The 126,962-nt window shown below is 45.6% G+C and overlaps 3 protein-coding genes across 7 annotated transcripts in view; 2 read left to right on the top strand and 1 right to left on the bottom strand.

The window, feature by feature from the left end:
* The first annotated feature begins 17,518 nt into the window (after positions 1–17,518).
* Positions 17,519–20,922, top strand: myog (myogenin). Of its 2 annotated transcripts, none has more exons than XM_014166833.3 (3): positions 17,519–18,453; positions 19,687–19,786; positions 19,881–20,922. In XM_014166833.3, exons 1-3 carry the CDS (start codon positions 17,816–17,818, stop codon positions 19,887–19,889), a joined length of 747 nt encoding a protein of 248 aa, XP_014022308.2. In that variant the 5' UTR covers positions 17,519–17,815; the 3' UTR covers positions 19,890–20,922.
* A 98-nt stretch (positions 20,923–21,020) lies between these two features.
* ppfia4 (PTPRF interacting protein alpha 4) lies at positions 21,021–124,342 on the bottom strand. Of its 4 annotated transcripts, none has more exons than XM_082967449.1 (30): positions 122,891–124,342; positions 53,501–53,602; positions 53,268–53,432; positions 53,115–53,189; positions 51,143–51,214; positions 48,925–49,146; positions 48,418–48,564; positions 47,285–47,419; positions 46,941–47,023; positions 43,721–43,853; positions 43,486–43,548; positions 43,189–43,280; positions 42,941–43,070; positions 42,122–42,318; positions 40,253–40,481; positions 39,990–40,025; positions 39,641–39,768; positions 39,334–39,464; positions 39,154–39,235; positions 38,761–38,842; positions 38,397–38,597; positions 37,980–38,042; positions 29,025–29,051; positions 28,635–28,810; positions 28,336–28,433; positions 27,404–27,579; positions 23,627–23,695; positions 23,206–23,392; positions 22,842–22,937; positions 21,021–22,658 (listed from the first exon to the last, which is right to left on the bottom strand). In XM_082967449.1, the coding sequence occupies exons 1-29, from the start codon at positions 123,143–123,145 to the stop codon at positions 22,879–22,881; spliced, it is 3,615 nt and encodes a 1,204-aa protein (XP_082823575.1). In that variant the 5' UTR covers positions 123,146–124,342; the 3' UTR covers positions 21,021–22,658; positions 22,842–22,878. The 4 variants fall into 4 exon arrangements, with proteins under 4 accessions (XP_082823575.1, XP_082823576.1, XP_082823578.1 ...); XM_082967450.1 differs by having other exon boundaries at positions 42,122–42,297; positions 122,891–124,341; XM_082967452.1 differs by lacking the exon at positions 29,025–29,051.
* Positions 124,343–125,415: 1,073 nt separating this feature from the next.
* tmem183a (transmembrane protein 183A) overlaps positions 125,416–126,962 on the top strand; it is a 5,330-nt gene continuing 3,783 nt past the window's right edge. The window contains exon 1 of the mRNA XM_014166985.3: positions 125,416–125,646. Within this exon, the coding sequence (XP_014022460.1) occupies positions 125,583–125,646 (64 nt within the window). The 5' untranslated portion in view covers positions 125,416–125,582. The remainder of the gene's footprint in view (positions 125,647–126,962) is intronic.

Genomic DNA, 126,962 nt, shown 5'->3' with positions numbered 1-126,962 from the left:
GGATGGTCTCCTGAGGGATCTCCTCCCAGACCTGGACTAAAGCATCCGCCAACTCCTGGACAGTCTGTGGTGCAACGTGGCGTTGGTGGATGGAGCGAGACATGATGTCCCAGATGTGCTGAATTGGATTCAGGTCTGGGGAACGGGCGGGCCAGTCCATAGCATCAATGCCTTCCTCTTGCAGGAACTGCTGACACACTCCAGCCACGTGAGGTTTAGCATTGTCTTGCATTAGGAGGAACCCAGGGCCAACCGCACCAGCATATGGTCTCACAAGGGGTCTGAGGATCTCATCTCGGTACCTAATGGCAGTCAGGCTACCTCTGGAGAGCACATGGAGGGCTGTGCGGCCCCACAAAGAAATGCCACCCCACACCATGACTGACCCACCGCCAAACCGGTCATGCTGGAGGATGTTGCAGGCAGCAGAACGTTCTCCACGGCGTCTCCAGACTCTGTCACGTCTGTCACATGTGCTCAGTGTGAACCTGCTTTCATCTGTTAAGAGCACAGGGCGCCAGTGGCGAATTTGCCAATCTTGGTGTTCTCTGGCAAATGCCAAACGTCCTGCACGGTGTTGGGCTGTAAGCACAACCCCCACCTGTGGACGTCGGGCCCTCATACCACCCTCATGGAGTCTGTTTCTGACAGTTTGAGCAGACACATGCACATTTGTGGCCTGCTGGAGGTCATTTTGCAGGGCTCTGGCAGTGCTCCTCCTGCTCCTCCTTGCACAAAGGCGGAGGTAGCGGTCCTGCTGCTGGGTTGTTGCCCTCCTACGGCCTCCTCCACGTCTCCTGATGTACTGGCCTGTCTCCTGGTAGTGCCTCCATGCTCTGGACACTACGCTGACAGACACAGCAAACCTTCTTGCCACAGCTCGCATTGATGTGCCATCCTGGATGAGCTGCACTACCTGAGCCACTTGTGTGGGTTGTAGACTCCGTCTCATGCTACCACTAGAGTGAAAGCACCGCCAGCATTCAAAAGTGACCAAAACATCAGCCAGGAAGCATAGGAACTGAGACGTGGTCTGTGGTCTCCACCTGCAGAACCACTCCTTTATTGGGGGTGTCTTGCTTATTGCCTATAATTTCCACCTGTTGTCTATTCCATTTGCACAACAGCATGTGAAATGTATTGTCAATCAGTGTTGCTTCCTAAGTGGACAGTTTGATTTCACAGAAGTGTGATTGACTTGGAGTTACATTGTGTTGTTTAAGTGTTCCCTTTATTTTTTGGAGCAGTATATATAAAAGTATTTGCCCCCTTTCTAATTTTCTCTACTTGGTGGTGGTGGTAGTGTGATGGTTTGGGGATGCTTTGCTGCCTCTGGACCTGGATGACTTGCCTTAATAGAAGGAACCATGAATGTATCAGAGTGTATGTATCTGCTCTATATCAGAGAATTCTACAGGAGAATGTCAGGCCATCCATCTGTGAGGTGAAGCTGAAGTGCAGCTGTGTCATGCAGCAAAACAATGATCCAAATCACAATCATGTCTACATTAAAATAGTTAAAAAGCAACACGTTTGAAGTTTTGGAATGGCCTAGTCAAAGTCCAGACCTAATCCCAATTGAGGTGTTGTGGCAAGACTTGAAATAAGCAATTCATGCTTGAAAACAATAACCACAAATGTCGCAGAGTTAAAGCAGTTTTGCATGCAAGAGTGGGCCAAAATTCCTCCACAGTGATGTGAGAGACTGATCAACAACTACAGGAAGCATTTAGTTGCAGTCATTGCATCTAAAGGTGGCACAACCAGTTATTGAGTGTAAAGGCTAAATTACTTTTTCTCACAGGGGAATTGGGTGTTGCGTAACTTTGTTAATTAAATAAATCAAATAACTGTACTTTTTTTTGTTATTTGTAAACTCAGGTTACATTTATCTAATATTATGTTTTGGTTGAAGATCTGATAACATTCAGTATCAGAAATATGCAAAAATCGAGAAAATCAGAAAGGGGGAAAATATGTTTTCACAGCATTGTATAGTGTAGCTTCTGTGACGTCACCTTCCCTGACACCTGTAGTAACTCAACCTGGGACCTAATAGTAACAGAGCTTTTCTGACTTCATTGGAGTGCTGGTTTGTGTATGGTATGGAATGTGGGTTGGTACAAGAGAAAGGCATGGCAGCACAGTGACATGCCACCAATGGCAGTTCCAGAATGCTGTGGGCTAAGGAGTAGAAGGGGATCTACGTGTTGCTATGACTACAGAGTGACCATCCCAACATCCCAGAATAACCCAGCCACATTCCCCACTCACCCCCACTACCAGCAACAAACTGGGTCACCGCTGCAATACTTCCTGTTGAAAGCAGATAGAATGTCCCCAGCCCAGACTGAAAACAAGCTCTCCATCTAGCTAGTCCATAACTCTAATCTAAAGGGAGCAGACAGGTGTGGGAGGTATGGAGGAAACTCTACCTAGCCTTCTATCAGTCTAGAGGTAGGATGTTAGAGTGGGCAACCAAGTTGAGGCCGGCTGGAAGTTTAGCGAAGGAAGGATACAGTCGGGTTAAATTGGGAATTCAGAGACCCTAGCCATTAGCTTAACACTAACCCTAGCTTGATGTCCACACCCCAGCTCAACCCTTACCCTAGGCATTAGCCTAACCCTAGCTTCAACCACAAGCCAAACTCTAGCCTCTTCTCCTTTCTTTCAACTCAACAGGATAGGAAAAAGTAATATGTGGGTTACGTATTGGGAATTAACTTTCTCCTGTCCATTTCTTTCAACTAAATGCAGATTAACGAAAGGAGATAAGGACAGCAAGCCAGTTTAAATTATTTGAGATAGAGCTTTTGTGTCCTTGGTGCTGTTGGTTGTGTGGAGTATGGAGACTGGAGACTCTCCCCTGTCTGCATTCCCCTGGACCAGCGGTCCCAGTCTGTTTACTCCCTGCTCGGCTGTTTGTGTCTCTGTGTCTTTAACTGGATCTGTGGAACCAGGAGCTCTCTGCTCTCTCAACTCGTTTCTCAGAAACACACACATGAACACACACACTCACATCCACTTTCTCTCTATTGTCTCCGGCTATTTGGTCGCTCCAGTAACCAAGCCGCTAAATTTGTCCCAGTGCTGAGAGAGGTCACTGGAGCCTGAGATAAGCAGAGAAAAAGAGGGAGGACAGGAGAGAGAGGGAGAGATGAAAAGGGGGCAACAGAGAGTGAGAGGTGTAAGGGGAATACATGGGAAGGGGGAAAGAGAGGGAAGGAGAGATGAAGTGAGGGAGAAAGGGAGAGAGAGAGAGCTTGGGTCCCTACTTTCCCTGTAAGAACTGGGTCTGGGAGTGGGTCAGCTTTCCTCCCTATCCCACCAGGAATCCGGATTTGGAATTGGAGCTGAAGTGGGACCATTGCACACATAGTTTCCACATAACAATCTACTACAACCTTGTAACTTTACTCTGCATAGGTATACAGTTAACACACAAACATACTGGAAACACTGACATAATTAATTAACTTTTTTTAAGGTTCGTTAAACACATTATGGTTCAGAATATTCTACCTTATAGGTGCTAAGCTCAGTAGCGTTCACTCTATGATAATAATATACATTTTAACTGTAAAGCACTTTAATTTATTACACTCAAATGGTTTTTATGAGGAGTCATGCATGCTCTCCAAGGCCCTCTGTCAGATCAGCTTTCAGAATGGTAATTGGAAGCGGGTTGATGAACTGGGTATGTTTTATAGCAAACCTCTCAGCTTGTTTGTGAGGGGGTATAGGTCCTGTGTATTTGTGACAGTGTGTGGGGTAAGTTGGCAGTGAGTGGGGAAAGTGTTGTGTGTGTGATAAAGTTAGGTCTGTGTACAGTGTTGTGTGTGTGATTAAGTTAGGTCTGTGTACAGTGTTGTGTGTGTGATTAAGTTAGGTCTGTGTACAGCGTTGTGTGTGATAAAGTTAGGTCTGTGTACAGCGTTGTGTGTGATTAAGTTAGGTCTGTGTACAGTGTTGTGTGTGTGATAAAGTTAGGTCTGTGTACAGCGTTGTGTGTGATAAAGTTAGGTCTGTGTACAGCGTTGTGTGTGATTAAGTTAGGTCTGTGTACAGTGTTGTGTGTGTGATAAAGTTAGGTCTGTGTACAGTGTTGTGTGTGTGATTAAGTTAGGTCTGTGTACAGTGTTGTGTGTGTGTGATAAAGTTAGGTCTGTGTACAGTGTTGTGTGTGTGATAAAGTTAGGTCTGTGTACAGTGTTGTGTGTGTGATTAAGTTAGGGCTGTGTACAGTGTTGTGTGTGATAAAGTTAGGTCTGTGTACAGTGTTGTGTGTGTGATAAAGTTAGGTCTGTGTACAGTGTTGTGTGTGTGATTAAGTTAGGGCTGTGAAAAGTGTTGTGTGTGTGATTAAGTTAGGTCTGTGTACAGTGTTGTTTGTGTGTGATTAAGTTAGGGCTGTGTACAGTGTTGTGTGTGATTAAGTTAGGGCTGTGTACAGTGTTGTGTGTGTGATTAAGTTAGGGCTGTGTACAGTGTTGTGTGTGTGATTAAGTTAGGGCTGTGTACAGTGTTGTGTGTGTGATTGAGGTTTGTTTTCCAGTGGGGTATACTGTATTGGTGTGTTCCAGATCGTGAGTGAGGGTATGTGTTGTGTGTTTGTGTCAGTGAATGGGGGGGTATGTGATATAGTGGGGTATGTCCTGTATGTAATATATGTATGTATACTGCCAGTTAGTGGGATGCCAGTGCGGGGCAGGGCAGTGGACAGACTCAGATCATTCCTGTGATTTAACATGACACCACTTGCACTAAGACTGCGACAGCTGCGTATGCACATGCCGCCAATTCTGTTTGTTGTAGGGGCTTACGCTGCGATAAAAGGCCAAGTGCAGAGTAGTGTGGCTGGGCCCAGAGCATTACTCTTTCCCCCCAATTTAGAAGGCTTTCCCCCGGCCTCCAGGGCTCTGGAAAAACACAGGTGGAAAAAGGATGAATGGGAGTATTCAAATGATGATTGGTGTCACATAACCTTTAGAAATCACTCAAATTACATGATGTAAGTTGTTCATTACTTAACAGCAGACACAGGGGACACTGGTTGGCTACATACAGTAGTTATGATGGTGGAGCAGACCTTAGTGTTCTGGTTGGCTACATACAGTAGTTATGATGGTGGAGCAGACCTTAGTGTTCTGGTTGGTTACATACAGTAGTTATGATGATGGAGCAGACCTTAGTGTTCTGGTTGGCTACATACAGTAGTTATGATGGTGGAGCAGACCTTAGTGTTCTGGTTGGTTACATACAGTAGTTATGATGGTGGAGCAGACCTTAGTGTTTTGGTTGGTTACATACAGTAGTTATGATGGTGGAGCAGACCTTAGTGTTCTGGTTGGCTACATACAGTAGTTATGATGGTGGAGCAGACCTTAGTGTTCTGGTTTGCTACATACAGTAGTTATGATGGTGGAGCAGACCTTAGTGTTCTGGTTGGTTACATACAGTAGTTATGATGGTGGAGCAGACCTTAGTGTTCTGGTTGGCTACATACAGTAAGTTATGGTGGAACAGAGTAATGTATTACCTCATGCTATGTTGGGTCATGAGAAAATGATCCAAAGAAGGTTCTTACTGTATGCACCATGCATGTGTTATTACATGTTCCAATGCAAATGGACAGTGTCTTTTTGTATTGTTGTCCACAATTAATTTACAGAGGTTGGTTAGTAGTTCAGACAACAGGTCCACTTCCCGTAAGGGCCAGGGCCAGATTAATGAGGGGTTTACCAGGGCTGAAGGCCCTGGGCCCAGGCCCGTTTGAGGCCCAAGAGGCAGCAAAAAATAAATAAAAATAAATATATATATTTATATATATTTCCTTTATTATTTTTTTTGCTGCCTCTTGGGCCTCAAACGGGCCTTTATTAAAAATAGAAAACTGAAATATCACATTTACTTAAGTATTCAGACCCTTTAATCTGTACTTTGTTGAAGCACCTTTGGCAGCGATTACAGCCTCGAGTCTTCTTGGGTTTGACACTACAAGGTTGGCATAGGGGACAATAGACTGGGACGAAGGTTCACCTTCTGACAGGACAACGACCCTAAGCACAAAGACAAGACAACGCAGGATTGGCTTCAGGACAAGTCTCTGAATGTCCTTGAGTGGCCCAGCCAGAGCACGGACTTCAACCCGATCTAACATCTCTGGAGAGACCTGAAAACAACTGTGCAGCAACGCTCCGCATCCAACCAAAGGCATTGTATGTACAGTACCAGTCAAAAGTTTGGACACACCTACTCATTCAAGGATATTTCTTTATTTTTACTATTTTCTTCATTGTAAAATAATAGTGAAGACATCAAAACTATGAAATAACACATATGGAATCATGTAGTAACCCAAAAAGTTTTAAACAAATCAAAATATATTTTATATTTGAGATTCTTCAAAGTTGCCACCCTTTGCCTTGACAGCTTTGCACACTCTTGGCATTCTCTCAACCAGCTTCATGAGGTAGTCACTTTGGAAGCATTTCAATTAACAGGTGTGCCTTGTTAAAAGTTAATATGTGGAATTTATTTCCTTAATGCATTTGAGCCAATCAGTTGTGTTGTGACAAGGTAAAGGTGGTATACAGAAGGTAGCCCTATTTGGTAAAAGACCAATTCCATATTATGGCCAGAACAGCTCAAATAAGCAAAGAGAAACGACAGTCCATCATTACTTTAAGATATGAAGGCCAGTCAATTCGAAAAAGTGAGGACCGCCACAGGAAAGGAAGACACAGAGTTACCTCTGTTGCAGAGGATAAGTTCATTAGAGTTACCAGCCTCAGATTGCAGCCCAAATAAATGCTTCACAGAGTTCAAGTAACAGACACATCTCAACATCAACTGTTCAGAGGAGACTGCATGAATCAGGCCTTCATGGTCGAATTGCTGCAAAGAAACCACTACTAAAGGACACCAATAAGAAGAGACTTGCTTGGGCCAAGAAACACGAGCAATGGACATTCGATCGGTGGAAATCTGTCCTTTGGTCTGATGAGTCCACATTTGCAATTCTTTCGTTCCAACCGCCGTGTCTTTGTGAGACGCAGAGTAGGTGAACGAATGATCTCCGCATGTGTGGTTCCCACCGTGAAGCATGGAGGAGGAGGTGTGATGGTGCTTTGCTGGTGACACTGTCAGGGATTTATTTAGAATTCAAGGCACACTTAACCGGCATGGATACCACAGTGATACACCATCCCATCTGGTTTGCGCTTAGAGGGACTATCATTTGTTTTTCAACAGGACACCTCCAGGCTGTGTAAGGGCTATTTGATGACCTGGCCTCCACAATCACCCAACCCAATTGAAATGTTTTTTTTAATTCTTAAAGTGAACCTATATTTAAATAGGCAAGTCAGTTAAGAACAAATTATTATTTACAATGACGGCCTACCCCGGCCAAACCCGGACGACGCTGGGCCAATTGTGCACCGCTCAATGGGACTCCCAATCATGGCCGGATGTGATACAGCCTGGATTCAAACCAGGCACTGTAGTGATGCCTTTTGCACTGAGATGCAGTGCCTTAGACCACTGCGCCAGTCGGGAGCCCGAGTATTTGAGACGAGTTGGACCCCAGAGTGAAAGAAAAGCCAACAAGTGCTCAGCATATGTGGGAACTCCTTCAAGACTGTTAGAAAAGCATTCCCGGTGAAGCTGGTTGAGAGAATGCCAAGAGTGTGCAAAGGTGTCATTAAGGCAAAGGGCGGCTACTTTGAATCTAAAATCTAAAATAGATTTTGATCTGTTTAACACTTTTTTGGTTACTACATGATTCCATATGTGTTATTTCATAGTTTTGATGTCTTCACTATTATTCTACAATGTAGAAAATAGTAAAAAATAAAGAAAAACCCTTGAATGAGTAGGTGTGTCCAAACTTTTGACTAGTACTGTATATACTGAACAAAACATGCAACTATTTCAAAGATTTTACTGAGTTACAGTTCACATGAGGTAATCAGTCGATTGAAATAAATTCATTAGGCCCTACTCTATGGATTTCACATGACTGGGGAAAAAAATGGGCATCACAATGGGCCTCAGGATCTCGTCACAGTACATTCAGTGCATTCAAATTGCCATCGATAAAATGCAATTGTGCCTGCCCATACCATAACCCCACCGCCACAACGTGGCTCTCTGTTCACAACGTTGACATCAGCGAACTACTCGCCCACACGACACCATACACATGGTCTGCGGTTGTGAAGCCGGTTGGACATACTGCCAAATTCTCTAAAACAGCGATGGAGGTGGCTTTTTGTCGAGAAATGGACATTCAATTCTCTGGCAACAGCACTGGTGGACATTCATGCAGTCTGTTTGACATTTGTATGCTCCCTCAAAACTTGGTCTCTTCTATTTATCCAATTTGAGAAATCTACTTTTATAGGACTGCATAAGTTGCTATATCTTTATACTGACTGTCCAAGATCCTTTTCCTTAAGGTTGATCAATATTTACTCTAAACTCCATAGTGCTGTGTTGAAATCATTAAGAATGTATAAGTATGATGGTCTAACAGCAATCATGTCTTCTGTGTGTTAAAACCAAACCATTCCCCTGATCCCTATTCATGTACAGTAGGTTGCACCAAAACCATCCCTCCAATCTGAATTCATGTCCCCTGTGGGTTACATCCAAACCCTCTCCCCTTCTCACCTGTCTTCAAATCTAATCAATCACATTTTTTATAAGACCTTTTTACATCAGCAGATGTCACAAAGTGCTTGTACAGAAACCAAACCTCAAACCCAAAAGAGCAAGTAATGCAGATGTCTTGTATGAGGATGGCAGGATGGTTGACAATTTGACCCCCCATGGCTCTTCTTCGTGGTGTAGCGTCTTGATAAAGAGTTTGAGGGCTGTCTTAGAGGCTCCATACGCTGCTAGGCAGGGGAAGACATGTTGATAAGATGTGAGATAACTACACTAACTACTTCCCGCACCAACTGATTGCCTTTTTGAAAATGAATCATGTTTCTGTTTATGATTATCCTGATTGGGTTGGGCCGATGTATAATAACTAGACACCAACCAATATATTGTTTCAACAATATTATCGTCCAGCATATATACCACCAATAACCGATATTCAATAAATAGGATGAAAATGGGGAAACTCATGCTGATCTGACGACGTGCGGTCATTTTCATGACTGGGGGCGGGGCCACATTGATATTTTAAATTCTTATGGGGCCCCTGATTAGTTTATCAATACCGTTCAATACCGTTCTTCCAATCACTTGCTTGCTTTTCTGATGGTATGAGTCTATAAAAGCGTTGGATGAACAATTGAATCAGTTTGGGAGAAGACTTCTTGAAGTGTGGTTGGTACCTTTACAGTAATTTTTACATTGAAGTAGCTAATGCTAACACTTTTTTTATTCAACAATGGGCATAACATGCAAATGGTGTAGCTAATGATGTAATTACCTTGACATGCTTTTCAGATAGTGACTAGACAGAAGCCACTGAGTCTTCTTTATTCTAAATGGAAAAGTAAAATAAATACAAACTAATCAAGCTAATTTATAAGGTAAAAACCAGTTGCTAGCCAGTCAGCAGAACACACTGTTGCTTCTCAGCATAGGCAGCTATCTATTGCTACTTTTAGTTTCAGCACCTTGCCCGATCTGTCTCCCCTTTTCCCGGGAACAGCTAGCACACATATGTTAGTCATAGCAACAGTAACTATGGGGTGGAGTTGTGTAAGAAAAGCATCGAATAGCATCCAAAACGTTTGTTTGTGAAGCAGATCGGCGCGACATTCGGTAGGCAGTCAGATCTGGCACTAACACCGACAGACAGACAGACAGACAGACAGACAGACAGACAGACAGACAGACAGACAGACAGACAGACAGACAGACAGACAGACAGACAGACAGACAGACAGACAGACAGACAGACAGACAGACAGACAGACAGACAGACAGACAGACAGACAGACAGAGGGATAGAGGGTGGTTGTTCAGACAGACAGACAGAGGGATAGAGGGTGGTTGTTCAGACAGACAGACAGAGGGATAGAGGGTGGTTGTTCAGACAGACAGACAGAGGGATAGAGGGTGGTTGTTCAGACAGACAGACAGAGGGATAGAGGGTGGTTGTTCAGACAGACAGACAGAGGGATAGAGGGTGGTTGTTCAGGCAGACAGACAGAGGGATAGAGGGTGGTTGTTTAGGTATCTCTGACAGACAGACAGAGGGATAGAGGGTGGTTGTTCAGACAGACAGACAGAGGGATAGAGGGTGGTTGTTCAGGTATCTCTGACAGACAGACAGAGGGATAGAGGGTGGTTGTTTAGGTATCTCTGACAGACAGACAGAGGGATAGAGGATGGTTGTTTAGGTATCTCTGACAGACAGACAGAGGGATAGAGGGTGGTTGTTCAGGTATCTCTGACAGACAGAGGGATAGAGGGTGGTTGTTCAGGTATCTCTGACAGACAGAGGGATAGAGGGTGGTTGTTCAGACAGACAGACAGAGGGATAGAGGGTGGTTGTTTAGGTATCTCTGACAGACAGACAGACAGACAGACAGAGGGATAGAGGGTGGTTGTTCAGACAGACAGACAGAGGGATAGAGGGTGGTTGTTTAGGTATCTCTGACAGACAGACATAGAGAGGGATAGAGGGTGGTTGTTCAGGTATCTCTGACAGACAGACAGACATAGAGAGGGATAGAGGGTGGTTGTTTAGGTATCTCAGACAGACAGACAGACATAGAGAGGGATAGAGGGTGGTTGTTCAGGTAGACAGACAGACATAGAGAGGGATAGAGGGTGGTTGTTCAGACAGACAGACAGAGGGATAGAGGGTGGTTGTTCAGGTATCTCTGACAGACAGACATAGAGAGGGATAGAGGGTGGTTGTTCAGACAGACAGACAGAGGGATAGAGGGTGGTTGTTCAGGTATCTCTGACAGACATAGAGAGGGATAGAGGGTGGTTGTTTAGGTATCTCTGACAGACAGACATAGAGAGGGATAGAGGGTGGTTGTTCAGGCAGACATAGAGAGGGATAGAGGGTGGTTGTTCAGGTATCTCTGACAGACATAGAGAGGGATAGAGGGTGGTTGTTCAGGCAGACATAGAGAGGGATAGAGGGTGGTTGTTCAGGTATCTCTGACAGACATAGAGAGGGATAGAGGGTGGTTGTTCAGACAGACATAGAGAGGGATAGAGGGTGGTTGTTCAGGTATCTCTGACAGACATAGAGAGGGATAGAGGGTGGTTGTTCAGGCAGACATAGAGAGGGATAGAGGGTGGTTGTTTAGGTATCTCTGACAGACATAGAGAGGGATAGAGGGTGGTTGTTTAGGTATCTCTGACAGACATAGAGAGGGATAGAGGGTGGTTGTTTAGGCAGACAGACATAGAGAGGGATAGAGGGTGGTTGTTCAGGTATCTCTGACAGACATAGAGAGGGATAGAGGGTGGTTGTTTAGGTAGACATAGAGAGGGATAGAGGGTGGTTGTTCAGGTATCTCTGACAGACAGACAGACATAGAGAGGGATAGAGGGTGGTTGTTTAGGTAGACATAGAGAGGGATAGAGGGTGGTTGTTCAGGTATCTCTGCCCAACAATACATATCATTGATTGATTGTTGTTATTTAGCAGTCTTAAAAGCAGGGGCACAACTTTCACTGAGGACAGACATGTCCCGCCCACATTCTAAAATTGCATTTTTGTCCCCCCCTGTTTTATAATGTGGAATGTGGCACAAAACAAGGCAAAGGTGTGCTTTAGGTCCATACTGACGCCTCCGAGTAATGGGGTAGGCTGTTATGTCCCACCTCTAAAACCAAAATTACGCCCCAGTTTAAAAGTATGCCTACTAACCTGAAGGATGATTCTTTGGAGAGCATAGAGATAGATAGATAGATGTCTGGCTGGCTGCTACTGCCTGAGCAGAGGTGAGACGATGATTTAAACTCATCAAATAAAATAAATGTATATACACAGCTGAAATATTTTATTCAAGTATAGTAATGTGAATAAAGGATGGTTTATTAATAATTGATATGCAGTAATGTGCAGTCACTCTACCATCATTGGGGTTTTATTAATGAAATAATAGTCATTATCATATATATGATACTAAAAATAAATATGTAATATACACAACCAAAATATAAAGTAATGTGAATAAATTAAGGTTAGAGCCTAATAAGTGCTAGTAATAATAATAGTAATTATTACTAGCTCTGGGCAGTCACTAACATCAATTATTGTTTTCTGTGATGTTACAGCATTTGACCCACAATGCATTTACTGTAAAAAATAATAATAATCAAAATCGAAGCTGAAAACTGTGATTATTTTCAAAAAACGAACCAAAACCGACCTCAAATGGCACCCTACCAGCCAGCATCGCCATGACATCGCCTGCAAGCGTGATGGGGGATTTCTATTGGAGAAGCAGTGTGCCTATCTTCATACTTCATACTTCATACATACATACATCCTTGATGTCACTTTTAATTGACTAATAGGTAGATTGATTGATTAATACACCTTTGCCTTCCCCACACATGGGTATATCAGTCTACCACAACCATGAGCATGTGATATGTGTGATCGGTTGATTGGCTAATGTATTGATGGAGTGATTGACATACAGGTCATACTTTCCCTTCTCCCATTTAGCTGTAGACTGACGGGTTGTCGTGGAGAGTTCCCCATAGCAACAGCCCATCTCCTTGACGATGGACAAGGGGGCATCTGTCGCTGTCGCTATGGTTATGCAGCCCATTATTTTTTCTAAGAGTTGAGAGCCGAGCCAGAGAGAGGATACATTCCTGGACTAATACAGCCACACTCTGGGTATCTACACTAGGAGACAAATTGGATCCTCAACTGCTTCCCCACCTCAAATCCAAATCTCAACCATCAGAGGGAAAAATGTCTAACTGGCCATAGATCAGTGTGTAGGAACAACTTCATCCTACTCTGTCATCCTTTTCCTTACGATCTACAAGGACATCTAGGTCATATTATTGACATACTCTCTTATCCAGAGCAACTTATAACATGTACACTACAAGAAGGAAGGAATATTGTTCATTGTAACAATTACAGCTTTAGAATAAAGAGTAAGATTTAAAACACTACCCCTCTCCTCTCCCCCTTTACCCCCACACTTCACCCCCAGCCCATCTCAGCTGTCCCGCAATGTGCTGCTGCTTGTCATTGAGGAAAAGTGGAACACTGTTGGCAATAACCAGACCACACACACACACATGCACCCAAACACACACACACTTAACATTTTTTACTGTGGATATTCAAAGTGAAGAGGTCTGTTTTGACAACAGTGACAATGCCTGTCAAAATGTCCAACCAGGATATGATGACTACTCAGACTACTCATCAGTCAAACAGAGCTGGGACTGAGTCTCAGGGCTTGTGTGCTGAATTCCAAAGATAAACTAATATAGAACAACTGCAGACCAGAAGTAAACATTGTGGACCCCCTGGTGACTGTACCTCACTGTTCCCCTTCACTTCTAAATGCAGAGAGGGGACTTTTCCCCAACCTGGGGGGTGTTGGGGGAGTATACGGCTGGCACACACAAGTTCTCAGGTTCTGCTGAAAATGAGGTGGGGAGGTGTGTGAGTGTGTATGTGTAGAAAAGATTTGGGGGGAGGGGGGGTTATGAGTGACTCTAACACACTGCTGCCCCCCTCTTACTGAGACCCACACAGGCATCTTTGTACTCCTTCCACCATCAGTGACCATCCATCACTGACTAACCTGACAGCCCCCCCCCCCCCCCACACTCACACAAGCCTGCACTCAACTGTAGTAATATTACCCTCTACCCTGTCCCAGACCACTACCCAAACTATCCCTGTCCAAGACCACCACTACCCAACCTAGCCCTGTCCCAGACCATTACCCAACCTAGCCCTGTCCCAGACCATTACCCAACCCAGCCTTGCCCCAGACCATTACCCAACCCAGCCCTGTCCCAGACCATTACCCAACCCAGCCTTGCCCCAGACCATTACCCAAACTATCCCTGTCCCAGACCACTACCCAAACTATCCCTGTCCAAGACCACCACTACCCAACCCAGCCTTGCCCCAGACCATTACCCAACCTAGCCCTGTCCCAGACCATTACCCAACCCAGCCTTGCCCCAGACCATTACCCAACCTAGCCCTGTCCCAGACCACTACCCAAACTATCCCTGCCCCAGACCATTACCCAACCTAGCCCTGTCCAAGACCACTACCCAACCTAGCCCTGTCCAAGACCACTACCCAACCCAGCCCTGTCCCAGACCATTACCCAACCCAGCCCTGTCACAGACCACTACCCAACCCAGCCCTGTCCCAGACCATTACCTAACCCAGCCCTGTCCCAGACCATTACCCAACCCAGCCCTGTCACAGACCATTACCCAACCCAGCCCTGTCACAGACCATTACCCAACCCAGCCCTGTCCCAGACCATTACCCAACCCAGCCCTGTCACAGACCATTACCCAACCCAGCCCTGTCCCAGACCACTACCCAACCCAGCCCTGTCCCAGACCACTACCCAACCCAGCCCTGTCCCAGACCATTACCCAACCCAGCCCTGTCCCAGACCTTTACCCAACCCAGCCCTGTCCCAGACCATTACCCAACCCAGCCCTGTCCCAGACCATTACCCAACCCAGCCCTGTCCCAGACCTTTACCCAACCCAGCCCTGTCCCAGACCACTACCCAACCCAGCCCTGTCCCAGACCATTACCCAACCCAGCCCTGTCCCAGACCTTTACCCAACCCAGCCCTGTCCCAGACCATTACCCAACCCAGCCCTGTCCCAGACCACTACCCAACCCAGCCCTGTCCCAGACCATTACCCAACCCAGCCCTGTCCCAGACCATTACCCAACCCAGCCCTGTCCCAGACCTTTACCCAACCCAGCCCTGTCCCAGACCATTACCCAACCCAGCCCTGTCACAGACCACTACCCAACCCAGCCCTGTCCCAGACCACTACCCAACCCAGCCCTGTCCCAGACCATTACCCAACCTAGCCCTGTCCCAGACCATTACCCAACCCAGCCCTGTCCCAGACCACTACTCAACCCAGCCCTGTCCCAGACCATTACCCAACCCAGCCCTGTCACAGACCATTACCCAACCCAGCCCTGTCACAGACCATTACCTAACCCAGCCCTGTCCCAGACCTTTACCCAACCCAGCCCTGTCCCAGACCATTACCCAACCCAGCCCTGTCCCAGACCATTACCCAACCCAGCCCTGTCACAGACCATTACCCAACCCAGCCCTGTCCCAGACCATTACCCAACCCAGCGATGTCCCAGACCATTACCCAACCCAGCCCTGTCCCAGACCACTACCCAACCCAGCCCTGTCCCAGACCATTACCCAACCCAGCCCTGTCCCAGACCATTACCCAACCCAGCCCTGTCCCAGACCATTACCCAACCCAGCCCTGTCACAGACCATTACCTAACCCAGCCCTGTCCCAGACCTTTACCCAACCCAGCCCTGTCCCAGACCATTACCCAACCCAGCCCTGTCCCAGACCATTACCCAACCCAGCCCTGTCCCAGACCATTACCCAACCCAGCCCTGTCCCAGACCACTACCCAACCCAGCCCTAGTGAACCCTACGTTGAACTATAGCACTACCAACCTTGACCACTACCCCAACACAGCTCTGCCTCACCCAACAACACATTCTGCAGGCATCGGGACACATTTTACAGCATGTCAGTGATATATGAAAAAATCGGATAGGTGCCTAATTCCATGAGAGACAGACCAGGGTCTTACAGGGTCTTATTGACCACCAGACAGGTCTATGAGAGGGACAGACAAAGAAACAGACAGGGCTATGATAGGGACAGACAGGGCTATGAGAGAGACAGACAGAGAAACAGACAGGGCTATGAGAGACAGACAGTGCTATGAGCGGGACAGACAGAGAAACAGACAGGGCTATGAGAGAGACAGACAGGGCTATGAGAGGGACAGACAGAGAAACAGACAGGGCTATGAGAGGGACAGACAGAGAAACAGACAGGGCTATGAGAGAGACAGACAGGGCTATGATAGGGACAGACAGGGCTATGAGAGGGACAGACAAAGAAACAGACAGGGCTATGAGAGAGACAGACAGGGCTATGATAGGGACAGAGAGGGCTATGAGAGGGACAGACAGGGCTATGATAGGGATGGACAGGGCTAGGAGAGAGACAGACAGGGGCTATGAGAGGGACAGACACGGCTAGGAGAGGGACAGACAGAGAGACAGACAGGACTATTATAGGGATGGACAGGGCTATGATAGGGACAGACAGGGGCTATGAGAGGGACAGACACGGCTAGGAGAGGGACAGACAGAGAGACAGACAGGACTATTATAGGGATGGACAGGGCTAGGAGACAGACAAACAGGGCATTGATAGGGACAGACAGGGCTATGAGAGAGACAAACAGGGTATAATAGGGACAGACAGGGCTATAGGATAGACAAACAAGGCTATGAGAGGAATAGACAGGACTGTGACAGACAGGTTTAATGGCCACCAAAAAGTATTGGAAGTGTCCCCATGCCAGGTTGCCTGGACAACCACTGCCGTGTCAGGACCAGTATATAAGCCTGTGTAGTTGATGGTGCATCCGAACGGAAGCCTGTCAGAATTATCCTGTGAGCTATGAGGTGAGACGAGTCTTGAGGGATTAGCGACAGGCAGCTAGGCTAACACTCTGTCCAGGGTCAGGACAACCAAGGCTATCACAAATATCTTACCTGATGTGACTCTCACTGTTAAGACACATACCAGGCAATGTACAGACTGTACAGACTGTACCAGACAGTGGAGAATAGGCCCACAGTCACTCAGGGGTGTCCTGTTATGGGTCTCCATCCATTCTGTTGGGCTTAAAGCCAAATAATAAGGACTCTCTATTGGATGTGGAAAACATGTTGAGATTTAACTCCATGTCCCCATGAACTTCATAGAGATAAAACATCAGTCAAACATATCCATACTGAAAATCTTCATACCTTATTTTCAGAATTAATCCAAATAACTTTCCTTCAATTAATAACTTCAACAAAAGCTGCTGTGATACTTTGTCATCAAGTATGGGGATTTGAGAGTGGAGGTGACAGCTGTGTGTAGACTGTATGGTAAAGGACTTAAGGTATGATGTCGTGGAGGGGGACGTGAGGCAGGGATTAGCTCACTAAGGCAGCCATCTTTGATCCCATGGTCAGATCTGAGGTAATTAGACCAATTTCCATGGCAACCAGCTCACGTTCCATTATCTACTACGCTATTGGCCGACGCCCTACCTTGCACACATGCACACACACATGCACAAACATGAGAGTGAGCACATAGACATAGCTTCCTATCCGCACATATACACACACACACACACACACACACACACACACACACACACACACACACACACACACACACATACACACGGTCCTGAAGCCCTGGAGAGCAGGGCCCAACAGAGATGTGAAGTTTAGATGTGCAGCAACAGCTAAACGCCGTGTCAGGTTTCTCTGGGCTCGTGCTAAATTTAACCCTCTGATCCTGCAGCAGTCAGAGGGTTTAAATGCCAACCTGCAGTTGCTGCTCCACACCAGTTGTTCTCCACACATCTTCCTCTCTCCACTAACCCAGGCCAGAAGTGGGAGAGGCTCACTCACACACTCAGACCTAACACCCCTACAGAACACACACAGTAGAGGCCAGAGGAACCAAACCAGAGTCTTCGTCCCCTAAACTTCAGCGTCGACCAGTATGGAGCTTTTTGAGACCAACCCCTACTTCTTCCCCGACCAACGCTTCTACGAAGGGGGGGACAACTTCTACCAGTCCCGGCTGCCGGGTGGGTATGACCAGGGGGGCTACCAGGAGCGCGGGGGTTCCATGATGGGGCTTTGTGGGGGTCTATCCGGGGGGGTTGGGGTAGGGTTGGGTGGAGGCATGGAGGACAAGGCAACCCCCTCTGGTCTCTCGCCCCACCCGGAGCCCCACTGCCCCGGCCAGTGCCTACCCTGGGCCTGCAAGCTGTGCAAACGCAAGACTGTGACCATGGACCGACGGAAAGCGGCCACAATGCGGGAGAAGAGGAGGCTGAAGAAGGTGAACGAGGCATTCGAGGCCCTGAAGAGGAGCACCCTGATGAACCCCAACCAGAGGCTGCCCAAGGTGGAGATCCTGAGGAGTGCCATCCAGTACATTGAGAGGCTGCAGGCACTTGTCTCCTCCCTCAACCAGCAGGAGAACGACCAGGGAACACAGGGCTTACACTACCGCACCGGACCTGCCCAACCCAGGGTGAGTAGGAGACAGGGACGGAGGAAGGAAGAGATGGACGGAGTGAGGGATGAAAGAACCACACCAACCTACAGTAGAGGACTGGGAGAAAGAGCAAGGTAGAAGGGAGGAGAGAGGGATGGAGGGAGGTTAACAGAGATACATGAGGACGGGAGTGGTTGAGGTAGAAGAGAAAGAATATGAGGAAAAGGCTAAATGAGAGAAAAGATGTGAATAAAGTCAGAGAGGGAAAGACACAGTAGAAGAGAGAGGCGTCAACGAGGGAGAGGCAGATTGGAGAGGGATGAAGGGAATGAGGAGTGAAGAAAGAGGGACCAGAGAGACTTGGAAACGGATGCGAATTACATGGATGGGGATAATCGCCCCCAACATTTAGGAAATAAGGTTATTTTAGTACATGTAGGCCTACAGGTATTAACAGTGCTTTAGGTAAGGCAGGTGTGGCGGTTGGGTGTGTTAGGTGTAAAGGCTTTTTATATGTCTGTGTGTGCTAGTGTGAGTCTGGTAGGAGGGTAGGTCTATGTCTGGTGTGTAAACTCTGATATATGGTGTTCGCCTCTCGTAGAATACAAGGTTTCAACAGAACAGTTCCAGAGCAGAGCTCTTACATTCATTGACAGTTGTCATAGACAAGTACCGCGGACAGAGCCCTCATCAAACCATCCACTAACAACACAGACAGAACAGTACTTAGAGGTATATTGAAACATCTCACCCTGGCGTGCGTGAATTCCCTTGGGAGTGCTGCTATGGCTATTGTTTTAAGAGACATGCTACATACATTATTTTTATCCCTCATAAGTACTTCAAACACAGCACTCACCTAATCTTGATTTAGTTTCATCTTAACCAGCTTTCAGAAACAGTTGTAATGGATAATGTGTTATGGCACAGTAGTACAATCATTTATTCATAAAGTAATTGATGAAGCTGTGTGTGTAGTGAGTGGAGTTGTGGGTAGCGTAGTGTGTGTGTTTCACTTGGTAGAGCATGGCACTTGCAATGGCAGGGTTGTGGGTTCGATTCCCAAGGGGGACCAGTACGAAATAATATAAAAATGTATGCACTCACTACTGTAGCGTCTGCTAAATGACAATTTAAAAAAAAGAATTTGTTTGATGAATCATTGAAAAAGAGACAGGCAACACCAGCTTCTTAGCTACGACAGACAAATATTATCAATAGTAGTGTGTGTTTGTCGATGTGAGTACTTTGTGTGTATAGTTGTGAATGAGATGATGTGTGTGTCACTGGCATCGTCTGTGTGGGGTGGGGCGTGACGTGTCATATAAAGCGGGGTGACTGACAGTGCCTTGTCTCCATGGTAACAGGTCTCGTCGTCGAGTGAGCAGGGATCAGGCAGCACCTGCTGTAGCAGCCCAGAGTGGAGCAACACCTCAGACCACTGTACCCAGAGCTACAGCAACGAGGGTAAACACACACTGCATTACATTTCAGCAATGCACCCTGAACTTGTTGAAAATGTTAGCTGTTTTGACGCTCTCTCTCTCATGTCTCTCTCTAGACCTCCTGAGTGCAGACTCTCCAGAGCAGACTAACCTGCGCTCTCTGACGTCCATCGTGGACAGCATCACAGCAGCAGAGGGGGCTCCGGTGGCCTACCCTGTACCTGTGGACATTCCCAAATAAACCCAGAGCAGCATCCATACATGTGTGCTGTTAACAGGTCCAATACATCACAAAACCATATTTTTTACTCCCTTCCATGAGGAGATAATCACTGATGTGATATAACTGGATAGGTGAAAGCTATGCAGCGAAACATACTGTACATTCCACCTATCCAAGCATGTTAGATCAGTGACTACTTCAATGAAGGGAGGAAAGAAGGGCAGGCCCTGTGTGTCCCAGCTAGGTACAAGCTAGCACTGGGACACCACACAGCACCATACACACCCACACACCACACAACACCATACACACCAACATAGGCCAGGAGGATTTTCCTAGTCAGGTCATATGAGCAGGACTAACTCCTGGCCCTAGGCTAAAGCCCTCAGACCTCTTCCAGGCCTGAAGCCTACCAAACCCTGTGGTCCACATCTCCCTACCAGTAGGTTACAGGTCAGATCCTCACCTGAGAACCCACTGACATCAATCTATGCATGTTTTAGGACAAAAATACAGTTACCTGTGTGGATCTCAAGTTAGAACTGAGGCCCTAAGTGCCACTGGAAAGGAGCAACGAGAATTGTGGTTTTCTGTCCTGACTTAATGCAGAAAAATATGTTTCCTCCTTTTCTAAATCTTTCCCTGATCTATCTTGCATTCTGTTTGCGTGTGTTATGCTTAAAAACATTAGTTTATTATTTGTGGGGCCAATATGTACCATGGCAGTTTTGACCAATGCATCTGCTTAATTTAAACTGGTAATGAATGCTAGTGATGTAAATACGTTCCATTTTCTACAGAGTGGTTTTGCTATTTTATTTTCTATTTTTTTGCTAACTTATTTTTGAGTTTTATAATAAAGATTGTTGTGTATTTGTAGATGTCCCAAGAAGTGATGTTTCTGTCTAAACTTGCATTAAAGACCATTTTCAATACTTGGCCGCAGTTAACGTCTTAACATGCACGCACATACTTGCATGCCAACCATCACCTCAAAATGAACACACAACATCAACATTTATCTTTAAAAAAAACAGCTTTACTTATGTCTATAGTGTCATAAATACAATACACTTTTTAAATAGCCAAATAATAAAATCTTGATTTGTCAGCATCATTTCACACCTGGAATAAATACACACACGATACTCATAGCTGCCACAGTAACACAATACACCTTTTAGACACCTTTAAAACATTGGCTGTAAAATAAAAAGAAATACACCCATCCAACACTTCACTAGTTCACTGATAGAGCTCTCTCATTGGAGGAGAGGAGGTCATACACACAACACTTGCTAGTGCTCAGGCAGCATCATTGGCCACTTTCACATCCCCATGGCAACTGGACAGGAAGGGGGCGGCAGGGGAAAAGTCCATATATGGCATCATCACTGTCTCTGTCAGGTGTCCTGTTTGTGAGGATTTCGTTTGGCTGATGCCTAGCAGCAATTTACTGTTTGATTTGAAACGAAGTAGAGAAAAACAACACCATCCATCCATGGAGGTTAGTCTAGGGTTTGGCTTTCATAACATGCTGTTTCCCTTAAGTCTCAAATATTGCAGCCTATTGCTTTCATTTACACACACAGCTCATCTTCTATCCTCTCATATCTACAGGATCACCTACTCTACTCATGGTAGCTACATCAGTGTCAAATAAAGGAAGGAAACAAGTGGAGATAGGAAAGGGCAGGAGGAAAGGAGATGGGGAAGGAGGAAAGGAGATATGAAAAGAGAGAAGGAAAGTAGGGGATAAAAGGCAGGAAAGGTAACTGAACCGTTTAGGTCTGGACCCAAGAACCTGTGGCTGAGAATCATAGTAGTAGTATCACATAGAGTAACAGACCCCTGCTTAGTGAGTCCTTCATATAACTCCAGACACTGACAGCATATAAGACACACAGAGGTCCAACACACAAATAGAACAGTCACCACCGAATACAGGGCATTGGGTTTCATACAGCAATGATATTATAATATTCTCCATATATAATTCCAATATATATATTTATATATATTTATATAAAAAAACATGTCATCCATTTTATTTACAGAGAGAGACAATAAATGATTAATACCTTGCATAACCGAGGGGACGACGTGTAGGTGGAAAACACCCAGGAGCTAGAGAAGAGTTAGACTAGAACCCACAAATTAGCAATTAGGACTAGAACCCACAGAGTAGGAATTAGGACTAGAACCCACAGATTCGGAATTAGGACTTGTACCCACAGATTCGGAATTAGGACTAGAACCCACAGATTAAGAATTAGGACTAGTACCCACAGATTAACAATTAGGACTAGAACCCACAGATTAAGAATTAGGACTAGAACCCACAGATAAGGAATTAGGACTAGAACCGACAGATTAGGAATTAGGACTATGCGGGATCACGACACCACAACAACAAGGCTACTGGGGGTACTGGGTTTACTGGGAATAGAGACTGGGCCGAGTCTCCTTTACAGCAGCGAGTGTGGCCAATGAGCACGCTCAGAGTTCAAAGGTCAAAAAGTCAGAGGTCACCTCCGTATTGCACGTGTCCCACGGAGAAGGTGAGAGGTGACGCTGGATACAGGTCCCTTAACGTCAAGATCTCTCCCAAATTTGGCATGTCACTCTCGAAAGGCCGCAAGCATGTGTCCATACAGGTCATGGGAATAAACTGAGAGAGATACAAAGAAAGACAAAAGGAGAAAGCGAGGAAGAGAAAGAAAGAGAGAGAGCGAGAGGTTTGGTAACTGGGGTGGAACTAGCATGAGGTTTCCCTAATTCCTTTGTTAGCATTGCTCAGTCAGGAATAGGCTAATGGTCCTAGCCATTTGTTAGCATTGCTAGGATGTCTTACCTGTTAACGTTAGCTCCTGTTAGTAAGTGGAGTGGAGTTAGCATGAGTACGTCCGTACAGCAGAGGGGTCGAGTCTCTGGGGAGCCGGGGGAGGAGCTAGACAGTGTGTGGCAGAAGTGGGCGCGGCCGAGCGGGACAGAGAGGAGACAGCATGCAGTGAGACAGGCAAAGCAAAGAGACCGGCATACACTCACACACGTATGAATGCCCTCACACACATCAAGCGTTAAGATGAAATCATTTTGTGGTTGTTATTGTTAGGGCTTGCATTGTCAGTGAATTGCAAAACACACTCACATCACATCCACACGACTGCAATTAATTTAACTACGAACTCACAGTACCCCTTTCCAAACACACACACCTTCTGGTTGTTGATGTTTGTTGGGCACCAGGGCCATGGACGGGGGCATGGACATGGAGGGCATACGGAACCCAGCAGGCAGTGTTTCCATGGAGCCCGCCATCATGCCCATCCCCCCCCCTCCCTCCCGCGCTCGGAAACGCTTACGCCACGATGGAGAGCGGCGGAACGTCTTATCATCCCCACTCTACAGAGAGACAGAGAGAGAGAGAGAGAGAGAGAGAGAGAGAGAGAGAGAGAGAGAGAGAGAGAGAGAGAGAGAGAGAGAGAGAGAGAGAGAGAGAGAGAGAGAGAGAGTAAGTAAACAAACAAACAGCCATGTAAAAGCAATCAAAATGGTTATAAAGAAACAGATTCCATATTTCACAGGAAGACAGCAAAACTGAAACACTTGTGGGTCCATTATTTCCTTGTTACTTACCTCCTCCAGTCTGCGGTCAGTGCCCAGGGCCAGGACGTTGTTGAACTCTCTCTCCAGAACCTGCCGAGCCTGGCGCACACACACACAGCATATAGATATACAGCATTTATACAACGGGTGGGTCTAATCCTGAATGCTGATTGGTTAAAAGCTCATTCCATCCCGTCTATTCCACAAGTTACCACCGGATAAATCTATGGTGTTAAAATGCCTATTTACTCTGTTCCATCTGACAGCACAATCCACTGTCTCATCAGCCCAGCCAGGCAAGTTATAAACTTGACCTCCACTATAAAAAGCATCTAGACATTATCTCACATTTCTTTTAGACAACAGATTTGTATAGAGATTTGTATAAACCATACTGTCTGTCTCTCCGACGTTTTCAACATTGTTTCAATTTTCAAATTCGATCTCGAACTGTCCCATAGTAATGAACGTGTAGGTGTCGGGAGTCGGGACGAGAGAGAAAGGCAGGCAGCGTTTCTCAGCCAGTTGAAATCATGAATCAGCTGGCATCATTTTTATGGATATATACAAAGAAATGTCAATTGAAAAAAGGTCAAACAAAATGAAGTGCAGCTAGTTTGCAGTTTTTCCAGCTTCAATTTGAAGTTATTGTGTTAGCTGTGTTGTTGGCTAGCTCCTCTGAACAACAGTGTCCTGACGAGAGAGCACATTTTCTATAGGTGAAATCGTACCTCATTAGCTCATTGTTATGGATGTATCAAAATAAATGTCACTAGAAAACAGCTTAAACAAATGCAACTATTGTTGTTGATTTTTCTTCACTGTTTGGCGTGACTGTAAGTTAGCCGTAGTTGGCTAGCTATCAAACAAAGGGATAAGAATGTTTCCAGCCAGTATGACAATGGAACATTTAGAACGAGACTGAATGACTGGGTCGCATCTCTGGCAACCGAACCAATAGAATGAACAACAAGCCGGCTTGGGTAGCAACCCTAGATTTGTTTCGGGACTATATCTTGTGGAAGGATGAAATAGTATGACTAAATTTATCAAAATAAAGTTTTAATTAAAATATGTCAATCATTGTTTGAAAATGTTGTTAAAACCTCTTAGGGCTAGGGGGCAGTATTTTCACGGCCGGATGAAAAATGTGCCCATATTAAACTGCCTCCTACTCAAACTCAGAAGCTAGGATATGCATATTATTAGTAGATTTGGATAGAAAACACTCTAAAGTTTCTAAAACTGTTTGAATGATGTCTGTGAGTGTAACAAAACTCATATGGCAGGCAAAAACCTGAGAAGAATTGAACCAGGAAGTGGGAGATCTGAGAATTGTAGTTCTTCTTTTGAATCCCTTGAGAAACTACAGTGGGTCACATTGCACTTCCTAAGGCTTCCATTGGCTGTCAACAGTCTTTAGAAACTGGTTTCATCCCTCTCCTGTTACCGGGCAGAAAATAGTAGCTCAGTCAATCAGTGTCTGTCTGAGGACAGGTGTCTCGTGACGCGTGTGCCAGCGAGCTCGCTGTTTGTTCTTTTTCTTCTGGGATGAATACCTATTGTCCGGTTGGAAAATTATCGCAATTTTACGTAAAACAATACCCTAAAGATTGATTGTAAACATCGTTTGACATGTTTCTACAAATGGTAATGGAACTTTTGAACTTTTCGTCTATGGATTTGCGCTCACGCCTCATGGCTTTGTAATAGTGTTCTGGATGCGCCAACAAAACGGAGGTATTTGGACATAAATGATGGACTTTGTAGAACAAATGAACATTTCTTGTGGAAGTGGGAGTCCTTCCGAGTGCATTCCGCCGAAGATCAGCAAAGGTAAGAAAATATTTTGAACATATTTTAGATAATTGTTATACATCTTTAAATAATTTTTATACATTTTGTCGATGTTTATGATGAGTATTTCTGTAAATTGATGTGCTCATTCACCGGAAGTTATGGGGAGAATACATTTTCTGAACGTCACGCGCCAATGTAAAATGGTGTTTTTGGATATAAATATGAACTTGATCGAACAAAAAAATGCATGTATTGTCTAACATGATGTCCTAGGAGTGTCATTTGATGAAGATTGTCAAAGGTTAGTGCTTAATTTTATCTGTATATCTGGTTTTGTGACGGCTATCCGTGCTTGGAAAATGGCTGTGTTTTTTTTTGTTGCTAAGGTGCTATCCTAAAATAATCTAATGTTTTGCTTTCACCGTAAAGCCTTTTTGAAATCGGACAATGTGGTTGGATTAACGAGAAGATTATCTTTAAAATGCCGTATAATACTTGAATTTTAATTTTGAGATTTTTGTGTTTTGAATTTCGCGCCGTGCTATTTCACTGGTTGTTGTCCAACCAATCCCGTTAACGGGATTTTATCTCGAAGGGGTCCTCAAGAGGTTTTAACCAATTGTATAAAAGTGATAATGTTTTCAAAGCCGGTGTTTGGAGGATATATTGGCATGGTTTGCCGACCCGAGACGAACTCCCGTGCCAATATATCCTCCAAACACCAGCTTCTCCGGCATTATCACTTAAATAGACAGCTGGCGTTACTCCTATGGCTGTGGCGGTCATGACATTTTGTCAGCCGGTAGATAATTGTCATGCAAATTATTGCCGGTCTCACGGTAATTGACCGTTATTTAACATAAACATGTTTAGCATCTCCGGGCTTCCACACCATAGAAATAGAATGAATAGGATGGGCTTGGAACCGCTAACCCTGGCAATTAGACTGGTAAACTCATGGGTACACTCGCAAAGGCTGCCTGGTATTGCAATAATGGTAATGCAGAATGTTCATTCAAATAATACTAACTGATGTGGCTCATGCAATAGAATGTCGTTTTTGTAATGCCTGTTGAGTTGAATCAACAAACCACAGCACAGACTGATGGGTATACTTCCTGCTTTTACATCCTTCTTTTACTTCCTGCTTTGCTCCAATGGGTACACTCAAAATGGCTACAAGTCCACCCATTATGCCATCGTTGACTTGACTGGGGACGTCCGTTCTATTATGTGTAGGCCAACTGTAGGCTGACGGTGAGAACAACAGTAACGTTATGGCTAGCCTCAATAAACCTAGCTTCTCTCGGTTTGATGCAGTGAAGTCAGGTACTATGTAATCGGATGGAATGATAAATATCTAGCAAGAAGTTAGTCTAGCACAAGATAACAGTGGTTGTGGTCTCTCCCTCCATGCCTGCTCTGGTGTTCCGAGCCTCCAGTGTCTTACTCACACAAACACACACACACTCGGCCTCCGCTCCCTAATAGTCTACAGCTGCTCGCTCTGTGCCTCTCTCTCTCTCCCTTTCTCTACAGCTCTGGTTTAATAAAGTAGTAAAACAATTGGCTTTTCTGCTGCTTCCCTCACTCAGATCGGACCGGTTGTCTTATAGGTCCTTTCAGAACGGGTTTTAAAAATGTATCTTTGCATAATCCAGGGCTTCCCGTGTCCATTTCCGAACAGGAGCTCTAATTCTCACCATCATTTGTCCTCATCATTCAGATTATTCACATTTAACCCTGAAGTGTTTAGAGAGTAATTATATGGACAATAGAGCACTGAGTACCAGGCCATTAGCGAGGGTCATTGGCATGTTTGGTAAACTACCCATCAGTGGCATTCATTTGAGCAGTTTTGAATGCTCAAATGAATGCCAACCGTCACAGGGAATTTGACTGGGTCATGACTCGTGACTGATGTGGCGGTAATATGGTAACTGTGACAGTCCTAGTCATTCCTACACAACGCTAGTCCCTCGACCAAGGGTGTGTGTCTGTGTGTACCTGTGTGTTCTGCATAGGGATCTGCAGTATGAGAGCCAGGCTGCTGTAGTCGAAGGTCTCATCCAGAGCAATGAGAGCCCCATGGACTCCACTCTCCATCAGGTTGTTACTGTAGTCCTTCAGACCTATACTCTGGACCCAGTGCACTACCTGCTCATTGGTCCACACTAACGCATCTACAGAGAGGAGGGGAGGGGAGAGGGTATGGAAAGAGACGGGAGAGGAGAGAGAGACGGGAGAGGGATAGACAGAGAGAGACAGAGAGAGGTATATTACTATCACAGCATATAGACCAGTGCATCTAATAAACAGACAGAGAATATCATATCAGAAGTATTCACACTCCAATAGTGTACTCTCAATGGCATACTCCCTTTGTTCTGAATAAGCACAGCTGTCACCCAGCCTTTTCAGAGAGGAACAGGCGGTGTGTGTGTGTGTGTGTGTCAGAGGAGGGGGGCTTCTGATGTGACAGGACAGCTGAGTCAAGTTCATATGCAGTGCTGAAGGTCATAAGATAGCAAAGCTTTAGCTGGCTCTCTCTCTCTCTCTCTCTGTGTGTGTGTGTGTGTGTGTGTGTGTGTGTGTGTGTGTGTGTGTGTGTGTGTGTGTGTGTGTGTGTGTGTGTGTGGGGGGGGGAGGAGGAGAGGGAGAGATAGCAGTAAAAGCCTCAGCTGTCCATACATAGAGCTCCAACCCTCTTAAGTCCCGCGTGGCTCAGTTGGTAGAGCACAACGCTTGCAACTCCAGGGTTGTAGGTTTGATTCCCACGGGGGACCAGTATAAAAATGTATGCACTCACTACTCGCTCTGAATAAGGGTGTCTGCTAAATGACTCAAATGTAAATGTGCTGTGTCTACAGACAACTGAGACAGGATCTCACATGATGACATTTATAATGAGAGATCCTGTCTAAGAGTATGGATGTTACCTTTCATGTCGTGCATGCTCTCCTCTCTACGACGATCCAGGTCTTTCCTGTCGTAATTGAGTCTCTTCAAGCACATAATCCCATACTGCAGACTGGCCCTGGTACACACAATATTATTTGTGAATTTTGTATTCCCACATTTTTATGGGTAAAATGTCATTGTTGACTACACAAATTGAATACATATGTCATCACTTTTATGCCTATTTTTCCTATATTGATATTGAGAGTGTAGCATGGCAGCTCCTAAGAACGGTTGCTGTTGCCGTGGTGGCTGGCTGGTTACCATGGTGACTGACCTGTGGAAGCTGTCAACCATCTTGAGGTGTGTGCGGAGGTCTTTCTTGGTGAGGTGGTCCAGCATGCGGGCGTCCACCAGACACTCCATGAAGTAGGAGCGGTACTGAGGCAGACCCAGGCTGGGAAGCCACTCATTACCTATCCACTCATGGTTCATATCCCCGTATGCCAGAGTCTGTGTGTCAGGAGGGACACAGTTAGTGAGTATGTTTGGCTGAGATTAGATACAATTGAGAGGTTCATCTGTGTACGTGGATTAACCGAAAGGGTAGGCATGTGTGTATGTGTGTGTGGTCTAAGACTGTGCTCTCTGTGACATGGTGACAACCCCCCTGGCTCAGGTAATTGTTGTGATAACAACGACAGGTGTTAGTGGGAGGAGTTCTCACCTGAGCCCAGCTGCCCTCCTCATTCTCCTGAGTGATTGACAGCGTGGCAGAGACAGGACAGATTGGGTTAGACGCATGCACACAGTTAGCTAATGCTAATCACACACTGAGCTCTACAAAGCTCTCCCTCGCCCTCCATTTGGCAACTCTGACCATAACTCTCTACTCCTGATTCCTGCTTACAAGCAAAAATTATAGCAGGAAGCACCAGTGAATCGGTCTATAAAAAAGTGATCAGATGAAGCAGATGCTAAACTACAGGACTGTTTTGCTAGCACAGACTGGAATATGTTCCGGGATTCTTCCGATGGCATTGAGCAGTACACAACATCAGTCACTAGCTTTATCAATAAGTGCATCGAGGACGTTGTCCCCACAGTGACTGTACGTACATACCCCATCCAGAAGCCATAGATTACAGGCAACATTCGCACTAAAATAAATGGTAGAGCTGCCGCATTCAAGGAGCGGTACTCTAACTCAGAAGCTTATAACAAATCCCGCTATGCCCTCCGACGAACCATCAAACAGGCAAAGCATCAATACAGGACTAAGATCGAATCGTACTACACCGGCTCTGACGCTCGTCGGATGTGGCAGGGCTTGCAAACTATTACAGACTACAAAGGGAAGCACAGCCGAGGGCTGCCCAGTGGCACGAGCCTACCAGACGAGCTAAATTACTTCTATGCTCGCTTCGAGGCAAGTAATACTGAAACATGCATGAGAGCATCAGCTGTTCCGGACGACTGTGTGATCACGCTCTCCGCAACCGATGTGAGTAAGACCTTTCAACAAATCAACATTCACAAGGCCGCTGGGCCAGATGGATTACCAGGACGTGTACTCCAAGCATGCGCTGACCAACTTGCAAGTGTCTTCACTGACATTTTCAACCTCTCCCTGTCTGAGTCTGTAATACCAACATGTTTCAAGCAGACCGCCATAGTCCCTGTGCCCAAGAACACTAAGGTAACCTGCCTAAATGACTACCAACCCGTAGCACTCACGTCTGTAGTCATGAAATGCTTTGAATGGCTGGTCATGGCTCACATCAACACCATTATCCCAGAAACCCTAGACCCACTGTCACGACTTCCGCCGAAGTCGGGTCCTCTCCTTGTTCAGGCGGCGCTCGGCGGTCGGCGTCGCCGGTCTTCTAGCCATCATCGATTCACTTTTCATTTTCCATTTGTTTTGTCTTGTTTTGCTCACACCTGGTTTCAATCCCCTCAATCACTTGTGTGTATTTAACCCTCTGTTCCCCCCATGTCTTTGTGTGGGATTGTTTATTGTTTCATGTATGTGCACGTTAGACTGGTTGCGCTGGGTTATGTCAACCAGTATTGTATTTCGTGCTCGTTGTGCCATGTGTTTTTGGTTCGCCTAAATAAAAGGCTCCGTTTGCTACCCAATATCTGCTCTCCTGCGCCTGACTCCCTTACAGCCATTTACGCATACCTAACAGAATCCCACAACCACCACATGGAGTCAGCAGGAGCAGGTACCTATGGTAGCGGAGTCGAGGAGCGCATCCAGGAGCACACGGCGTTGATTCACCATCTCGGCTCCGCCATGGACTGCGTCGTCCAGAAGATGGACCGCTGGGAAAGACAGGGAGTTCCTCCAGCACCTCCACCAGCACAACAGGGGTTCCCACTACCCGTCCCTCCTGTACCCGGTCCCAGTGGGATGCGTCTCGCCCTTCCCGGGCAGTATGATGGGACGGCGACACGGTGCCAGGGTTTCCTGCTACAGCTGGACCTATACCTGGTGTCATGACATTGGCCTGTGGGTAAGGTTTATGACCCCCCATAAATACCTTTCTCCCTTCCCCTCTCTCTCTGACCCCACTGAAGGACTTTTGAATAGCCTTTGTTAAATATAGAGAGTCTGGGAACATCAAACAAGTTGGGGGAAAGGAACCATATTTCGGTAATAGAACCAGTTGGAAATATGCGTTGGAACTTAATGAGTATGGATGTCAGTTCGGTTGTCATCTGAGACATTATGACTTATGACAGGACGACATAAACTGTACCTGGGAAAGTCTACACATTCTAGTTATCAGATTCACATGGAATTGTTGTGCAATTTAAATGTTTGATATTGAAACTGTTTGTTAGGAGATTAAATGTAATTTTAGCTTCCAAATGAGAGAATTGGGTTTTCATAAGGAAAGAGCCCTGACCAATCAGTGGCCCGTCCCGTGAAGAGACAGGGGTTATAAACGATGAAACACACCCTTCTCCCCTCGCCACTATATAAGTCAGTGACAAAAACGTAACCAGGCTGTTCCGGGTACGTGAGGTCTGCAGCCTCTGCGTTAAAAGGACACACATGTCAAGTACAGAACTAAGCCAACCTCAGCGTGAGCTTTGGTTGCGAATGGTATGAACTTTGAACCCTTATTCACTACAGAAGTGATACTTCCTAGCCGTTGAGTTAGCAGCGGCCGCTGTAGACGTGGGCTAGGAAAGGACGGACGGCGTATCCATTCTAACACACAACGAAGATACTACAAAGTTTCCATTTTACCACCAGTGACATTCTTCCGAGGACAGGAAGATCTCTGTTGGCCAACACAGCCAGCATCTACGACCAACCTACCGAAGCGCAGCTCAGAGTAAATATTTATAGCATTTTCCTTTTCCAAATGGACGGTAATTTAGAATGCATAAGATTCTGTATTTACGATAGCAGAGCTGTTTCTGTGTTCCTCAGTCTTCCCGCTCTTTTATTCAAGCCCAACCCCCTTTCTTTGTGTAACAAGCCGCCATGCCGGTTTAGCTCACTAGGGCACATTCTCCTATCATTTCCTTGTAACCATATCTGTTTGTTTATGCATTTCTGTGAATTATTTTAGTTTAGTAAATAAATGATTTTAAGACAATTGATGTATGGATGACTCATAGTGAAGACTGGGTTTGTGCAGATAACCAACAATTTACGACGTTTGGAATGAGACTAACGTGAGGTAAATAACACATCATTAATGAGGAGACAAATCGATCAGATATTATAATATCTGAAAGTTATATTAGGAAAATTATAACTTTGTAATCTGAATATTTTCCTTGGTGCCCTGACCTTCTAGTTAATTACAGTTACACGATTAATCAGTTTAATCGCGTAATAATAATTACAGAGAGTTATTTGATAAACATGTCTTCAGTTTAATGACGCCAAAGACACGGCACTGGGTACCGTTTACCCGGCTCCCTCGGGAAGGGAGAGGGTGTCCACCCTCGTCTCATGCCTCTCAGGGAGAGCTCTGGAATGGGCCAACGCCGTGTGGGGAGAAGGAGATGCGGCGTTGGACGACTTCACGGAGTTCACCCGCCGCTTCCGGGCGGTCTTCGACCACCCGCCCGAGGGTAGAGCGGCGGGTGAATGTCTTTTCCACCTGAGGCAGGGGACGAGGAGCGCCCAGGAGTTCGCCCTGGAATTTCGGACCCTGGCCGCCAGAGCGGGATGGAACGACAGGGCCCCTATCGACCACTACCGTTGCAGCCTGCGTGAGGATATCCGTCGGGAGTTGGCCTGCAGGGATACCACCCTCACCTTCGACCAGCTGGTGGACATGTCCATTCGGTTGGATAACCTGCTGGTCACCCGCGAACGTCCAGAGACGGCTATGTCGATTCCCTCTCCCAGCACCACCGCTCCGGTGCCTATGGAGCTGGGAGGTGCTGCGCTCAGGGAGGCCGGAGGAGGGGCTTTCACGTGTACCATCTGTGGCCGCAGAGGTCACACTGCTTGTCGGTGCCGTGTTGGTTCCTCTAGGGGTCGAGGCAGCAGGCAGAGTACTCTGGCGTCGCCCCAGGTGAGCATGCACCACTCTCATCCAGAGCCCTCTGTTGTACACCTGTTTTTGCATGTTTATTTTCCTGAGTTTTCCCCGCATTCCCAGCATAAGGCGCTCGTCGATTCAGGCGCGGCTGGGAATTTTATTGACAGAGCATTCGCCCATAGGTTAGGGATCCCTATTGTTCCAGTGGTTAGGCCTTTCCCAGGTCACGCTCTGGATAGTCGACCATTAGGGTCCGGGTTAATTAGGGAAGCTATCATCCCCCTGGGCATGGTGACGCAGGGGGGTCACGAGGAGAGAATCAGTCTCTTCCTCATTGACTCTCCTGCGTTTCCCGTGGTACTAGGCCTTCCCTGGTTAGCTCGTCATGACCCCACCATTTCATGGCAACGGAGGGCTCTCACGGGATGGTCGCGAGAGTGCTCAGGGAGGTGTTTAGGGGTTTCCGTTGGTGCTACTACGGTGGAAAGTTCAGACCAGGTCTCCACCGTGCACATTCCCCCCGAATATGCCAATTTGGCTCTCGCGACTCAATTACCACCCCATCGACGGGGGGAGTGTGCAATAAATCTCCTGGTAGACGCTGCACTTCCCAGGAGTCACGTGTATCCCCTGTCACAGGCGGAGATGGTGGCTATGGAAACATGTCTCTCCGAATCCCTGCATCAGGGCTACATTCGGTCCTCCATTTCACACGCCTCCTTGAGTTTATTTTTTGTGAAGAAGAAGGAGGGAGATCTGCGCCCGTGTATTGACTATCGAGGTCTAAACCAGATCACGGTGAGGTACAGTTACCCGCTACCACTCATCGCCACAGCGATTGAGTCAATGCACGGAGCGCGCTTCTTCACCAAATTAGATCTCAGGAGCGCTTATAACCTGGTGCGTATCCGGGAGGGAGACGAGTGGAAGACGGCGTTCAGTACCACCTCAGGGCATTATGAGTACCTCATCATGCCGTACGGGTTGATGAATGCTCCATCAGTCTTCCAAGCCTTTGTAGACAAGACTTTCAGGGACCTGCACGGGCAGGGTGTAGTGGTGTATATTGATGACATTCTGATATACTCCGCTACACGTGCCGAGAATGTGTCCCTGGTGCGCAGGGTGCTTGGTCGACTGTTGGAGCATGACCTGTACGTCAGGCTGAGAAATGCCTGTTCTTCCAGCAGTCCGTCTCCTTCCTAGGGTACCGCATTTCCACCTCGGGGGTGGAGATGTCGAGTAACCGCATTTCAGCCGTGCGTAATTGGCTGACTCCCACCACGGTAAAGGAAGTGCAGCGGTTCCTAGGGTTTGCCAATTACTACCGGAGGTTTATCCGGGGATTTGGTCAGGTAGCGGCTCCCATTACCACACTGCTGAAGGGGGGCCCGGTACAGTGGTCGGCTGAGGCGGACAGGGCTTTTGGTCACCTGAGGGCTCTGTTTACCTCGGCTCCCGTGATGGCCCATCCGGATCCCTCTTTGGCGTTCATAGTGGAGGTGGACGCGTTTGAGGCTGGGATAGGAGCCGTGCTCTCTCAGCGCTCGGGTACGCCACCGAAGCTCCGCCCCTGTGCCTTCTTCTCGAAAAAGCTCAGCCCGGCGGAGCAAAACTATGACGATGGGGGACTGGGAGCTGTTGGCTGTCGTCAAGGCTCTGAAGGCGTAGAGACATTGGCTTGAGGGGGCTAAACACCCTCTCATCTGGACTGACCACCACAATCTGGAGTACATCCGGGCAGCGAGGAGACTAAACCCTCGCCAGGCAAGGTGGGCCATGTTTTTCACCCATTTTGTTTTTTTCCTTTTCCTACAGACCAGGTTCCTAGAACGTTAAGGCAGACGCACTGTCCCGACTGTATGACACAGAGGAGCGGCCCATGGATCCCACTCCCATACTCCTGGCCTCCTGCCTGGTGGTGCCGGTAGTGTGGGAGCTGGAAGCAGACATTGAGCAGGCATTACGTGCAGAGTCCGCTCCCCTCCAGTGTCCCGCTGGGCGTCTGTACTTTCCGTCTGTTGTCCGTGACCGGTTGATCTATTGGGCCCACACGTCACCCTCCTCTGGTCATCCTGGGATCGGTCGGACGGTGCGCTGTTTGGCTGGGAAGTACTGGTGGCCTACTTTGGCCAAGGACGTGAGGGTTTATGTTTCCTCCTGCTCGGTGTGCGCACAGTGTAAGGCTCCTAGGCACCTGCCCAGAGGGAAGCTACACCCCTTACCCGTTCCACAGCGGCCTTGGTCGCACCTGTCGGTGGATTTTCTTACCAATCTCCCCCCCTCACAGGGAAACACCACGATCCTGGTCGTTGTGGATCGGTTCTATAAGTCCTGCCGTCTCCTCCCTCTGTCCGGTCTCCCTACGGCCCTACAGACTGCGGATGCCTTGTTTCTGCATGTCTTCCGGCACTACGGGGTGCCTGAGGATATAGTGTCTGATCGAGGTCCCCAGTTCACTTCGAGGGTTTGGAAGGCGTTCATGGAACGTCTGGGGGTCTCAATCAGCCTTACCTCAGGGTTTCATCCCAAGAGTAATGGCAGGTGGAGAGAGTGAACCAGGATGTGGGCAGGTTTCTGCGGTCATATTGCCAGGATCGGCCGGGGGAGTGGGCAGCGTTCGTGCCCTGGGCCGAGACGGCTCAGAACTCGCTCCGCCACTCCTCCAATAACCTCTCCCCCTTCCAGTGTGTACTGGGATACCAGCCGGTTTTGGCGCCTTGGCATCAGAGTCAGACCGAGGCTCCTGTGGTGGACGACTGGTTCAGGCACACGGAGGAGACATGGGACGCCGCCCATGTTCACCTCCAGCGGGCCGTGCTGCGCCAGAAAACCAGCGCAGACCGTCACCGCAGTGAGGCCCCGGTGTTCAAACCGGGGGACCGGGTCTGGCTCTCGACCCGAAACCTGCCCCTCCGCCTGCCCTGCCGGAAGCTGGGCCCATGGTTTGTGGGGCCATTTAAAGTCCTGTGGAGAGTGAATGAGGTTTGTTATAGGTTACAGCTTCCCCCCGATTACCGTATTAACCCCTCGTTCCATGTGTCTCTCCTCAGGCCAGTGGTGGTTGGCCCGCTCCAGGAGTCTGAGGTGCGAGAGGTTCCTCCGTTCCCTCTGGACATCGAGGGGGCCCCGGCGTACTCCGTTCGTTCTATACTGGATTCGAGGCGTCGGGCGAGGGGCCTTCAGTACCTCGTGGAGTGGGAGTGGTACGGTCAGGAGGAGAGGTGCTGGGTTCCGGTGGAGGACGTGTTGGACTTTTCAATGCTGCGGGAGTTCCACCGTCTCCATCCAGATCGCCCTGTGCCTCACCCTCCGGGTGGTCCCCGAGGCCGGCGTCGGCGTGCTGCTGGAGCCGCGCGTCAAGGGGGGGTACTGTCATGACTTCCGCCGAAGTCGGGTCCTCTCCTTATTCGGGCGGCGCTCGGCGGTTGGCGTCGCCAGTCTTCTAGCCATCATCGATCCACTTTTTATTTTCCATTTGTTTTGTCTTGTTTTCCTCACACCTGGTTTCAATCCCCTCAATCACTTGTTGTGTATTTAACCCTCTGTTCCCCCCATGTCTTTGTGTGGGATTGTTTATTGTTTCATGTATGCGCGCGTAAGACTGGTTGCGCTGGGTTATGTCAACCCGTATTGTATTTCGTGTTCGTTGTGCCGTGTGTTTTTGGTTCGCCTAAATAAAAGGCTCCGTTTGCTACCCAATATCTGCTCTCCTGCGCCTGACTCCCTTACAGCCATTTACGCATACCTAACACCCACTCCAATTTGCATACCGCACCAAAAGATTCACAGATTATGCAATCTCTATTGCACTCCACACTGCCCTTTCCCACCTGGAAAAAAGGAACACCTATATGAGAATGCTATTCATTGACTACAGCTCAGTGTTCAACACCATGGTGACCTCAAAGCTAATCACTAAGCTAAGGACCCTGAGACTAAACACCTCCCTCTGCAACTGGATCCTGGACTTCCTGACGAGCCGCCCCCAGGTGGTAAGGGTAGGTAACAACACATCCACCACGCTGATCCTCAACACGGGGGCCCCTCAGGGGTGCGTGCTCTGTCCCCTCCTGTACTCCCTGTTCACTCATAACTGCACCGCCAGGCATGACTCCAACACCATCATTAAGTTTGCTGATGACACAACAGTGGTAGGCCTGATCACTGACAATGATGAGACAGCCTATAGGGAGGAGGTCAGAGACCTGACCATGTGGTGCAAGGAGAACAACCTCTCCCTCAACATGATCAAGACAAAGGAGATGATTGTGGACTACAGGAAAAGGAGGACCGAGCACTCCCCCATTCTCATCGACGGGGCTGTAGTGGAGCAGATTGAGAGCTTCAAGTTCCCTGGCGTCGACATTACCAACAAACTAACATGGTCCAAGCACACCAAGACAGTTGTGAAGAGGGCACAGCAAAACCTATTCCCCCTCAGGAGACTGAAAAGATTTGGCATGGGTCCTCAGATCCTGAAAAAGTTTTACAGCTGCACCATCGAGAGCATCCTGATGGGTTGCATCACTGCCTGGTATGGCAACATAATTACCTCAGTTACCTCGACACTGGTGCCTCCGTACATTGACACATTGACTCTGTACTGGTAACCCCTGTATATAGCACCGCTATTGTTATTTACTGCTGCTTTTTAATTATTTGTTATTCTTATCCCTTACTTTCTTTTAGGTATTTTATTAAAACTGCATTGTTGCTTAAGGGCTTGTAAGTAAGCATTTCACTGTAAGGTCTATTGACAAATAAAATTTGATTTTAATTTTTTGAGTGATATGAGTCCCATGCACCAATGTAACCGACCAGGTACTGAACCCAGGAAAGCCATATGGAGAGATGGATCAACTTTAACACCAGAATGTTGAGACAAAATTCATCACAACACACCCAACACAACCTAACAGACAAGCAGCATAAATCTACACACAATAACCCATCAAAACAACAGAGCCTAATATGGTACACCAAAGACATGCTAACCCAGGCACAAACAAGCAGGCAGTATGCGTTGTAGTTGTAGGAGGCTGGGGATGAGCGTTTGTGGAAGCAGGCATATGTGTAGCACAGCGGGGCAGAGTGTGTGTGGGTGTGTGATGTGTGTGGTGTGTGTGTGGTGGGGAGGGGGTCACACAGATGGCACTGACCGCTTTAGTGGAGGAAGCCAGGTTCTCCATCTCTTCATGGGTTAACCACACATTTCCGGAGGACTGTGCAGAGAGGGAGAGCACGCACGAGCACGCACACACACACAAGTACAGACAGACACAAAGAAGAGCACACACACACACACATACAGTGTCTGTAGTGAGAGGGAGTGTGTCAGGCAGGCAGTATCTGGCACACTGTTGAGAGAGTAGGTTTCACGTTCCACCCCATGCAGCACAGTGGACAGAGTGAAGAGTACTGTCAACTCCAAAAGCACTATCATTACAGGGTCAGTGAAGTGACAGGTGATGGGCAGTGTGTGTGTGTGCATGTACCATGAGCGGTACAGAGAGGCTGTGTGTGTGTGTGTGTGTGTGTGTGTGTGTGTGTGTGTGTGTGTGTGTGTGTGTGTATACCGTTCTAGAGGTGAGTGGGGCAGAGGGGCTGGTTAGGGAGACCATCTCCTGGATGGCCAGCCGTAGTTTGAGGCGGTGCAAGGGGTTACTGATGCCAATCTCCCTCTGGATCTCTGTGTCAGACAGGGCCGACATGATGGCACCGCTCTTCACGTTGGCACGACACGCTGCCACATACCAGGCAGGCATACCCACCCACAGCTACATTGGTGAGAGAGAGCATCATCTTCATCATCACCACCACCATCAACGTCATCATCTCACACAGTATAACACTCCAGGTGATTATATGGTAGGACAAGGTTAAGGTAGGGCTAGGGTAAGGTTGTGGTGGAGGTTAGGGGTCAGGGGTTAGAGGTTATACCTCTAGCCAGGAGACCACAGTTGGTCCATCCCACTGAGCGAAGGGCAGTCCTCTCCTCCTGGCCTCCTCTAGCAGCTCATGTCTGACACAGAGACAGGGGAGAGACAGAAACGGGCGAGAAAGAGGGAGTGAGAGAGAGAGAAAGAGAGAGAGAGGAGAGTAAACAACTAATGTTGGCATGGCCTCTGGAGCACATGAATGTTTTATTCCACTATGGAACAGAGTGAGGCCAGGGTTTCACAGCTTCCAAAATGTATTCACAATTCAACTGACAGAGACACCACCAATTGACCTCGCATTTAGACAGAGAGAGAAAGAGTGTGTGTGTGTGTGGTGTGTGTGTGTGTGTGTGTGTGTGTTCGTGTGTGAGTGAGTGATAGGTAAAGGTCTTACTTCTTCTTCATCCTGCGGTCTCTCTCTGCCTGTGTGCCCAGCTTGCCCAGAGTCATGGTGTCTCCGATGCTCATCTCAAAGTCTATTGAGACACACAACACAACAGACATAGCATCACTCACATATACCTGTACATACAGTAGCCTACAGGAGACACAGATACAGGTCCAGCTGCGTTACCTCCCGGCATCAGGGCAGGCAGAGGCTGTCCCTCCCTCCCCAGTGTCCCTCCTCCCTCCATCCTGCCCTTCTCCTTGCTCTTCCCAAACAGACGACCTATAGATGACTTGATGCCCTTCTTCGCTTTACCCCTGTAGAGAGAGAGATAAAGAGAGAGAGAGAGAGAGAGAGAGAGAGTGAGTGAGGGAGAGAGACACAAAGTATAAGTGGGATTGAAAGAATGTGTGTGTATGTGGGGGAGGGGGGGTGTGTGTGTGTGTGTGTGGTGTGTGTGTGTGTGTGTGTGTGTGTGTGTGTGTGTGTGGACCCTCGTCCGTCCTCCAGACTGCCAGTGAGCTGGGCGAAGTTGGTCTCCAGTCTCAGACTGCGGGGGGAGGAGGGGGGAGACGTCTCACACTTGATAGTAGCCTTGTCCTCACGAGCTTCCACTGGAGACTGGAGGGAGAGAGAGGTGAGAAAGAGTGAAGCCACCTTTACCTGTCAGGAGGCTTCAAATAGGAGCTTTCTCAGAGAGGCTGTGACAACACCTTGTCCAGCGGGAATGATCCTGTCCTTCCAATCGCAACCTTGAAAACTGTGTTCATTTTAGTACCTCTCCATATCTGGGAACTGTACTGCCTCTCTTAGTTGTGTAGATAAAGAGAAAACTGACTTACTGCTATTTTTCTACGGTGTTTCCTTAAGTCGCTCGGCTGTTAAAGACAGGAGGGAGGCACAGACACACCAACACATAGTTAGAGACAACCAGTTGTTAGACATACAATCAAAACCAGTTACTGGGGTTACTGAAGAGAGAATGAATAAGCAGCAGTTGAGTGACTTTTTGTTTCACACTGTAAACATTGTGTGTGAGTACATCAATCCAAAAATGTTTTCAGGTTAGTCCTCTCTGATGGTTAAGTGCATGTCGGCGTCTCACCAGGGTCATGATTCCCAGCTGGTGGCTGGCGTTGTGGGTGTTGTGTTTGGGGGTGGAGCGTCCGCTGGTGGGAGGGGACGAGGAGGAAGCCAGGGACTGGGCAGTGGCTGAGGTGGGCATGGTTCGGGGGCGGAGTGTAACGTTGAGTCCGTCCATGCTACCACTGTTCACACGAGACTCTATCTCATCTGCCCTGAGGTCAGCAGACTCCCTCTCCACCTGGATCATCCTAAACACCAGAGAGTACAGTGGGATGAGACATGATACACACATCATACACACATAATAACTACATCATACACACATAATAACTACATCATACACACATAATAACTACATCATACACACAAAATAACTACATCATACACGCATAATAACATCACACACACATAATAATTACATCATACACACATAATAACTACATCATACACACATAATAACTACATCATACACACATAATAACTACATCATACACACAAAATAACTACACCATACACACATAATAACTACATCATACACACATAATAACTACATCATACACACATAATAACTACATCATACACACATAATAACTACATCATACAGACATAACTACATCATACACACATAATAATTACATCATACACACATAATAACTACATCATACACACATAATAACTACATCATACACACATAATAACTACATCATACACACAAAATAACTACACCATACACACATAATAACTACATCATACACACATAACTACACCATACACACATAATAACTACATCATACAAACATAACTACATCATACACACATAATAATAACATCATACACACACAACAACTACATCGTACACACATAATAACTACATCGTACACACATAATAACTACATCATACACACAAAATAACTACATCATACACACATAATAACTACATCATACGCACATAATAACTACATCATACAAACATAACTACATCATACACACATAATAACTACATCATACACACATAATAACTACATCATACACACATAATAACTACACCATACACACATAATAACTACATCATACAAACATAACTACATCATACACAGATAATAACTACATCATACACACATAACTACATCATACACACATAACTACACCATACACACATAACTACATCATACACAGTTAATAACTACATCATACACACATAATAATAACATCATACACACACAACAACTACAACATACACACACAACAACTACATCATACACACATAATAACTACATCGTACACACATAATAACTACATCGTACACAGAAAATAACTACATCATACACACATAATAACTACATCATACGCACAAACATAAGTACATCATACACACATAATAACTACACCATACACACATAATAACTAAACCATACACACATAATAACTACACCATACACACATAATAACTACACCATACACACATAATAACTACATCATACAAACATAACTACATCATACACACATAATAACTACACCATACACACATAATAATAACATCATACACACATAACAACTACATCGTACACACATAATAACTAAATCGTACACACATAATAACTACATCGTACACACATAACTACATCGTACACACATAATAACTACATCATACACACATAATAACCAGCAGTATAAAGCATGTTCCCTGGGTGTGTGAGTTAAAGAATAACGGTACATCAAAAATGGGGGAAAGAATTTGCACATCGCTCTGCCTAGGAGTAACAAAACCCTCAGGACAGGAGGAAGCCAAGGCTTCAGATTCTGGAAAATGCTGGAGATATTATGGTGGAAGGTAGGGAGGGAGATAGTGGGTATTGCGATAGTTGTCTGTGTTGGTGTGTTCTCCTACCTGATCTCCTCGTTGATGGCATCCAGCTGCTCCTGCAACATCAGAGCCAGAGTCTGTGCATCTGATTGGCCGCTGGGTGACAGGAGGACGGAGCTAACATCATCATCTAGGTCTGACTCCGCCTCCACGTCACTGCCCAGGAGGTGACTGACACTGCCACGTAGAGACGAGTATTCCTGCTCAAACACCGCACACACCTGTAGAGTAAATACACAAACACACACACACACACTGTTAGACACCGCACACACCATTACGATAGATACACACACACACACACACACACACACCCGGCATACACCTGTACGACAGTTACACATCGCACACATCAGATTACACACAGTCTGCTCAGATACCCAAACAAATCCACACTCACACCTCATATATTTAAACACTTTATAAACACACATGTTGATAAAGACATACCACTTACATCACACATACGTACGTCCAAGGTAGCAGGGGTCAGAGAGAGAAGCATTGGTTAGGTGAGAGCTGTATGTAATGAGGGGCAAATGCAGTGTGTTAAGCTTAACAACCATCAGCCATATTACTGCCCTCATCAGGGCCATCAGATCATCAGCCATGAGAGAGGAGGGGAAGAGAGGAGGAAGAGAGGAGACACTAACAAAAGGGAGGAGAGGGGGGGCATATGTGGAGAGGAAGACAGGATATGTGGTGTTTCATGACATAGCTTGGGATGGGCACAGAAATTGGACACACAGGCACAGGGGAGGGTACCAAGTTTGGCACAGGTGTGTGTGTGGTGTGGGTGTGTGGTGTACGTGTGTGTGTGTGTGCTTGTGTGTATGTGGTTACCTTGTTGGGTTCGTTTCGTAGCGCTGCCAGGCGGCCCTTCTGTGCCCGTCTGATGACAGCAGAGCTGTAGTGTCCATCCTGCCCTTCTACCACTGAGAAACGCAGGTCACTGGCACTGCCCATGTGAGACCTATACACACACACACATACAGAGAAAACCTGGTCAGTATAGGGTGCTAGTATGGGGCAAGTGTGGGACTAGTGTGTGTGTGTATAGTGTGTGTGTTTGTGTGTGTATGTCTATGTACCGTGGGTGTGATCCATCTCCAAACGCTCCACTCCGGCGTTTCAAGTGGTCGATCTCATTCCGCAGCTTCTCAATCTCACCAATCAGACGCTCCTGACAAAGAAAGGCATTGTGGGATTGAACAACATCAATGTCCAATCACAATATTTGTAACAGTTCAACTCTCATCCAATACATGTGGCTATCCATAATTTGTCTGTCATGTTTGTCCGTGAAAAGTTTCAATGAATAGAACGTTGGATGCATAGAGGGATGTGTGTTGCGTTGTTCATGTGTTGTGTGTCCAGGCCTGACTCACCCTGGTGTGGTGGAACTCCTCCAGCTGTTTCTGGGAGTTCTCCAGATCCTGAATCAGGGAGTTCTGGAACCAACAGGAAGAGGATAAGACATCACTGTTCAGCTATAGTTTGGGAATCACTAGTTTAGAGGCCTGAGTACGTCATATTTGTGTGTGTGTGTGTGTGTGTGTGTGTGTGTGTGTGTGTGTGTGTGTGTGTGTGTGTGTGTGTGTGTGTGTGTGTTGCGTGCCATGCCTTGTCCTCCAGTGCTGCCATGCGTTCTTTAAGGTGAAGCTGCAGTCTCTCGTTAGACTCAGTGAGCAGACGGTCTACAGTGTCAGATAAACGCTTGTTGTGTTCTTCATTCATCTTCTCTCTCTGACGTGCCTGAGAGAGAGAAAGGGAGTGAAAAAGAGAGAGAGGTTTAAAAGTTCATGACTATTGTCACCCACATACAGAAGCACTCCATACTCTCCATGAGCACAGCACCAGAAAACAGAATGAGAGAGAAAGGACTTGATTTGACAACATTGTATTATGCAGTCAAAAGAAACACTACCTTGACATCATATCTCAACCACAGCTGGTTCCTCATAGATCTACTTTAACTATACTCATGAGCTCACATGGAGAGAGAGAAACTAGACATGCGTGAATTATTCCAATTCTAAATATATCAGCCAGTCAGAGCTCTGTGGGGTAGGGAAACAGGCTGCAGCAGGAAATGTGTGGATTCGGCTCATATTTATAAAGCAAGGCATAGTGAGTGTGTGATACTCTAAATATGGAGTTGGTCCCCCTTTGCTGCTATAACAGCTTCCACTCTTCTGGGAAGGCTTTCCACTAGATGTTGGAACATTGCTGCGGGGACTTGCTTCCATTTAGCCTCAAGAGCATTAGTGAGGTTGGGTACGGACGTTGAGCGATTAGGCCTGGCTCGCAGTCGAACGTTCCAATTCATCCCAAAGGTGTTCGATGGGGTTGAGGTCAGGGCTCTGTGCAGGCCAATTAAATACTTCCACACCGATCTCGAAAAAACATTTCTGTATGGACCTCGCTTTGTGCACAGGGGAATTGTCATGCTGAAACATCAAAGGGCCTTCCCCAAACTGTTGCCACAAAGTTGTAAGCACAGAATCGTCTAGAATGTCATTGTATGCTGTAACGTTAAGATCTCCCTTCACTGGAAAAATAGCCCCAGACCATTATTCCTCCTCCACCAAACTTTACAGTTGGCACTATGCATTGGGCCAGGTAGCGTTCTCCTGGCATCCGCCAAACCTAGATACGTCTGTCGGACTGCCAGATGGTGAAGCGTGATTCATCACTCCAGAGAACGCATTTCCACTGCTCCAGTGTCGAATGGCGGCGAGCTTTACACCACTCCAGCCGACGCATGGCATTAAGCATGGTGATCTTTGGCTTGTGTGTGGCTGCTCGGCCATGGAAACCCATTTTATGAAGCTCCCGACGAACAGTTCTTGTGCTGACGTAGCTTCCAGAGGCAGTTTGGAACTCGGTAGTGAATGTTGCAACCGAGGACAGACAATGTTTACGCGCTACGCGCTACACGCTACAGCACTCGGTGGTCCTCTTCTGTGAGCTTGTGTGGTCTACCACTTCACAATAACAGTACTTACAGTTGACCGGGGCAGCTCTAGCAGGGCAGAAGTTGACATACTGACTTTTTTGAAAGGTGGCATCCTATGATGGTGCCACATTGAAAGTCACTGAGCAGGTGGGCTTGCCTGCTTTGCATGTTATTTTGGCATTCATATCTGTCACATATCAGTTTGCAAACAATGTAAAATAAATATATATATATTTTAATTAATAAAGCTTCCCTACAAACATGGTCTCTTTTTTTGTTTTCTTGAGTAAGGCAGCTCCAAAATGCAGGTGTTTCTGTCACGTCCTGACCAGTAAAAGGGGTTATTTGTTATTGTAGTTTGGTCAGGGCGTGGCAGGGGGTGTTTGTTTTGTGTGTTTCGGGGTTTTTGGTTTATGTTCTATGTTTTCTATATCTATGTGGGTTTTCTAGTTTTTCTATTTCTATGTTAGTTTTGGGACCGACCTCCAATTAGAAGCAGCTGGTTGTCGATGCTTCTAATTGGAGGCCATATTTAAGTGGGTTTATGTTTTCTCGTGTTTGTGGGTGGTTGTTCCATGTATAGTCTATGTACCTTACAGGACTGTTTTTCGTTGTGCTTTTGTTCAGTGTTCATTTCTTTAATAAATCAAGAAGATGATTCACATCCCCGCTGCAGTTTGGTCCGATCATTACGACGCACATGACAGTTTCAGCCTAGCTCAGTGCTTTCTATGGTGGTGGGGCAGCCAGCGGAAAATAAGGAGCTTAGGGGTAATGTTAATGGGAATGTTCTTTAGTTGCGCCGTGATTGGCTCAGTGTTCTGTCACTCATGGGGACACTACATCACTGCCAAATCTAAGGGTAGAGCTAGAAAATTCAAGCCCCTTGGGTGCTGCCATAGAGTTACATTAGAAGTGCCCATCCAAGAAGGCTCAAGGTCATTGGCCACAGATAAAATTACGTCAAATCACGTTATATCTACAGTAGCTTTGAATGGACTCAACATCATACTTTCAAAATCTTAGCTAGTAGTCATCATCATGAATCAAGTCCTTTTTAATCCTTGTCATAGTAAGATAAATAATGAAGAGAAATTATAGATAAAACTTCAGTGCTCATCGGCCATTGGACATAAACATTACACATCAAGTTGTAAATCGCAAATTCAACAAAAAGTGGTTTGGAAGGAATCAGCGGCTAACTGCAAGCATTGCTAAGCAATCACTAGTCTGCTATTCAGTGGAGTGGTTGTGTGGTCCCCATTCTGGGTTTAAGGGTCTCTTTTCTATTCTAAGTGAGCACAGCACAACAAGGTGATTCCAAAAATGTATTGTATACTGTAGCTAAGAAAGTAATACTTAGTGTATGTTGTGTAGTAAGCTGTTAGTAGCCCATGTGCCTCACCCTATTTTCCCCTCTTAATTTCACCTACTGTTCTGCCTTGGTAGGAAACGTAGCCTATAACCTGTTTGAGAAATAACCTGGTGTAGCAGTGGTAAGGTGTTGGGTCTGCTTGTTGGGGCTCTGCTGTTTGGACAGCTTAATGTAGGCCCCAACAGTTTGTGGGCACAGTTTGTCACTGTTATAGTGCAATTCATGTATTGTTTAGTGTTGTGTTGTGTAGTGGCTTTGCTGGCATGCATCCCTCACTCTGGGGCTCCCGTGTGGCGCAGCTAAGGCACTGCATATCAGTGCTAGAGGCGTCACTACATGTGTGTGTGTGAGGGAACATGAAGAGACAAAGTCAAGGGACCAGGCTAATGTGAAGCGTCGGCCTATGCTGCACTCAGAGAGAGGTCAGAGAAAGCCTGCAGGGCAAGACTGCACGCACACACACACACACACACACACACACACACACACACACACACACACACACACCCCTGCTCAGTTCCTGGTTCTTCTCCTCCAGTTGTGACTCCAGCTGTCTGAGTCGCTCCTCAACGTTGCCATGTCGCTCCTCGGCCTGCAGGGGGAGACACAAGACTCAACTCAATCAAACCTGCATTCCAGTATTTACACACCGAGCTCTTTTTCACATTGTCAAAATACAGTTATTGTTTTGGTTACAGTGAAATCCTACAACAATTACCAGATACCTTCACCTTACAGCTAGATACCTTCCTGTTGTTAGAATAACAAGTGTGCATGCATCAAGATTGCTATGGTGGGTTCGATTGACATCCAGCCACCGTATGTTTAGGACTGTGACTGTGTGTGTTGTTACCTTGGTGAGGGCTGCCACCCTCTGTGCCAACTCTGCCTCCACCTCTGGTAGTGTCTCAGCCTTCCTCATGGTCTGAGCCAGCCTCTGCTCTGCCAACTCTAACAACTCCTGCAGCTGGCGCACCTTCTCCTCACTCTGACAGAGGTAAAGGGAGACAGGGAGGGAGGGAGATAGAGAGGGAGGGAGCGAGAGGGAGGGAGATAGAGAAGGAGGGAGAGAGAGAGGTAGAGAGAGGGGGAGGGAGAGAGATAGAGAGGGAGGGAGAGAGAGGTGGAGAGAAAGAGAGAGATGATCACATACATATTTGAGGTCATACAGATGTTTTGTCATTGGCATAACTTAAAATGTTGTATTTTTATTATCAGTGGTTATAAAAGCATTGTTTGCTCCATATACAGTGAATGTACAAAACATCAGGAACACCTGCTCTTTCCATGACATAGACAACTGTGGGAAGCATTGGAGTCAACATGGGCCACAATCCCTGTGGAACACTTTCAAAACCTTGTAGAGTCCATGCCCCCAATGAATTGAGGCTGTTCTAAAGACAAAAGGGGTGCAACTCAATATGTTTTGTAGACATGCTACTCATATCAGCTGAACTGCTTAGTTCTCTGGTAGGCTTGCCGACTGCTGACCAAGCACTATAGGTTTGAGCTAATGTCAGAGTTGACTGAAACCAAATACCAAGCATTCATGTCTCTTCTATATCTGTTACTTCACACTGTTACTTCTATGCAAGCTCAGACACAAGTCCCTGATACTAACTTGTGTGTGTGTGTGTGTGTGTGTGTGTGTGTGTGTGTGTGTGTGTGTGTGTGTGTGTGATAGATGGAACCTTAGAGGCCTGTCTCTGATGTCTCTGAGGTAGTAATGGCTACTCTGTGTCACCCTCACATTCTCTGGCTTCAAGTGGAGATAAACTGAACTTCACCCTCAACTGAACGGTTGACGAACCATCATTGACCCCCGTCTGTGTGTGAGTTCCCTACCTCACCTACCTCACCCCGTCCCCTCTTCATGTGAACCAGTATTGACCCCCTCCAGACTCCCTGAGATGTGTTTGTATGTGTCATACATACCTATGCACAGTCGATGGTGACTTATTCAGCATGTGTGTGTGTGTGTGTTACCTGTCGGTGCAGAGAGTCCTTGGTAACCAGTTCGTTCTCCAGTTTGTCGTTGAGGTCGTGGATGTGTGTGGTTTCCCTCTGAGCGGCCAGGTAACGTTTTTCTAACGTTGTAATCCGCTCCTCCATATCCTCCCTCTGCGCCAGCCCCTACAACAGGCAAATAGTAAGAGAGAAAATACAGTGTGTGTCTTCATACTAGGAAACATAACATAGAACCTTGCCGATTGACTCGGTACCGGTACCCCCTGTACATAGCCTCGTTATTGTTATTTTATTGTGTTACTTTTTATAATTTTTTACTTTAGTTTATTTGGTAAATATTTTCTTAACTCTTGTAAGTAAGCATTTCCCGGTAAGGTCTACACGTGTTGTATTCGGCACATGTGAAGTTTGATTTGCCTATTCCTTTGGACACTGGCGAGCTCTATACAATCAACAGTGTTTATGTTTATGAATGAGACATATCGATTCCCCCTTCTCTTTTCCTATCTCCTCAATTACACTCACCTCTCTCTGTTCCCTCTGTTGTTTGACTGACAGCTCTTCGCTGCGACTCAGGTCTCGGCGAGTGTTGGCTAGCTCCGCCTCCAGCTCTGCCACGCGTGTACTGAGCGTGCCCGAACGCTCGCGGCTCTGAGCCAGCTCATGATTGGTCCGATCCAGAAGCTCCTGCAGCTCCACTGACCTGCTGCCATCGTCATGGGCGTCTATGGAACCGTTAGGTAGCCTCTGAAGGGTCACACACACACACACACACACACACACACACACACACACACACACACACTTGTTTTTTCAGAGAGAGAGAGATAGATAGAGTAAGGGGAGGTTGTATGTTGTCATGATGATGTTGTTTACACTTGAAGAGTGTTTCTTCTGCTAATGTTTGAGGTCTTAGTGACTCAGAAAGGCACCATTTGTGTGGTGTGTTTGTGTGTTTGTGTAGTGTGTAGTGTGTTTGTGTGTTGTGTGTGTCTGTGTGTTTCTGTGGTGAGATGTTGTTTTGACGTTTCTCTCTCACCCCAAAGTAAAATGAATTATGTGGTGTTAATGAACCTTCAGGGAGACACATTGAGACAGGCAGCGCAGCGGGCAGCCCTACTATCAGGACCTCCCTCCCTCTCTCCTATTCATCTATCTTCATTCGCATGCACAGACCCACATGTTGCCACTCAGAGTCAGTATGACTCCAATTATTCGATTTTTCTCATTCATATCATAGCTAGAGAACATAAGAGTATCTGTCTGTCTCTGTCCCTTCCTGTAGAGTTCCTAGGGCCACATTTCCCACACTCGGTTCTCTAACCCCAAGGGGTGCACGTTTTGTTTTTTGCCCTAATATTACACAGCTGATTCCAATTATCAAAGCTTGATGATGAGTTGATTATTTTAATCAGCTGTGTAGTGCTTGGGCAAAAAAACAAAACGTGCACTCAGGGGGGGGGCCCCAGGACCGCGTTTGGGAAACCCTGTCCTAGGGTGTGCTAGGCAAGGTCTATTTAAATAATTCCAGGAGCTGCCAGTCTGTCGGTAGGTATTAAGCTAAGGGTTAGGAAGGAGGTAAGGGTTGTGGTGAGGGGAAGCGTGTGTGGCTGGGTGGGGGTTAGACTACAATGTGTTGACAGGGCTCTGGGGCAGTGTGGCACTGTGAAATAGGGGGAATCCGGACAAGGCTGCAAATCTCTCTCTCTCTCTCTCTCTCTCTCTCTCTCTCTCTCTCTCTCTCTCTCAGCTCTTAGCTCTCAGGGTGCAGGCTTTTCCTAGAGGGAGGTATAGACTAAGTGACTCGCTGCTAAAGAGGCTAAAAACAGCTACCCTCCACCCTCCCAGTATGCTGCTGGCATCCTGTGTGAGGAGAACGAAAGGGGCAAAGGAACCATTTCTCTCAACTTGTCACAACTGTGGAGTCAACATGGGCCACCATCCCTGTGGAACACTTTCGACACCTTGTAGAATACATGGCCCAAGGAATTGAGGATGTTCTGAGGGCAAAAGGGGTGCAACTCAATATGTTTTGTACACTCAGTGTAGACATGCTACTCATATCAGCTGAACTGCTTAGTTCTCAGGTAGGCTTGCAGACTGCACTGTTCTACTGTAGCACTCTTGACCAAAGAAAGAAACAACTAATTCTCTTATTATGATTATAAAGCATTATAACAGAACCCATACATCCCAGGTAAACTTCCAACCATGTTTCTAATGCTCAATAAATCCTCTGTCCAGAGAATTAGGTCATCTGACCCTCTTGTCGGATTTCTGACCAGGCACAAACTGTCCTCCATGTTTAATTACATAAAGTTTCATTATTCCCCACGGACAGATATAGACAGACACAGACAGGGTTACATAACACGTGCTCATTTCATAGAATAATACTAGGAGAGGGAGAGAAGACGGGGCTCTTTGGTAGTACAGTAGGGCTCAACTGCATTGCAATCATCACAATGACAAAAGAGCATTAAACCACAGAGTAGATTCTGCATTTAGCCTAACTCATCAGCAATGTGTGTGTGTGTGTGTGTGTGTGTGTGTGTGTGTGTGTGTGTGTGTGTGTGTGTGTGTGTGTGTGTGTGTGTGTGTGTGTGTGTGTGTGTGTGTGTGTGTGTGTGTGTGTGTGTGTGTGTGTGTGTGAGAGAGCGCGTGTGTGAGAGACAGAGCGAGAAAGACAGATGGACATACTAATAGACAGAGAAAGAGAGAGGAGGGAGACAGACAAACAGACCTTCCAGGTGGGTTTGGTAGCGTCATTCCTGTCCAAAGATTCTCCCTCCTTCCTCTGCCTCACAATGATCAGCTGCAGACACACACACACACACACACACACAGAGGGCAAAGGGTCACCTCTAGGTGAAAGGCGGAGTAGCAGGCGTCTAACTGACTCTGGATGCAGGTTTGTCTACACTAGGTTGTGTTTGAGTGCTCGTAGGTAGGCATGTTTTGTCTATAGGCCAGAATGAAGGAGGAGATCCAAACTCACACACAGAGACATAGGCGCACACACACACAAAATAGAATTTGAACAGTTCTGACTTTTCCATTTTTTTTAATTGTTTTTCTACCTTGTCGGGACATTTGGGTGAATTGTTAAGACATTGGGGTTCTGACAAGGTAGGAAAACAAGTACACACACGCACACACGCACACACCACACACACACACACACACACACACACACACACACACACACACACACACACACACACACACACACACACACACACACACACACACACACACACACACACACACTACACACACACACACCTCTGAGCTGAGATGATTAGATGTGATATTGTTGTCCTGGTGAGGCCCTCTGGTCCCTCAGAATGTGTGGGAGTGAGATGGCTCTGCCCCCTCTATCTACCTGTCCTTCCATATCTCTTTCTCCCTTTCTCTCCAACTCTCTATGTGTATCTATTCTACAGCTTCCTACAGCAGCACCAATGGAAGCCCTGATCCCAGTTCCAGAGTTCTAACAGGCTGTGACTGTCCCCAGTTGAGACAGATGTTCCTGGCTGCTGCAGGCCCTAGACTCCCCATCCCATCGCTCCACACAGGAACATCACAGCACCAGGTACACACTTCAGGAATATTCAGGGAATTCTGTAGAATGGGCAATGAACGTTTCTCTAAACGTTGCTCTAAACTTCCATACTCTTTTAGTACTGCTTCTAGAATAATCTGAGAAAGAAAATACAATGTGTTTTCCTGGCGATATTGTGGCCATTAAAATTCTTATCTCAAACAGTTTGCCAAACTGCATTTCTGTTCTATTGTATTCTGTTCTATTCTATTCTATGCAGGCTCCAGTGAGTTGGGGAGACAGTGGTTGAAAGGTGCAACACACAGTACAGGACCAAAAAAATGAACCTAACAAGTTATTACTTTGGATCCCATTTGGGGTTTCCTGCGCACAGCACAGCTTGTACTGAATGTTTAGTCTAATTTGCCTTTGTAATGGATTCTTGTTGAACAGATGAGGACAGGAGAAAGGGAGCGAGAGAAAGATAGAGGGAACAAATTATTGAATGAACAAGTAAGAGACATTTTAACAGAAAGAGAGTGTGCCTTGGTTCTGTGTGTGTGCTTAAGAGAGGAAGGGAGCTAGAGAGAACAGAAGAGAGGGAGACAGAGAGAGAGACAGAGAGACAGAGAGAGAGAGAAGAGAAAAGACAGTCCCTTGGTTGCGTGATCACAGATCACTCCACCTGTACATAGCCCTTCTGTAAACAGCCTATCTACCTACCTCATCCCCATACTGTATTTATTTATTTATCTTGCTCCTTTGCACCCCAGTATCTCTACTTGCACATTCATCTTCTGCATATCTACCATTCCAGTGTTAAATTGCTATATTGTAATTACTTCGCCACCATGGCCTATTTATTGCCTTAACTTACCTCATTTGCACTCACTGTATATAGACTTTTTGTTTTCATTTGTTCTACTGTATTATTGACTGTATGTTTTGTTTACTCCATGTGTAACTCTGTGTTGTATGTGTCGAATTGCTATGCTTCATCTTGGCCAGGTCGCAGTTGCAAATGAGAACTTGTTCTCAACTAGCCTACCTGGTTAAATAAAGGTGAAATAAAATTAAATCAATTAAAAAAGTGTTGGTCGTTCAGAAAAGCTAGCAGACTGAGGGCATTAGCAGATGGCAGGTGAGGACACACACACAAAAACACACACACCTCCTGAGTTGTGGCTGATAACTGTCCCTCTAGTGTAGTCACTCTCTCAAGAGCCACCCGAAGCCTCTCACGCACCTGTAAGACACAACCACAGTGTTAGTTTGGATTGGAATAAAAGCCTGGGTTTTCAGTGAGATAAAGGTACACACACACCTTCTCGTCCAGGGCTTTGTGGTGTTCGAACAGGGACTTGAGGGCCTTGAGGACCTCCACCTCGCTGGAGACCCCAGAGGGAGGAGGAGCTTGTCTCTTCACCACCGTCATCCTAAGACTGCGCTCGTGGCGAGACACCAGACACTCCAGGTGTTCCAAGAGAAGCTAGAGCAGAGACATCACACATGTTATACACATATTTTACACTCAGTAACGCACGCACTCACTCTTACCCTGGTGTTGTTCCTCTCAGCTTTCAGTTCAGATATCTCCTCTTCTTTCTCCAGCAGCTGTTCCCGACACACGTTCAGCTCCTTGGTCAGAGTGGCAAACTCCTGGGGGAAAAAAACAGAAGATAAGAGTGATGATTTCACATTTTCTAAAGAATTTGCAGAGCATCAGTAGTTCACAGACAGCGCTTGTAGAACCTTTCACATTCACATCACATGTTTATCCCACACCATTTTTCACCTGCACCACAGGCCCCACCATTTCACCTGCACCACAGGCCCCACCATTTAACCTGCACCACAGGCCAAACACCATTTCACCTGCACCACAGGCCCCACCATTTCACGTGCACCATTAACCCCATCATTCCACCTGCGCCACGGGCCAAACACCATTTCACGTGCACCACAGGCCCCACCATTTTACCTGCACCACAGGCCCCACCATTTCACCTGCACCACAGGCCACACCATTTCACCTGCACCATGGGCCCCATCATTTCACCTGCACCACAGGCCAAGCACCATTTCACCTGCACCACGGGCCCCACCATTTCACCTGCACAACAAGCCCCGCCATTTCACCTGCACAACGGGCCCCACCATTTCACCTGCACCACAGGCCCCACCATTTCACATGCACCACAGGCCCCACCATTTCACCTGCACCACAGGCCCCACTATTTCACCTGCACCACACCAGGGAGATACTGTGTTTTCTATCGCCACTTTACTTAGGGTATTTATTTCCAATCACCAGGATCCTTTCCTCTAAACAGCACAGTGTCAGTCAGAACCTGACAAAGTGTCCCAGTTGTGAGATGAACAGATGAATACTTACTATACATACAGGGGGAAATAATGGCATTACATGGCATTACATGGCATAATACAGGAGCAGTGACACATACACTAGTCTGTTAAAACCCACCTCTCTGTTCTCCAATGTTGATTCTTGTTACTTAGGGGATAGGGCTGAGAGAGAAGGGGTGTGTGTGTGTATGTGTATTACTGCATGTCTCTCGGCACTCTGTTGGCAGATCCCTGAGTCTCTGGCTCTGATCCAACTCCAATACCCTGCAGCTTTTAATACTCAGACACGCAGACACGCACACATAGATAGACCCATGGACACACACACACACACACACATACGGAGAGAGAAACACGCAGTGTGGTGGGTCTCTAGACTGGGTGGGCCCTGTAGCAGTGAGACTGCAGTCTTGCGTGGTGTTATGAGTTTGGAGAAGCCCTCAGTACTAAAACGAATCAAAACAGCTGCTCCTCTCAGCCTACGTGGGCTAGGCCACACACACACACACACACACACACACACACATGCATACACACACACAAAATGTGACAAAGACAAGTGTCTGTGCTCCCGTCTCTATAATGACTATTCTGTTCTGTCCTGAGTCACTGAGTTTGGATTTCACATGAACACAAACACACACAGAGTACGGTTTCCAGATTACCCTGACTGGTAGCGCAGAGAAGAAAGAGGAAGGAAAAGAAGAAGGGAGAGGAAAGGGAAAAAGGGTCAGTGCTTTCATTTTACCATTGTTTTTCACTGGAGGCCAGTGGAAACCTACAAACAGATGTTCCATCTCACTGTCTCTCACTGTCTCTTCCAATCAGAGCAAAAGCCTCAACACCCCCCCCTCCACCTCATCCTTTTAGCTGCTCCCTCTCTCCTCTCCTCCCTCTGTCCCTATCAGCTTCTCGTGCAAGTCAGGAAAAAGCAATTGGGAGAAGCTTAGATTCATAAACGCTTGAGAATAAACAAAAGGGGATTGAAAACACGCATCCTTGATCAGAGATGAGTGTTGTTCATTCTCCCCTCCAACCCTCCTCTCTTTATCTATCATCCTTTCACACAGAATAATCCACCAACATCATGGCTTTCTATTTGAGCTGTAATTCTGAGTGTGTTGAATGATGTCATGGTGCCCTGCAGACTAGTTCATAAAAGATCCAGATGGCTTTAGTGCTTGTTGTGGTTCCATGGACCATGGTTACCCCTGAGTGAACTGGAGCAGTACTGAGGCCTGATGGGAAATGAAGTTCCAGGTATCGTGTTGGTTATTCTATGGCAGGTCTTGAGTAGGAAGGGCTCACACAGAGGACAACTACTGCTGCTATCTCTCTCTGTGTCTCCATCTCTCTAATACACACTCAAAGGCTACATATTGAAGCTGGAAAATCTTCTGGAAGTCCGGAAAAGGCCATTTTGTCTACCACAAACCACAATCCGATGTGTGAGTGTGTTGGTATTTCTGAGTTAGACTGTGAGTCGTTGCCAAGCAATGCTGAGCTCAGACATTGTAAAGGGATTTCTCTCCTTGGCTTCCTTAAGCAGTTTGGGATTAAGGGATGAAAGCAATATGCTGGACTGAAAAGTGTATGTGTGTGTGGTGTGTGTTGGTGTGTGTGTTTCTCGTTCTCTGTGTGTATGTAGGATGTTGTACTACAGTCTGACAGACCCAAACTCTCTAAGGAAATCAATTCTAGATTCCACATCGAACAGACAACAAAACTCACACGCACAATATCAACACACAAGTACACATTCACTGTATTTTAGAGCCAGATGAGTCACTTTAGAACAGTCAGTCAAACACATCCAGTTACTGTCTTTACAGCTCAGTGAGAATGACCTTCAGTAAGTATGTGTGTACTGCAGAAATAGAATAAGCACACTCTTGTATTAGAAGTGTGTGTAAATGTGCGTGTTAGGTTTTACAGTTTTAGCCTACGTCATACACTTAGGCATTTAAATGAAGCCAAACCCTGAGACACGCAAGTGACACAACCCCCTTTACAACATCTGAACACACCGTGTGCGTGTGTGTGTGTGTGTGTTTGTGTGTGTGCGCCTCGAGTCACTATTATAGATAGGATAGGAGAATTGGCTAATCTTGTCGTGGTGTAATTGACTTGTAAACCCCTGTGTTTGTCTGTGCGTGTGTTTAGTGTCTCAGTCCTCCTGGGATTGGTGGAAAGATAATTAACACTACACTTCCTGGACCAATCACATTAGAGGAAAGTGTGCTGGAACTGTCAATCACAATAAAGCCCAGCCTCTGGAGAGACTTACACATTGTTCTCTTTTTAAAGACTGCTCCTCAATCAGCACTTTTTCTCAAACAAGGACACACAAAAGCACGCACTCTCTCTATCTATGGCTGAGTGATACTTAGGGCTCTATTTTCGGCTGGTGTTAAGCCTGCACAACTGTCAAATGCTCGCTCGTTTGCAATTTCGACCTGTTAATGCAGCGCTCTTCTATTTTCAAACCCTAGCACCAGGATTGGTAATTTACCTGTCTTATATGAGCTTGCTTGTGCTGAGGTGGAAGGGCTCACACTATATCACAATATCTGAGGTGTGTTCTTTAAAACGTGCGTCAAAGTCCCAATTTCAGTTTTCGCTGGTCAGGAAAAAGCAACTAAGCCCTTTGAAAGTGGCCTGTGTGTCATTGATATGAGTCATAAACATTTATTCTATTGTCAAAATATACTACAGTGTAAATAGGATCATTTGGTCATAAAGTCAGTCTCGTCTAAAACGGAGTTTGGAACCTCAGTGCGTCGTCACAAGGAGAACATAAAGGTGGGATTACAATCATGTGAACAAATGATGCCAAGCTCCACATGCAAATCGCCCCTCCTCCCACTTCCCTTCATTGAGGGGTGCTTTGCTTGCATTGGTTTTGGACCCAGGCTGCCTCCCGGGCATGAGCCAGGTGCCCTGTTCAAAGCCCATGTCGAAGTCTGCTCAAAACAAAAGTGACGTAATTAGCACGTGAGTAGGATTCTGCTCGCCCCAGCATGCATTTGTAGTATTCTTGTGTGCTGCTATAGCCCCTTGCATTAGCTACTGCCATGGAGTTCACTAAATATTTCATAAAGAAACTGATAAAACACACAGGTGCTAAATCAAGGTGACTTACAAAGATGAGAAGGTACCAAGAGCAAGAGAGGGAGTGAGGTGATGTAGTGTCCACAACAAAATAATCATTGTGGAATCTGAAATCCCAAAAGTATGATGGTGTACAGTACTTACTATTTGCACATGCTAAAATAAAGAACAAGGTGGGTAGATAACTAAGTGTGTCATTGTAGCAAAGCATTTATAAACTAAAAATCTGATCTCTTAAACGTTTCGTTCATTATGTTCTTGTAACGGCTGTCGTAGTAATGAAACCAGGGTGCAGCGGAGGATGTGTGTTCATCTTGAAATTTAATTGAAAAAGAGAACACTACAAAAATAAACAAAAGACGACAGCAAAACAGTCCTGTCAGGAAATACTCTAAACAGAAAACACTAGACAGAAACAATCACCCACCAAAACCCAAAGGAAAAACAGGCTACTTATGTGTGACTCCCAATCAGCAACAACAAACTACAGCTGTGCCTGATTGGAAGCCACACGGACAAAATCAACGAAACAAACCAACCTAGAAAAAAGAACATAGAACGCCCACCCAATGTAACACCCTGTCCTAACCAAAATAAAGAACAAAAACCCCTCTCTATGGCCAGGGCGTTACAGTACCCCCCCCAAATGTGCGGACTCTGGCCGCAAAACCTGACTCTGAAGGGGAGGGTCCGGGTGGGGCGGTCAGTCATGGTGTGGGGTGACATTTCTTTGGGGGGCCGCACAGCCCTCCATGTGCTCGCCAGAGGTAGCCTGACTGCCATTAGGTACCGATATGAGATCCTCAGACCCCTTGTGAGACCATATGCTGGTGCGGTTGGCCCTGGGTTCCTCCTAATGCAAGACAATACTAGACCTCATGTGGCTGGAGTGTGTCAGCAGTTCCTGCAAGAGGAAGGCATTGATGCTATGGACTGGCCCGCCCGTTCCCCAGACCTGAATCCAATTGAGCACATCTGGGACATCATGTCTCGCTCCATCCACCAACGCCACGTTGCACCACAGACTGTCCAGGAGTTGGCGGATGCTTTAGTCCAGGTCTGGGAGGAGATCCCTCAGGAGACCATCCGCCACCTCATCAGGAGCATGCCCAGGCGTTGTAGGGAGGTCATACAGGCACGTGGATGCCACACACACTACTGAGCCTCATTTTGACTTGTTTTAAGGACATTACATCAAAGTTGGATCAGCCTGTAGTGTGGTTTTCCACTTTAATTTTGAGTGTGACTCCAAATCCAGACCTCCATGGGTTGATAAATTGGATTTCGAATTATTATTTTTGTGTGATTTTGTTGTCAGCACATTCAACTATGTAAAGAAAAAAGTATTTAATAAGATTATTTCATTCATTCATATCTAGGATGTGTTATTTTAGTGTTCCCTTTATTTTTTGAGCAGTGTATATGTACAGATGCATATATACACATGTGTGTGTGTATTTATTTTTACTATTTTCTTGTAGTGTCATACCCAAAAAGACTTGATGCTGTAATTGCTGCCAAAATTGCTTCAACAAAGTACTGATATTTCAGTTTTTTATTTGTAATAAATTTGCAAAAAATGTCTAAAAGACAGTTTTTGCTTTGTCATTATGGGGTATTGTGTGTAGATTGATGAGGGGAAAAAACGATTTAATATATTTTAGAATAAGGCTGTAAGGTAACAAAATGTGGAAAAAGTCAAGGGGTCTGAGTACTTTCCGAAAGAGCCTCCAAAGAGCCATTTTGTCTGGTTACCAAAGACACGCTCCTCCAAACATACTGTAGGCTATTCAAAATGTTCATTCCTATAACGCCATATCAACAGCAGGCCTGGGCTATATCTTGCTTATTGACAAAGTGCCTCACACATACAATTTACAGGAGGGCACCTAGTATTTTTTGTTGTTGTTGAGAAAGAAGTGCGATGCATAAAGGCCTATACTTGTTGAAGCCAATTACCACAATGTTGACTGTCAACACTCCAAACATATTGAACAAACACTGGATGTTCTTTTTGTTTTTGTACTGTTGCAGTCACTCGTTACTGTAGCCTATGCCATTTAATAAACTGTAGTATCAATCCACAATGGACTAGGAGGAGAATATTCCATGCCCGCAGCCGAATTGGAGTTGATGACAATGCAAAGACCGTCAATTAACTACAGAGCTTGAGACAAACGCATGCAGTATTAAGCCATGAGACGTGTTGATTGGACAGTGAGTGGCCAAGCCCTCATCACACCTACAACTTGTTAATTCATCAAAACCCAAGCCTTTCACACTACCGCCAGCTATTGCGTTCATAATATTTCTTACACCCCCCTGGACCTATAGCGCTACCACCAGTGCTTAGATACCATTACATTAGGTTTGTTAAAATAGAGCCCTTATGGTGAAATTAGCAGAGAATAAAGGGATGAAGGAAGGATGACAGGAGGAGAGAAAAAGATGGGGAGCACTGAACGACTGCTTCCTTAAGGAGAGTCAGATATCAGGGCTGAGAAAGTCTACCACTGCAGAGAGATAAAAAGAGAGAGCGAGAGAGAGCGCGATGGGAGAGGAAGAGGGAGCGAGAGGGAGAAGGGGGAGAGAGAGAGGGAGAGGAAGAGGGAGCGAGAGGGAGAGGAAGAGAGAGAGGTTGAGGGAGAGGGAGCGAGAGGGAGAGAGAGAGGGAAAGGGAGTGAGAGAAAGAGGGAGAGAGAGAGGTTGAGGGAGAGGTTGATAATGATGAATCAGACACATCATGTATAAGAAACAGATTGCCTTTAATCAAGCATCCTGGTATGCAATATGTTTAGTACTTGTGAATGACTGGTGTTATATGACCTTTGAGAACATATTTTAGACCAAACAGTGAAAACATTGGCCTCCAATTTTTTATGATACATAGATTGTTGTTTTTCTGGGGCCGGGGAAAAAAGCACAAGGATGACTTAGTGGCCCCAACCAACACTCCACCAGATATTTTGTAACATGCCATAGAAGTCCTCTGTGATTGAAAACACATACACAAACACACGCACAGGGCTGTGACGGTCATGGAATTTTGTATGACGGTAATTTGCCAACCAAACGCACATTTTCTCCTCTCTCCACTCCTGACTGCATGTGCCTGCAGTAGAAATAGAATGAAATTGACAGGGTTAGAGGTTCCAAGTCGGTTCTATTCATTTTAAATCAAATCAAATCAAAATCAAATCACATTTTATTGGTCACATACACATGATTAGCAGATGTTAATGCGAGTGTAGCGAAATGCTTGTGCTTCTAGTTCCGACCATGCAGTAAAATCTAACAAGTAATCTAACCTAACAATTTCAAAACAACTACCTTATACACACACAAGTGTAAAGGAATGAATAAGAATATGTACATAAAAATATATGAATGAGTGATGCCCAATCGGCATAGGCAAGATGCAGTAGATGGTATAGAGTACAGTATATACATATGAGATGAGTAACGTAGGGTATGTAAACATTATATAAAGTGGCATTGTTTAAAGTGGCTAGTGATACATTTATTACATCCAATTTTTATTATTAAAGTGGCTAGAGTTGAGTCAGTATGTTGGCAGCAGCCCCTCAATGTTAGTGATGGCTGTTTAACAGTCTGATGGCCTTGAGATAGAAGCTGTTTTTCAGTCTTTCGGTCCCAGCTTTGATGCACCTGTACTGACCTCGCCTTCTGGATGTTAGCGGGGTGAACAGGCAGTGGCTCGGGTGGTTGTTGTCCTTGATGATCTTTTTGGCCTTTCCGTGACATCAGGTGGTGTAGGTGTCTTGGAGGGCAGGTAGTTTGTCCCCGGTGATGCGTTGTGCAGACCTCACCACCCTCTGGAGAGCCTTGCGGTTGTGGGTGGAGCAGTTGCCGTACCAAGCGGTGATACAGCCCTACAGGATGCTCTCGATTGTGCATCTGTAAAAGTTTTTGAGTGTTTTTGGTGACAAGACGAATTTCTTCAGCCTCCTGAGGTTGAAGAGGCGCTGTTGCGCCTTCTTCACCACGCTGTCTGTGTGGGTGGACCATTCAGTTTGTCCGTGATGTGTACGCCGAGGAACTTAAAACTTCCCACCTTCTCTACTACTGTCCCGTCGATGTGGATAGAGGGCTGCTCCCTCTGCTGTTTCCTGAAGTCTACGATCATCTCCTTTGTTTTGTTGACATTGAGTGTGAGGTTATTTTCCTGACACCACACTCCGAGGGCCCTCAGCTCCTCCCTGTAGGCCGTCTCGTCGTTGTTGGTAATCAAGCCTACCACTGTTGTGTCGTTTGTAAACTTGAGGATTGAGTTGGAGGCGTGCATGGCCACGCAGCCATGGGTGAACAGGGAGTACAGGAGAGGGCTGAGAACGCACCCTTGTGGGGCCCCAGTGTTGAGGATCAGTGGGGTGGAGATGTTGTTACCTACCCTCACCACCTGGGTTTGAGGCCCGTCAGGAAGTCCAGGACAGTTGCACAGGGCGGGTTCGAGACCCAGTGTCTCGAGCTTAATGACGAGTTTGGAGGGCACTATGGTGTTAAATGCTGAGCTGTAGTCATGAACAGCATTCTTTTATTTCTATGTGTGCTGCTGAATTGTGGGGGGTGTTGCCTAGGCAACTGAAGACTAATTTGCTACAACACCTTGTTTGTTTCAGCAAGGAACAACAAAGTTTCATCACATTTTTAAGAGTCCATGTTACCCTAGTAACGGACTCAACCGCACAAATGCCAGGCCGTCCCATCTTCAGTCACTTGTTCCTTCCAAAAACGGTTATGACGGTCATTTTATTTTCACGACGGTCTTCATTCGTAACTGTCGGTTACACGGTTATACAGTAATTGTGCCAGCCCTTCACACACACACACACACACACACACACACACACACACACCACACACACACACACACACACACACACACACACACACACACACACACACACAAAGAACCTTGCCCTGGCTTTGGCTTTTGATTGGCTGTGACTAATCGTCAACCGCAGCGTCTGCCTGCACACATATGTCGCCATGACAACACATCATTAGGAAAGTAGGAAGTGTCTGAGATAGCATAAAAACACACACACACACACACACACACACACACACACACACACACACACACACACACACACACACACACACACACACACACACACACACACACACACACACACACACAGCATGGTGGCTCTCTCCCAGTGTGCCAGCTCCACGGGCCTCCCTCACACGGGAAGCTAACTGCAGCACTCCTCAGCTCCTCAGGCACAATGATTACTGACACAATAATACTCATATCACAGACCACAACTACTGACTCTACAGCTCTGGGAGTAGAATTAAAACGGAGAGAAGAACCATGTGAGATGAACTAACAGTAGGAATGTCTGTATAAAGTGTTTCTTCACTGTATGAAAGACTGAATAACAACAGTCCTCAGTGAACACACAGCTTGTGATAATGCTTGTCGGCCAAGACAGTCAGGCTCAGTGAAATGATGAATGAACATTCAGCATGAACATCATGACTCAAACAAATTAGACTAAAAGGCCAATAACAGCAGCACACTTGAGAGTGACACGATAGGCATTAACTGAAGCACACTGTACTGTAACAACAGCACCACAGAAAAGCTGCCATCACTCCTGTGAGACGGAGAAAACAACGGAGTCTGAAAATACCAGGCAATCCTATTGCCAGGCAGAGAGGAGAGGACAGTCAGAGAGAGAGACACTGTATGGATAGAAGCTAGAGAAAGACAGATAAATATGCCTGGTTCAGACAGCTGGGTAAATGGGAACTGAAGTACACACTTGAAGAGGGATTAAGAAAGCTTTATCTGAAGTGTGGTGTTAGAAGGAGTGTCTGGGGGAAGACCAGGCTGTTTCAGCTAGGTGTTAAGAACAATACAAGCTCCTTTATCTGATACACTGACAGGTGTGAATAGAGAGATGATTTAAACACACATCACATGGTGAGGGAGGCCTTACGGATGCATGACAATTATGTGCCAAAGATGATATGCTTAAAAGTGACATTTTCATAATATATAAGTGCTGAGCAAGACACTGCATAAAAGCCTGCTTCTATACTTTAAGAATTTCAAACCGATGCAGGGACAGTCTGTGTGACAGCATTCTGACTGCAGTGAAAAGAGCTGGCAACAACACAGCCTTTCCCTCCCCCCTCTCGCTCTTATCAATTTCAATTTTCAATCTCTCTCTCTCCCTCCTCCCTCTTGCTCTTCTCTCTCCCTCCTCCCTCTTGCTTCTCTCTCTCCCTCCTCCCTCATGCTTCTCTCTCTCCCTCCTCCCTCATGCTTCTCTCTCTCTCTCCTCCCTCATGCTTCTCTCTCTCTCTCCTCCCTCATGCCTCTCTCTCTCTCCTCCCTCATGCTTCTCTCTCTCTCTCCTCCCTCATGCCTCTCTCTCTCTCTCCCTCCTCCCCCTCTCTCTCTCTCTCTCTCTCGCTCTCTCCCTCCTCTCTCTCGCTCTCGCTCTCTCTCTCTCTCTCTCTCTCTCTCTCTCTCTCCTCCTCCCTCTCTCCTCCCTCCTCTCTCTCTCTCTCCTCCCTCCTCTCTCTCTCTCTCCTCCCTCATGTCTCTCTCTCTCTCTGTCTCTCTCTCTCTCTCTCTCCATGCCTCTCTCTCGCTCATGCCTCTCTCTCTCTCATGCCTCTCTCTCTCTCTCATGCCTCTCTCTCTCTCTCCTCCTCCTCCCTCCCTCCCTCCCTCCCTCCCTCCCTCCCTCCCTCCCTCCCTCCCTCCCTCCCTCCCTCCCTCCCTCCGTGCATACAAAAAAGTGCCAACTCCCCTAAAGTTACCAAACTTTTCTTTCTTTCTCCATTTCTCTTTGAATGCTGCAGAATGGCAGGCAGCCACAGTGGCAAATCAAAATGTTTCCCTGGGAGAGAAGCTGTCTGCTACGCCTCCTGTCTTAGTGCCTCAAAAGTAAAAAACTTTTCATATTCTCATATTCTGAATTCACTTCACACCATTGATCTGAAAACATTTTCCATTGACCTGAAAACAACATGAGTGAGAGGGGAGAGGCTGGGCAGGGAGGTGAATAGGGGAAGGGTGGTGGACTTGAGTGATATCTGAGCTGTAGTGTTGAACACAGACATGTGCTTTACCAGTATTTTTATACTGGTCCCCCGTGGGAATCAAACCGACAACCCTGGAGTTGCAAGCGTCGTGCTCTACCAACTGAGCCACACGCAATGCGCATACATACACACACCATAATCAATGCCATACACACAGTTATGTATGGTTTCTAGTGGTCCCAAAACTGATCCATGTGATTAGATCCCTACCTGGTACATGTAGGTGTTAAAGTGGATCCCTACCTGGTACATGTAGGTGTTAAAGTGGATCCCTACCTGGTACATGTAGGTGTTAAAGTGGATCCCTACCTGGTACATGTAGGTGTTAAAGTGGATCCCTACCTGGTACATGTAGGTGTTAAAGTGGATCCCTACCTGGTACATGTAGGTGTTAAAGTGGATCCCTACCTGGTACATGTAGGTGTTAAAGTGGATCCCTACCTGGTACATGTAGGTGTTAAAGTGGATCCCTACCTGGTACATGTAGGTGTTAAAGTGTATCCCCTACCTGGTACATCATAGGTGTTAAAGTGGATCCCCTACCTGGTACATGTAGGTGTTAAAGTGGATCCCTACCTGGTACATCATAGGTGTTAAAGTGGATCCCTACCTGGTACATGTAGGTGTTAAAGTGGATCCCATTCTGAAGATGGATCTTCACTGTCGGATTCATGACGGAATATCATATCAGATCCCAAACCAGACCAACCAATCCCAGAGAGATAGAGAGAGAGAGCTTGCGTCTCATGTGCTCCTAAATCCCTGCTGTGTGATAGTGAGCCTGGTTGGAATAAAGGAGGTTCCTCTACTGGTCTGTCTACTCTGCTGGGACGAACAACAGAGCTACACTACTGTACTATGCTGCTACAACTACAGCCTACAGCATGGGCTACAGCAGAGAGAGGGAGGGAGGGAGAGCTAGAAGGGGAGACAGAATGAGAGAGGAGAGAGGGAGAGATGGGGGGTGCATGGTTGAGGCAGGGCTGCACTAAACATGGGTTGTTGTGATACAGAATAGGAATAGCGAGAGAGAGGGAGGGAGGGAGGGAGGGAGATATGAGGAGAGGTGTGTAGTGAGTGGTCAGCTGACTGGACAGGGTTGGACTTAGAGGACTGCTGAGGGGCTGAGTGGCCACCGGTTCACAAACACACTCTCTCGTTCTCTGGGCTAAAAATTGACCTGCCCATCTGGCGTTTGCCCAAAATGCCAGGTGGCCAGTCCGACCTTGCATGGGTTCGAACTTGGCTTAACTGTTGAATGGATGGTTAGAACAGAAGTGTGCATGTTCACTGGCATCACCTAGCTTAAAGAAACAATGTCACTCGTTTAGTAATTAATCAGATAATTACCTCAATCTATTAGACTGTCTGAGTTACTGGTGACCCATTTTAGTTTCCAATCCTACCGCAAGATCAGCCTTTTGTATTCACAACTGACAGTCTACCAACCCAACTCCACACCAAGGGGTTTATCAGCACAAAATATATATTTTCTCTCTCTCTCTCTCTCTCTCTCTCTCTCTCTCTCTCTCTCTCTCTCTCTCTCTCTCATCTATAAATGGAGGTGGACTCAGGACCTCAAAACACATAAAGGTGGTGCTGAGTCTGGAGGGGGCAGATTAGTGGAGCTGATGTAGGGTGATGTTGACAATCGGTCTGCTTATATAACTGATCCGATGCACACCCTGCTCTGCACACCTGTCACTGCCTGTACTGTACCGTGTGTGTGTAGATACCACGACAGAAAATGAAAAGACAAATGCTTGCATATCTTTTAGAGCAAGAACATATTAAATCAGTGTGTAAGTGTTTGACTACATATGGTCCATAAGTCTTACAGGGATGGAGAGAGAGAGGCAGGGAGAGACAAAGAGCGAGAGAGGGAGAGAGAGATGATTGGCGCCCCGTTCTATGTTTGGCTTCTGCGTTCACACACTAATTCCACAGCTGCCTGGCTGCTTTGACAGACACACAGACAAACACACTCACTGCTTCGACAGGCACACGTGTGTGTGTTCACACACAGCTCAAAAAAACAGCCCTAGAGAGAGGGGGGAGAAGAGGAGAAAATGGAAGGATGTAGAGGAGAGAAGAGGAGGATGAGAAGGAGCGAGAAAAATAATAACATGAGGAATAAATACACAATGAGTAACGATAACTTGGTACCAGTACCGAGTCGATGAGCAGGGGTACGAGGTAATTGAGGTAGATATGAACATATAGGTAGGGGTAAAGTGACTGGGCCGTATGCACTACCCTCTGTAGCACCTTACGGTCGGATGCCAAGCAGTTGCCATACCAAGAGGTGATGCAGCCAATCAAGATGCTCACAATGGTGCAGCTGTATAACTTTTTGAGGATCTGAGGGCCCATGTCGAATATTTTCAGCCTTCTGAGGAGGAAGAGGCGTTGTCGTGCCCTTTTCACGACTGTGTTATTGTGTGTGGACCATCATAAGTCCTTAGTGATGTGGAAGCTTTTGACCCGCTCCACTAAAGCCCCGTCGATGTGTGTGAGATAGTGAGAGATGAGAACTCAAACATCAAGCTGAACACGCAGCCTGTTGTATTCCTGCTGCCTCAAGACAGCCTACTGCAGACGTTCGGCCTGTCTGTCTGTCTGGGCCCTGCTTGGACCTGGTTGTCAAGGAAACAAAAGAGAGGAACTCAACACACAGCAAGACGAACATGGTTAGAGAGAGAGAGCAAAAACAGGAAAGATAACGTGAGATTTAGAGAAGAAAAGAGAGTGACTGTGAAAGAGTGACTGAGACAGCGAGAGGCCTGTAATGGACTGTGAAAAAGCACACCTCAAAATCTCAGAATAACTGCTATGACTGCCAAGGAACCTCTAACTCTGATATAAGGTAGAACTTATATGTGAAACTGTGCACAGCCAAAGAAGAACCATTCCTTGCACTCAATGCACTCCACGCCAGTTCATTCATTCTGATGATATCAAGATCCAACATGGCCGTCTAGTGACTGTGGAACAGTTGTCCAGGTAAATAGAGAGGTTCAGGTCAGTCCAGCAGTGGTCATCTCCTCTCCACTGGGACAGAGTGATTGCAGCCAGCCTGCTGCCTGCTGGTCACATTAGTAAGGAGACAGAGACACCTAGTGCTAACAGACGGTACTCATTCTTAACGTGGAAGGACAGAGGGAAGGAAGAGAGGAAGGATCCATTTAACAATATTGGAACAGAAACCTTTTTAGCAGGGGTTCCACTCTAGCTTTCACCGATGCAGTTGGTGAGAGACAGACACAGACAGAAAGATAGCCAGCCAGCCAGCCAGCCAGCCAGCCAGCCAGCCAGCCAGCCAGCCAGCCAGCCAGCCAGACAGACAGACAGACAGACAGACAGACAGACAGACAGACAGACAGACAGACAGACAGACAGACAGACAGACAGACAGACTGTGCTTTGGGTTTGGTCACACTCATACACAAAGAGCACTGTGTTTTGGCTTGTATCACACACAAACACACACTGGCACTGACAAAAAAAGGCTAGAAAATTGACACATTTGAAGCAGCGCTCTCAGTAGCAGAGAATTAACAGGAGGAAAAATCTCTCAACTCTCCATCAGCCTCTCCCTTTTCTGCACTGTCTTCCTCTCTTACTCTTTCCATCTCCCTACCTCTCCTACTAACTAACCCTCCTTGGCCTTCCCACTCTCTCTCCTGCTCTCCCTCCCCCCTCTCTGTCTCACTCTCTCTCTCTGCTGTTTCTCTAAGCATAGCTGGAGTTTATCTCAGCTGAACATGCCCTCTCTGAGTAGCCATTTTAAAACACAACATAATATGGTGTGAGCTAACAAACACACGCACACACAGACACACACACCCTTAGTTGAGGATCTTGCGTAGTGAGAAAGAAAGCTCTGTCATCCAGGTGTCAGGAACAATAATCACTCAACAATCTCTCAATCTCCATAACCTCCTCCATCCATCCCCTATCTCCCTCCTCCCCTTGCCCTTGCCCTCTCCCTCCTCCCCTTGCCCTCTCCCTCCTCCCCTTGCCCTCTCCCTCCTCCCCTTGCCCTCTCCCTCTCCCTCCTCCCCTTGCCCTCTCCCTCCTCCCCTTGCCCTCTCCCTCCTCCCCTTGCCCTCTCCCTCCTCCCCTTGCGCTCTCCTTCCTCCCCTTGCGCTCTCCCTCCTCCCCTTGCCCTCTCCCTCCTCCCCTTGCCCTCTCCCTCCTCCCCTTGCCCTCTCCCTCTCCCTCCTCCCCTTGCCCTCTCCTTCCTCCCCTTGCCCTCTCCCTCCTCCCCTTGCCCTCTCCTTCCTCCCCTTGCCCTCTCCCTCCTCCCCTTGCCCTCTCCTTCCTCCCCTTGCCCTCTCCTTCCTCCCCTTGCCCTCTCCCTCCTCCCCTTGCCCTCTCCTTCCTCCCCTTGCCCTCTCCCTCCTCCCCTTGCCCTCTCCCTCCTCCCCTTGCCCTCTCCTTCCTCCCCTTGCCCTCTCCCTCCTCCCCTTGCCCTCTCCCTCCTCCCCTTGCCCTCTCCCTCCTCCCCTTGCCCTCTCCCTCCTCCCCTTGCCCTCTCCTTCCTCCCCTTGCCCTCTCCCTCCTCCCCTTGCCCTCTCCTTCCTCCCCTTGCCCTCTCCCTCCTCCCCTTGCCCTCTTCTTCCTCCCCTTGCCCTCTCCTTCCTCCCCTTGCCCTCTCCCTCTCCCTCCTCCCCTTGCCCTCTCCTTCCTCCCCTTGCCCTCTCCCTCCTCCCCTTGCCCTCTCCCTCCTCCCCTTGCCCTCTCCCTCCTCCCCTTGCCCTCTCCTTCCTCCCCTTGCCCTCTCCCTCCTCCCCTTGCCCTCTCCTTCCTCCCCTTGCCCTCTCCCTCCTCCCCTTGCCCTCTCCCTCCTCCCCTTGCCCTCTCCCTCCTCCCCTTGCCCTCTCCTTCCTCCCCTTGCCCTCTCCCTCCTCCCCTTGCCCTCTCCCTCCTCCCCTTGCCCTCTCCCTCCTCCCCTTGCCCTCTCCCTCCTCCCCTTGCCCTCTCCTTCCTCCCCTTGCCCCCTCCCTCTCCCTCCTCCCCTTGCCCTCTCCCTCCTCCCCTTGCCCTCTCCCTCCTCCCCTTGCCCTCTCCCTCCTCCCCTTGCCCTCTCCCTCCTCCCCTTGCCCTCTCCTTCCTCCCCTTGCCCTCTTCTTCCTCCCCTTGCCCTCTCCCTCTCCCTCTTCCCCTTGCCCTCTCCTTCCTCCCCTTGCCCTCTCCCTCTCCCTCCTCCCCTTGCCCTCTCCCTCCTCCCCTTGCCCTCTCCCTCCTCCCCTTGCCCTCTCCCTCTCCCTCCTCCCCTTGCCCTCTCCCTCCTCCCCTTGCCCTCTCCTTCCTCCCCTTGCCCTCTCCCTCCTCCCCTTGCCCTCTCCTTCCTCCCCTTGCCCTCTCCTTCCTCCCCTTGCCCTCTCCTTCCTCCCCTTGCCCTCTCCTTCCTCCCCTTGCCCTCTCCCTCTCCCTCCTCCCCTTGCCCTCTCCTTCCTCCCCTTGCCCTCTCCCTCTCCCTCCTCCCCTTGCCCTCTCCTTCCTCCCCTTGCCCTCTCCCTCCTCCCCTTGCCCTCTCCCTCCTCCCCTTGCCCTCTCCTTCCTCCCCTTGCCCTCTCCCTCCTCCCCTTGCCCTCTCCCTCCTCCCCTTGCCCTCTCCTTCCTCCCCTTGCCCTCTCCCTCCTCCCCTTGCCCTCTCCTTCCTCCCCTTGCCCTCTCCCTCTCCCTCCTCCCCTTGCCCTCTCCTTCCTCCCCTTGCCCTCTCCCTCCTCCCCTTGCCCTCTCCCTCTCCCTCTCCCCTTGCCCTCTCCCTCTCCCTCCTCCCCTTGCCCTCTCCCTCCTCCCCTTGCCCTCTCCCTCCTCCCCTTGCCCTCTCCCTCCTCCCCTTGCCCTCTCCCTCTCCCTCCTCCCCTTGCCCTCTCCCTCCTCCCCTTGCCCTCTCCCTCTCCCTCCTCCCCTTGCCCTCTCCCTCTCCCTCCTCCCCTCTCCCTCTCCCTCCTCCACTCCCTCGATCCCTCTTTGCCTGCAAACACGTGTCAGCTCCATCTCCCCTACTGTCGTCAGCAGCAGAGCAACTCAGCACACATGAACACACACAAGCAGTCTGACTTTGGGGGAGCACAGTCCTGCATAAGATGTACATGTGGAAAGGTCAACTCCTGCATTCTAAGATGACTGTGGTGCCCATAGTGTAGTACAGATCTTGGGACAGGACTGTAGGGTATAGCAATGGCTTCACACCAGCTCTCACTGGCACTGGGAATAGGGGGAGAGGAGAGAGGAGGAGGGAGAAAAAGAGGGGAGGAGGGGAAGGAATAACGAAGGGGAGAGATGGATCTGTGTATAGGAGGTCAGGGGCGCTACTTTTGCCCTTCACAGGGCATCGAGTGCAGCGTTGCAGTGGCATGGTGAAACTCTACACCCTGTGTGTGAGTGTGTGTGGATGCATGCGTGCGCGTGTGGCTGCAGTGAAAGAGGCATGACAGGAACCTCGCTTGGCACCTGCGAGTGAGGCTGTCTTTCACTCCTCCTTCCTCTCTTCTCATCCATCACTTCATTATTGTGTCAGGTATTTAATACATATCTTGTGTTAAAATAAAGACAATTACATGTGCCTCACTTGCATAAATACACCATGTGTATTTGCATATATGAATAAATGAACATAACGGCTGCAACCACCAAACACTTGCTCTGTTTACCCTACCTGCACTCATCTGCGCTGTCTAGACTGCCTCATTAATTACTGTTGTTGTCATTTTCTCTTGCATAATTCAACAAGCGTGTCAATAGCTGGATACCCCCGGATTAAAAATAACCACGTTCGGCTTTAGATTACACCTATCTATACAGGTTGGTGGCACCTTAATTGGGGAAAACGGGCTTGTGGTAATGGCTGGAATAGGTGGAATGCCATTCCATTCACTCCATTCAATCCATTATTATGAGCTGTCCTCCCCTCAACAGCCTCCACTGTTACATACCAGGGGTTGAAACTGGGAACAGAACCGAAAACCTTTTTCAAGGAACATAATCAAAACAGGGAATGAAAATGATCTATACTGTTCCAGAACAGAAATGTTATTTTAAAAGCATGGAAACCGGTTAATAAGGTTATTTTACATTCCAGGCATTTTTTTTACAATCCTCAATCCCCAGTGTCTGCCTGACAGCTGAAAATCTATGCCAGTGTGTGTGCATGTGTCGGCTACGGCCCCTCCCCTCCGCAGCATAGCTGTAGCCCTGCGCCCTATGGGCCCTATGGGCGGCGTACTGCAGCGACGCCTCTTGCACTGAGATGCAGCGTCTTAAATCACTGCGCCTCTCAACAGTGAAGAATGTGCAGGCTGTTCTGTGCTGGTACAGAGGCTCTGTGCTGTTATACTCTACAGCCCTAAGTGCCACTGTTAGACTCTGCTCTACTCTGCTGTCCCCTCCTCCCCCTCCCCCTCCCCCTCCTTCCATCACTGGCCTTGGTACAGGAGGATCTCTCACTTCATGAGTCATACATCCTCAACTGACTGAGACTCTGGCTGGCTCTCTCTGCCTTGCCAAAGTGATGCAGCCAGGTACTGTACCAACCCTGAGCCAGGCACACAGTGTGTGTGACTGTGAGTGTATCTCTCTGTGTGTGTGTGTGTGTGTGTGTGTGTGTGTGTGTGTATATATGTGTGTAGCCAGGTCATCTGTGATACAAGTCAGTATTCGACATCCATCCATGTCTGAGAACGTCCAGAGATGATGTGGAAAACCGACCACTAGGGGCAACACTGTGTCGCTAGCCCTTACCCTATCCCTAACCGTAGGCCTCTGATTCCAAAGGTTGATAGTTTGAATCAAGAGATAGAAAGTTGTCTTTAAGATTTTGGTTTTAAGCCAATCCCAAACCTTAACCCTTACCATTCAGAGTTAATGCCTAACCTTAAGATTTCAGAGTTAATGCCTAAACTGAACCTTATACACTTACAATTTTGGATGACGGTAATTGACTAGCCATATGACCGCGGTCTACAGACCGTAAAAACCATTAGAATAGCAAAAAAGAATGATTATCTCCCTCGCTCCTGACTGTTTGTGCTGCCATAGAAATAGACTGATAGAAATTAGAATGTATTATATTTCTATGTGTGCTGGTGCTGCATTGATGTTGGATGTTGCCTAGGCATCCGAAGACTCATTTGCTAGTTTCTTGTTTCAGCAAGGAGCAACTAAGTTTCATCACCTTGTTAAGAGTCCATTTAACCACAGAAACGGACTCAACTGCTCGAATGCCCAGCCATCTTCAGTCAGCTGTTCGTAAAAATAAAGAAATCCATAACCGTGTGTGTGGCCAGCCCTAGCGTGTGGCCGGCTCTAGCGTGTGGTCGGCCTTAGCCTGTGGTCGGCCCTAGCGTGTGGTCGGCCCTAGCGTGGGGCCGGCCCTAGCGTGTGGCCGGCCCTAGCGTGTGGCCCGGCCCTAGCGTGTGGTCGGCCCTAGCGTGTGGCCGGCCCTAGCGTGTGGCCGGCCCTAGCGTGTGGCCCGGCCCTAGCGTGTGGCCCGGCCCTAGCGTGTGGCCGGCCCTAGCGTGTGGCCGGCCCTAGCGTGTGGCCGGCCCCCGCTCCTCCGCACACTCCACTGGCTTCCAGTTGAAGCTCGCATCTGCTACAAGACCATGGTGCTTGCCTACGGAGCTGTGAGGGGAATGGCACCTCCGTACCTTCAGGCTCTGATCAGGCCCTACACCCAAACAAGGGCACTGCGCTCATCCACCTCTGGCCTGCTGGCCCCCCTACCTCTGCGGAAGCACAGTTCCCGCTCAGCCCAGTCAAAACTGTTCGCTGCTCTGGCATCCCAATGGTGGAACAAGCTCCCTCACGACGCCAGGACAGCGGAGTCAATCACCACCTTCCGGAGACACCTGAAACCCCACCTCTTTAAGGAATACCTGGGATAGGATAAAGTAATCATTCTACCCCCCCCCCCCAAAAAAAGATATAGATGTACTATTGTAAAGTGGTTGTTCCACTGGATATCATAAGGTGAATGCACCAATTTGTAAGTCGCTCTGGATAAGAGCGTCTGCTAAATGACGTAAATGTAAAATGTAAATGTGCGGCCGGCCCTAGCGTGTGGCTGGCCCTAGCGTGTGGCTGGCCCTAGCGTGTGGCTGGCCCTAGCGTGTGGCCGGCCCTAGCGTGTGGCCAGCCCTAGCGTGTGGCCAGCAAAGCAGTCCCAGTGTGTGAGCTCATGTGTTGTGAGGGTCTATAAATAATACAGATGACATCCGCCTGCAACGGCGGCATGGAGCCACTGATGATGTCATAGAGGAACACCTGTCTGCCACTCTGCCATCTCAGAACCTTCTGGTAATAACTACATTATGGGCTGGGTCTGAGATGGAGACGACAGGAAAAGTGGACAGACTGAATGATCCCTGCTGAACACACACACACCATAGCCTTAACACTAATACTAAAGCTGAGCCTGATCAAAGTGTAAAACTAAAATGACATTAACTACAAAATGAATCTAACGCCCTCTTTGATGTTATAATGGCTTCTGAATGGGATTCATAATTAAAGACATGCTCCGGGACGTTGGCAACTAAGTATTTTTTTAAAACCTCTCGCTTTGGGCTGGATGTGTCAATGTGTAGTTCATACAGTGCCTTCAGAAAGTATTCATATCCCTTGACTTATTGCCCATTTTGTTGTGTTACAGCCTGAATTTAAAATGGATGAAATACATGTTTTTTTGTCACCCATCTACACACAATACCTCATACTTACAAATGTGTTGAAAATAAAATACAGATCTACTGCGCTTTGGCAGTAGATCAGCAAGTGCTTTCAAGGTTAAAACAATAGAGAGGCGTTTGTGTTACCATCAGTAATACTGTAAAGCCTGATCTGAGACTGTAAGCGGAGATAGAAGTGGATTCTAATGCACACACACACAAAGTTGCTGATGGCTGGTGTCTGGGATGGCAGAAGGTGTCAGGAAGTCAACACCAGATCCCCCCGCCCCCCTTGTTTCCATGGAGACTAGATTCATGGGGCTCAGGAGGTGAGCCAGCTAGAGAAAACCCTGAGTTTGCACAACCACACACACACACACACACACACACACACACACACACACACACACACACACACACACACACACACACACACACACACACACACACACACACGTATATTGGTACTGTATGTATGTACTTCATTCACTAGGACGGAGGTGCATGTTGTGTTTTCTAGATTAAATCAATTCCAATTCTGTGCATGTGCAAATACAGCAGAGCCCATAGAAGCCCTGCTTCTTAAATCACTACCTGCCCTGCCCAAAACCACTCAGTCACTATCAATTACACCTACTCAGGGCACATTAGAACACAATGGGGATTACTGCTGAGCACTAAACACCATTTGTCACACACATCTCCACACTTAACAGTGAGACCTGCAGGGAGAGAGGGAGAGGGAGGGAAAGAGAGAGAGAGAGAGAGATAGACAGAGGGGCAGGCAGGGATGTAGTATATCATGATTGCTGTGATGAAGTTGCTAGCCTTTACTGGAGAAGGAATTGGAAAGCGAGGAGCGTGCTTGTTTGTTTGTGTGTGTGTGTGTGTGTATATTGGTGTGGTGTGTGTGTGTGTGTGTGTGTGTGGTGTGTGTGTGTGTGTGTGTGTGTGTGTGTGTGTGTGTGTGTGTGTGTGTGTGTGGGGGGGAAACCGATGGGACGGGCACATAGTCTGCTGGGTCAGCGTTAAACAGGAGCCATTCTGAGCTGTGTATTCCCACTGGGTTGGAGCAGGAAGAGCAGAGGGTCTGTGTGTGTGTGTGTGTGTGTGTGTGTGTGTGTGTGTGTGTGTGTGTGTGTGTGTGTGTGTGTGTGTGTGTGTGTGTGTGTGTGTGTGTGTGTGTGTGTGTGTGTGTGTGTGTGTGTGTGTGTGCCTGGAGAACGATGATGCACTGAGGGGAAAAAGGTCAATACTGTACACATGGTCACACATTATCATGCATTCCAAGGACACTGGATAACCATCCCAACCAGTAGAGCTATGCGAGTGAGCAGGACCACACTAGAGCCAGAGAGAGCAATGAGAATGGACAACCATGAAGGGACAATCACTAACGACTTATTTCTCTGTGTATTTCTAGTTAATGGCTATTTCACTGCAACACTTCAGACTATTCGTGTTCCCTCTCTTCTTCCTCACAACTCCAGCATAAAAGAATGCATACTGTCTCCCCTTTTCTTCCCTTCTCTCTCCCCATCTCTCTCTCTCTCTCTCCTCCATCTCTTTCTCCCCTTGTCTCTCTAACCTCCTCCATCTCCCTCACCCTCTCTCCAACTCTCCCTCTCCTCCAGCCGTGCATAGTCGTTAAAGAGACAGGAATCTTATTAATCTGGCAACCATGGAAACAGTTTGGTTTCAGGATCAGACACAAATCTATTTTTAAACAGAGAGGAGGAGGAGGAGGGATGGAAGGACAGGGAGTAGAGGATATTAGGAGTGGATGGGAGGACAGGGAGGAGAGGATAGGAGGAGTGGTTGGGAAGACTGGGAGGAGAGGATAGGAGGAGTGGTTGGGAGGACTGGGAGGAGAGGATAGGAGGAGTGGTTGGGAGGACTGGGAAGAGAGGATAGGAGGAGTGGTTGGGAGGACTGGGAGGAGAGGATAGGAGGAGTGGATGGGAGGACTGGGAGGAGAGGAGAGCAGGAGTGGATGGGAGGACTGGGAGGAGAGGATAGGAGGAGTGGTTGGGAGGACTGGGAGGAGAGGATAGGAGGAGTGGATGGGAAGACATGAAGGAGAGGATAGGAGGAAGAGATGTCTCAGCATTGTGTGTATACAGTGCCTTCAGCAGATATTGAATTTTAAATAAACAGAGTAAAACTCACGGACGACTAGTAAATCTCAAACCAAGTTGATTCACCCACTGGGTCACACAGCTGCAGAAGACCAAGACATACTTACAGAAGCACTATTTAAACCTTTCTCCTATGCTGAGTATCCTCCTTACACACCTGGACAGCCAATACATATCTGTTACTAGACAGGACTTCAGTGATGCCTGTTCTTTCTCACTTCATCTGACCTAAGCTCGGCCCAAATTCCTCACTCCTCCCCAACTCATGGCTGTCCTACAGTACCAAATCTGTTGACTGAAACCAGACGGTGGCCCGTCTCCTCTCCATAGGATACCTGATGGCTAACAATAACATGTTCTGACAGAATGTAAACGTTACGCATTCCCGGCTCTCTCTCAGTATCATGAATAAGGATATTTCATATTTCAAGTTTAGAAGTCATAACCCATCAGTTGTAATTATTTTCCTACAATCTACACAAATTGCTCTGTAATGTCAAAGCAGAAGAAAAATTCTAACGTTTAAATAAAAAAAATATACATACTGTATATCTTGATCAGATAAGTATTCAACCCCCTGAGTCACTGCATGTTAGAATCACCTTTGGCAGTGATTACAGCTGTGAGTCTTTCTGGGTAAGACTACAAGAGATTTGCACACCTGGATTGTACAATATTTGCACATTATCCTTTTTAAAATTCTTTAAGCTCTGTCAAGTTGGTTGTTGATCCTTGCTAGACAGCCATTTTCATGCCTTGCCATAGATTTTCAAGCCGATTTAAGTCAAAACTTTAACTAGGCCACTCAGGAACATTCAATGTCGTCTTGGTAAGCAACTCCAGTGTATATTTGGCTTGTTTTAGGTTATTGTGCTGCTGAATGGTGAATTTGTCTCCCAGTGTCTGTTGGAAAGTAGACAACCAGGTTTTCCTCTAGGATTGTGTCTGTGCTGAGCTCTATTACGTTTCTTTTATCCTAAACAACTCCCTAGTCCTTGTCAATGACACAATACCCATTACATGATGCAGCCACCACCATGCTTGAATATAGGAATATGAATAGTGGTATTCAGTGATGTGTTGTGTTGGATTTGCCCCAAACATAACGTTTTGTTCTAGTACATAAAGTCCATTTCTTTGCCACATTTTTTGCAGTTTTACTTTAGTGCCTTATTACAAACAGGATGCATGCTTCCTTCTTTTCCCCCTGTCATTTAGGTTAGTATTGTGATGTAACCTCATTATCACACCCTGATCTGTTTCACCTTTCTTTGTGATTGTTTCCACCCCCTCCAGGTGTCGCCCATCTTCCCAATTACCCCCCTGTGTATTTATACTTGTGTTTTCTGTCTGTTGCCAGTTCGTCTTGTTTGTGTGTGTTTTGTGTCTCAGCTCCTGCTTGTTCCAGTTTCTATTTTCTCCTCCTTTTGGTTTTTGACCCTTGCCTGTCCTAACCCTGTACCCGCCCGCCTGACCACTCTGCCTATCCCTGAGCCTGCCTGCCGTATTGAACCTTTGTCCACCTCTGGATTACCAACCTCTGCCTGACACTGAGCCTGCCTGCCGTCCTGTACCTTGGCCTCTAGTTTGGATCATCGACCCCTGCCTGCCTTGACCTGTCGTTTGCCTACCCCTGTTGTTACAATAAACATTGTTACTTCACACAGTCTGTACTTGGGTCTTACCTTGGTACCTGATAGTATGAACTAGCCATGACTGACCCAGCAGACTTGGACCAGCTCTGCAATGCCATCTCCTCCCAAGGAGCCCTCATTGGTAGACATGAGGAGATGCTTCGTGGTCTGATGGAAGGGTTCCAGGACGTGGCAGAAAGTCACAACCTAGCCTTGGACGCTTTGCGGGAGCAATTCCGTAGGTTGCCTACCACGACGGTACCCTCCCAGCCCCTCTGTAACCTGGCTGGTAGTAGTGCCGTCACCCCAGTTTCGCGGGAACCCCACTTACCTCCCCCGGAGCAGTACGATGGAGTTTCCAGAACCTGCCGGGCTGTTGTAATTCTCGCTGCAGCCTTCTTCGTTCCCCTCGGACCCCTCAAAGATGGCATACATTATTACTCTGATGTCCGAGAGGGCACTCGCCTGGGCCACGGCGGTGTGGGAGAAACAATCCACCGTCTGCTTCAGTCTGGAGGTATTTCTGGCAGAGGTGTGAAGTTTGAGGCTCCGGTGTCTGGGAGAGAGGCTGCCTGGAAGTTACTCCAGCTTCGGCAGGACACCCTCAGTCTGGCAGACTATGCGATGGAGTTCCGCACACTAGCAGCAGAGGGTACCTGGAACCCGGACACGCTGCTCGTCACGTTCCTGCACAGATTATCGGAGGAGGTAAAGGATGAGCTGGCAGCCAGAGAACTACCGACAGATCTCGACTCACTCATCACTTTAACCATCCGGATCGATGCAGGAATGTAGGAGGGAGAAGAGGTCCGATTGCGGTCCCAATCACTCACTCAGGGATCCCACCTGGCATCTGATGAAGTCCCCGGCGTCTACGTCCCAGAGAGGATCCGAGCTTACCCAAGTGCCTCCGGAGACTGCCGATTCACCTCTTCCCGAGCCGATGCAGCTCGGCAGGGCTAAGCGGTCTCCAGTCGAACGAGTACGCAGACTTGAGACCCAGAGTTGTCTGTATTGCGGTACTGCTGGTCACTTTGTGTCTACCTGTCCCGTCAAGAGACCTAGCTCATTTGTTGGAGTGAGTACACTGGCGGGTCTTAAAGATAATTGTTCTTCTCGCCACCCTCTCCATGCCACCCTGTTCTGGAGTGACTAGGCCAAGTCTCTCCAGGTACTCATTGACTCAGGGGCTGATGTGAGTCTCATGGATGTTACTCTGGCGTCCAAGCTGGGCATCCTCAGTCAACCTACGAGTGTCGGGGAACCACAATAAATGATCCAATTCCTGCTGGTTGAGTCGTCGCAGGTTCCCGTGGTATTGGGATTCTCTTGGCTCCAGCGACACAATCCCTGCATTGACTTTGCTACTAGTGCCATTGTGGGCTGGAGCCCATCCTGCCACACTCATTGCCTGAAGTCACATCTCCCTGCCCTGGGACGTCTTCCTGGGGGCTTGGAAATTGTCCCGGACTTCTCCGCCAGCGCCGCAGAGTACCAGGACCTTCGGGGGGGGGGGGGGGGTTCAGTAAGGCTCGGGCCACTTAGCTTCCGCAGCACGCAGTATCTAAGAAGATCAAGCCTGAGGCGCTGTCACGCTGCTATAGTGCTGCGGCTACACCCCCAGAAGCCGAGACCCCCCCCCCCCAGCTCCAAGATCATTAGCCCCTCTGTTGCCCCGTACCCTCTGTATTTTTCCTACCTTTTGTGTCTAGAGTCAAAACCATGTCTGACTGACCCTTGTCTTCGGTTTCTAGGCCCATCCCTCCCCCCCATGTCATCAATGTCTCTGAGCCTGCCTGCCGTCCTGTACCTTTGCTCCACCTCTGGATTACCGACCTCTGCCTGACCTGACACTGAGCCTGCCTGCCGTCCTGTAACTTGGCCTCTACTCTGGATTATCAACCCCCTGCCTGACTTGACCTATCATTTGCCTGCCCCTGTTACAATAAACATTGTTACTTCACACAGTCTGCACTTGGGTCTTACCTTGGTACCTGATACTCATGGTGAAATCCCTGAGTGGTTTCCTTCCTCTCCGACAACTGAGTTAGTAAGGACGCCTGTATCTTTGTAGTGACTGGGTGTATTGATCAAATCAAATTTTTTTATGGTCACATATGCAGGATTAGCAGATGTTATTGCGAGTGTAGCGACATGATTGTGCTTCTAGTTCCGACTGTGCAGTAATATCTAACAATTAAAAAAAAATAGGAGGCTAACAATGTAAGAAATAATACATAACAAATACTGCATTGTTTCCTAAGAGCTAGAAGCGAGGCGACCCTGTCTGTCGGTGCCATCCAAAGTGTAATTTATTACTTCACTATGCTCTAAGGGAAATTCAATGTCTATTGTTGGTCATTTTTATGTACACCTACCAATAGGTGCCCTTCGAGGCATTGAAAAACCTCCCTGGTCTTTGTGGTTAAATCTGTTTGAAATTAACTGCTCGACTGAGTTAAGTCAGCCAGAAGAGGAGCAGAGAAAATGGCTTCTCTATCCACCCCGCCTGAACGTCACACCATACTACACGAGAGAGATAGAGAGATTAGGCTCAGGAGAAGAGAGGGAGAAAAGGCAAATGGAAAGAAGGGATGAAATTGAAGAGGCTGGGGAGGGAAAGTGAGGGTGGGACAGAAGTAGAGAGAGTGAGAGGAGAGATGGTTCTGTCTGATTCAGGATATGGACCGAGCTCAACATGACCTTTACATAACACGACCAGTAGGGTTGGGAGGTATCCAGATTTTCATACCGTCATAACGTGTCTGTACCATACCGGGGTGCACACAATGGTTTCAAATAACAATTTAGGAAACAGGGATCTTGATCCAGGAGTGGGATGAATGTCTCTGCTGTAACCAAGAAGCTAGATCTGGACATCCAGCCGCTTAGCTAGCGAGTTAGCAAACCAAATACATAGCTGGAGCCCTGAGCTGGACATAATTTATTTGACACATCTTAGATTTCATATAGTTATACTTAATTTATAGTTTATAAGCAGTGGTGTAGCACACACCCCCGTGACAAAAACATTGCCCAAGCCTATCACCCCGGGGCACTGCTCCTCACACACACAAAGCGTGCTGACATGTTCACATAAACACACACACAGCGTCCGCACACACACACACACACACACACTGAAATATAGAGCACAATACTGTACAGGCGCACACTCAGGCAGTGTGCACTGCACAAAATCACACAAACAGACACTAACACACATCTTAACCTTGTGTTAGTCATGTCTCCAGCTCACCAGTTGAGCAGTGTAGTGTGGACTCACACACTCATAGACACACACATTCTGTCACAGTGCTAGGGGAAACATTCTCTGTTGTCTCCTCAGACAGCAACCCTGCATGATTGCTTTGGACCATCTCCCCTGATCTAAACCAGGCCATGTGTCTGTGTGAGTGTTAAAATGAGCAAGGGGTGAAAGGGGAGGGAGACAGAGGGAGAGAGAGAAAGGGGAAGGCAGCATACTGTAAATTATTTATTCTTGCACTAAGGCAGGCCATGTCACTGACCCATTATTCTAATGTTGCTTCCAATGCTTACTGACCTTCATCAGACAGAGAGAGATGGGCCTAGCATGGGCCTAGTCTGTATCGAAATGAGTGTCTGTAATCAGAGGGGTATGGGGGAGGGTAGCAGTTGTGCCTATTAGTAGTGTAATTAAATGAAATACATGTGGTCTTTACTGTGCTCTATGGGCAAACACCCCCCGTCCACTCAGGACATCCTCTTAAGCGTTGTTCATCATCATCTCCACATACTCCAATCAAATATACGCAAACAATCAGATGTGTTCAGGCATAGAACTCTGATGTCACAGGCTCACCGGACCTCCTCTCATTTAATGAGCAGGCTTAGATCATCATGGTTGTGTGAATGTGCCTAATATACTTACTGTCAGGTTTCAGCACTGACAATGTGTACGACCCAGCACCTCCCCCATGCTGTATCACAGCTGCCCCCGCCCACTAAGACACAGACCTCCAGTTAGGTATGGAGTACGGCAAGTAGAGGAAGACACAGACCTCCAGTTAGGTATGGAGTACGGCAAGTAGAGGAAGACACAGACCTCCAGTTAGGTATGGAGTACGGCAAGTAGAGGAAGACACAGACCTCCAGTTAGGTATGGAGTACGGCAAGTAGAGGAAGACACAGACCTCCAGTTAGGTATGGAGTACGGCAAGTAGAGGAAGACACAGACCTCCAGTTAGGTATGGAGTACGGCAAGTAGAGGAAGACAAAGTACTATCTGACACAGAGCTGACTAATAGACCTCTCAACACAGCACTCTTCAACCCTGCACTACTGATAAGACAGAGAGAGAGGAGAGGGGGGAGGAGGGAGAGAAGGGGAGTATTTCCATTGCTAGGGATGGATGAACCCAGATTGGTTGGACGTCAGTTGTCTGTGAGTGATGACGTTAGCCCGATTAAAGACTTAATGGAGTTGCATGATCCCTGCCCTGCTCTCTCCATGGAAACATGAACACAAGCTCACCCAGTCTCTATGCATGTCTACCAGGCCACAGATGTACAGTAAGACGCCCTCGCAGTCTCTCTGCAACCCATGACCTTCAACCTCAATGCTCTTTTATATTAGACCACACACACACACGCATGCACACATGCGTACACACACACACAGGCCTTCCCCCAGGCCAGACATGAACTTGCCCAGGGTGACTGGTACAGTCCAGGATGTATTTATGACACTGTGGGGGAGTGTCTGTCTGTGCTACTGTGTACAGTCTGTAGATCTGGTGTGTGTGTTTCTGACTGCATATGACTCTGGCTGGTCTGATGATGCATGATGGAAGTCCCTTGAGCATGACTTCAAGACAGTTCCCAGCTATTATATGGTTCCTCTTATTCAGAACAGCCTTGTCCCTGGTTCGGCATTCAACAATAACAGTGGATATTTGCTATGGGCTACTCCTGCCTGGTGGAGAGGTCAGAATGAACACAGCCAAGAGAACAAGCCAGAGAATGGAGCGCAAAATGGCGATGAAGGGAATCTCCGGTTTAATTCCAGAGGGGCGTGAGGTTGATTGTAACAGTGAGGAGGCTGATGAAGTAAATGCATTTTTGTTGCCAAACTTTGGCTTTTTATTAACAGTGAGGAATAACAGTCCTGCTGTCACACCCTGACCATAGAGAGCCCTTGTTTCTCTATGGTGTAGTAGGTCAGGGCGTGACTAGGGGGTAGTCTACTTGATATTTCTATGTTGTGTTCTAGTTTATATTTTCTATGTTGGTGTTTTGTATGATTCCCAATTAGAGGCAGCTGGTAATCGTTGTCTCTAATTGGGGATCATATTTAAGTAGCTATTTTTCCCACCTGTGTTTGTGGGATATTGTTTTGTATTTGCGCCTGTGCTCCACATAGTCACGTTTAGTTGTTCGTTTATTTGATTTATTTGTTTTTGTTTAAAGTTTCACTTTGGAATAAAGATGTGGAACTCTACACATGCTGCGCCTTGGTCCCATTCTTACGACAACCGTGACACCTACGATACTTACAATATTTACCAAAATAACAAACCGTTCAAAGAGCAACAAAGAACATAAACTTGATCAAATACGAGCTTGCTTCAATCATGCCTGAAAACTTGGCAGTATGCCGACCTGTTACATATATTTTTATTTAACTAAGCAAGTCAGTTAAGAACAAATTCTTATTTACAATGACGGCCTAGGAACAGTGGGTTAACTGCCTTGTTCAGGGGCAGAATGACAGCTTTTTACCTTGTCAGCTCAGGGATTTGATCTAGCAACCTTTTGGTTACTGGCCCAACACTCTAACCACTAGGCTACCTGCCGCCCCAAATGAAAGTACAGGCTTCTTATAGCATTACCCATGCATCAGCCAATTGGAAGAAGACACAATACAATGATCAGTTAACATTTCACAGCCTTGATTTATAATCAAAACATCCTCAGACTATAAACACACATGAAATACATTAACACACATTTCTTAAAAGGTGCTTGCCATGCTTAATGCATAAATAGAACATTGAGATATTATCATATACGTTCCCCTGGATAAGCTACTACCGCATTACCCGTACTGCAATCAACAAGGAAATAAAAGGTTATCATTTATCAAAAGGACATTGCTAGCCCCACATTATGCAATTAATAAATACATATGCTTATAATAAGCCATTTACCGTTTGCCAAGTCTGATTATTGATATAAGGCATGTCTTTAGATTATGTGACAGAGATCATAAGACGTCATCACAAGGGTCTGCTGTTTTCTTCTAAAGCTGCCACACATGCAGCCATGCATCAGAGAGAGAGAGCAGCCACTGAGCCCTGGGTGAGACCCATAAAGGGAAATGTGGCTTGTTGCCTTGCCACCACAGTGACACCTCTGTCACTCATACTTTAACAGTTTATTACATGTTAATTTGCCTTAGAGGGACGGATGGAGGGAGGGACAGACAGAAAGAAAGTGAGTGAGAGAATAAAGGGTGAACCAAGGGTCCGTTAAGCCATTAGTGGTCTCACACAACCAGACTGCAAGACCAAACAGGTGCTCCAACTAACAGTCCTACAATTATCAGGTTCATGAGTCAAATATCTCTGACTGACCATTATCACACAGATAAAGACAACCTATGAGAGAGGTGTAGTCTAATCTAACTCAAAAACCATTCTCACATTCTCATTCTTTAGCTGTGGATTGTTCATCAGAGAAAGGAGAGACGGAGGATTCTCCATTTATAGCTAGTACTCACTATATCAAACAGCAAGAATTGATGTTGATCAGCTGATCCTACAGCAGCCTATCTGAGATCTGTACATCTTTCTACAGTAGCATCATCTCCGTTTGTAATTTCCTTTTTTCCTTTTTCCTTTTTAGGAAGATTACCCTTGCAAATAGAAACTCTCGGCCATACCCTCCCTTCCGCTAATTTCACCCGTGTTAATCATGACCAAAATCAAAGTTTTGTTTTCATGAATTTTTCCACTATATCAAATCAAGCTTTATTTATACATAACATTTCAGACATGTAATTGAACACAATGTGCTTCACAGGAAAAAACAAATAAAAACAAAACGTAAATATTCACTACACAACAAACATAAGAGGATTAATTTTTTTAATAATAACAATAAAACTGAATGACTTAAAAGCATCCTAAGGAAAAGCAAAGCTAAAAAAAAGTGTGTTTTAACATCACCTTTAAAAATGTCAACAGTTTCTACCTCCCTCAGGTTCTCTGGCAGGTTATTCCAGAGGCTGGGGGCATAGTAAATAAAGTCTGCCTCTCCATGCCTCTTGGTTCTAGGCTTTGGGATAGTTAAAAGGCCAGAAGACCTGAGTGACCTACTGGGTGCAGAGACCTTAAAACCGGTGTAATGTGTGCTCTCCGTCTGGTCTTGGTCAGTACCCGTGCTGCAGCATTCTGCATGTTTTGCAGTTGACCAATGGCTTTCTTGGGTAGACCAGACAGGAGAGCATTACAGTAGTCAAGCCTGCTTGCAATAAAAGCATAGATGAGTCTCTCTGTATCAGCCTGAGAGAAAAACGGCCGCACTTTGGCAATGATCGTCAGGTGGTAAAAAGCTGGAGGAAGTTGTGAGCCATCCTAGTATTTAAATCACTAATACAGTCTAGAAATGTATCCATAGAGCTAAAATCCTCTGGTGACACAGAAATGTAAAGTTGAGTATCAATGCTGTGTTTTCTGATAACGCTGCCAAGGGGTAACATATATAAACTGAACAGTACCGGACCCAAAATTGAACCTTGTGGAACAGCACGTGATATGTATTTTCTCTGAGTTATGATCACCATGGGTTACAAACTCTCGACCGGTTAAATAGGTCCTAAACCAATTCAGAACTGGACTGGAGAGGCCAACCCACCAGTCCAGTCTGTCCAGAAGGACATCATGGTCAACAGTGTCGAATGCAGCACTTAAAGCTAAGAGTACAATGACTTGGAGTTGTTTGGCATCTGTGTTGGCTCTAATATCATTTACCACTTTATCTAAGGCTGTCTCTGTGCTGTGATGGGCCCGAAAACCAGATTAGAATTTTTTTTAAATACAGTCAGCACTTTAAAAAATAATTTAGCTGTTTGAAAACCAATTTTTCCAGAATTTTGCTTAAAAATGAAAGGTTGGAGATTGGCCGATAATTGCTAAGAGCTGAAGAATCTAAGCAATTTTTACTTTGTGGCTGTGGAATCTAGTGGAAACTGTTTGTCATCCGCACATGGGCTTGAAAATCACTGCATCAGTTTAAGCACCGCCGTCGCACAATCCTGATTGGTCTAAATAATCAATGTCAAAAACCCAAAACCAGGAACTACTGCTGATCATAATCACAATCATATTTTTACATGAGCCTTGACAGATTCTCGCCATTTAATGTCCACGAAAATCTGTCCACGAGCGATTAAAAGTACAGTAGCATTACAGGTGTGTTACTGGAGGTGTCGACAGAAGGAGACATTATCTCCTGCTTCAGCAGGGTCCCACTGGGCACTAACTGGTTGAATCAACATTGTTTCAATGTAATTTATCAACGTATTGTGACGTGGAAAAGTCATCAACGTAAACTGTTGTTTTGAGGGTGAAATTTCAACCACAGGACTGTCATCATGGTAACCAAATTTCAACATAGACAAACCTTGCAAAATATGTTGAATTTGTACCTTTAAAACAACATCAGATCTTCCACTATCAGAAAAATAACAATAGGCCAGGCAGCATCTCTTACTGGAGAACTCCACGGACAATTCCTTCGACCTCATGGCTTGGTTTTTGCTCTGACATGCACTGTCAACTGTGGGACCTTATATAGACAGGTGTGTGCCTTTCCAAGTCATGTCCAATCAATTGAATTTACCACAGGTGGACTCCAATCAAGTTGTAGAAACATCTCAAGGATGAGCAATAGAAACAGGATGCACCTGAGCTCAATTTCAAGTGTCATAGCAAAGGATCTGAATACTTATGTAAAAAAGTATTTCTGTTTTTTTATTTTAAATACATTCGCAAACATTTCTAAAAACCTGTTTTTGCTTTGTCATTATTGGGTATTGTATGTACATTTATGAGGGAAAAAAATATTTATCAATTTTAGAATAAGGCAGTAACGTAACAAAATGTGAAAAAAGTCAATGGGTCTGAATACTTTCAGAATGCACCGTATATATACATACATACACACACACACACACACACACACACACACACACACACACACACACACACACACACACACACACACACACACACACACACACACACACACACACACACACAGTCAGTGGCCAGTTTTTTAAGTGTACCACTCCGTTCATGAAAATGGTTCGCTCCTACAGAGAGTGAGTCATGTGGCTATATAAAGCAGATAGGCATCAAGGCATTTAGTTACTGTTTGATTGAACGTTAGAATGGGCAAAGCGAGTGAACTAAGAGACTTTGAGTGTGGTATGATCGTCAGTGCCAGGCCCGCCGGACCCAGTATCTCAGAAACAGCCGGCCTCCTGGGCTTTTCAAGCACGACAGAGTCTAGGGTTCACCGAGACTGGAGTGACAGACAAAAAACATCCAGTCAGCGGTAGTCCTGTGGGCAAAAACAGCCCGTTGATGAGAGGTCTAATGAGAATGATGCAAGTTAACAAGCGGGCCACTAACAGGCAAATAACGGCGCAGTACAACAGTGGTGTGCAGAATGGAATCTCGGAACGCACAACTCATTGGTCCTTGTCACGGATGGGCTATTGCAGCAGACGGCCACACCTATCAGCTAAAAACAAGAAGAAGCGGCTCCAGTGGGCATGAGATCACCAACACTGTGGAAAAACATTGCGCTATGATGAACCTGTCTTTCATGAGGACCGCCACAGGAAAGGAAGACCCAGAGTTATCTCTGCTGCAGAGGATAAATTCATTAGAGTAATCTTCACCTCAGATTGCAGCCCAAATAAATGCTTCATAGAGTAACAGACACCTCAACATCAACTGTTCAGAGGAGACTGCGTGAATCAGACCTTCATGGTTGAATTGCTGCAAAGAAACCACTACTAAAGGACACCAATAAGAAGAAGAGACTTGCTTGGGCCAAGAAACACGAGCAATGGACATTAGACCGGTGGAAATCTGTCCTTTGGTCTGATGAGTCCAAATGTGATATTTTTGGTCTAAACGCGTGTCTTTGTGAACTCCTCGCATCAATAATCAGAACCCATGGCTCAATCCATGGAATAGAGATTGGTGGAGAACAACGTGATATCATTGTATGCAGATTACATTTCACTGTATTTATCTGAACCAGAACATTCAACTGTTGGACACATATAGTGCTGTATCAGGATTCAAAGTGAATTGGGAGAAAACTGAAATAATGCCCATTTCTAATTTCAAGCTTGGAAAGTAGATTTCAGTGAAAATAGACAATGGCCCATAAGAAATGCAGTACCTGAGTGTGTTGATACCATGCACAAATCAACTACTCCTTTACTAGATAAGACTGAATCCGATGTTCAGAGATGGAGAACTCTCCCTATTTCTATGTTAGTAGGGTCAACATAATTAAAATAAATATATCACCAAGGTTGATGTATTTATTCCCAAGCCTTACCAGTTTCAATTCCATCCAACTTCTTTAAGAAAATGGCCTACTCTCCAACTTTGTTTGGAATGGAAAGCTCTCAAGAGTCAAATTGAATGTTTTCACACTTACCTTATAAAATATAAAATGTATTACTGCGTTCACTTCAACCATGGACAACAGACCGATGTTCCCTCAAAAACGTTTTGCCACTGAGCAAATTTCAGGTCTGCTGAGCGCAAACTTGAATGTTGTGAAAATTCTGTGCAACTTCCGGCGAGCGTTTACTGCGAACACTGAGGCTGTATCCACTTTATGTTACAGTTACGTTACAGATAGAAGCCTACTGTGGATATTTGATCATAATGTAGGCCTATCAGAGTGGGGCCTACCATCAAAAATAATGGAGATAAATGCCTCCCATAAAATGTTTATCATTCAGCCTGCTGTAGCAGCCAATGTGTGGTGTTCAATGTAGGCCTACATTCCATGAGACTTTTGAAAAAAAAACATGCAGGGCTTGACATGAACCTGTTTATCCACTTGTCCTTCAGACAAGGAGGTGGCTGAAAATGTTGTGTTGTTTGATGCAAAAAACAACTGATTAGAAAATGAAATGCATTTTTATTCCCCTACCATTATTACAGGGAAGCAGACAAATTATGCTACCCTCTCCCTATTGGCTATGAAAGCTTATTCAAGACCGTCTCAAAATACAACACTGCCCCTTTAAGTGAAATGCACACATTTTGTGCTCTTGAAGGAAGCAACCGCTCCCCAATTGTTGACTAGAAATTTGCTATAACTGGGCAAACAACTCACTAACTAGCCAAGAATATGAACAAATGTGCACAGGTGGCTACATGCAGCTCTCCTTTGATCTCAAAACAAGTGCATCTATTCGCGACCGCTCATGCTGTAAACACAGTCCAGTTGAAAGTGAATGTCACAGATCCATATATGGCAATGGCTATTTGCATATAGGCATACTGAAGCTCTGATTGGTTATGGCACTGGTTATGATCTGTGTTGAGTATGGGCCTGAGTAGTGCCTGTTAATGCAATAGAATCCTACTTCAATGTGCTCTGCCTACAACAAAATTGCATGCACAGTTAGTTGTGCATGCTAAGTCTTGCATAGTTTGTTTTGTTTTGGTATGTTACATTGAATCAATGCAATATTAGCCACTGTCAATCACAATTCCCACAGTAGACCGAAACGTTGATCGTGTTAACTGAAGGGGAAAAACTCTAGAAAGTTGCTTCTCTGCACGGGCTGATATTTCTTCTGCAGGGCAGCTTAGAGGGAACATTGCAGCAGAATATCCTTGTGCTTGGAGTATTGAAGCCATAAATGTAATACCCTATGATTTATAATGTATTCACTACTTTGGGTCCAAGGCTAAAAAAATAAATACAAATCCAATGATTTTCAATTTGGATTTGGGAAAATTTACATAAATTCATGAAATGGAAGAAACGCAGATCACCAGGCACCCCTATTTGGAACAACCCCACATTACCTCCAGCATTTAATGACAATACCTTTAAGACCTGGTTCCAAAGTGGCATCAGGATTTTTTTAGCATAAGTATTATCATGGCTCTCTACTGTCATTCAATCAATTACAAGAAAGATGTGGGTTATCCAAGACACATTTCTTTATCTAAGAAATCTTATTAAATTGCTTCAACAGAATCCGAATGAACCTAAAGCATCTAGCATCTAAAAAATACTGAAAGAAGCTCTAAGGACAAAGAAGTTGATTGCCAAGTTATATCAAGGGTTGATTGAAGTTCTACCTGATAGCTCAGAACCTAAGGAAAAAATGGGAAATAGATCTCAAAGAAGAAATTGATGAGAACTACTGGTCATAGATATGTGAAAATGTTCATATTTACTCCTTAGTCATAGATTATTGCAATTCAAGATAATCCATATGATTTACTACCCTTCTGCCATAACGGATGTAATGCACCCAGAAATGTCATATCTCTGTTGGAGATACAAAATACTAAAATAAACACTATTATATACAGTGCATTCGGAAAGTATTCAGACCCCTTGATTTTTTCCACATTTTTGTTACAATACTGCGTTATTCTGAAATTGATTAAATTGTTTTTTACCCCCATCAATATACACACTAAACCCCCTAATGAGAACGCGAAAACAGGTTTTTAGAAATGTTTGCACATTTATTACAAATAAAAAACAGAAGTACCTTATTTAAATAAGTATTCAGACCCTTTGCTATGAGACTCGAAACTGAGCTCAGGTGCATCCTGTTTCCATTGATCATCCTTGAGATGTTTCTACATCTTGATGGGAGTCCACCTGTGGTAAATTCAATTGATTGGACATAATTTGGAAAGTCACACACCTGTCTATATAAGGTCCAACAGTTGACAGTGCATGCCAGAGCAAAAACCAAGCCGTGAGGTTGAAGGAATTGTCCATAGAGCTCTGAGACAGGATTGTGTCGAGGCACAGATCTGGGGAAGGGTACCAAAAAAATGTCTGCAGCATTGAAGGTGCCCAAGAACACAGTGGCCTCCATCATTCTTAAATGGAACAAGTTTGTAACCACCAGGACTCTTCCTAGAGCTGGCTCGCCCGGCCATACTGAGCAATCGGGGGAGAAGGGCCTTGGTCAGGGAGGTGACCAAGAACCCAATGGTCACTCTGACAGAGCTCCAGAGTTCCTCTGAGATGAGAGAACCTTCCAGAAGGACAACCATCTCTGCAGCACTCCACCAATCAGGCCTTTATGGTAGAGTGGCCAGACGGAAGCCACTCCTCAGTAAAAGGCACATGACAGCACGCATGGAGTTGCCAAAAGGCACCTAAAGACTCTCAGACCATGAGAAACAAGAATGCTAAGCTTCACGTCTGGAGGGAACCTGGCACCATCCCTACGGTGAAGCACGGTGGTGGCAGCATCATGCTGTGGGGATGTTTTTTCAGCGGCAGGGACTGGGAAACTAGTCAGGATCGATGGAAAGATGAACGAAGCAAAGTACAGAGAGCTCCTTGATGAAATCCTGCTCTAGAGTGCTCAGGACCTCAGACTGGGGCGAAGGTTCACCTTCCAAAAGGACAACGACCCTAAGCATCCAGCCAAGACAATGCAGGTGTGGTTTTGGGACAAGTCTCTGAATGTCCTTGATTGGCCCAGGCAGAGCCCGGACTTAAACCCGATCGAACATCTCTGGTGAGACTTGAAAATAGCTGTGCAGTGATGCTCCCCATCCAACCTGACAGGGCTTGAGAGGATCTGCAGAGAAGAATGGGAGAAACTCCTCAAATACAGGTGTGCCAAGCTTGTAGCTTCATACACAATAAGACTCGAGGCTGTAATCGCTGCAAAAGGTGCTTCAACAAAGTACTGATTAAAGGGTCTGAATACTTATGTAAATGTCATATTTCAGTTTTTATTTAATTTTTATACATTTCTAAAAATGTGTGTAGATTGATGAGAGGGAAAAAAACAATTGAATCAATTAGGCTGTAGCGTAACAAAAGGGGTTGAATATTTTCCGAATGCACTGTATGCTGTGGTCCTGTGACAAACTAACACATTTTTGGGATAATATCTGTGCTATTATATCATTGTGTCTAGGAATTTATATCCATCCATTTCCACGATTATGTCTCTTGGAAAATTTTAATAATACTTAAAAAGTATAGCTGTCAATTGGAAAGCATCATACTCACCATCAATAGCAAACTGGAGGGCTAAACTATGTAGTTACATTCCATTCAATTCTGTGTTTGATCAAATGAAACAAAACAAACACGTTTGATACAATCTGGAAATCTTACATTGACCATCTTGAGGAGTGTGACATTTCCCAAAATATATAATCGCGTTTGAATTTGATATGTACAGTGCCATCAGAAAGTATTCACCCACCTTGACTTTTTCTACATTTGAGATGTTTTTGTCACTGGCTTACACACACACATAATGTCAAAGGTGAATTAGGTTTCTTTTATTTTTCCAATAAAAAAAAAATGAAAAGCTGAAATGTCTTGAGTCAATAAGTTCAGGAGTAAAAATATGATTAACAAGTCAAATAATAAGTTGCTTAAAGAGTAATATAATTAGTTGCACCATCCAAACGCTGCACAGTATGAACACACAGTATGAACACACGGTGATCATGTTTTACCATACTGTGTTCTGTCTAGAGATACAGTAGGACTTTAACACAGTTATAGCTCAGGAGGAGATTGCCATCCGGAGAGCTTGACCTCTGCCAGAGGAAAACTATTTGACAGAAGTTCATATCAGGAGCTATTGAAGAGAAACTGGACCAGAACAGCAATGGGCTCTCTGTCTGTCTGTCTGTCTGTCTGTCTGTCTGTCTGTCTGTCTGTCTGTCTGTCTGTCTGTCTGTCTGTCTGTCTGTCTGTCTGTCTGTCTGTCTGTCTGTCTGTCTGTCTGTCTGTCTGTCTGTCTGTCTGAAATGAATGAATGAATACACTGAGCTCTGGGTAGGAAGCCTGTCCATCTGTTAATGTGTATACAATATAGGCATTAATGTATGGATGCAGTTGTAGTGTATGTTACCACTAGTGGCTGTTGCTATTGACATATTATAAGAGGCGAGTTAAAATGATAAAACACAAACACTGACTCAGCTCTTCTCCCTCTGGTAAGCAGAGGCAGATGGATGAAGAGATAGGGAGAAATGGAAAGAGAGAGAGAGAGAGAGAGAGAGAGAGAGAGAGAGAGAGAGAGAGAGAGAGAGAGAGAGAGAGAGAGAGAGAAGCTGCAGCAGTTCTTGGCCATGGCCCACAGTGAAGATGGATGTGGTTTATGTGAATGAGATGTGAGCTCCACTGGGTGGGTTTGTTTCAGCTGTCCTGTCATTTCAGCCCAGGCCTCCCAGTCCTAATGTTGAGATACTGTATACCTAATGAGGAGAGGGAGGAGGAGATGATGTTTGATATATAGGATAAAAGAGATTTGTCCTCTATCTTTAATAACTTCTTATTTACAGAAGTGATGGTGATCTGTCCTCATCAATCTCACCCAATCTGATGCTATACAAAAGTGATACTGTTAAACAGGTAATCAACAAAGCAAATGGACAGAATACACATACAGGCATACTCGCATGCACATACCTACCCTTCATCATAGGCTTACATGAGAGACACAAACATATGGATTTCAGATTCCCCTGCTAAAATACCATGACATAAATAAACTTTAAAGGGTAATTTCACCACTGCTCTTTCACTGTATATGTCCATTAATGTCCTTAACATATAATTTGTATCACTACATGCAAATACAAGCATTTATGCATCTCACAGGTAGAAACGGGCCATCTACATTTCCTGGTTGTAGCCAACCACAATATCCAGAATTCATAGCTATTGATACGAGGGGGCTGGGTGGATAGTCAGTGGTGTAGTGGAGGGTATCCGCTGTATACCCACTTATTTTTCAGTGGGCATTGCGTATTATCACTTCTTAATCCCCACTGATATGTATCAAAGTGGTGTAGTGAAGGTATACTCCATGTCAATTATTAGGGCTGAGGGAACAGATTTGTAACTTAAAATGTTGATAAACTATTATTTCTTAACATCTTAGCTGCAGCAATGTACACACGGCAGAAGGCCCACACGTGAATGTTCCAAAATGCAATTTCCTGGAAAACAAGCGGTTTCATGGACAGAGATGGAAATATATGTTAGAAAGAGGGGGGATTTAAAAAAATGTTTTGTCATTGGTTGCTAATATGATTAGGATAATGCCTCTAGACATTGTCGCCATGTTTCTATGGTGGAATTTATAGGCCACTTTGAAGCAAGGTAAGACATGCCTCATAATATGAAGCAAAACCGACAGGTTTCAAACAATTAAGGAACAGGAAAAATATAGCGATGCTCAAAAGTGGTCTCCTGATGTGGTTTAAGCATTGTTATAGAATTAGAATATACAATTTAGTTGATTTTCTGTTAAAAAAGTGTGACTTTGAGAACAAAACCCCTGAAGAAATTGTGGTTAATCTGAAACCTGTGAATTTCTGACACAGTTGATCTGTTTCAATAGTAGGCCTACTATTAGCCTACTGCACAGTACAGCTTGGGTTGGTCTGATCATTTTAGGTCATGTCACTGTTTCTCACAGAATATTTCACGCACGGCACTTTTCCTTCGCTTTTTTTTTGTGTGCAAAATTAGAGTATACCCACTTCTCAATGCACCACTGGATATAGTACCTTGTTTGAGTGTGTCTTGACAGGGACAAAGGAGTAAAATGTTGGCGAATCATTGACTAGTTTGACTCCCTGTAGCTCAGTTGGTAGAGCATGGTGTTTGCAACGCCAGGGTTGTGGGTTTGATTCCCACGGGGGGCCAGTACAGAGAAGAAGAAAAAAAGAAGAAATGTATGCATTCACTACTGTAAGTCGCTCTGGATAAGAGCGTCTGCTAAATGACAAAAATGTAAATGTGAATGTCCTACAGACTAATCCTGCTGATGATGATGACCTTGACACCAGCTTCAGTAGTACAAATCCTGTAGACCTATTAGATGAAAGCTTTCAGTCAGGAATAAGCTCAACATCGCCTGACTCGGAGAGTTAAAGACTTCATGGGGCTGGCAAGAGAAAGTGTATAGTCTATGAGTCCAAGGTCATGGAGCTCATGAAGTCCTGCTCGACCAGCTACAACACAAGATGAGGTTCACCAGCTGAAGAACATTCATGAACCTGCCTGGAAAATTCAGCCAATACAACATCCATTTTCAGTTAGAGTGATGTTGAAGTATAATATAGAATGCCTAGTATGCTCACAACTGCATTGTGGTATAGATATTGCTAGTTCTTGCACATACTGTATGTATTTAGTACTGACTAAATTATTCCAGCTGCATCAAAAACCAATAAACCAATACATTGAAATGTATTTGGAAGTAACTAGCTACAATCTTACTGCAAAAAAAAAATATGCATGGGTGTATCATGGGAGTTGGTGTATCATTTCAACTTTCAAACATGTTTCAATATAATATATTAGTCTGTCAATGTAGCAAATAAGTAGACATGGCTTGCATTCAAGAAAAAGTGAATTTGCTCTGGAGACTGAAGTGAGTTTACACAGCAGTATGCAGGAACAATTCTGGCAATGTATGACATACATACAGTATAATAACAATATAATACTAACTCCAAAATAAATACTATAGTTCTACAAAGGCAATAGTTGCATATCGTGTGTTTGGGGGGTGCATTGACGTGACCCTCTACAGTAAGAACTGTCCACGATTGTATTTGTTGCAGCATAGACATTCCTTTTCTGTCAGCATGGCTGGACAGCACCCTCAGAAACTGACCGTGGCTCTGCATTGCTGCTTGCTGTCTTTCAATTATTTTTCTCGCTCTCTCAACTCCTCTTCAGTGTATTCTGGCTCAAATTAATAGGGCTGTATGTCCCTATGTAAAATAACATCAAAAACGGTTTGGTCGTCCAGCTCTTCTTGGAAAGAGGACTCATCAGAAGCCGCCATTGTAGTTATTTTGCAATCTCGGATTGACATTGCACGGTATCTGTAGATACCCCCATTTTGAAAAGCCTGCCTTCGAAGGTGGGAACACGGTTGGGAAAGGAAGTTGGTCTCCTGGGAAAATGAGTCAACCTAGATATCCTGCAATGTTGTGGCAGGTAGGAACTTCATTGAGACAAGTCCAATGGCTTTATTGAACAAGGACAACCATATCTACTCGCTGCTAGCGTGATCGTGTAATCACCGAAACACAAAGGCCACAATAATTGCTACAATAAATGACTCCATTCATTTTTAGATCAGACAGCAGGCTCGTCATTGGTTGAATTCTCCTGGCGTGAAAATTCAAAAATACTACTATGGTGCATAATTATTTTTGAAACACCTCATCACTTAGAATTGTGTAGAGAGAATGGAAAAGCATCCCAAATAGTGTCTAGCAGTGAAGTTTCCCTTTTATGCCAGGAAAACGTAACTAGTTCATGTATTTCCTACTATCGTCTCTTATCTAAAGGCTCCCAGTCCAGACACTACCGTAAGCCTCTCCCTGGCTACCTGGTGTTCCAGGGAAACAAACTGGCATCTGACTGGCTAAAAGTGCCTGGTTTTGGGGGGACAGATGGCCCTGGCAGTGCCACACAGAGATCGATGGACAGAGGGAGCATGGAGATGAGATGGAACATGGGGCGAGGGAGCTAGCATAGCAGGCTAATATTCTATTAGCTCTCACAACTATCAGACTGTGTGGCCCTGGGCCAGGGGCCTGACTTACCCAGCAGGCTATCAGACACACAGTAAAGAGAGGACCCAGCGTACACATAAAACGGCGAGAAGATGGGGGTTTCCTGAATATGACTAAACCATTTCATGGATGGATGGACACAGAATGTGAAGAATACAATACAACAATTGTTTATGTGAGAAATAGTAAATAACAGAGAAGCAGAGAGGTGGAATTTATGGAGAGAGAGAGAGAGAGAGAGAGAGGCAAAAAGTGAAATAGCTGAGAAGGACAAAGAGACAAAGACAGAGAGACAATGTCAGGTAATGTCAGTCAGTCATACAGCTCTGGGGACGTAGAGCAGAGGGATTCATAATTAGAGTCCATTTACTTGAACATATTAAAATCTCACTGAAGGGTAACTCTGACTGTAACCCTGACTGACTTTACCATGGTAACTCTGACTGTAACCCTGACTGACTTTACCATGGTAACTCTGACAGTAACCCTGACTGACTTTACCATGGTAACTCTGACAGTAACCCTGACTGACTCTACCATGGTAACTCTGACTGACTCTCCCATGGTAACTCTGACTGTAACCCTGACTGACTCTACCATGGTAACTCTGACTGTAACCCTGACTGACTTTACCATGGTAACTTTGACTGTAACCCTGACTGACTCTACCATGGTAACTCTGACAGTAACCCTGACTGACTCTCCCATGGTAACTCTGACTGTAACCCTGACTGACTCTACCATGGTAACTCTGACTGTAACCCTGACTGACTTTACCATGGTAACTCTGACTGTAACCCTGACTGACTCTACCATGGTAACTCTGACTGTAACCCTGACTGACTCTACCATGGTAACTCTGACTGTAACCCTGACTGACTCTACCATGGTAACTCTGACAGTAACCCTGACTGACTCTACCATGGTAACTCTGACAGTAACCCTGACTGACTCTCCCATGGTAACTCTGACTGTAACCCTGACTGACTCTACCATGGTAACTCTGACTGTAACCCTGACTGACTTTACCATGGTAACTCTGACTGTAACCCTGACTGACTCTACCATGGTAACTCTGACAGTAACCCTGACTGACTCTCCCATGGTAACTCTGACTGTAACCCTGACTGACTTTACCATGGTAACCCTGACTGACTCTACCATGGTAACTCTGACTGTAACCCTGACTGACTCTACCATGGTAACTCTGACAGTAACCCTGACTGACTCTCCCATGGTAACTCTGACTGTAACCCTGACTGACTTTACCATGGTAACTCTGACTGTAACCCTGACTGACTCTACCATGGTAACTCTGACTGTAACCCTGACTGACTCTACCATGGTAACTCTGACTGACTCTCCCATGGTAACTCTGACTGTAACCCTGACTGACACTACCATGGTAACTCTGACTGTAACCCTGACTGACTCTACCATGGTAACTCTGACTGACTCTCCCATGGTAACTCTGACTGTAACCCTGACTGACTCTACCATGGTAACTCTGACTGTAACCCTGACTGACTCTACCATGGTAACTCTGACAGTAACCCTGACTGACTCTACCATGGTAACTCTGACAGTAACCCTGACTGACTCTCCCATGGTAACTCTGACTGTAACCCTGACTGACTCTACCATGGTAACTCTGACTGTAACCCTGACTGACTTTACCATGGTAACTCTGACTGTAACCCTGACTGACTCTACCATGGTAACTCTGACTGTAACCCTGACTGACTCTCCCATGGTAACTCTGACTGTAACCCTGACTGACTCTACCATGGTAACTCTGACTGTAACGCTGACTGACTCTACCATGGTAACTCTGACAGTAACCCTGACTGACTCTACCATGGTAACTCTGACAGTAACCCTGACTGACTCTCCCATGGTAACTCTGACTGTAACCCTGACTGACTCTACCATGGTAACTCTGACTGTAACCCTGACTGACTTTACCATGGTAACTCTGACTGTAACCCTGACTGACTCTACCATGGTAACTCTGACAGTAACCCTGACTGACTCTCCCATGGTAACTCTGACTGTAACCCTGACTGACTTTACCATGGTAACCCTGACTGACTCTACCATGGTAACTCTGACTGTAACCCTGACTGACTCTACCATGGTAACTCTGACAGTAACCCTGACTGACTCTACCATGGTAACTCTGACAGTAACCCTGACTGACTCTCCCATGGTAACTCTGACTGTAACCCTGACTGACTCTACCATGGTAACTCTGACTGTAACCCTGACTGACTTTACCATGGTAACTCTGACTGTAACCCTGACTGACTCTACCATGGTAACTCTGACAGTAACCCTGACTGACTCTACCATGGTAACTCTGACTGTAACCCTGACTGACTCTACCATGGTAACTCTGACAGTAACCCTGACTGACTCTCCCATGGTAACTCTGACTGTAACCCTGACTGACTTTACCATGGTAACTCTGACTGTAACCCTGACTGACTCTACCATGGTAACTCTGACTGTAACCCTGACTGACTTTACCATGGTAACTCTGACTGTAACCCTGACTGACTCTACCATGGTAACTCTGACTGACTCTCCCATGGTAACTCTGACTGTAACCCTGACTGACTCTACCATGGTAACTCTGACTGACTCTCCCATGGTAACTCTGACTGTAACCCTGACTGACTCTACCATGGTAACTCTGACAGTAACCCTAACTGACTCTCCCATGGTAACTCTGACTGTAACCCTGACTGACTCTACCATGGTAACTCTGACTGACTCTACCATGGTAACTCTGACAGTAACCCTGACTGACTCTACCATGGTAACTCTGACTGTGACCCTGACTGACTCTCCCATGGTAACTCTGAATGTGACCCTGACTGACTCTCCCATGGTAACTCTGACTGTAACCCTGACTGACTTTACCATGGTAACCCTGACTGACTCTACCATGGTAACTCTGACTGTAACCCTGACTGACTCTACCATGGTAACTCTGACTGTAACCCTGACTGACTCTACCATGGTAACTCTGACAGTAACCCTGACTGACTCTACCATGGTAACTCTGACAGTAACCCTGACTGACTCTCCCATGGTAACTCTGACTGTAACCCTGACTGACTCTACCATGGTAACTCTGACTGTAACCCTGACTGACTTTACCATGGTAACTCTGACTGTAACCCTGACTGACTCTACCATGGTAACTCTGACAGTAACCCTGACTGACTCTACCATGGTAACTCTGACTGTAACCCTGACTGACTCTACCATGGTAACTATGACTGTAACCCTGACTGACTTTACCATGGTAACTCTGACAGTAACCCTGACTGACTCTACCATGGTAACTCTGACTGTAACCCTGACTGACTCTACCATGGTAACTCTGACTGTAACCCTGCCTGACTCTACCATGGTAACTCTAACAGACTCTACCATGGTAACTCTGACAGTAACCCTGACTGACTATACCATGGTAACTCTGACTGACTCTCCCATGGTAACTCTGACTGTAACCCTGACTGACTCTACCATGGTAACTCTGACTGTAACCCTGACTGACTCTACCATGGTAACTCTGACTGTTACCCTGACTGACTTTACCATGGTAACTCTGACTGTAACCCTGACTGACTTTACCATGGTAACTCTGACTGTAACCCTGACTGACTTTACCATGGTAACTCTGACTGACTGACTAGGTTGATTGTTATATAACATAGTGTGTGATGTAAGATTTGGAGGTTATAAGTGAATGTGGACATTTTTTCACTGAATACCCATCTTAATGTAAGATGGTGCCAGAGAAGATGGCAGACGGTTTACGTGCCCCCAGCCGATTGTGTTTTTTTGTTCGTAATTCCTTTTTTTACTTATTTTGTACATGCCGGTACCGTCTCTTTTTTACTGCTGCTCTTTAATTACTTGTTACTTTTATCTCTTATTCTTATCCTTTTTTGAAACTGCATTGTTGGTTTGGGGCTTGTAAGTAAGTATTTCACTGTAAGGTCTACACTTGTTGTATTCGGCACATGTGAATAATAACGTTTGATTTTAATTTAATTTAATTTAATATTCTCCCGTCATGGTGCATGAAGCAGCCTTGTCCACCGATGCGTATGCAACGCTAGCCATGGGCACATTACACACACACACACACACACACACACACACACACACACACACACACACACACACACACACACACACACACACACACACACACACACACACACACACACACACACACCACTGTTGGATTGTACTTCAGTGTGAAGGACTATGTGCTGACTACTATTTTGCCATACAGTACCCTTAGAGTGGCTGTACTGTGCTGTACTGTCCTGCCTTGTACTATAATAATGTACTGTACTGTGAGGGGGTTGAGAGGAGCTGTGCAGATGGAACGTTTCTGGAGGAGTTCTGTCTCCTAATGGAGCAGCTAATGGAGTACTGCTGGGTTATTGATGAGAGAGAACAGAGAGAGAACAGAGGAGAGGACAGAGGAGAGGACCAAAGAGAGGAGGAGAGGACAGAGTTAAACAGTGGAGGGAGAGAGAGGAACATGAGCAGGACAAGATGATGGGGGAAGGAGAGAATAAGGAGAAGTGGAGAGGAGAGGATGGATTGCTCTTTGGGGAGAGGCCCAGGTTCCAATTTTAAGAACTTTCTGACAAACATGTATTTATTAAGTGTTACTCAGACAATTTGATTGATTGATTACAAAACACTAATCAGATTGGTCACAAAGCAAACTCCCACAGAAGCATCATGGAAGAAATAAGAGCAGGACTCAAATTCATCTTGAAAAGAGAGGAAAGAGAAAACCAGGGAGGATAGGAGGAGGGAGGGCAGGAGGAGAGAAAGAGGGATGAAGGGCAGGAGGAGGACAGAGACAAAAATACCTGGAGAGAGTGATATCTGAGATGGGAGGAGGATGGTGGAGGCAGGTACACTCTCTCAGGCAGTAGAATATAGCAAGACATAGAAGTCTATGTCAGTGATTCCATTGTGGGTTCTGAGGCAATATTTAATAGGAAATCATATTAGGTTGTACATTGGGTTTGGTAATTTGGTCGGTCACAAGGAAAACTGGTAACACTTGATTATAGGATCCATTTTCAGTTTGAATTATATCTTGGCCCAAACAATTCAACAATTACTTTGTTCAATTACACTCCTTTCTTGAAGCACATTCATTTCCATTAATGAGCCATTAACTATTAACAAGTAGTAGGAGAAGATTAAAAGTTAAAATATGTTTATTGTCACGTTACCAAAACACCCCTAAGATGTATTTGGAACACAGTCTGCACATGGTAGCTACATTTACATATTAGTCATTTAGCAGACGCTCTTATCCAGAGTGACTTACAGTAAGTAGTGAGTGCCTACATTTTCATACACCTTCCTCCTACTGTTCCCCTGTGGGAATCGAACTCACAACCCTGCTCTACCAACCGGGCCACACGGGACCATGACGTATACGTTTTGACATCCCAGTGAGTACACCTCACCTCAGCCAGTGTAGAGGCATGAAGCGCCAGTAGGGCTGTTGCAGTGACCGTATTTACCACCACACCGGCAGTCAGCAGTCATCAAATTCCCTTTGACAGTTTAGTCACTGTAATTCGGCTTCTCCAAGTTCTGATGCTGCTGATGGTCATTAGTAGCCTACCAAACTTGCTAACTGCCTGGTACTCAGCACTCTATTGTCCCTCTAATCACTCTGACATCAATGAAAATGTAATCGAAAATGTAATCAAACACTTCATGAGAGCACATGAGTTCATGTTGCGCCACATTTATAGGTTATGCAATAGCGCGAGAAAACAGAGTGATGGCCTCTACTAAAAAAGGAGGTTACCATCAGCTTTCTATAGGCTAGGCCTCCTATATTTATTTCCTAATATTAAGCACATTGCTTATATTTACAACAGGAGTATAGTCTACTTGGCTGGCATGAAAATGGACCACAGGAAAAGTGTCCTCCATTCGCTATTTAAGTGCATAGATTACGTGTTTTTTCCCCGCTGCCAGTTTCGATACAGATGCATGATAATGGTCCATTCTAAATCAAAACGAATTTCAGACATTATTTAGTATATAGTATATGTAAAGACAAGATTAAATCAAGAATAGTCTGATGGGTGACAATATTAGCCTATCACTTGTGAATTATATATTATCACTTGTGAATGATGCCCAGCATAAGAAATAATGCCTTTTTTGTTTGACTTTTTCTAATCATAGTCGCACACCTCATGTAGCTTAGCCCATAAGCCTGTATGTTTTAATAAGGTTTGTATCACACCTCATGTAGCTTAGCCCATAAGCCTGTATGTTTTAATAAGGTTTGTATCACACCTCATGTAGCCTAGCCCATAAGCCTGTATGTTTTAATAAGGTTTGTATCACACCTCATGTAGCCTAGCCCATAAGCCTGTATGTTTTAATAAGGTTTGTATCACACCTCATGTAGCCTAGCCCATAAGCCTGTATGTTTTAATAAGGTTTGTATCACACCTCATGTAGCCTAGCCCATAAGCCTGTATGTTTTAATAAGGTTTGTATCACACCTCATGTAGCCTAGCCCATAAGCCTGTATGTTTTAATAAGGTTTGTATCACAACTAAAGTGGCCAAATAACGTCTTAAAATTAAGCACAATCTGCTTTACAAGGGGTGTCGAGCCTAACTGGCATACATAAGCAGCCCGTGAGTTACAAGTTTGGGGAAGATAATTTCACCATAAAAACGCACCTTTATAATAAAAACATTACATGCATAATTGCTTTTGCGGTCACTTTTGATAATGGTGTTTATAGTTTATGTGCGCATTGCTGCGCTTATAATGTGAAGAAATAGCCTAATAGTTTATCAACATTTTAAGCTAAAAGTTCTGATCTGTTGCGTCAGCCTCATTTCGTAAAACGTTTTTTTGATGCTAATAGTTGTATTAATTTGGGATCTATCTCATCCCACAACTGTCCCAGACTATATTTGGAATATTTATTTCTTGCACAGAATAGAATAGGTCGACTTTTGTACTATGGGGGATAGTGGATTGACATAGACTAGTGCTTTTGCTGTACGTTAGGCCTACTCATCTTGTTGGCTGACGATAAGTAAATATGGACACTTCCTATATCTTCAATATGCACCTCGGAATTGGAAAAGGACGCGCGCGGTTGCGTCCCCGATGTGTCTGTCTTCACTTGTAACCTGTGAGAAAGACCTGATCACGTGATGGAGAGCCATGTGAGTGAGAAGTGCTTCGGAGCGCACAGCACTCAGGGAGAAGGGCACAACAGCCACTTGCCACAAAAAGCATGAATTTGTTTTACGGTGCATTACGGCCACACAAAGGGGATGCCGCCGTGAAATTCGGGGCATTATCAAGTGCTTGTCAAATTGTGAATGAGAGACTGATGAAGTGTGTACAGCCTGCGCAAATAAAACAAGGCAGAGCTCATGCCTTTCAAGCAACTTTTTTCAAATCATCATTACAGTCTCATCATGCAGCCTTACAATGTATTAAACATCAAAACATATAGCCCAACGTTTGTAGAACAACTAAAGTTACATTAATAACTCTAAATTAAGCATATAGGAATACCTATTTCTTTGTTAACCGCTCAACACAGAATAGCCACATGTGAGCACACCCACAAATCGTTTGGAGAAAATATCCTTACTATTTTATACAGCTTTGTTCAATTGTATTCTTCATACTATAAAATAATGCCACAGAATTCTAAGCAAATCTTATCTGCTAAATGAACAAGTGTAGCCCACAGCCATACGGCATAGCCAAATCAGGACCTAACATAAGGACAACTCAGAATATGCTATTCTGTTCTTCTGAAATATAACATTTTCTTCATATCATGCTTCATTGATGAGTGCTGTTTGATCCCCCTGTTTCCTTCCTGCAATCTGAGAGGTGCTGCGCCTACTGACTCTTCCACCTCCACCCCTCCTTTCTCTACCTTTTTTTCAAGTTTCAATGTCACGTTCACAAATACAATGAAATGCCTTTCTCGCTAGCTCTAAACCCAACAATGCAGTAATCAATGTCGTGTAGTAATAAAAATGCCATAAGGTAGAACAAAGAAAATAAAAATAAGAAATAACAAGAACACGAGAAGTAAGTAAGCTATTTACAGGGTCAGTTCCAATACCATATTTACAATGTGCAGGGATACTGGAGTGATAGATGTCGATATGTATAGAGGTAATGAGACTAGGCATCAGAATATGATAGAGAAACAGAAGCGTATATGTATGTGAGTGTGTATGCATGTGTGTAGAGTCAGTATAAATGTGTGTCAGTTATGTGTGTGTGAGCAAATTAAGTGAGTGTGTGTGTGAGTTGGAATGTCAGTGTGTGTGAGTGTGTAGAGTCCTGTGAGTGTGCACAGAGTCAGCGCAAAATTTTTAATAAAATACAAGGGTCAACTCAGATAGTCCGTGTAGCCATTTTGTTAACTATTTAGCAGTCTTATGGCTTGGGGATAGAAGTTGTTCAAAAGCCTGTTGGTGTCAGACTTGATACACCGGTACCGCTTGCCATGTGGAAGCAGAGAGAACAGTTTATGGCCTGGGTGGCTGGAGTCTTTAATGATTTTCCAGGCCTTCCGTTCACACCGCCTGATATAGAGGTCCTGTATTGCAGGGAGCTCAGCCCGAGTGATTTACTGGGCTGTCTGCACCACCCTCTGTAGAGTCATGTGATTTAGGGTGGTGCTGTTGCCATACCAAGCATTGATGCAGCCAGTCAAGATGCTCTCAATGGTGCAGATGTAGAACTTTATCAGGATTTGATGGCCCAGGCCAAACATTTACAACCTGAGGGGGCAGAGGCGCTGTCGCACCTTCTTCACTCCTGTGTTCGTGTGTGTGGACCATTTGAAGTCTTTAGTGATTTGGACACCGAGGAACTTGAAGCTCTCGACCCGCTCCACTGCAGCCCCGTTGATGTGGATGGGGGCATGCTCGGTTTCCTAGTCTCCATGATCAGCTCCTTGGTCTTACTGAAGTTGAGGGAGAAGTTGTTGTCCCGGCACCATACTGCCAGGTCACTGACCTCCTCCCTGTAGGCTGCCTCATCATCGCCGGTGATCAAGCCTACCACTGTTGTGTTGGAGTCATGGGTAGCCACACAGTCGTGGGTGAACAGGGAGTACAGGAGGGGACTCAGCACACACCCCTGTGGGGCCCCCGTATTGAGGGTCAGCGTGGCGGAGGTGATGTTTCCTACCCTCACCACCTGGGGTTGGCCTGTGAGGAAGTCCAGGGTCCCATTACAGAGAGAGGTGTTCAGTCCCTGGGTCCTAAGCTTGGTGACGAGCTTGGAGGGGCCAATGGTATTGAACGAGCTGTAGTCAATTAACAGCATTCTCACATAGGTATTCCTATTATCTATGTGGGTGAGGGCTGTGTGGAGAGCAATTGAGATTACATTGTCTATGGATCTGTTGGGGCAGTATGCAAATTAGAGTGGGTCTAGGGTGTCTGGGATGATGGAGTCGATGTGTGCCATAACCAGCTTTTCAAAGCATTTCATGATTATTGATGTGAGTGCTTCAGGGCGGTAGTCATTGTGGTATAAAGTCTTAAAGGTGCTGCATGGTCATTCCGACATCTGCATTGGCCGTGCATCATTTATGGGGATACGGCTCTGTAGAAGTCAGGGCATTCATACTGCTTGTGCTTTGCGGAGCAGAGCTGTTGTGAAGGAAGTTGTCAAGGAAATGAGTTTGTGTTTATACAAGACCTCCCGCCCCCACCTACCGTCAATCAATAATGTCAATGCGGATCTATACGAAGCCTGTGCGGTACGGAGCTCAGCTTTCGCCTCTGCATGCATTCAGAGGCTCCGCAATTGCGTCACACCATCCGTACAGCGCCTCCGAGCACATTTTCAGATCAAGCATAAAATGTCTCAGAGTTCTTGGGAACAGGAATGATGGTGGTCTGCTTGAGACAAGTGGGGATTACAGAATGGGACAAGGAGAGGTTGAAAATGACCGTGAATATGCCTGCCAGCTGTTCTGCGCATGCTCTGAAAATGCGCCCTGGAATACTGTCTGGATACATGGCCTTGCAAGTGTTGATCTGATTAAAGACCTTTCTCAACACGGCCTCGAAGAGTCCGATCACCAATTCCTCTGGGTCGGTGGGGGCCCTCACGCACGGCACGGTGTTGTTATTTTCGAAGCGTGAATAAAATACATTGAGTTCGTCTGGTAGAGAGGCATCGTTGGGCAGATCACGGCTGGGTCTTCCTTTGTAATTCGTAATGGACTGTAGCCCCTGCCACATGCGGTGGGCGTCGGAGCCTGTGTAATAAGATTCCACCTTGTCCCTATATTATCCTTTTGCTCCTTAGGATCTGTGCCGACACAATATTGGGGAAGTGCACAAGCCTGTGTGTGTATGTGTGCTCAGACCAAAGAGAACACTGCTTTCAAACCCTATCACATAATTTAGGCTGCACGGGCCTTAACAGATACAGGGCCCACTGAGTCCGACCTGAACTTCTCTCTCTCTCACACACACACACACACACACACACACACACACACACACACACACACACACACACACACACACACACACACACACACACACACACACACACACACACACACACACACACACACAGTCTGTCCGGGCCTTCATACAGAGACGCACACATCTCCTGTGACAGTGTCAGAACAACTCTGCTTAAACAGTCACATACAATAGAGAAAAAAGCAGAGGGAGATGTGTGTGTAAGGTAGGGGAGAGAGAGAATTCTGATTTAAAAGCTCATTTGTTTGGGGGAGAGCCCACCCCAGAGGGCTGCATTATAAACCGTAGCTTAACATGTTAATCTGAGACTCTTTTCTTTGAGCTTAATGAACACATTCATCCTCGGGTATGTGTGTACTTGGTGTGGGTGTGTGTGTGTGTGTGTGTGTCATTAGAGTCAAGTTCCTCTGAGATACATGCATACATGAACGCACATTAAACACAGATTACACATACACTACCGGTCAAAAGTTTTAGAACACCTACTCATTCAAGGCTTTTTCTTTATTTTGACTATTTTCTACATTGTAGAATAATAGTGAAGACATCAACATTATAAAACAACACATAAGGAATCATGTAGTAACCAAAAAAGTGTTCAACAAATCAAAATATATTTTATAGCTGGGATTCTTCAAATAGCCACCCTTTGCCTTGATGACAGGGTGTCAGGGTAGTGTAAAAAAAGGTGTCAGGGTGGGGTAAGACAGTGTGTCATGGTGGGGTATAAAAAGGTGTCAAGGTGGGGTAAGACAGGGTGTCAGGGTGGGGTATAAAAAGGTGTCAGGGTGGGGTAAGAAAGGGTGTCAGGGTGGGGTAAAAAAAGGTGTCAGGGTGGGGTAAGAAAGGGTGTCAGGGTGGGGTAAAAAAGGGTGTCAGGGTGGGGTAAAAAAGGGTGTCAGGGTGGGGTAAGACAGGGATCTAATGATGCCATGACTGATAAATCAGTCTCCTCTCAGAGAGAGGATAGCACCACAATCAGAACATTATTATTCCCAACCAAAAACACACACATCAACATACACACAAGATTTACAGACTACAGTATGTGCGTGTGTGTGTGTGTGTGTGTGTGTGTGTGTGTGTGTGTGTGTGTGTGTGTGTGTGTGTGTGTGTGTGTGTGTGTGTGTGTGTGTGTGTGTGTGTGTGTGTGTGTGTGTGTGTGTGTGGTCTCTCCCATCCACTCTTTCAGTGAGGAGTTAACTGTCTGCTTTAGTGAGCTTGAGCCTCAGCCATAATGCCTCTCTCTGCCCCAGGCTTCTGACTGGATAACTAATATGTCTGTTATAATTGAAATAAAACATTAAGCTGAACCTACCAGGATTTGACAACAGTTCGACAGTGCGTTCCCACACACACACACAAACTGAAGCAGGCAGCCACAGGCCATGTACACTAGCAGGCAGCCATGTTCGGTGGTGTAAAGTAAAAATACTTTAAAGTACTACTTAAGTAGTTTTTGGGGGTATCTGTACTTTACTTTACTATTTATATTTTTGACAACTTTTCAATGATACCTAAATAAAATAAATGTACTTTTTACTCCATACATTTTCCCTGGCAAACAAACGTACTCGTTACATTTTAAAAGCTTAGCAGTACAGGAAAATGGTCCAATTCACACACTTATCAAGAGAACATCCAAATCAAATCCAATTTCATTGGACTCATACACGTGTTTAGCAGATGTTATTGAAGGTGTAGCGAAATGTTTGTGTTTCTAGCTCCAACAGTGCAGTAATATCTAAAAGTAATATTTAACAATTTCACAACACTACACACAAATCTAAAGTAAAGGAATGGAATTAAGAATATATAAATATTTGGATGAGCAATGTCAGAGCGGCATAGACCAAGATACATTAGAATAGAATAGAATACAGTATATACACATGAGACGAGTAATGGAAAAGATGTAAACATTATTAAAGTGACTAGTGTTCCATTATTAAAGTGGCCGGTCTATATTTCAACTGACTCCCCCGTTGCGACGTCCCTGAATCCCCATCTGCTAGCCGCAGCCCGCTAGCTGTCTAGAGCACACCAGACTGTTAGCTGAAGAAGTCCATCAGACAATTTTTTAGGGCTACTATACCTATTTTGCCAATTGGCCTGTACCCTTCTACTACATGGAGCCCTGCTGATCCAACATGACTGATCTGCCGACGTAACCACATGAACGGGTGACAACTGACTTCTTCCGTCGCGACGTCCCTCTAAGGCCCTTCTGCTAGCAGAGGCCCGCTAGCTGTCTGAATCGCTGTGTCTCCAGCTCGCCCAGCTACTCACTGGACCCAATGATCACTCGGCTACGCATGCCTCTCCCTAATGTCAATATGCCTTGTCCATTGCTGTTTTGGTTAGTAATTATTGCATTATTTCATTGTAGAGCCACTAGCCCTGCTCAATACGCCTTAGCTAACCCTTTAGTTCCACCTCCCACACATGCGGTGACCTCACCTGGTTTAAATGATGTTTCCAGAGACAATATTTCTCTCATCGTCACTCAATGCATAGGTTTACCTCCACTGTATTCACATCCTACTAACTATCCTACCGATCCTTGACTTTGGCGATGTCATTTACAAAATAGCCTCCAACACTCTACTCAGCAAATTGGATGCAGTCTATCACAGTGCCATCCGTTTTGTTACCAAAGCCCCATATACCACCCACCACTGCGACCTGTATGCTCTCGTTGGCTGGCCCTCGCTTCATACTCATCGCCAAACCCACTGGCTCCAGGTCATCTTTAAGTCTTTGCTAGGTAAAGCCCCACCTTATCTCAATTTAAGCTTCTACATTTAAAAATCCACCTTTCCAGAAACAAGTCTCTCACTGTTGCCACTTGCAAAAGACCACCTTCTGCCCCCAGCTGTGCCCTGGACACCATATGTGAATTGATTGCCCCCCGTCTATCTTCAGAGCTCGTGCTGCTAGGTGACCTTAACTGGGACATGCTTAACACCCCGGCCATCCTACAATCTAAGCTTGATGCCCTCAATCTCACACAAATGATCAATGAACCTACCAGGTACAACCCCAAATCCGTAAACACGGGCACCCTCATAGATATCATCCTAACCAACCTGCCCTCCAAATACACCTCTGCTGTCTTCAACGAGGATCTCAGCGATCACTGCCTCATTGCCTGCGTCCGTAATGGGTCTGCGGTCAAACGACCACCCCTCATCACTGTCAAATGCTCCGTAAAACACTTCAGCGAGCAGGCCTTTCTAATCGACCTGGCCCGGGTATCCTGGAAGGATATTGACCTCATTCCGACAGTAGAGGATGCCTGGTTATTCTTTAAAAGTGCTTTCCTCACCATCTTAAATAAGCATGCCCCATTCAGAAAATGTAGAACCAGGAAGAGATATAGCCCTTGGTTCACTCCAAACCTGACTGCCCTTGACCAGCACAAAAACATCCTGTGGCGTACTACATTAGCATCAAATAGCCCCAGCGATATGCAACTTTTCAGGGAAGTTAGGAACCGATAAACACAGGCAGTTAGGAAAGCAAAGGCTAGCTTTTTCAAACAGAAATTTGCATCCTGTAGCACAAACTCCAAAAAGTTCTGGGACACTGTAAAGTCCATGGAGAATAAGAGCACCTCCTCCCAGCTGCCCACTGCACTGAGGCTAGGAAACACTGTCACCACTGATAAATACATGATAATTGAGAATTTCAATAAGCATTTTTCTACGGCTGCCATTGCTTTCCACCTGGCTATCCTACCCCGGTCAACAGCCCTGCACCCCCCACAGGTGCAGACCCCCCTGTAGCAGTTGGTGCAGACCCCAACTGCTACCGACCCCATTTCTCTTTCACCCAAATCTAGATAGCTGATGTTCTGAAAGAGCAGCAAAATCTGGACCCCTACAAATCAGCCGGGCTAGACAATCTGGACCCTCTCTTTCTAAAATTATCCGCCGAAATTGTTGCAACCCCTATTACTAGCCTGTTCAAACTCTCTTTCGTATCGTCTGAGATCCCCAAAGATTGGAAAGCTGCCGCGGTCATCCCCCTCTTCAAAGGGGGAGACACTCTAGACCCAAACTGCTACAGACCTATATCTATCCTACCCTGCCTTTCTAAGGTCTTCGAAAGCCAAGTTAACAAACAGATCACCAACCATTTCGAATCCCACCGTACCTTCTCCTCTATGCAATCTGGTTTCCGAGCTGGTCATGGGTGCACCTCAGCCACGCTCAAGGTCCTAAACGATATCATAACCGCCATCGATAAGAGACAATACTGTACAGCTGTATTCATCAACCTGGCCAAGGCTTTCGACTCTGTCAATCACCACATTCTTATCGGCAGACTCAACAGCCTTGGTTTCTCAAATGACTGCCTCGCCTGGTTCACCAACTACTTCTCTGACAGAGTTCAGTGTGTCAAATCGGAGGGCCTGTTGTCCGGACCTCTGGCAGTCTCTATGGGGGTGCCACAGGGTTCAATTCTCTTGCCGACTCTCTTCTCTGTATACATCAATGACGTCGCTCTTGCTGCTGGTGATTGTCTGATCCACCTCTACGCAGACGACACCATTCTGTATACTTCTGGCCCTTCTTTGGACACTGTGTTAACTAAACTCCAGATGAGCTTGAATGCCACACAACACTCCCTCCGTGGCCTCCAACTGCTCTTAAATGCAAGTAAAACTAAATGCATGCTCTTCAATCGATCGCTGCCTGCACCTGCCTGCCCGTCCAGCATCACTACTCTGTACGGTTCTGACTTAGAATATGTGGACAACTACAAATACCTTGGTGTCTGGTTAGACTGTAAACTCTCCTTCCAGACTCACATTAAGCATCTCCAATCCAAAATTAAATCTAGAATCGGCTTCCTATTTCGCAACAAAGCCTCCTTCACTCATGCTGCCAAACATACCATCGTAAAACTAACTATCCTACCGATCCTTGACTTTGGCGATGTCATTTACAAAATAGCCTCCAACACTCTACTCAGCAAATTGGATGCAGTCTATCACAGTGCCATCTGTTTTGTCACCAAAGCCCCATATACCACCCACCACTGCGACCTGTATGCTCTCGTTGGCTGGCCCTCGCTTCATACTCATCGCCAAACCCATTGGCTGCAGGATATCTTTAAGTCTTTGCTAGGTAAAGCCCCACCTTATCTCAGCTCACTGTTCACCATAGCAGCACCCACCCGTAGCACGCGCTCCAGCAGGTATATCTCACTGGTCACCCCCAAAGCCAATTCCTCCTTTGGCCGCCTTTCCTTCCAGTTCTCTGCTGCCAATGACTGGAACGAATTTCAAAAATCACTGAAGCTGGAGACTCATATCTCCCTCACTAGCTTTAAGCACCAGCTGTCAGAGCAGCTCACAGATCACTGCACCTGTACATAGCCCATCTGTAAATAGCCCATCCAACTACCTCATCCCCCATACTATTATTTATTTTATTTATTTTGCTCCTTGCACCCCAGTATCTCTACTTGCACACTCATCTTCTGCACATCTATCACTCCAGTATTTTATTGCTATATTGTAATTATCTCGCCACTATGGCCTATTTATTGCCTTACCTCCCTTATCCTAACTCATTTGCACACACTGTATATAGACCTTATCTATTGTATTATTGACTGCATGTTTGTTTATTCCATGTGTAACTCTGTGTTGTTGTTTGTGTCGCACTGCTTTGCTTTATCTTGGCCAGGTCGAAGTTGTAAATGAGAACTTGTTCTCAACTAACCTACCTGGTTAAATAAAGATTAAAAAAATGTATATAGGGCAGAAGCCTCTAAGGTGCTACTGATGGCTAATTAACAGTCTGATGGCCTTGAGATAGAAGCTGTTTTTCAGTCTCTCGGTCCCAGCTTTGATGTACCTGTACTGACCTCGCCTTCTGGATGACAGTTGGGTGAACAGGCAGTGGCTCGGGAAGTTGTTGTCCTTGATGATGTTTTTGGCCTTCCTGTTACATCGGGTGATGTAGGTGTCCTGGAGGACAGGGAGTTTGCCCCCAGTGATGCACAGACCGCACCACCCCCTGGAGAGCCCTGCGGTTGTGGGCAGTGCAGTTGCCGTACCAGGCGGTGATACAGTCTGACAGGATGCTCTCAATTGTGCATCTGTAAAAGTTTGTGAGGGTTTTAGGTGCCAAGCCAAATTTCCTCAGCCTCCTGAGGTTGAAGAGGTGCTGTTGCGCCTTCTTCACCACACTGTCTGTGTGGGTGGACCATTTCTGTTTGTCAGTGATGTGTACGCCGAGGAACTTGAAGCTTTCCACCTTCTTCACTGCGGTCCCATCGATGTGGATCGGTGGGTGCTCCCTCTGCTGTTTCCTGAATTCCACGATCAGCTCCTTTGTTTTAGTTACTTTGAGTGAGAGGTTATTTTCCTGGCAACATAGTCCCAGGGCCCTCACCTCCTCCCTGTAGGCTGTCTCTTCATTGCTGGTCATCCCTACTGCCTCTGATCTGGCGGACTCCCTAACACAAATGCTTAATTTATAAATTATGGAGTGTGCCCATGGCTATCCATTTCCTGGTTGCTAAAATTCCAATAATTCACCTAATTTCAGTTTATGTGGCAAAACAAGCAAGTAGAGAATCATTTTACCATTTAAACTGCAGTGAAATATATTTTCTATAACCAAAAATAATGTATTTTCAGCTGTTTGAAGCTGGTGTAGAAAACTGAAAGTAAAAGACCCAAAAACAAAACTTAAAAATGGGAAGCATTGAAATAGCGCACATAGAACAGATCTACCAGTTCTTAGACTTGCTTTCAATGAGAATGACAGATCTTTAACTCACATTTCTATGTGAGTTTTGTCAGGTTGCCCAAAAAGGTGCATATTGCAGCTTTAATATAAGGAATTTGAAATGATTTACACTTTTACGTTCGATAGTTAACCCTTGTGTAGTCTTAACATTCTGTATACTCTCCTTGTCCTAATGGTAAAAAAATGACCCGCCTTCACTAAACCCCTATAATAAAGCAGCTTAATTGAATTTTAAACCCCAAATCTATTTTGCATGAAGAAACAACCTGTCATTCATCACAAACTTTGTGAATATCTGGGTTTTCCCTCTTCACAATGCAAAAAGACTGCATTTAAATCAGTGGACACCATTCGTTTTTATTACACCACACCTGTCATAATTGTTTTCTTTACTGAAGTAGAGGTTTATTATTATTATTATTGATAAAGGTCCTGCATAGGTGTAAACATTACTTTTTTAGCAAAAGATAGCACTTTTATAGCCTAAGAAAGTAGCAGAAATGTGCAGAAAAATAGTTTTGAAGGGAAACAATAACAGTCTTGAACTTTTTGGGCAACATAGTGATATATTCTCATATACTGTACAATGAGGAATTCAACTACAAAATACTAGTCTTCTCCTATTTTTTTTTAACCATTGTCCCCACTGACAAAGTGTATAGACAACAAGAATAAATAAGAATAAAATAAGATAATAGATACAAAACAAAAACGTGAAGAACATAAATCTATCAACTCTAATTAGCACATGCAGGGCAGTATGCAAGTGTGTGTACATGGACTTTGCAGATGTATTTCTCACATGTGTTTTACAGTCCTTCTTTGGGGGGCAGAATTGGCATCTCCTCCTCTTGCCTGCCACAGCTGCAGCCTCGGGTGGATCAGGACAAGATTCAGCCCCCTAAACAGTTTTCACTATTGGGTACTTATTCCACCACTGGCCATGTTGCCTTAACAAGAAGCTGCACTGGCACTGTCATCACCAAGGGCGCAGCACACACACACACAGAGCTCTCTCTCTCTCCCTCCATGTAGTGCATAGGGATAACATTGAGTTATTTCATTATAATGGGTGATGATGATCTTCCAATACTTGACTGCTGCTCCCAAAGTCATCTGTTGGGTTTGACCTGTTGAATATTTAGGCAAGAGATGCAATGGTTTAGAGGTCTCTCTCCCACCCACACACACACACACACACACACACAAGGGGTGGCGTGTCAAAAGGCTACCACTAGTGTACAGTTACTTATTGGGATATTATTTTAGACGAAATATTGTATGATATCGCTTTGACAATATCACAATATTATTTTTTGGTGGTACCTGTATTGTTCTCCAACTTCTTTTTAGGGTGTTTTCACATATAATCCTCTTTCAAAAGAGCTGAACTCAGTCCTCTTTAAAGTCAACTCTGGGGTAAAAAAAGGAACTCTGTACTCTTTGTATTCATACTGCCCTTGCCTTTGAATGAGGACTCAACTCTTTTGAAAGTTCACTTCAGCTATTTTGTGGTCTGAGTCCTCTTTGTATTCACATTGCTATGTTTAGAAAGGAACCAAGATCTTTTTCAAACATTCACTCAATGCACTCTGGGTTTTTACAAAGTGCAGGACAAGCCATACCATCAGAACATGTTATCAGACAGCTATACCTACTTACATTTTGGAAACAAATTGATTGCTTTTACTTAAAAGATAATACATTATAATTGCAATTAGAAGATACCAATAATATTTACATTTTAATAGTAACAGAATAAATTGAAGAATAACTGCAGATTAAATAATGCTGTAATTGAAAAGTGTACACCCACTGTAGGCTACTGCCCCTTTAAGAGCTATAATTGATATTGTAACCTATGTTGTTATTCTCACCAAATATGTTTTTGTCTTCTCACACTATTCAAACCCCACAATTTAATAAACAGCTTATGAAACTCTCTTAGGCTATAGAGCACATATTGCAAACAAATAATCTGAACTAAAAACATATTTTGGAATTTCTGTGCAACCTTGACAATCGCTAATAAATATCCAAAAACAGCACACGTTTTTTTTTCTCGCAAATCTGCACATAATCTTCTCTCCTTTCTGGCAACAATGTGAGGGTTTATGGTATAGGAAATAGTGTTGCAGTAGTCTAGTATGGAACCAGATACCTGCCAAAAGGTTGAACGTACATTTTGTTAGGATCGTAAGAAAATCCATACGTAAATTGTTAGGATTGTAAGAAAATCCATCCGTGAAACATGAAACGTAAAATTTAATCTGTGAACATACAAAAACCATGTTAAGATTACAGACTAAAATTTTAGGCTTGAACAAATCTTGTGTTGCAATTCTGAAGTACAATAATTCCTTTCAGACTTTTTCAGTTTCATCTCACCAACAAAAACACCAAACAGCCTGTGAGGAGTGCTACGTGAACAAACATAACACAGTAAAAAAAAAGGAAGTCAGGTAAACCGGAAAGAGGTATCCTGCACGTTTTCAAGTTAAGTCTCCATTCTCTATTACTCCTCAGTTGAGTTTAATTCACATTTAGGTAGCTAATGTAATGGATCTGTTTGCCAGCTCAAGTCTAGATAGCACTAGCTGTATTATGGCTACAACAGGGACGTTTCAGTCCTCTAGGTGTATCTTTACAGCATGGGCATATCTCTGGGTGACGTGGACGTCCCCATGTATCCACCTTATCAAAATATGACTAATTCAATATTGCACCATCCCATTCTCTGGGCTCTGTCTGCAATCATAACCAGTAGTATCTACCAGGAGTAATGAATCATAACCAGTAGCATCTACCAGGAATAATGAATCATAACCAGTAGCATCTACCAGGAATAATGAATCATAACCAGTAGCATCTACCCGGAATAATGAATCATAACCAGTAGCATCTACCAGGAATAATGAATCATAACCAGTAGCATCTACCAGGAATAATGAATCATAACCAGTAGCATCTACCAGGAGTAATGAATCATAACCAGTAGCATCTACCAGGAATAATGAATCATAACCAGTAGCATCTACCAGGAATAATGAATCATAACCAGTAGTATCTACCTGGAATAATGAATCATAACCAGTAGTATCTACAAGGAATAACAAATCATAACCAGTAGTATACACCAGGAATAACAAATCATAACCAGTAGTATACACCAGGAATAACAAATCATAACCAGTAGTATCTACCAGGAATAATGAATCATAACCAGTAGTATCTACCAGGAATAAGGAATCATAACCAGTAGTATCTACCAGGAATAAGGAATCATAACCAGTAGTATCTACCAGGAATAAGGAATCATAACCAGTAGTATCTACCAGGAATAAGGAATCATAACCAGTAGTATCTACCAGGAATAATGAATCATAACCAGTAGTATCTACCAGGAATAAGGAATCATAACCAGTAGTATCTACCAGGAATAAGGAATCATAACCAGTAGTATCTACCAGGAATAAGGAATCATAACCAGTAGTATCTACCAGGAATAAGGAATCATAACCAGTAGTATCTACCAGGAATAAGGAATCATAACCAGTAGTATCTACCAGGAATAAGGAATCATAACCAGTAGTATCTACCAGGAATAAGGAATCATAACCAGTAGTATCTACCAGGAATAAGGAATCATAACCAGTAGTATCTACCAGGAATAAGGAATCATAACCAGTAGTATCTACCAGGAATAAGGAATCATAACCAGTAGTATCTACCAGGAATAAGGAATCATAACCAGTAGTATCTACCAGGAATAAGGAATCATAACCAGTAGTATCTACCAGGAATAAGGAATCATAACCAGTAGTATCTACCAGGAATAAGGAATCATAACCAGTAGTATCTACCAGGAATAAGGAATCATAACCAGTAGTATCTACCAGGAATAAGGAATCATAACCAGTAGTATCTACCAGGAATAAGGAATCATAACCAGTAGTATCTACCAGGAATAATTAAACAGAATAAAAATAGATGTTTCGTGAATCTATGAATTATTTATGACCACTGGAGTCTTTGCCACTCAAAATATTATTTTAATCTTTTGAAATGTATTTCATCACTCAGTCTTGACACAGCATATTTTGTAGGAGCGGTTAATATGAATGTAAAATAATTTGACATGATTTATATGAATCGGATCATGAACATATGGACTTTGAAAAGAACAAGGGAGAGGTTAAGCGTAGGCTAAGTCTGGCATAAGCTTATTCCAACACTTTACAAAAACTCTGTTGCAGTGGTCTTAGGTAGTCTCCATGTAGGCTATTCTCTCCATCACAACACTGCTGCCCAGTTGAAGAGCTTGTGATCTCCTTCAGAAAACCACCCCTCAGTCTCAGATGATGCCCTTCTGGAGGCATGCAGTTATAGTCATTATACCCTAATGAAGGCCTCTTTGCCTACTAGCCAAATAAAGTGCAGAGCGTGCATAATGCATGCTACTCAACATTCCATCATATTTTAACATTTCATTCATTCTTCATTCAGGTCAGTCAGTCAGTATGTCATCTATTCAGTCATTTGTCTGAGTTGCAATATGAACTAAATCCACGAGAATAGAACAGTTATCTATTTTTTTATTGAAATCCATGTGTGTATCAAAATTCTCAAAATTCTCAAGTTCATTAGCCTATCACTTTAATAATTCAATGTTTAATATAGGCCTATTTCCCCCCCCCCCCAAAAAGAAAGCCTTCAACTTGTAGGCATTGCAATTTAGAGTATCATTTTGGGTACTGGTGTCTTGCGGAATCATTTCAGAACTCTTTTTGTGTTTTGTATCTGTATTTATTATAGGGCTCCCCTTAAAGATACCCTAGATCACAGGCCTCGAAATAAATGTTTAACAAAATAGTTGAAGAAGCATGCAGTGGCTGATAGGGAAAACAGATCTTGCAATAAGAATAGGCTGTAGATAGTCTTGACCACTTGGCTATTTCGCTCAGGACACGTTATAGCCAAGACTCAATCAATATTTAGTTTTTTCTCATATATTGATATGGATATAGCCTCTGTGTGATGGGGTTGTACAACACAAATGGCTATAACAAGCCTCCATACAGAGTGGAATTCACAAATGCAACAGTCAAAAGGCCAACAGTCCGTGCTCCCAAATACTGTAAAAGGGGTGATTCATTAGGTTACATGATCACCACAGTAGCCCCATGCGGTTTTTTGTTTTTATTGTGGCCATTAAATAACACACAACACCATGGCATATTTAGATGTCGTAATAGGCCTAGCCTATTCACATTTACTTTCTATTTTGCAGCTCAGGCAGTCATTCCAGACAAGGCTCTTATGTGTCTTTATCGTATCTTCTAACACAAGTCATTTGCTGAAGGCCCAAGCCAATACTTACGCCATCTACTGGTATAATGTTGTTATCGAATGCCGTTCCAAAACAAGCTCTTGACTTTTATTTTGGAAATTAAACCGGAAGCTGCAAAGCAATTCTAATGTCTGGGCTAGAGTTGCTTGATTGACTAGCTAACTTCGACTAGCTACGTTTCGGTTCATGTCCTTTGCAGATGCCACATTCGTGACAAAAGTTTGTACGTATAAAAAAGATGTGTAACCGAGTGAAGGGAGATGTAGGGTTTGTACGTTTACAGATCTATTCATGTGTAACGCATGGCTTTTCTTACGACGCTAACAATTTACGTATGGATTTTCTTATAGTCCAAACGATACGTACGTTCAACATTTTGGCAGGTATCTGGCTACATAGTCTAGTTTGTGGTGCGGGAATAATTACAAGCAGAGAATGCCAAAGCTGTCATCAAGGTAAGGGGTGGCTACTTTGAAGAATCTCAAATAGAAAATATATTTTGATTTGTTTAATACTTTTTTGGTTACTACATGATTTCATGTGTTATTTCATAGTTTTGATGTCTTCACGATTATTCTACAATGTAGAAAATAGTAAAAATAAAGAAAAACCCTTGAATGAGTAGGTGTGTCCAAACTTTCCACTGGTACTGTACATATTCATAATTTTTTTTTTAAGTGGTCATTTAGCAGACACTCTTAAACAGAGCAACTTACAGGAGCAATTAGGGTTAAATGCCTTACTCAAGGACAGACAGATTTTTCACCTAGTCTGCTCAGGAATTCGAACCAGCGACCTTTCGGTTACTGGACCAATGCTCTTAACTACTAGGCTACCTGCTGCCCGTTCCGGGATTTATCCGATGGCATCGAGGAGTTTATCACATCAGTCACCAGGCTTCATTAATAAGGGCATCGATGATGTTGTCCCCACAGTGAACATACATATTATATGCCAACCAGAAGCTTGGATTACAGGCAACAGGCCAGAGCTGCCGCTTTCAAGGAGTGGGACACTAATCTGGACGCTTATAAAAAAATCCCGCTACACCCTCTGACAAACCATCAAACAGGCAACATGTCAATACAGGACCAAGATCGAATCCTACTACACTGGATCTCATGCTCGTCAGATGTGGCAGGTCTTGCAAAATATCACGGAATACAAAGGGAAAACCAGCCGCGAGCTGTCCAGTAACGCCGGCACATAGCTGAAAAAAATAGGGGTGCTGCAGCACCCCCTGAAAAATCTGAACATCAAAAGATATATAAATTCTCACAAAAGTAATGCACTGGGCTTTACTATTCCTGTATTAGGGGACCAATATAGCCATCTGTAGAGCGGACAAATCCACCCTCCCTTCCTCTCTGTGAAAGAAATCGCACCAGCCCCAAACATCTTCCCGCGGCTATGCGCAAGCCTACCAGACGAGCTAAATACCTTCCATGCTCGCTTCGAGGCTAGCAACACTGAACCATGCATGAGAGAACCAGCTGTTCTGGATGATTGAGTGATTACCCTCTCTGTAGCCGATGTAAGTATGACCTTTAAACAGATTAACATTCACAAGGCCACTGGGCCAGACGGATTACCTGGCAAGTGTCTTCACTGACATTTTCAACCTCTCCCTGACCCAGTCTGTAATACCTACATGTTTAAAGCAGGCCACCATAGTCCCTGTGCCCAAGAAAGCCAAGGTAGCCTGTCTAAATTACTATTGCCCCATAGCACCCACATCTGTGGCCATGAAATGCTTTGAAAGGCTGGTCATGGCTCTCATCAACACCATCATCCCAGACACAGTGGACCCACTCCAATTTGTATACCGCCTCAGATCTACAGATGATGCAATCTCTATTGCACTCCACACTGCCCTTTCTCACCTGGACAAAAGGAATACCTATGTGAGAATGCTATTCATTGACTACAGCTCCGCGTTCAACACCATAGTGCCCTCCAAGCTCATCACTAAGCTAAGGACCCTTGGATTAAAAACCTCCCTACGCAAATAGATCCTGGACTTCCTGATGGGCCGCCCTCAGGTGGTGAGGGTAGGCAACAACACATCCACAACACTGACCGTCAACACGGGGGCCACTCAGGGGTGCATGCTTAGTCCCCTCCTGTACTCCCTGTTAACCCACGTCTGCATGTATAACTCCAACACCATCATTAAGTTTGCTGACAACACGACAGGGTAGGCCTGATCACCGACGACGATGAGACAGCTTATAGGGAGAAGGTCAGAAGGTCAGGACAACAGCCTCTCCCTCAATGTCAGCAAGACAAAGAAGCTGATCGTGGACTACATGAAACAGAGGGCCGAGCACGCCCCCATCCACATCGACGAGGCTGTAGTGACGGATCATTTGATTTCCAGTTTTTGAGTAGAGGTTTTTACAAAATCATTGGTGAGAAAAGTATGGTCCACCCCATTGGGCATATGAGGGTTTGGGCTATGTCCCAATTCTACATCTTTCTACTGTTGTGCCATTGCACACTTCCCATCACAGATTTCATGCAGACTGACGTTTGATGTCATGAATCTTGCCCTGGAGGCAGAACTGAGCGATTTCCATTGGATGGGCTAGCAGCAAAGTCAAAATTGGCTATATCCCAAAAATGTATCAAAACAAAAATGTGCTTTTTGTTCTTAATTTGAGGTTAGGGTTAGGTATCAGGGTTAGCAGTGTGGTTAAGGTTAGGGTTAAGATCAGGGAAAGGTTTAAAATCTGATATTAATTTTTTTCATGATCCAGGCTGCATCACATCTGGCCGTGATTGGGAGTCCCATAGGATGCACAATTGGCCCAGCGTCGCCTGGGTTTGGCCGTCATTGTAAATAACAATTCTTTCTTAACTGACTTGCCTAGTTAAATAAAGGTTAAACTTTTTTTTAAAAAAATTTTATGTGGCTGTGCCAGCTAGTGAACACTGGACCTGCCTCCAGGACAAGATTCATTACAATAAATACCAACCTGTGGATTCCATGGTGGAACTCCCTCCAGCCAATGCTTTCTTACACCAGTCCAATGCTTTCTTACACCAATCCAATGCTTTTAAACCAATGACAGGGAGTTGGCAAATGCACACTTTGGCAGAAGGGTGGAGAATCAGGATGCAGCCACAGTCTCCTTTCCTTGTCTCCTGTCCTTCATTGCCATTGATAGGTCATTATAGAGATTGAGGCGAAGAGCAAGGGGGCTTGAACCAGTGAATTAACTATAGACCATGACCATCATCTCCTCTAGCACAACAGCAGTAGTCTGGGGAGGACACCCCCAAAGATCCACACCTCTTGGCAGAAGCTCTGCTGGGTTACAGTAATTGGATACGTGTGCGTGTGCTGTTCTCTCTCACCTGAGGTAGAGCCGCGTAGATCTGACGCTGGAGCACATCCCTTTCATGCAGCGCACCCTGCAGCTTGGTCTGTGATTGGATGAGTGTCTCCTGGGTCTCGCGCAGGGACTCCAGCAGCTTGTCTCTCTCGTCCAGCATGTTGACCATCAGTTGCTCGAAGTTGGCTTCCGGGTCCGAGCCGTTCTGAGCCCCTCCACCCCGGGGAGGACCCCCCGAGTCCCCCTCGGTGATCGTCGGCATCACCTCGCACATCATGTTCGCTGCTTGGTGCTTACAGTCCTATAGGCGTGTATCGTTGTAATGATATGGGCGATATCCTTGGCTCTCTGTAGGCTACTCGCTGCCGCTGGCTAATAAACACAATGATTGATTGATGTGAATAGATTATTTATCGTTGATGATCGCGATTATTGGAAAATGGCATGGGATGTGCAGCGCGCACCGGGGGGTAGATATCCTAATGATCTTAATGAAAAACTTTCTTCCAGAATCATGAAATTGAAATCAGGCGATTGTTGACCTTTTTTTCCATGTCTGCCGGCGATGGTTCATCTGGCACATCCGCCCAACCCCGCGCGCCACTCATGTAATTCCAGTGCGTGTGATTTGATTGACAGATCAGAGACACTGTGATGCCGCCGCTGACACTGTCGATGACATGTTCCAATCAACTGATCTAGGTTCCGAGGTTTATTAGGCGCTCTTTCGGTTCAACAGCCACCAGTTGCCGATAACCTTTCACAGAGAAACGGCGATAGCCAGCTAGGCATGTCTGCGGCAGCCGCCTTCTCAACCCCCCGCTGCCATCTCCACACCGCCACAGAGCAGACACACACACCACTCCTCCCTCTCCCTCACACACGGGCTCCCGCAGCTGTCACCACTACCGCTACGGAAACCGTGCAACTCGCCGCTTTCTACAAAACAATTTACGCATAATTTACATCGATGTCACCGCATGTGACCACAGCTATCCACATGGTCGCACGTCGTTTATTTCCCCCCTTTTGACCAGCGGACAAATTCAGTATTGTGTTTAGACAACGGAAAATCTTCGAACGCTCTCTCCATAAAAAAATAAAACATTTGCTCAAACGGCAGAAGAACTCCTCACATCAGCACCACCTTGCGCGTCGACGCGCTATTATGCCACGCCGTACATGCGCGCTCTGGCGACTGAGACCAAAATTGTGTCATGCGCAGCGCTGCCTGATGGGACCCGTTATGAATTATGGAACTGGAATTAAATGGAAATTAAAATACCGCAGTGGGATATAAACTGGATGTTATTCATAAACAAATGCATTAGGGTGCCTAGCCTATAGCCCATTGGACATAGGCTACCAAAACAATAGCCTACCCATAACCCTTCCAAACATTGGCTTCTGTTTGTCTTATCTTAGTGCGTTGTTCAGTAACACCACCACGCCTGGAGGCTTGTGTTATATCTATAAATGCTGCATTTACGATTCATGAATGTATTTCTCATCTGATGCATTTTCTGATGCATTTTCGCCTGTATGGTAGAGCTCAAATCCAGGATATTCAAAGGTTCTAGTAGGACTATGGCTGCATTTGCAATTTCCAATGCCTGTAGTGGGCTAGGCTACTGCACTGTAAAGCCAATAAATTCATGTTTTGATTCATGTTAGGACCAAATCATAAAATGTAGGACGTCAGTAAGCTAAAATGGTTTCATAGTAGCCTAGCTTGTCTCTCTTATGCTACTTCATAAGATTTAAGATGACGAAATATTTTGGGAATTTAACTCAACCTTCATCAGAGATACTATTGAGGAGATGGAAAATTCCATTGGAATTGTATTAACGCCCGTTGTGTACGTTGCCCACGCGTCGTCAATTTGCTGCGCGGTGCATTCTGGGAGATTCTGGGACAAGGGGCGCAAGCTCAAAAACACAATATGAACATACATTTCGTAAACAATAAGTACAACATTATCAAATATTTTCCGAGATAGTTCACTTGTTATCTGTAATATAGTATAGCTTGAAATCGTGACATTACGTACTTTCGAGGAATAGGCAGGGTTTTCAACATTTGGTGCGTTCAAGACAACTGGAACCTTGGAAAAATACGTGGTCAAATCATAACGTTAGTAATCTTCAAGTCTAGAAAGAGGTCCGAATTCCCGAGGCTGAATTGTTATTTGGATGACCGTTCAAAACTATTTTTCCCAGTCAGAGCTAGTTTTTTTCCAAGTTCACAGTTGTTTGAACGCACTTAGGTCAGAGATTTCCGAGTTCCCAGTTGTTGTGAACGCGGCATTATACCCTGATTTTGATAAGGGATTGCGTGACGATTACATGATTGTTCGACAGTCTGCTGGTGAGGCGTTATAGTTCCTCCATTAATTCCCAATGGGATTCCTATCTCCTCCTTTCTTTAACATATCTGTCTTCATTCAGGGGAACCGACAAATCTGATTGGCTGAATGACCACTCTTGTCCAATCAAATTTGATAAGGATGAGCTTGTCGTTGACAACTGAAACGAAGGAAGTCTCGCGTTATTTAATGTACGTAAACTCATTTGAATCAGTCCCATGATGGCTGAAGATCCTGGAGGAACATTTTTCGATTGCTGTCCCACCTTTTTCTCGTTACCTCTGCTTGTCATAGAGACATGGCAGGACACACAGCCTCAATAAGTGGCCACAGACCCTTCTTACCGTCATGCCCAAGAAAGGGAACCGAAAACGGCTGAAATTTTGGCCCGGGGACATCTGCTCCGAGTCAGGTAGCTAGCTCGCCAAAGCGAAGTCTTTGACCCGGACATCGGCTTTCAGTGGTGCACGTATTGGGTTGATCCTCGAGGACAAAAATCAAACTACCCGATTCTATTACCATCATTGATTAAATAATAATAATTGCATGTGCATATTCAGGCGGCTTGCAATATCAGAAAGGTATGTAGGCCTATTTTTGATGGATGTCAGGCAACCCATCAGAGGCGCATCGCAGTGTAGCTAACGTTAGTCAGTAGGGGTTCGTGGGTGAAATCACTGGGGAAGCCGAGTCAATTTAAAAAAGTCATATTACAACCTATGTTGGTATATTTGCGTTTGCTCTATAACTTATGAATTCAAATACAAAGTTTTTAATCCCAAAACCAGAGAGAAACTTCTCAGGTTAAGTTCACAAAGCAAATATTACACCTAAGAAAGTTATGACCTCCAGCATGGTCTAGCAAGTTAATGTTTGACAGTTCACTAAAACATATACTGATTTATAACCAGTTAGTGCAAGTCAGCACAAAGACAACAGAGCACTGCCTCTGCTATTCCAGCACCATTTCAAATTAAACATTTTAAATAAAATCAACAAGACTATATATGCTTAGTTTAATACACTGAAAACCAACTTACAGATACCAAAAACAATTTAGTCAAATCAATGTTGCTAAATATCATGTGGCTGTCCATGGTACTGATTTGTCAGTGTGTAGATGTAAGAAAAAAACTAAAATTCACTCACCCTACTTGTAGACTTGTTGAATGCCATCCTCCTCTCTTACATGTTGGCAAAATGGGCTATGGCTCTGTTATACAGTAAGCTTTTAGTTTTCATTTTCATAGGCTAGCAAGCATTTTAGCTAGGTTGCCTAACTTCCTCGCATGGGTTAAAATTAACCACATAAGTTAGCTAGTTAACGTGAGCCTACTAGGTTTCATCTAAGCTACATATTGAACTTGAATTGTCTCAGACCAGTGGCACAATATATTAATTTATGGTTAGCTCATTTTTATTGGTCAAATATTTGGGGAAGCCTGGCTTCCCATGGGGCTCCTGAATGGCACAGCGGTCTAAGACACTGCATCTCAGTGCTAGAGGCATCACCACAGACACCCAGGCTGCATCACAACCGGCTGTGATTGGGAGTCCTATAGGGCGGTGCACAAATGGCCCAGCGTCGTCCGGGTTTGACCAGTGTAGGCCGTCATTGTAAATAAGAATTTGTTCTTAACTGACTTGCATAGTTAATAAACAAAGGATGGATAAATAAATAAATCCATTAATACACACCACTGAGTGTAGTTAAACTTCTCATTGTAT

The sequence above is a fragment of the Salmo salar genome, chromosome 22, assembly GCF_965601325.2.
Source record: "Salmo salar chromosome 22, fSalSal1, whole genome shotgun sequence".
Taxonomy (NCBI): Eukaryota; Metazoa; Chordata; class Actinopteri; order Salmoniformes; family Salmonidae; genus Salmo; species Salmo salar.
Note: the sequence above shows the minus strand (reverse complement) of the source record. Positions and strands in the feature narration are given on the sequence as shown.

Coding starts and splice junctions, on each gene's coding strand:
- myog (XM_014166833.3), top strand. CDS start 17,816: ATGGAGCTTTTTGAGACCAACCCCTACTTCTTCCCCGACCAACGCTTC. Junction 18,454..19,686: donor GGACTGGGAGAAAGAGCAAG/GTAGAAGGGAGG, acceptor CCATGGTAACAG/GTCTCGTCGTCGAGTGAGCA.
- ppfia4 (XM_082967449.1), bottom strand. CDS start 123,145: ATGATGTGCGAGGTGATGCCGACGATCACCGAGGGGGACTCGGGGGGT. Junction 39,465..39,640: donor AGTCTGGAGGACGGACGAGG/GTCCACACACAC, acceptor CTCTCTCTACAG/GGGTAAAGCGAAGAAGGGCA. Junction 38,843..39,153: donor GACCGCAGGATGAAGAAGAA/GTAAGACCTTTA, acceptor TCTCTGTGTCAG/ACATGAGCTGCTAGAGGAGG.